General features: G+C 43.9%; 1 protein-coding gene across 2 annotated transcripts; it reads left to right on the forward strand.

Annotated features, from left to right (window-relative positions):
- The first annotated feature begins 18,898 nt into the window (after window positions 1-18,898).
- NPR3 (natriuretic peptide receptor 3) lies at window positions 18,899-108,518 on the forward strand. 2 transcript variants are annotated; one of them, XM_075540906.1, is made up of 8 exons: window positions 18,899-20,207; window positions 30,697-30,819; window positions 48,466-48,632; window positions 92,868-93,003; window positions 100,609-100,703; window positions 102,249-102,384; window positions 104,584-104,671; window positions 106,193-108,518. In XM_075540906.1, the coding sequence occupies exons 1-8, from the start codon at window positions 19,445-19,447 to the stop codon at window positions 106,302-106,304; spliced, it is 1,620 nt and encodes a 539-aa protein (XP_075397021.1). In that variant the 5' UTR covers window positions 18,899-19,444; the 3' UTR covers window positions 106,305-108,518. The 2 variants fall into 2 exon arrangements, with proteins under 2 accessions (XP_075397021.1, XP_075397022.1); XM_075540907.1 differs by having other exon boundaries at window positions 104,587-104,671.
- Window positions 108,519-144,179: the final 35,661 nt, after the last annotated feature.

The raw sequence follows: 144,179 nt of genomic DNA on the forward strand, positions 1-144,179 counted from the left end.
TAGGAATCACCACCCCTGCATCTTTCAAGTCTTTCATGATGGCACTGATCTCTGCAATCCCTCCAGGAATGTGGTACTGCTTTTGGTTTACGATTTTCCTAGGCAATGGCAGTTCTAATGGTGGCCACTTGGCCTTTTCTACCATGATATCCCTTATTCCACATTTCAGGGATCCAATATGAGGGTTTTGCCAGTTACCAAGTATGTCTATTCCAATGGTGCATTCTGGAACTTAGGAAATAACCACAGGATGGGTCTGGGGGCCCACTGGACCCACAGTGAGGCATACCTGAGCTACAACTCCATTGATAACTTGACCTTCCTAAGGCCCCACTCTGACCGATGGGCCTTTGAAACACTTTGGGTCTCCTGGGACTAGTGTCAATTCTGAGCTGGTGTCTAGTAATCCCTGAAAAGTTTGATTGTTTCCTTCCCCCCAATGAACAGTCACTTTTGTGAAAGGCTGCAGGTCCCTTTGGGGAAGGCTAGAAGAAAGACTAACAGTACAAACCTTCAGTGATGTAGCAGGGTCCTCCTTCAAAGGGACCCAGCCTCCCCCTCATTCAAGGGGTTGTGGGTCTGTAAATTGGCTTAGGTCTGGGAATTGGTTGAACGATTGTGACTGTCTATTCTGCTGTTCACCTGATCTACCATTCTTCTGCTTGTATAGATCATGTAAATATTTAGTGGGTTTCCCATCTATTTCATTCCTAGAGACACCGTGGCTAAGTAGCCAATGCCATAATTCCACATGAGACAGGTTGCTTTGATTACTACTGAAAGCTTGTTGTCTATTATAACCACGCCCACCCTGTCTCTGTTGATTCAGTGCTGACACCTGCCTTCTAGCATCACGGGGACCAATCAGCCCCATTGTGGGCAAATATTGGAGTTTGCTTAGGGCAGGGCCCACTGTTAACTCTGGTGCACATAAAATAGCAATTACATGAGTCTTCAGAGATGCTGGGTTTCACTTCACAAACTTGTTCCTTATGGTTGTGGTAAAGGGTATGTCCTCAGGACACCCCCTTGTTGGGTCTATGGGAATATCTTGATAGATCCATTCTAACATACCAATTTCTCTAAGCTTTTGGATGCCTTCCTCTACAGTGTACGAGGTAGGTCAGGTACTTCAAGTTGGTCTAATCTAGGCCATCTGGTGGTCCATGCTTCATTGAACCAACCAAATAAAGAATTAGATCCTTTTTTAGCCTGACTCACAGAAACATTGAAAGAAGAGTCTGTGCTTAGGGGTCCCATATCCAGAAACTCAGACCAGTCTAATATTACATTTCCTGAACCAGTATCCCACACCCCTAGTAACCCCTAGTAACCATTCCCAAGGATATTCCCCAGGCTTCTGCTTGTACATATTTGAGAGCAGATCTTTATGAGGATAGTGCTCTTCTTCTTAGCTAATCATCTCAACATCACCTTTAGGAGCTTTCTGAGACTTAATTTTAGTGACAGGTCTAGCTGAAATAATCGGTGGTGAGGGTGTTTCTTGAGTGCTCTCAGCAGTATCTTGTAAGGCATCTTCCTCAGGCAATGCTACTGATGCAGCCCCACCTGGCATATCAACTGGAATAGTTTGGCTGATCTGCTCAGGTGTGGATTGTGAATTAATACTGTCAGCTTGAAGTGGTGGATCTATTGACTGGGGTGGGTCGATTGTTTCTAAGGGCTCAATATCCTCCTCTTCTGTATTATCAGCCCATATGTTCCCATCCCATGTTTCAGGGTCCCAACTTTTCCCAACCAATGCCCTCAGTTTGGTAGCAGACACTGCTGTAGATTTGCAATCCAGCTGCCGTTGTAATTCAGGCACTCGCATAATGAGACTCTGGACCTGGTTCTCCGCAATGTCAGCTCTGTTACTAGAGGAGAGAAGACACCAGTGAGCACTTGTTGTTTTTGTTCACTCAGTATCCTGTAGGGACAGCAACAGTCTTAGAGTAATCAACTCTTCAATTATTAGCTGCAATTCCCTAGGCCACAGTATATGGCCAGGGATAGTTGGGTGACCTAATTCAGGCCAATTAAAGGTCAAGTCTAGGACTTTTGCTCAAGCTCTGTTTTCATCTTGAGCCTGGACTCCCAAGTTATAAAGATGAAGTCTTCAGAAGAATCTTGGGAAATTGGCTCAGCTCTCCTCTTAGGTTATGGAGATACACTTGGCAAATGTGACAAACATACTGAATCTTTACTATAAAGAAGATCTTGGAGGAAAATTTCAAATAGAGTTAATGGAAGTTTAAATTGATGCTGCCATTCTGAAGAGCAGTGTGGATATAGTATAAACAGCATTTTAATAAAGTGAAAATATATGACTCAACAACCGCCATGTATATACCTGCTGCTTCCAAACCCAAAACTCATTGCCATCGAGTTGACTCTGATGCACTATGATCATAGTGGACAGAGTAGAATTACTTGGTTGGTGTTGGACTCACAGTTAGGCAGACAGAATTATATCCTGTAATTGATAGGAATGCCAACATCTCTAGCCACCCATTTTTTGTTACATGGCAAACTAGATCAAGAAGACAACCATCAAACAAAAGAAACTCCTTGCTTCAGGCACAGCAAATCCCAGGATAGCGTATGACAGCAACTGCTGGTTCAGAGAGAGGTTTCTGAAAGTTATGTCACTGTTACTTCACATACCATCACAGTAACCTAAAGTGAACAGGTTTCCGTGGAGCTTCAGAGTAAGAATAGACAATGTGGAAGGACTGGGCTTCCTCCTTTGGAGTGAGGAGCCTCTGAAAACCTTAAGCAAAGTTTCAAAATACTGTCAGATACTGAAGGCCTAACAAACGGAAGCAGAACATTATAGGAGATAGAGGTGGGGCATGAGCCCTTGGGTTCAATGTCACTTGAAGGGTGACTGAGGAGGAGCTTGTGTCTCAGAGTGGAGTCAACCAAGGTGACTTGTGTCAGGAACAGCTTGTGGGAGTGGAGGCTTTGGGATCTTCGTTTGCTGATGAGGCGGGACTCAAGATAAGAAGAACAGCTGAAAAATATCTGCTCATGATTAGAACTTGAAAGTATGAAGCTAGGAAAATTGGAAGAGGTCAAAAGTGAAACAGAATACATAAAGACCAATATCCTAGGCATTAGTGAGTTGAAATGAACTGGTGTTGGTCATTTTGAATCAGAAAATCATAAGATTCACTATGCCATGAATAATTCAATCAAGAGGAATGGTGTGGCATTCGTTGTCAAAAAGGATATTGCAAATCAATCATGAAGTACAATGCTGTGTGTGGTAGGATACGGGCCTTCAAGGAAATTCCAACAATACAAATATTATTCAAATTTATAAAAAAGCTAGTGATACAAAATTTAAGAACTCTACTGATGTCTTCCATTGGAAGTTGACCAAACATGTAATCAAGATATATTGATAATTACTGGTGAATTGAATGCAAGAGTTGGGAACACAGATGAAGCAATAGAAGTTGGAAAATATGGACTTGGTTATAAGAATGAAGTTGGAGAGCTCATGATCACATGAAAGGATTTTACAAAACCAATGACTTGTTCATAGCAAGTACATTTTTTCAATAACACAAAAGGCTTCTCCAGCCATACACATGGACTTCTCCAGATGGAATAAACAGAAATCAAATAGACTACATCTGTGGGAAGAGATGATGGAGAAACTTAGCAGCTAAACCCAGGCCAAGGGCTGTTTTTTGAACAGACCATTAATTGCTCAAATGTAAGTTCAAGATAAAGCTGAAGAAAATCAAAATAAGGACACTAGAGCCACAAGATAACCTTGAGTCTATCCCATTTAAACTTTGAGAACAATTTAAGAACAGATTTGATACATTGAAGCTGTCGGAGAACATCGAGAGTATCATTCATGAAGAAAGCAAAAAGTAATTTAAAAGACAGGAAAGAAACAAAAGATCAAAGTGGATGTCAGAAGAGACTCTAAAACTTGCTCTTACTCTTAGAGTATCTAAAGCAAATGGAAGAAATGGTGAAGCCAAAGAGCTGAATAATGAATTTCAAAGGGCAGCTCCAAAGACAAAACCAAACATTCTAATGAAATGTGCAACGACCTAGAACTAGAAAACCAAAATGAAAGAACACTCTCAGCATATTTTAAACCAAAAAAACCCTCAAGAAACAATTCAAGCCTTGAGTTGTAATATTGTAAAATTCGATGGACAAAACATTGAATGATGAAGGAAGCATCAAAAACACATGGAAAGAATACCCAGAGACATGGTACCCAAAAGAACTAGTTTACATTCTACCATTTTGGAAGGGAACTAATGGTGCTGGAGGCAGAAGTTTAAGCTGCACTGAAAAGATTAGCCAAAAACAAGGCTCCAGGAATTGATGGAATACCAATCGAAATGTTTCAACAAGCTGACAAAGTAGTGGAAACACTTACTTGTGTATGCCAGGAAATTGGGAAGACCGCTACTTGCCTACCTGACTAGAAGAGATCTATATTTGTACTCATTTCAAAGAAAGATGGTCCCACAGACCATTGTGGTCAAACTACAGCACAATAGCACATGCCAGTACACCTTGCTGAAGATCCTCCAATGACGGTTACAGGAGTACAATGACAGGGCGCTGCCAGAGGTTCAGGACAGATTTAGAAGAAGACATGGAACAGGGTTATCCTGGCTGATGTTGGTTGGAACTTGGCTCAAAGCAGAGAATGCCAGAAAGATGTGCACTTGTGTTTTATTGACTATGCCAAGGCATTCGTGGATCATAACAAACTATGGATAAACTTCAGAAGAAGGGGAATTCCATAACACTTCATTGTGCTCATGACGCATTTGTGCAGTAAATGGATCAAGGGACAGTTGTGGGAAAGGAACCAGGGAAATCCTGCATGGTTTAAAATCAGCAAAGTTGTGTGTGGTCGTTATATGACCTTATGTCAACTAGACACTCCTCGCTGGGGGTGGAGTCAAACCTGTCAATCAGTTCACAGCCTGATGCTGTCTCCTTGGGAGTGTGGCCTTCCTCCTCTCCATCTCTCTCCCTTCACCTTCCTGATTGCTGGACACCCTGAGAGCTGCCAGATTCCTGCCATTTTCCCACCAATGCTGGATTCACATGACTTTGTACCCACTGGCCTGTGATCTTCCTTCATTCTGCATCATTGTAGGGGGCTGCTCGTGTCTGAAGAGGGACTTATGGGCTAGTATCAGACTTAAGGACTTGATTTGGATTGGGACCCTGATTTCTTGATATATAATTACTTTCTTTTTTTAAAAATCTTTTTATTGGGGCTCATAAGGCTCTTATCACAATCTGTGCATACATCAAATGAGCAAAGCACCCTTATACATTCGTTGCACTCGTCACTCTCATAATTCACCTTCCACTTGGGTTCCTGGAATCAGCTCGGTTTCCCTTTTTTTCCCCCATCCCCCTCCCTCTCCGATCCCACCCCTGGTCCCTTGATAGTTTATAAATAATTATTATATCTTATCTTACACTCCCCGGCGTCTCCCCTCACCCGCCTCCCCCTTAACAATCTCCCAGAGAGGAGGTTACACATAGATCTCCGAGATCGGTTCTCCCTTTCTACATGCCCTTCCCTCCTGGTGTCGCCTCTCCCACCGCTGGTGTTGAAGGGTTCGTCTGTCCTAGATTCCCTGTGCCTCCAGATCCCCACTGCACCGCTGTACATCCTCTGGTACAACCAGGTCCGCAAGGCAAGTTAGGATTGGGGTCATGATGATTGGGAGGGGAGGAAGCGTTCAGGAACTAGAGGAAGGTTTTGAGTTTCATTGTTGTTACACTGAACCCTGTGTGGCCCATCTCCTCCTCACTACCCCTCTGGAAGGGGTGTTCAGCTCTCTACAGGTGGGCATTGGGTCCCCATCATGCACTCCCCCTCTTTCACGGTGATGTGATTCTCACCACCACCCCACCTTTGATGTTGGAGACCTGGTCTCCTCTGTCCTTCATGGTCACCTATGTTGGTGCACTTTCGTCTTCAGCCATTATGTGAGGAAGGTGATCACACAATGATTGTTTTTGTTCCTTTGTATCTGCTACATGGTCCATTCAACACCTTGTGTTCGCTTAGGCCGTGTGCTTCTTCTCTGTGGGCTTTGTTGCTTCTGAGCTAGATGGCCGCTTATTTGCCTTCAAGCCTTTAAGACTCCAGACGCTATATCTTTTTTTGATAGCCGGGCACCATCAGCTTTCTTCACCACATTTGCTTACACACACGGCTGTCTTCAGTGATCATGTATCCTGCAATGGCTGCTTAGCAGGGCGAGGTGCTATTGTATTGGGGGATTATGCATGAGGAGGCCCAGTGTCCATCTGCTACCCTACTACTGAACCTATAAATATATGCATATAAATCTATTGCCCCCATAAACATAAATATATTTACATATGTACATGTCTGTATTTAGGGTTCTCTGTATGCACTTTGCCTCCTACTCCTTTCCTCTATTTCCTTTCGCTTTCCTCCCGACCCATTACCATGTTTGGCCTTCATTCTGGATTCAGTAGTTCCTCTCAGTTACCTTGCTCTTGGTCACTCCCTTCCAGTCTTCCCCTCCCCTCCCTCCTCTGGTTTAGAACCATTTGCTGTTCCCTTGTTTCTGTGTTGGGCGACACCTCCTCCCTTCCCCTACCTCCCACGCTCTCATGTCCCTCCAGGACCGTTGGTCCTGTTGTTTTCTTCTCTCATTATTTGTCCAGCCTATCTTGTCTAGGTGGACCTGCTGACATAGTAATATGTGCATACAAATGGATATGACTTTGACTGTACCCAAGTGGCCCATAATTACTTTCTTACACATATATGAGTGCTACTGGATTTTTTTTCTCTAGTCAACTCAGCTCCGTGTCAGGGTTGTATCCTCTCACCACACTTATTCCATCTGTATGCTGAGCAAATCTTCAGAGAAGCTGGATTATTGGATAAGAATGTGGTATCAAGATTGGAGGAAGGTTTGTTAGCAACTTGTGATATATAGATGACATAACCTTGCTTGCTGAAAGTGAGGAAGACTTGAAGTACTTGCTGATAACGATCAAGGATTGCAGCCTTCAGTATGGATTAAAAGTCAATGTAAAGAAAACCAGCATCCTCACAACTGGTCCATTAGGTAACATCCTGATCAATGGAGAAAAGGTTGAAATTGTCAAGGATTTTGTCTTGCTTGGATCCACAAGCAATGCTCATGGGAACAGCAGTCAAAAGATCAAAAGATGAGTTGCATTAGGTGACTCTGCTCTACAAGACCTCTTTAATGTGTTGAAGCAGCAAAGATGCTACTTTTGACAACTAAGGTGCACCTGTCTCAAGCCATGGCATCTTCAATTGCCTTATATATGCACATGAAGTTGGACATTGAATAAAGAAGACCGTAAAGGAATTGGTGCATTTGAATTGTGGCTCTGGACTTAAAAGTATCATGGACTGGTAAAAAGACAAACCAATCTGTCTTGGAAGAAGCAAAACCAGGGTGCCCCTTAGAGGCAAGGATGGCAATATTTCACTTTACGTACTTTGGGCATGTTGTCAGGGGAGAGACCAGTCCCTGGAGAAGGACTTCATGTTTAATAAAGTAGAGGGACAGGGAAAGAGAATTGGGCCCTCAAGGAGATGGCTTACCATCTTGGCTGCAACAATGGGCTCAAGAATACGAACAATTGTGAGGATGGTGTGGGACCGGGCAGTGTTTTGTTCTGTTGTTCATAGGGTCACCATGGGGGAAACTGACTCAATGACACCTAACAACTCTATCTGTACCTGTACCTTTATCTATATTTATTTATGTAAATTTAAATAAAAATGGATGCATATAGTTGTAGAAGTGGGCAAGTATAATTCCAGAAGTATTCTAGCTGGCATGTTATCCTGATTCTTGTAGCTACAAAGGCTGATGAATCCAAATGGCAGGAAGAGCATAGGCTGGTGGCTGCAGAGGCCGATGAATCCAAGGTCAGCAGGCCAGGCTTGTGATGGGAGAGGGCGAATCCATGTACAGTCATCAGGTCAAATGGGAGGGGATGGTTCGAGAGAACTTGTATATCGACATTCCCCTGTGTATGAGAGATTACCTTAGCCGCCAGCTATATCCATATCATCCATGAGGACTATCAAGAATTCACAAAGCAAGGAGATTTAGGTATACATCACAGGTAATTTATAGAAAAATTATATAAAGACTGAAAAGACTATTTTTCGTAGGGGAGAGGCTAAACAAGGCACACGTAATGACAAAGGGGTTACGAACAATAGAAAAGGAACAATGTCAGTTTGAAGCAACACTTTTTTCCATAATGTCAGGCAAAGCTTGGTGTCCCATCAGGATTACCAAAAATATGAAAGGGCAAGGGTCAAGAATTTCTCTGATGTTTTCATCCTGACATTCTGTTCTATTTTAGTTTCATGCATCAGCAATTCAAGATGAGTCAGAATTGACTTGATGGCAGTGGTATTTTTTTCTTTTTTTGAGTTGTAAATAAATAAAGGAGAAACATCTTGGAAAGCTAAGAAAAGTATCTCAAACACCTCACAAAATTTCACATTTTGGGAACAAAAATGTCCTCATCATCTTTAATTTCTGTACATAGCATTATAAAATAACATACAGAGTTTTTTAAGACTTTGCAATTTTCTCATTAGCAAGAAAATAGTCAAGTTTTATGTACAGATAATACAGTGATTTTAAATCCAGGTGCCAAGACCTCTTTAAATTGATATATAAAACCTTTGGCTTCTTATATTGGTTGCATAATCAGGGAGCCAAGATGGTCATATATGAATTTTTCTGAGAATTATGATGGCTATGCATTGAATTGTGCCCTCATCCAAATGACAAATTCTAACTCTACACCTGTGATTATAATCCCATTGGTGAAAGGGTTTTCTTCATTGTGTTAAACAACAACAAGAATACCAAACCTACTGCCTTTGAGTCTAGTACAACTCAGAGTGGCCCTCTTTCTAGGGTTTCCGATGCTGTGCATGTTTATGGGAGCAGAAAGCCTCACCTTTCTTCCTTGGAGCAGCTGGTGGATTTGAACTGCGGACCTTCCAGTCAACAGCCCAACTCTTCACCTACTACACCCCAGGACATTTCTTAAGTGAATAATTCTTGTGATATAAAAATAGAGGTGGGGGAAGACAGGTGACCTGTCACATGAAAATCACCAGAGGACCAAGGAACTAGTGAGAAGGGACTAAAAAACTGAGAAGAGACAAAATCTTTCCTCCAGAGCCAGAAGAGAAAGCCTTCCCCTTTCAAAATGTTCCTAAAGTGAGAGGCAGCACTTTCACCGTTCACAGTTCTGTCATTGCCTTATCTGGGTGCAATTCCATCCAGAAAGTGGCCAGGGCATCCGGTTAGCATTCATTTCTCTTCTTCACGGACTGTGGACCTCTTCCCTCCCCACCCCCCCGGACATTTCCTCAGCTGCCGCCCCGCTGTTGCTCCTTCCGACATTCTTCACTCGTGAGCTCCTCACCTTTACCCAGCCCTCCATGTCCTCTCCATCAATGTCTAGACCCACTGACCAGCTGAGAGACACAACATCCTCCACAGGAGGCTTCTCCTCGGAGCCCTCAATGCCTTCAGTCTCACTCTGTCATAGCTTTTGGTCACAACTTCCACCATACAGAGTTCATGGTCTTGTAAGAGGTTCGCCCGCCAGGAGGAAAGTCAAGGGAGATGGAGGAAAGAGCTAGGAGTCAAAGGGCATTCTTGGAGGTCTAGATAAATACATGTACATGCAAATATATATATAGGAGGATGGGGAAATAGATCTATGTGTCTATATTTATAGGTCAAGTATTAAGGTGGCGGAAGGACCTTGGGCCTCTACTCAAACACTCCCTCAATGCATGAATACCTTCTTTTATTAAATTGGAACTCTATGATGCTCACTCTCCCGACACAACGGCTGGAGCCAAAGTGGGTGAACAAGTAAATGTGGTGAAGAAAGCTGATGGTGCCCGGCTATCAAAAGAGATAGTGACTGGGGTCTTAAAGGCTTGAAGATAAACAAGCGGCCATCTAGCTCAGAAGCAACAAAGTCCACATGGAAGAACACACCAGCCTGTGTGATCGAGGGGTCCCAAAGGGATCAGTTACCAGGCATCAAAGAACAAAAAATTATATCATTGACTGCACACCTCCATGATAGGATCACTGAAGACAAATGGGTGCATAAGCAAATGTGGTGAAGAAAGCTGATGGTGCCCGGCTATCAAAAGAGATAGTGTCTGGGGTCTTAAAGGCTTGAAGGTGAACAAGCGGCCATCTAGCTCAGAAGCAAAAAAGGCCACATGGAAGAAGCACACCGGCCAGTGCGATCACGAGGTGCCAAGGGACCAGGTATAAGGCACCATGCAAAAAAAGATATAAGTGTGTGTATGTATGTGTATATATGTGTATATGTATATATGTATATGTATATATATACCATATTAAATGAAGGGGGAAGTGCAGAGTGGAGACCCAAGGCCCAAGTGTCGGCCAATAGAGATCCCCTCATAGAGGGGTTTAGGAGAGAAGATGGGTTAATTAGGGTGCGAGGTAGTACCGATGAAGAACACAGCTTTCCCCCAGATCCTGGATGCTTCCTCCCCCCAACTACCATGATCCGAAGTCTACCTTGCAGGGCTGGATAGGGCAGAGGCTGTACACTGGTACATATGAGGGCTGGAGGTACAGGGAATCCAGGGTGGATGATACCTTCAGGACCAAGGGTGTGAGGGACGATGCTGGGAGAGTGGAGGGTGAGTGGGTTGGAAAGGGGGAACTGATTACAAGGATCCACATGTGACCTCTTCCCTGGGAGAGGGACAGCAGAGAAGGGGGGAAGGGAGACTCCGGATAGGGCAAGATATGACAAAATAACGATGTATAAATTACCAAGGGCACATGAGGGAGGGGGGAAAGGGGAGGGAAGGGGAAAAAAAAAAGAGGACCTGATGCAAAGAGCTTAAGTGGAGAGCAAATGCCTTGAGAATGATTGGGGCAGGGAATGTATGGATGTGCTTTATACAATTGATGTATGTATATTTATGGATGGTGATAAGAGTTGTATGAGTCCCTAATAAAATGTAAAAAAAGAAAAGAGGAGAAAAAAATGATTAGGGCAAAGACTGTACAGATGTGCTTTATACAATTGATGTATGTATTAGTATGAACTGTGATAAGAATTGTATGAGCCCCAATAAATTGTTAAAAAAAAGGGATTCGCCCGCTGCCTCCTCCCCCCCACCCCCCACCCCTGATTTGGTTGATAAGGGTAATGCAGTGGGGGAAGTGAAATGAAAATGATATTTCCAGAACTCTTGAAGGGTCACTCAGGTGTCGGATGTTGGCGTCCAGGTTTTTGGAAGCAGCAATGACTTGCTGGTCCATGGGCTGGATGAGAGGAGTCAGGGCAAGAACCTCGTAGTAGATGAAGGAACCTTGATCATCCAACTTACCCTCCGAGCCTGAAGGCTGAGCATGAGCATTGTCCACTAAGAGGAGCGCTTTGACAGGCAAGATTTTCTCCTACAAGTATTTTTTGACACTAGGCCCAAGCACTTGGTGTGCCCACTCACTCAATATGAACACACCCTCCGCATGACATGCGTTCCTCCCAGGACAGTCGCGTTTGTGCTTTCGTATACTCGGTCCCCACTTCCCTTTATCCTCCAAGTCCCCTTTGCACAACCAGCTCAATTTTGCCTTCGTCATTCTCTGGATTGTTCCAGTCTCCCTGTGCTCTCCTTAGGCCTCTCAGGCCGAGGGCGGCCCACGTTTCTAGAAGGACCTAATGACGGGTAAAGGCAATTGCGGGTGGTAGACATAGCTGTAAGCTTCTGCTCATGTGCCCCTACTATTCAAGAAGCTCACATTTCGAGACTGTCTGGAAATATCTGGGGTTGGAAGTCCAAGGCCAATATCAGTGATTTCCAGGAGGGTTTACCTCTAGACGCCATGCTGCCAAGCAAACATGATAAAAGATGAAACCGAATAAGTCACAAGGAAGTCATACTGCTTAGACTTGTTCAGTCATTCATTCCCCAAGAATCTGTTGTCGTCGTCATTGCTGTTTGGTGTCATTGAGTTGTTTCCAACCTGTGGTGATCCTATGCACTCCAGGCAGTGAAGGGAATGTCGGAATTAACTTCCTGCAGTATACCCAACACTTTTACCTTAGGTTTTCCTGAACCTTACATTTTTTCTGAACCTTACTTCTGCAACATCAAGATAACATTGTCTCCATTTTAAAAGTAAGGGAACTCTTGTAAAATAGGCTACATATGTAGCTTGCTGAAAGTGAGGAGGACTTGAGGCACCTTTTGATGAAGATCAAAGTTTGTAGTTGTCAGTACAGAGGTAAAAAAGATCCCGATGCTCACACAGGATCAATAGGTAGCAACATAATAAATGGAGAAAAGATTGAAGTTGTAAAGGATTTGTCTTGCTTGTATCCACAATCAATGCTCACGGAAGCAGCAGTCAATGGCTCAAAGGATGCACTGCATTAGGTCAATCTGCCGCATAGACCTATTTAAAATGTTGAGAAGAAAGGCGGTTATTTTAAGAACTAAAGGTGAGCCTGACCCAAGCCAAAGTATTTTCAATCAAGCCCTGGTGGCAGTGATTATGCACTGGGCTACAGTTCTCAAGGTCAGCAGTTTGAAACTACCAGTCACTCCTCGGGGGAGAGACAGGGCTTCTACTCCCGTAAACAAGTCCAGTCTCAGAAACTCCAGGGACAAGTCTCCCCTGCCCTATAGGGTTGCTATGAGTCCGCAGAGATTCAGTGGCAGTGAATTTGGTTTTTGGTTTATCTGCATGTAAAAGTGGACACTGAATAAGGAAGACCAAAGAGGAATTGGTGCTTTTGAATTAAATTATGGTTCTGGTGAAGAATATTGAATGTACCAGGGAGTGCCAAAGAACAGATATGTCTTAGAGGCAAGGATGGCAAGACTTCATCTCACATGTACTGGACTTGCTTTCAAGAGACTGGTCCCTGGAGAAGGAAATCATTCTTGCCCTAGAGGGCAGTGAAAAGGAGGAAGACTCTAGGCAAGATGAGTTGATGCAGTGGCTGTGACAATGGGGTCCAACATAGAAACAACTGTGAGGATGAGGCAGGACCAGGCAGTGTTTGCTGTTACACATGGCTTTGCTGTGGGTCAGAACTGACTTGACAGTACCTAACAACAACAACAACAACAACAAAAACAACAACAACATGTAAGACTTCTGGATTTGAACTCAAAATACCCCTCTCCGTAAATGGAAATAAAATTTAGTCTGGTCAAGAGCCCTTGCTTTTCTTTTCAAAAATTCTTTCTCTGGAAACGCTGATGGCAGAGGAGAAGGTCGTTGAGGCTGGGGTCATAAGTAAAGAATTAAGGAAGATAATAAAGTATGACTCAGTGGCTGTGAAGGTTGCTGTGAAGAACACTTAAAAAATTCTGTTTTAAGTATTTCGGTGTGTCCTCACATTCCTTTAGGAATATAGCGGTGTGCAGTGAAATAGACCCATGAGATATAGTCCTTAGGATGGGCATATACAGCTGCACACCAAGTTCTTATCCCAAATGATCTGGAAACATCTGGGGATGAGTATCGAGGCTCCACAAGGGTTCCCCTCGAAAAGCGACTGCTACGAAAGAACATTATAAAAAAATGCATTCACCTTGTGAACCTAGTAAATGGCACTAAATAACATCCATGTGTCAATGTCATGAGCATTCTCCATGTAGCTTGCGGTGCCTACACAATTTCATGGCAGGAAACAGTAAAACCAAACTAAACCCAAACTAGTGGGCAACAAGGTGAACCCTATGCACGGAAGCTTCAGGTGTTCGAGTAGAGCTGCCCTCCTTAGTGCTGTCAAGGTCATGACCTTTCAGAACTGTTGGTTAAGCCTTTCTTCCAAACTGCCTGTGGTGATTAGGGATAGTGCCAACTAGACACTACTGGCCAGGGGTGGACTCAAATCTGTCAATCAAGCAACAGCCTGAAGACACTTCCTTGATCTCATAAGCCTTTTGTATCTGAGTTTGGCCTTCAAGAACTGCTCTCTCCGTGCCCCTTTGGCTTCTCCGCTCTGGGACTTCTCTGGGACTCTGTGTCCCTCTCCATGTGGGTTGCCTGACCCTGAGAGCTGTTGGTGTCCTGCCACGTTTCCAGCTACCACAGATCCATGTGACTCTCCACCCACCAGTCCGTGAGCTTCCTGCGGTCAGCATCACCATCCTTAAGCTAAGCTGAGTAGAAGAGAGGTGTACAGACTAGCATCAGGCTATGGGCTGGAGTTGGACTAGGCTGGGCTACCTTCTTTTGATATAAGATTCTCACTGCCACCAAGGCAATGCTGGCTCAGATTGACCCCCTTTGGGCTTTTGAGACTGTTTATGGGAGTAGAAATCCCAGTCTTTCTCCCAAAAAGCTGCTGGTGGCTTAGAACTGCCGCCCATGAGGCTCAAGACATAACAACGACACCACCAAGGCTCTATTCGATATAAGATTACTTGTTGATATAAACCTTTTCATTATACATATGTGTCACTGCATCTGTTTCTCTAGACAAACTGAAATAACAGAGTTCCTCTGAGTGGGTTTGAATGGCCAAACTTTTGGTTCAGTGTTTATTTGTTTGTGCCACCCTTGGACTGCCCCACACTGGTACTCAGATTAAATCATGAATCAGCTATGGATTTTCCCCCCAAAAGTCTTTGCAATGTTGCTCCACCTCAGAAAGAACATCTTCAAAGAAGCACTGGAGCCTCAGAGAGCACTAACACAGAAACAGCTCTGACCAGCGGCACCGAATCTGCCAGCAGTTTTCAAAAGAATGCCTCAAGGCGACATTTCACTTCAAATCATCAATTTAAATAGAAAAAATATGGAGTGTCTATTATTCATGGTGCTGGCAAAATTTCACACATTTGTGTAACAGAAGAAAGAGGGTCACATAAGAGAGCCTCTGCTAAGGAAAGCTAAGACCTGGAGGCAATGTTTTAATTTCAGTGTTTGGCATCCACTGATTTTCTTCACTCACGCTGAAACATCCACCAGACATTAAAAAGAACACCGCAGTGCTCATTACGTCGCAGAGATGCTCTTGAATTGTGTGTGTAAAATTCTTTCATCTTTTCTGCCTCTAGGGGGAAGTGTGTTTTCAACAATTCTATGCCCAGAAGTATTTTCTTTGCGGGCTGGAGACTTTCCCAGCGATGTTCTTAAACGTGACCTTGGGGCTCTCTGCACAAAGGAGAAGGAGGAGCTGCCCTTCAAATCTGCGTGGGTTTTTATGAGAGAGATTGTGGTCAGGGCTTTGGGGGAGAGAGAGAGAGAGGGACCAACCGCCTGGCCTCCACCAATGGGTGGTAGAACTGTCTCCTGATAACGTTTCTGAACTCTTTCATGAAATCACATGTTGAGTTTTTTCATCTGATGGCGTGAGAGGAAAGACATCTAGACCCCGGGCTGGAAAAGAAAGTTTCATACCTTCTAGAAAACTTGCCGTCTTGTTTCCCTAGCTTCAGGTTGAAAACACAAACAAACCAAGACACAGGTTGTGGGTACTGAAGAGATGTTTACTAAATTCTGGAAAACGTCCTTCAGATCAAGTGCAGGGCTAACATCTTTAATGTCGATTGGCTAATTGTATTTTGCTTTTGCAGAATCTCCTTATCATATCCTTGATTTTTCTTCAGCAATATTAGTAAGAAAGTGCAGACCCAGTTTTTTTTTAATGTCAAAAGAAGTCTTGTCACTCCACCTCCTGCATTTTTGTATTTTACAGAATTGAGCCAAAAGGATGTGGAGTTTTGTTTTTCTTGTCTTTATGTTTTGTTTTGGTTCATCTGTGTGATGTGAGTGCTACCCCCCAAATTAACTATAGAATAATGTGCTATTAATCTTCAGTTTTGCTGGGTTGACTTTTCTCAAGATTTAGCTTTACACATGACTTTTTGATATGAGAGACTATTAATTAAAGTGGGGTTAGCTGCACACCCCAATCCTCTTCTATGGTATAATAGGAAGGACATGCTACCTTCCTCACTGCACCCCGCCCACCCCAAAGAAAAACAAGCCTTCGACAGTAGAGTGGATTCTGACTCAATGCCATCCTCTTAAGACAGAGCAGAACTGCCCACTTGAGGTCCTGAGGCTGTCAATCTTTTAAGGAAGCAGAAGTGGCTGGTGGATTTGAATTGCTGACCTTATGGTTAGCCACCAAAGGCACTAGAGGTTTCCATTTGGAATCAAGTTCCATTTAAAAATGTTTCAGGAAATGAAGAGGTATTTAGACATGTTACTTATACTCTTCGGGCCTCAATTCTTAATCTGCAAAGCGAGGCGGTCTTCTAAGGTTTTCCCCAAATTTCAGGGTGTGGAACTCCAGAATATCTACACAGACTGCCAGCTGGCTGGGAGAAATCCAAGTCAATAAGCCCCATAGCATTACATGCTGATATTGCTTGGTGGATCTTCCTATCATTTGTACTTATCTTCGTTTGAAAAGCATTTTTACACGACCCTAATTATGCTTCTTGGACATTTAAATGGGAGTTTTTGAGGGTTGGCGTCGCCCCCTTTGCTGTCTCTTTGGGGTCTCTGCTTCCACCGCTATACCTTGCCGGCGCTCTTGAGCTCCCACTCAAAGGTCACCAAGAGGTTGTGGTCAGCTCACAAACGTGAACGCATGGTCTTATTCTAACCCTCTGGCGAGGCTGGGCAGTGCCTGGGAGCGGAGGCTCCGTGCCATTGAAACCCCAGCCTCTCCACATAACCCCACACGACCCACTGCAGAATCCTATCGCCTTTGGCTGAAGTCCTAGACACAGGGCATACCCCGTGTTCCTTCATGTCTCCTGGCAACTGGATTTGAAATCCACTCACTCAGACTTCTGGGATTGGGGATTTAGCCGTTCTTCTCTTTCAAAATCTAGGATCCCCTGAAAGCCTGCTCCCCTCTAAAGGTTCATGAAGGACTCTACCCTGCTTGTAATAAGCTGTGGATCTTCCTGCTTTTCGGATTACACTGTAAACAGATGCTTCTTTGCCATTGTTTGTGCGTTGCTGTTAGATGCCACCAGGTGGGTTCTGCTTCATAACGACTGGCACGAAGCACCACCAAGTGAAACACGTCTCCACCCTCACAATGCAGCCGTCACTGTGTGAACCCCTCTTGTCCAGGCCCTTCCTTGCTATTTCTCGCTGTTCTCTACCACGCGTGATGTCCTGCTCCAGGGACCCGTCTCTCACGATAAGATGCGTAGCAGCTCTCATTCAGTCAAAGGCCTGGCAGGTGTTAGAAACTGGGTGTCACGAAAGGTTAGGTGCTTCAGGACTAGTGGAAAGCCTGGCGGTTCAAATTCACCCCCGAGTGCCACGGAAAACACGCCTGGCGACTGCTTGCCACTCTTGCAAACCCATTGGGGTCGTTCTCCTGTGCACGCGTGGAGTGGCCACGAGTGAGACCTCGCAGCGCCCACCAGTCTCGGTTTACAGGGTACACGCCACAGGAAGTACGGCGTAGGAGCTGAAACCTACGAGATCCAGGAGGAAGCGCTCCCCAGAATTACACTTAGGGTGCCCCCACCGAGATGCCAGGCGGCGAGCGCTGATGCGTGAGGCCGCCATATCCCCGCACACCCCCCTAAAGGGCTTTCTCAGGGTCACAAAGGAGAGGCGCCAGCGCTTCAGGGTCTCTGCAAGCAAAGAAACGCAGGGCCGGGAGGGGCACCCGGTCGCTGAAAGGCGACCAGAAGGCTGTTCGTTTCTGCCGAAAGAGGGCGTTGGTCTCAGACGATTTGAAACGCGGACGCCGGAGGCCAGTCCAGAGAAAGCACAGCTCCAAATGCTTTGAATCTCTTTGACTTTGCGGGACGTCGGAGTCCCCATTCTTCCGCCCAAGGCAGCGCGCTCACGCGGCCGATGGCCTCGGGGTGTCCCGCGTCCCGCGCGCTCCGGGGGCCGCTCGGGCCGCCGGCTTTCCCACGACCGCTCGCCTCCGGGTCTCCTGCCGCTGGGACGGCGGCCCGGCCGCAACTGTCCCTGGCACGGGGCACGCGGCTCGCGCTCCCAGGAGCCGGAAGCGGAGGGCGCACGGCAACGCCGGGCTTGGAACCCAGCGGCGCCCTCTCACACTCGATCCTCGGAAGAACGTTTTGGGGGAGACGGTCCCTTTATTTATTTACCTGGTTTAGTAAGCAGGGTCCCCCGCTCCCCCCGCAGTGATGCTTGGAGTGGGACGGTGGGGGCGGGGGCGGGGAATGCCTCCTGAAGCCGGACCGCTCTCTCCCGGTCACGCCTTTGGGAACAAGTTTCTCTTTCCTGTTGGAAATGAGCAGGAGAGTGTGCGCGCGACGACCCCCAGACCCTTGTCCGCTGCCCATCCAGAGCGCCACCGCGCCACCCCGGGCGAGGGCAGGGGGAGGGGCGGGGCGTTCCAGGTCGTTGAGCTAGGCGGCCGCTCGGAAGCCTTGGACTCTACTCGGAGGGGGGGAGGGGAGAACCTGCCCGGAGTCGGCGCGCCAGGAGCTGGAAAGAGGTGAAAGCCAGCCGGACCGACCCTTGATTTTGCACCGAAACCACCAACGTCTAGAACCACGATCCTGCGGGGGATTGCACGGCGCGTGGGTTGGAGGACAGCATTTCTTTACTCTCTACACATGTCCCTTCTTCAGACTGGGAGCTCTCTGGTGAGGGGCAGTGGGGGAGGGGGATTGCGGGGTGGGGGCGGGCTCCCCCCGGGGGCCTACGTGTGCGGCTGCGGCTTTAAGGAAAAGGCCTGGGCGGCGGGGGAGCCCGGCGTCAGGACGGGGGTGGGGTGGGAAGGGTAGGGGTGCGGGGAGGAGCCCTGATGTAAGAATGTTAATGAGAGGCTCCCCCAGCCGAGCCCCCACCCCCAACACCCCACCCGCTGGAAATACAGGCACGGCCGCGGCGCGCCATGTGTGGCAACACGCTCCTCGGCTGCCACGCTATTTAAACGCGGGTTAGGGATCCAGGAACCGGCACGAATCAATGAGATCAAACGCGAGGGAGATGCACCGTCAATTCCAAGCACTTGGACAAGTCTAACTTTTTTTCTCTTTTCTTTTCTAAATACGCTTTCCAAAGCAATCTCAGCACGCCCAAATACGAAGCCACCTCTAAGCAAAATAGTATACGTCCAGGGAGAGCGAATAGAGATCTTTATGATAAGTTGTATAGATAAAGAAATGAGGCCAGTGTAGGCTTCCTCCCAGTCAACTTTTTCTTCTTTTTTTCCAACTACTGACACTGCAGAGAAGGACTCGTCCTCTCCATCGCTTGGCGAGTTCGCAAAGGGGGGAGCTCTGTGCTCCGCAAGCGCCCAAGGGGGCACAGGGACCTCGGAGCGAAGCTTGGGGAGGGGCGCAGCGGGGAGGGTGAGGGGCCCGGGGCGAGTCGGAGGCCGCGGCACCATGCCTTCCCTGCGGGTGCTCACTTTCTCCGCGTGCGTCTGGCTGCGCTGGGCGGTGCTGGCTGGCGGGGCGAGCGGCCGGAACGGCGGGGGCGCGGACCCGGGCCCGGGCTCCGGGCGCCGGGAGGGAGAGGAACTGCTCCCGCAGAACATCGAGGTGCTGGTGCTGCTGCCTCAGGACGACTCGTACCTGTTCTCCCTGGCCCGGGTGCGACCGGCCATCGAGTACGCGCTCCGCAGCGTGGAGGGCAACGGGACCGGGCGGCGGCTGCTGCCACCCGGCACCCGCTTCCAGGTGGCCTACGAGGACTCGGACTGCGGCAACCGCGCGCTCTTCAGCCTGGTGGACCGAGTGATCGCGGCGCGGGGGGCCAAGCCCGATCTGCTCCTGGGGCCCGTGTGCGAGTACGCGGCGGCTCCCGTGGCCCGGCTGGCGTCGCACTGGAACCTGCCCATGTTGTCGGCCGGGGCGCTGGCCGCCGGCTTCCAGCAAAAGGACACAGAGTACTCGCACCTCACGCGTGTGGCTCCCGCCTATGCCAAGATGGGCGAGATGATGCTCGCCTTGTTCCGCCACCACCAGTGGAGCCGCGCCACGCTGGTCTACAGCGACGACAAGCTGGAGCGGAACTGCTACTTCACCCTCGAGGGGGTCCACGAGGTGTTCCAGGAGGAGGGCTTGCACACGTCCGCCTACAATTTCGACGAGACCAAAGACTTGGACGTGGAAGATATCGTGCGCTACGTTCAGTCTACCGAGCGAGGTGAGCACCCGTGCGCTCCAGGCCCCGTCGCCAGCCCTGGACTCCCGGTGGCGGCTCCCCGCAATCCCTCACCCCTTTCTCCAGGGCCCACGGACTCCCGCGGCGCCCACGCCCCGACCCGACCTGACCCGGGGCGCTCGTTTATTTCCCGGCTTGCACATTTTCTGGCTGAGATGCCCGTGGAGGGTCCCCCATCGCAGTCCAGGGAGCACGCTGGAGGGCCCCGGGAGGTGGTGGAGCCTGCGGGAGGGACGTAGGAGTCTGTGGTTCTGGCTCTCCTGGGACCAACAGGTGTGGTCAAAACACCTGGGTGTTTTCTTCCTGCCTTTGCCTTTGCGGATCTCGAGCTCCAACCAGGGACACGGAGCGGGCGGCCACCAGAACTTACTCCGCAGGCCCTGGCTGGCGCGCGATCCCGCTAGTGCGGGAGTCGCGGGGACGCACTGCAGCCCGGGTGCGGGATACTTTGCTAGCCGCAGTCCCCCTGTTCTCAGCTCTCTTTCCCCTGACCCCTGGCTTCGTTTTAAGTCTCGCGATGGGGCTTGTCTCCTTCTTCTACGTGACCTCTCTAGTCCCTTGGAAATGAGCTTTAGTGCTTTCACCCCAAATGCCTTGCTGTGTCTGGAGCCAGGCGACACCGCTTCCCTGGCTCCAGCTTTTCCGGAGCGCGCGCCGGGAAGCGGAGATGATCCGCTTTCCATTGGCCCCTCAAGTTTTTCCCCTGAACAAGAGCTCAAGGCGAAGGCTGGTGCCTGCGACTACCTGGAGCGAGAGAAGGGGTGTCCGGGGTGGCGGGGTCGGGCCACATAACCGCGGGAACTCTCCCTTCCTCACCCGTCCCTGGCGCGGCGCGTTTGGTTGCGGAGTAGACCGTGGGAAAGCGCGCCGACACCCTTGCTCGGCGAGGAACCGGGTCCCAGCGGGCACGGCTGGGGCTGCAGGAGCTGCGGGGCTGCGGGAGCCCTCAGTATGGGGATGAGCCGCCCCCCCCCCCCCTGGCCTTTTGCTCGCCCTCGGGACCAATGCAGCAGGGCTTCCGCGGCTCCGCTCCCTCGCGGGTGCGCAGCGTGGCACGACCCGGCGCCTGAGCGCTCGCCTAGGGGGAACAGGTGAGAGTCAGTCCAGTGCCAGCAGGGGTGATGATGGGTGCTGCCCCCGCCCCTCCCCCGAATTTGCCCATCGGAACTCGGCGGGGACGCACTGCTTAGAGAACAGAGGTACGACGGGTTGATACTGGGAGTTGGACGCTGTCTGCGCGCTCGGCGAATCCCTGCCAGCCTAGGAGGCGGGGCCGACTTGGGCTTGGCGTCACTAATGAGGGAAAAGGCCATTCGTGTCCAGCGCCTGCCGAGTCGCCACGCCCCGTGAAGAGCCCTGCCCCTCCGCTCCCCCGCCCCCAGTTCACCGCAGCCCCTGCAGAATTGGAGGTACTCTGTCCCTAGAACCGGTTCCTTAACTTAGGAGTCCGAGCTGGGGGTCGGGATGTGTAAAGCTGCGGCGAGGTCCGCGGCTTGCCCACGCGCCAGGGCTTCCGCGGCCTGACCGTTCCGGGGGACGACTCCCGCGCGCGTGGCCCGCGGCTCGTGGCCAAGGGGATCACTCAGCCCAGAGCCCAGAGCCCACGTACCGGACCCCTCACAGCGGTGGCTACAGTCAGGGCCTTGGAAGGTGACGGTGCTCTAGCGGAATGCTGGGACTTTAGAGGGCTTGGCTGCCGCCGAGGCTGTTGCTACTGCTAATGAGGACAAGGAGCATTTTGAATTCCCAAAGCCTGTAGATGTTCTCAAGTCTCTTTAATTTCCCGTTTTTCAAAGTTTGGATGTAGTGGTGAACGTTTGTTCAGCTGATCTGTGTGTCTTACAAGTTAGAAGGTTTACGCTAAGCTACATGTCCAACAGTGACTTGGCAGAAGTTCAGAATTATGAAACAAAATAGTCTATCCCCCAAGCAGTGCTTTTTCTTTTTAAACCACTGAAATGTCTTAATTGCCTGATAACCCAACTCTCAGGGCAGTTGCAAGCACATGGAACCACCCTCACCGGAGCAAGCAATTCATGTACTGAAGAGAGAGGCTCTAAACTATGAACTGCAGTCTCCTCCCAGTGAAGTGGCCGCACCCACAGCTTTGGAATGCTGGGAAGGTTAAATGGGCGAACCCAGGGAAGTCTCTGAAAAGCCTGCCAGATGCATACGAAGTGCACAGGAGGTGTATTGTAGTTGTTAATATTCATGAGCACGTATGTATATTTTGCATCCCTTCCCAGTCAATTTTAAGCCATTCAGTGATCCCATGTGACAGAGTAGGATGTAGGGTTCCCATGGCCATACTTTTTTAACCTCTTTTTGGACATATAATTCCCATTTCATAACAATTCAATAGTGGTCATTAAAGAGAGTCAACAACAATCAGGTTTAGAACAATTTCTCTTTTTTATCCGCACTGTTATTGGCTGCCCATTGTTTCCCAACCTACCCTGCGGTGCCATTAATCCAGTTACTGTTGTATAAATTTGCCTATCCTTGATTCCATATACAGAAAAACATACAAAAGAACCAACTAAACAAACAAAATTAACAATAACAAAACAACAGAGAAAAACCTCAACCGAAAGGAAGCAGACAATATGTAAAAACCAGAACAAATTTAAAATGAGTCAAACTGCATCTACAGTAAATCCACTTTCCATTGCACTGTGTGAAAAGCAAGACTACTCACATCTCTAGTCTCTGTCACCAAAGGGGATTCATCGGAAACTTAATCCAAATGTATTTGCTCTTCATTTTTTAAAAACAGAAACAACTTAAATGGGTCCAAAGGGAGCTCAAATGATAAGATAGTACATTTTAACCTACCTGCATCTGCAGTAGTTGACTTCACGATGCTCTCTGATAGAAAGGCTCTTCACATCCCTCCGCTGTGGTCAGAGAGAATTAACCAGAGGCTCAATCTACGTGTAATTTTCTAAGGAAGCAGACTGTGGAATCTTTCTCCTGTGGTGGCTGTAGACTTGAACCTCTGACCTTCCATTTAGCAGCTGAGGGCTCCACCGCTGTGCAACTAGGGCTCAAATACCCAAGGTGTAAACCTGCTGGCGTTGAGCTGACGCTGGCTTACAGTGACCCTGTGTGGATTCTTAAGGATGTAGATCTTTATGAGAACACACATAGTTTCAACTGCCTCCCTCGGAGCTGCTGGTGGGTTTGAACCCACAACCTTGAGGGTTGCAGTCGAATGCTTACCTCACAGCACCACCAGGCTCTATTTCCCAAGGTTTAGATCAATATATCCCAACTCACTGCCATGTAGTCATTTATTTATTTTGAATTCAGATAAGCCACACACAAGAGACCCTATAGAGCAGAGTACAACTGGACCCGTGGGTTTTCAAGCCTGTTAATCTTTATAGTAGTAGAAAGCCTCATCTTCCTCCTGTGGACCTGCAGGTGGTTTTGAACTGCTGTCATTTTGGATGAAACGATGCTCTTAAAACAAACTAATCTGTTTATATAATCAACCACTGCCAACATGTAAGATAAAATATAGGGTTTTTTTTAAAAAAAAAGGCAACTTAAAAATAAATATTTCTTCAAGGAAGAAAAGTCAAGATGAAGAATATAATTATTTAGTCTATACACTTTATAAGAAGGAAGGAACGGAGACCTGGAGGTACTCCACACACAAGTTTCACATGAGCTGTAGCTTTAGCTCATTAGTTATTCATGTGTCATTAAACTGGACTTACACAACAGTCAGAGAGATAACAGTATCTAATGAGGGCAAGAATCATTTATTTTTAGAATTTGTCTGGGGTAAATGACCCTGTAGTTGATCAACTGAATTTTTCAAGCAATGAACTCATGATGAGGCCAACATAACTCACACAGAGCAGGAGAAACACAGGATCATTTAGGCTGGAGTGTAGAAATTTGGAAAAGTCTTTGGAATAGAGAAAGCTTTGTGAACAACAAAAATAAGGCCTAATATCTCTTTTTTGATACCTACTGCTAAGTATGTGTGGAAATAGCCAGACAGAAACTTTCGTTTATTTAGAATTCAGATTTTATGTGTACCAAAGTTATTTATACAAATACATAGTTTGAAATCAAGAAAACAATGCAAGTCTTGGGACAAAAAAAATTCCAGTTTCTCGATCGCTCTCCATTTCTCAGAGGTAATCATTTCCAACTCTTATACATGGTTCAGTGTTTGATATCCCTAACTGACATGCCTTCTTATTATTTGCTAAGTATTGGGCCCTTTCAGAGAATAAATGTTTTATTCCAGAGTTTATTTCTTCTTTTGTTAAGTTCTCATTCACTGCCTATTAAGCACCTATGCAAAATGCAAACTCTCCTCCCTTTTTCCTTCATTGTATCAGAAGTTTTTGACTAGCTCAATATGTATCCGGTGTGCTCCTTCGCGATCTCTGCAAACCTTTTCTGTTAGCAGCCTAACACGGAACCCACTCAGGCTGACCCCCGACCACCCAGGCTCCTATCTAATACTAACATGATAATACCAGCTTTGAAACGCTTGCCACAGTGGAGCATCATGGTGATCAATTTCCTTTCTTGCCTTACCCTATTTGTTTTTCTAAATGCTTCAACCTATTCAACCAGTGAACCAACCAACCTTGCGCGGTTGTCTACATACTTACAGATGGATCAGGCGTTTGTTTTCTAGAGTTAGCCTTCTTCAGGAGCTGCTTGAGTTTGTCTCTTTTCTAAGTGTACTGCGCTGCTACCATTTTTTGTAAACTTTGCACCTAGAGTGACATGCCTATGCGGACAGTAGGGTGGAGATACTCATGGAGTATCTCAAAATGTAGCCCTCTTCTAGCTGTTCTCCAAAAGTTTCTGGTAATTCAGAACTCGCCACCAAGCCAGGGGCCTCAGGAAGAGGTGAGAGCTGGCCGAGGTGTCAGCAGGAGCGGTGGGTGTTAGAGGCACCCAATTTTCAATCTGACCCTGGAAGTTGGAGCGGATGCACCACCTGGAGAGGCTGGAGACGTGGAATACTTGCTGTTGAATCAGGGGTGAATGAGGCAATTATGAAAGGCTGGGGAATGTTAAGAAAGACCAAAACCTCTTGTGAATTGGGTGAAGGTTTACAGAGCAGATCATCAATTTCACATTCAAGGATTCATACAATTTGTGAGATCCATACACCTCTCAATCAGTGAATTGATGGAAATTCTCGCTGTCACTCACCCCACATCTTCCCCGTGTTTCCTGTTTTCTATTGCCCTTTCCTTCTGAACTTGACCTTGGGTAACTGCGGACCTTTTAATCTTTAGATGGACTATTTGAAGGTGTGTTTACCTCTTTACTATTACTGTACCTCATATTGATCTGTCTAATTTTGACTGAAAATTAAACAACAAGAGTGAGTTTCTTTCCTAACTTGGTGGCCCATAGTCTTGGGTGGGTCCACCATCTTCCATAAAGGTAACAAAAAATAATAATTTATAAATTATCAATGGCTCATTGAGGAAGGGAGGGTCGGGGAGTGAGGGGAAAAAATGAGGAGCTGATACCAAGGGCTCAAGTAGAAAGCAAATGTTTTGAAAATGATGATGGCAACAAATGCACAAATGTGCTTGACACGATGGATGGATTGTGATATGAGTTGTAAAAGTCCCCAATAAAACGATTGAAAAAAAAAACATAGGAAGGTACATTGTTGACAGTACTTGCCATTCAATTAGGTAAGAACAAGCCAGACATGAAAGGTTGGGGGAACATTTAAAAACTTTGCACTCTGATTGCTTTTCTAAGTGTCTCAAAATGCTCACACCCATTGAAACCGAAAGTAGATGGTACTGTCCATTATGGGTGGGATTTACTTAATGAAGACCAACTAACATCTGTGAACTTGGGAGTAAGGGTTTCTTCTGAGAGCTAAGCCACATGGTTAACACAAAATAATGAGGTTGGAAACGAGTCTGCTCAGAGAGAGGAAGAACTGCCTGGGCCATGCTGGCTCAGTGTAGACGGTACTAACATACAATGAAGAAGCAGCCCATCAAGGGTTTTTGGCAGTAGTGAAGGGGATTCTAAAAAGGAGATTGGCCAGGAATAGAAAGTAGAGCCAGAATAAGTCTCTTCCGGTGATTCCACGTTCGGAAATTTTGCTCTTCAAACATCTCCAACCTTGGTCTTTGCCTTTTCCCCCCTCCCCATTTAAGGGGGTTAGAGTTGAAGCTGAGGCCTTGGTAATAAAGAGTTTGTTCTTAAGCTTTCTTGCGAAGCTTCTCAACCTTCCTCATGCCGCGACCCTTTCATACAGTTCTTCATGTTGTGGTGACCTCCAACCATAAAATTATTTTCATTGCTACTTCTTATCTGTAATTTTGCTACTGTTATGAATCATAAATTAAATATCTGATATGCAGGATGTATTTTCATTGTTACAAATTGAACATAAACATAATTAAAGCATCCTGATTAATCACAAAATGATATGTAATTATACATTGTGAAATATTTATGTGTTTTCCGATGTGAAAGGGTGGTTGCGACCCACAGGTTGAGAACCGCAGTACTCAGGCATCTTGGGGCTGATCAACAAGAACTGATCCTTCTAGACACAAACAACACCAACTCTCCGAGATTCCCGGGGCGTTTGTATTGTTTCCCAGATTTCTTCTGCAGAGCTTTTACTCTGTACACGGAGCCCTTTCGTAGTAAGAAATGTCAAACCCATGACCCAACACTCCAAAATAGCAGGCGCAGTAAACTAATACCGACAGGAGCCGAGCCCTCCATGCACGTTGCCAAAGCAGCTCTGGCACAGCCTGGAGTTTGTTTTCCGTCTTTCAGCACCCATGCTTTCACAAAGAACTACACATCCCAGGTACTGGCACAAGGCGGGACGATGCTGTTACAGCACCCAGGCCCCTCAGGGTCTGTCCTTCCATAGCGCATGCAGCGGTCACTGTTACCCCGCCATGGCTAGACATACGCATGAATAGTTTAGCCGTCAACACAACAGTGCTCTAGTGAACCGGATCGTGGGCCAAATCCCTGCTTCCCTCCAGCCTGTGCCTTTTCATGGGCAGGCAACCGTGTTCTGGAGCGGCTTACCCCGTTGCTGTTGGGCAGATACAGGAGCATTGTGGAGTGGTGGTTATGAGTTGGTCTGTGAACCTTAAGGTCAGCAGTTCAAAACCACCCTCTGTGCCCTACTGGAGAAAGACAAGACCTACTTTAATCAACAGCTACAGTCTCAGAAACTCACAGGGGCAGTGCCACCCTGCCCTGTCGGGTTACTATGAGTCAGCCTCGACTCCACAGCAGTGAGCTGGTTTGGTTTCTGTTGAGCAGATAGGGAACTCACCCGGTTTCTGAGGCTGCTAGCTGCCACATCCTTCTCCCTCGGAGCGGTGGGTGGGTTTGAAAAGCCAGCCATTGTCGCTTTAACCATACAGTCAACAGGGGTTATTTGACTTACTGCCTCTCAAATCCATCCGCCTGCTTCTATAGCACTGACGGGACATGGGCAGTGGGGGACACCTCCCTGTTTCCTATATATGCTGAAACAGCCTGAAAACCATGTCGCAGGCATCAGAAGGTTTTAGCACTCACCGGATGAATTTCTTCCCTAAAATCACTCAGTTTCTCTTTTATTCTGGAAAACGGATGTATCATGCTATTAACTATGGAAAGTAGTAGACACTTGCCACTGTCATCTATTGGGCAAAACCGATGATTTTTTTTGACATATTTTTTAAAAACTTAAATTTCTGATTTGACTCCACCAGCCGTGACAACAGAGAAAGATACTAGGGGGTGCTGCTATCGAGAGACTGACAGCCTCGGAAACCCAATGAGGCCATTCTCTCCCGACAGGGTGGCCACGCCTCCACGGCAGAGGGCGTGGTTTCATACAGACACGCCCCTTTGACAATTTCTACGTGCACAATTCTGTGATATTGATTACAGTTTTCAAGTTGTGCTCCGAGCCTTTTTTTAAAAAAAAACAAAATGTGTTTTGAAATAATTTAAAACTTGGGAAAGAGACAAAAAGTAAAACATCACTCCTTACCAAGCTGCAGCTTGTATCCGTACTTTTAAACATATATAGCCTTCAGACAGATTGTCCCTATTTGGCTACACTTTACCATTTTTACCTTCCATTTTGGCTATATTTACAATTTTCAACCTCCTCTTCCCTCCTCTCAGCTGCCCTTCCCTTTCTCACCTCTCTTCCCCCACACATAAATATATCTGAGTTATAGTTATGTGCACACTCAGATATTACTATATTTTCATAAAATATTTGAGAGTAAGTTGCCAGCATCATGCCCCTTGACCCCTAACTGCAACGTGTGTTTTCTAAGAACAAGGACGTTCATTTACAGAACCACAGTACAATGATGAAAAATAAGAACTTCAACCCCACACACGGTACTGTGATCTCACCTTCGCCAGTAATTCCCCTCAGAGCAACTTTTTCTTAAAGTCCAGTGTCCAATCCAGGATCACACATTTCATTTAATTTTTCTGTCCCTTTGATTTCATTTTGTGCTGAACGTTTCTTCCACCAGCCTTGGTTTGTCATGACTGTGATATTTTTACACAGTACATTTTAAAATAGACCTATTATCTTACAGGCAATCTCCCAGTTTTGATTTGTTGCTACTTCCTCTTCAGGTGGGTGAGCTACAGAGGCATTGTTGATCCTCAGTCATACTCTTGAGTCAGTTTGTCCCATGGTTGGGCGATGTTAATTTTCATCACACCACTGTGAATGCCCACTACGTTTCTCTCTTAGAAAGTTATGCATAAATCTACTACTCATCTGCCAGTTTGTCATACTGATGTAGCTTGTGTGTTGCTGGAAGCTATATCACTGGTATTTTAATACCACTTGGGTCACCAATGGGGTATGCGTTTCAATAGAGCTTTCAGACGAATAGACTGGGAGGAATCAAGAGGTGCTCCACTTCTGAAAAATTAACCATGGAAAACTTTCAGAATAGCTGCAGAACGTTGTTTGATGGCCTCGGCAGTGTTTACTGCTCCTGTGCATAGACTCTCTAGAATCAGAATTAAATTGATAGCACCTATCAGCAACAACAATGAATAAATAGAGATTGTTGGTGCCCAAAGGGTTAAGTGCTCACCTGTTAATAGTAAAACAGGAAGTTCCAACCCACCTACTTGGTTCATGGAAGAAAGGCCTGGTGATCGCTCCCATAAAGATTATAGCCTAGAGAGCCATATGTATGGGCAGTTCTACTCTGCTACATGGGATCATTATATTAGATATTGAGTGTAAGGCATGTAACAAAATAATTTTCGAGGAGATCTGAAGTGACTTAAAAAAGTTCATAGGAAAATGAAATGAGGAGATACAAATAAAAAATATAAAGTCTATTTCTCAGTATAAGTCTACCAAAGCCAAGATACATTTGCAAGTGCCGATACCAGACATTTAGTCCATCCCTAAAGAATCGAGACTCTTGGGCATTGAACCATGTCAATGGAGTCTTTTTTACACCATTAACTGGATGCCTAATGATTTCCCATAGAAAGTCTAGAAAACTTGCCTATGCTTGATGAGAAGAATGAGCAGGACCATTGTCCTGGTGGTGAAAGACTCTCTGGTGACGTATTCTTGCTAAAGTGTTGTATAACTTTCTAAAACCATTCTTTGTCCTCCAGGAAGTCCAGGCACAAAATGCCTTCAGCATCCCTCCAAAATTGTTGCACAACCTTTTCTCTTGACTGTCAGCTTTGATGGTACTTTATTTTCACGCTCTTACGTTTAAAGCGATGTTTCATCTTCTGTTACAGTTCTTCCAAGAACTGCTTTAGTATCTTGATCACAATGTTTAACATTTCCATAGAAAATTCCCCTGTTGTATGCAGCTCCCCTGGATGCAATAGTTTTGGCAAGCATCAAAGGGAAATATGCTCAGCTTTAATTTTTCAGTCTGTCAACTGGACAATTGAGAACAAATGGTGTAAACGGAGCGACAGGTATGGTGCTGGCTATTGCCTCATTAGGGCAAATTGATGTGGATGACCTGCCGGTGCAGGCTTCATTTTTAACATCATCTTGTCCTTGCTTAAAATGCCATCTGCAAACAGTTGATTTCTTTAGAACATTGTTCCCACAAACTTTTTGTAAAGCAACAATGATTTGGCCATTCTTCCACCCAAGCATCACCATACATTTGATGCTGTTCTTGCTCCAATTTTATCAGCACTCAGGTTGCTCTGATAGGAGCTCTTTTTAAGTGTTTGCCTTGCTTTCTTAGTGCCTTCAGCTGGATCCCATTCATACATTTTTATTGGGATAGTGAGGGTTTTTTTTTTTTGCAAAAAATTTCAAAATCTAGGCATAGATTTTTTCATAGTGCCCATTTTCCTTGAACGTTATGAAGACCTCTCATATGTGTGGGGCTCTATAAACACCCTGTTGCTCCTCTGTCCACCGTGAAGTGCTGTTTCATGTGTGCTGTTTGCTCTTTCTCCCCAGTTGTGATCATGTGTGGGAGCAGTGACACCATCCGGAGCATCATGCTGGCGGCACACCGGCACGGCATGACCCGCGGAGACTACGCCTTCTTCAACATCGAGCTCTTCAACAGTTCTTCCTACGGTACCTCTCCTTCCAATGTCTGCCCGGGGTTGTGGGGAAGGGTCGCTAATTTGAGTTACGAAGACAGATTTGCTTTCTGCAAACGCCATTTTAGAAATGTGTGATTTCCTGAGACGGAATCTACAGTAAAAGATACGGTGTCTCAGTGATGCCCAGAGCTGTGTCTGGGGGTGAGCAGAGCCCAGCACTCAGCCACAAATCAAGGCCCAGGACTTTGCAATCGTCAGGTGGCTCCCATGACGGACTATTAAAATTAGTTTATTGAACTTTGGTCAGCATATGGTATATATATATATATATATATATATCTATATATAATAGAATGGGTTATACTGAAACCTATGGATGAAACTGAATAGGTCATGCCAAAGTTTTTAGCATATGTATTATTTCACAAAACTTTTATCTGAGTAATATACTTGTAGGCTTTATGCATATGTGGAATGAATTGCAATGTAAAAGAGATGTCTTACTTGAAGTGCAAACACACACATACACACACACATACACACGACAGTCACCAATCACTGTACCCAGCTTCCCTCCTATCCAGATAGTACTGCCTACCGGTTGCCATGAGATTGATTCATACTTCACTTGTGTGGTGGCCCGTATGTGTCCACGTAGATCTGTGCTCCATATAGGGTTTTAACTAACTGACTGATATTTACTAGGAGATCACCAACCAGGCTTTTCTTCTGAAGTGCCCATGGGTGGATTTGAACCTTTAACTTTTCAATTAGCAACACGGTGGCTTAGTCATTTGCACTACCCAGGGACTTCTTGCACCCAAATGAAAACAAAACCATTATCCGGAACTTTTTGACTCATGCGACCTCCTGTGTTTATGAGTAGAGCTTCCTTCCTTGGAGCTCATCAGCAGGGTGGGGCTCATATGTAAAACCTGCTCATGGACCTGTCCTGAGGGTTAAAGAGAGAAAGTGAAGCTGCTGCCCGACTCCAGGCGTGATGACGTCATTGACGTGCTGATGCCCTCAGGGGTAGAAGCAGACCCTCCTTGCCAGGGGCCACTCACGTAGGGTGAGGAAATGAGGCCTTGCTTTTCTCTCACTTCCATGACCCCCAGAGGCCAAGAGCCACAGTACTGTGCGGCTAGCCCAGGTGGAAACGAGGCTTTTCATTTCTGGCATGGTTTTGTTAGATCTCAGTTACTCCTTCAGGCCACACTCAGGCCAGTTTGTTCTATTGTGCTGGATTGCTTGTTGAGATGATGTTGAAAGCAGTTTTGGTCAGAATATATATATTCTGACCCAGAGACTTCAATTTCCAGCAAGGCCACCTAGGTGGGCAGGTTTCAGCAGAACTTCCAGAGTCAAAGCAAACTAGAAAGGCAGATGTAGAGGTCTACTTCCAAGCCTTAGCCAGTGAAGTCCCCGTGAATGCCCACTGCCCACAGACTAAGAATGTGAAAGACCCCAATATCAGCCAAAGAGAATCGTAAAGAGGTTCTTAGCAACTGTACTTAGACTGGAACGTAGCACTTTGCCATTATATCTCCTTTTGGACCCACTTTCTATTTTGTCCTAAAATTTTTAATATCAGTTGCTTTTCTTCAGATTGAGGTCTTTCACTGTTTTATATGATCACTATTGCTGGGTCCTTTTTTTAAATTTCTGTTCTTTGTTCTTGTTTCATATGGTTTTCTAAATGGGGGAGCCAAAACTTATGCAGACAGTAATGACCTAGGGGCAAGAAAGGGCAGGGTGGGGGAGATGAGAAGTCAGCACCAATGGGTACAAGAGGGAAGAAAATGTTCCACAGTTGTTTATGGTGATAATTGAACAGCCTTTCTTAATTTCTTAATATGATTGAACAATCCAATAGTATGATGTGTTCATTATATCTCAATAAGACTAATTTCAAAAGTTAGCCAGACTATTGTCTGGGATAGTGCTGGAAGATGGGCTTCTTTGAGTGGAAGGTACGAGAAAATGCATGATGATTGGACTGGAAAAATGGACTAGAGCATCCCACTTATGATCTGGAAGATGGTGCAGGACCAGGCAATGTGTCATTCCTTTATTTGAGGGGTCATCACGAATCTGAGGCGACTTGAGGGAAACTGAAAACAACTGGTGCTGAGAGTTACAGTTATCTCAAGGTGTACACTCTTTGCCACGACCAGCTTCCTGACTACGGGTTTCTGTACTATCTTTACTCCAAGAGCCCTGACGGTGTAATGGATGACACATAGGGCTGCTAGCCTCAAGGTCAGCGGTTCAAAATCACCAGCCACTCTGGGGAAGAAAGATGAGGTTTTCTACTCTCGTAGGGTTACAGTCTTGGAACACCCCTGGGGCAGCTCTACCCTGCCCTACAGGGTCACTGTGAGTTGGCTTTGTCGTGATGGTAGAGAGGATATTCACTCTGAATGCAAACCAGCTTCTCCATGGCATTTAAAAAGAAGCACAGAAAAGCTGAATGAATCTGTTTCGCTTGCTCCTAAAACAACTACAGAAAAATTGCTTTCTCTATCCTACTTGTCACTAGCAGATTCAGTGGGCTCAGCATTTGGCTGCTACCAGAAAAGTCATGGGTTCCAATCTACCAGCCACTAAACAGGAGAAGGATGCGTCCCTGAAGTGTACTGCTTTGGAAACGCTAGGAGCATTCCACTGTGTCCCCTAGGGGCATTTGCCCGATTCATCACAGTAGCAAAATTACCGTTATGAAGTAGCAACGAAAATAATGTTATGGTTGGGGCGTCACCACCACACGAGGAACTGCATTAAAGGGTCGCGGCATGAGGAAGGTTCGTCTGCATTGTCTAATATGGTTGCTGTTGGGTGCTCTCAAGTTAGTCCTGATTCAGAGCGATGCTATATACCAAAGAACAAAACATCACTCAGCCATGTGCCAACGGTTTTTACCCTTTGAGTCCACTGTCTCAGCCACTGTGTCACTCTGTCTTGTCCAGGTCTCCCTCTTTTTTGCTGTCCCTCTAATTTACTGAGCATGAGGTCCTTCGACAAGGATTGGCTTCTCCTGACCACATGTCCATGGATGTGAGACAAAGTCTCACCAGCCTTATCTCTAAGGAGCATTCTGGCTGTACCTCTTCTGAGACACATTTGTTTGTTCTTTTGACAGCCTGTGGATGTTCAGTATTCTTCACCAGCAATATAATCGAGAAAGTTTCATGACTTCGCAGCATAAAGGATGTCCATTGTTTCTCTATTTTATATCAGATTTTGACTTATAGAAAAATCAAGACTGTGCCCAAATATTCCATTTCACTCTACCCACTGTTTTACCTTTCACAAACACCTTGCAGTGATGTAGTAGTATATGTGATGTTGCTGTGTCAGACTTAATAGCCACCCTATTTATATACACAGAAAGAAATACTTCCCTGATTTATTTTTCAGAATTTTCTTGTTAGCATTAAGATATCCGACTGATTTCCATATGATTATCTTGTAGCCTGCCAATTTCCTGGATCTTTTTATTAGTTTCAGTAATTTTATTACTGAGCCTCTGTGGTTTTCTGTGTATAGGATCTTACCATCTGCAAATAGACAATTTTATATTTTCATTGCCAATTTGGATGCTTCAATTTTCCGTTATTGTCTAAAGCTCTGGTTAAGCCTTCCAGCATAGTATTTGTGTATAAAAGTTTTATTGGTATATAATCCACATATTATATAATGAAATAATTCAGTCATACTCAGAACAGCTATATAATCATCACCACAAAGTAGACATTTTCTACTTTCTTGTACTCCTTGTCATTAGCTCCCCACTACCTCCCTCTCCCCCCTCCCCTGCTACATCCCCAAGGAACCATTACATCAATCCAGTCACTGTCTTTATAGATTTACATATATTGGATTCCATGTACGGAGAAACATACAAAATAAGAAAAGAAACAACAACAATGACAAAGTAAAACAAATTCAGTTGAAAAGAAAGCAGAAAAAACAACAACACTAGAACAAATTTAAACTGGATCTTTTTCCCAGAGGCATACTTTCAGATTTTCTCTATTCAGATTAATGAATGATGGTTGTTGGTTTTCTGTTTATGCTGTTAATTATGTTGAAGAATTTCCCTTATATTCCTATTTTGTTGAATATTTTCATAAGGCGTGGGTGTTGGATTTTGCCTAATACCTTAAAGTCTATTTTATCAGAAATTAATGTTTCCATTTCTGTTCTTTTAAAAATTGCCAATAACTTGATAATATAAATTTAAAATCCTATTTTTAGTCTATTTGTGTTTAAGGTGTATTTCTTATAGATAACATATCTATGAGCCCTGTTTTCTTATCCATTCTGCTACTCCATTTCTTGACTGGTGCATTTAAAATATTTATATTCAGTGTAATTACTGATAGTTATTAACTTATTACTATAATTTTGCTATGTGTTTATTTGTGGTACTGCTGGTTTCTTTATTTCACATTTTTTTGGTGCTGAGTTAACTTTATTTGTGGGTTTTCTTATAATTTTCTTTGTTGCTATTGCAATTTAATTTCTATAAATCTCATCTTCTTAAAATAAAATTCATTAAAAGGTTCTATTTTCTCTTTTATATTTTGATTTGATGATGTATAAATTTTTCTTTGAGGTTCCCTTATAATTTATTGATTTATTTGAAAGTTTAAATGTTTGTTTATCTTAAAATCTGGAGGATTTTAATTTGATGTCCTCTCCATTTAGAAGTTCTATAATACCTTTTCTCTCTTTTATTATAACTTTCTATTGGCGACTCGTACAACTGTTATCACAATCCATATGTTCACCCATTGTATCAAGTACATTTGTTGCTGTCATCATTCTTAACACATTTGCTTTTTACATGAGCCCTTGTTATCAGCTTCTCATTTTCCCCCTTCCTCTCTGCCCCCCCCCATGAACTCTTGATAACTTATAAATTATTATTATTTTGTCATGTCTTAGCACTGTCTGCTGTCTCTCTTCACCCACTTTTCTGTTGTCCGTCCCCCCGGGAGGGGGTCATATGTAGATCCTTGTAATTGGTTCCCCCTCTTGACTGCACCCTCCCGGCATCGCCACTCACCACTGGTGCTGAAGGGATCATCTGTCCTGGATTCCCTGTGTTTCCAGTTCCTATCTGGACCAGTGTACATGCTCTGGTCTAGCCGGATTTGTAAGGTAGAATTGGGATCATGATAGTTGGGGGGGGAGGGGTCAGGGGCAGGGTGGAAGCATTAAAATATCAGAGGAAAGGTCTACAATACCTTTTATGCCTTCTTTTTATGCTGTAATTATCTTCATGTATAAATAGCTATATCTGCTTCTCTATTTTTAGTCTCCTGGGTTTGTTTTACTTTAGATACTTCTACATCTGGGTTGCCTTCTGGGTCATATGGTCCAATATGTTAATTTCCCATTGATATCTACTTTAGTTAGTTTTCTGTTTAAAGACCACCCCTTCGTATTGCTTCCAAAGTTGGTCTGTTTTTTGTTTTTACAAATTTCTTTAATTTATGTTGATTCAGGAATGTCTTTATTTTGCTATCTACTTGAGGGACAATTTTGCTGGCTATAAATTCTTCATTGTCAAGGGTTTTTTTTCTTTCTTTCTGAGTTTTCTATAGCTCATCTAATTGCCTTCTTGCTTCCATGGTTTCTGCTGAAAAAAAAGCAGAGCGTGGGCTGATTGGTATTTCTTTGAGTAATTTTAAATATTTCCCAAGCTGCTCTTAGGATTTTCCCCCTTGTTTTAAGTTTTGGAAAGTTTGATTAAGATATGACTTGGTGATTTTCTTTTAGGTTCTGTCCTGTTAGGAGTTTTTCATTTTTTTAAATGCATATTGTCTGGTATTTTATGATAGTATAGAAGTTTAATGACAACAATTCTTTGTTCATTTTTTTTCTCTTGTTCTTACTTTGGTCTAGTTGTTCCATATAATTTATTACTCTTGATGATGTCTCAAATACTTCTCAGATTTTCCCCAGAGTTTAATTTTTGGTTCTTTTCCTTGTGATTATATCTCTAGCTGATTAGTACTGAGAGATTTATCTTCAAGGCCAGAGTAAAACAAAAAATATTAAAAAGGGAAATAATAAGTAGAGGGGAAATTAGTCAATAGCAAAAGAAAGTGCATAACAACACAACAACAAAATTAAAAACATGAGAAAAATGGAGGAGAAAAAAGAAAAAAAAAGACAAATAAAGACCATGCTAATCCAAGCCAGGAAAGAGGGAGGAGAGAAGTAGATTCATAAAGAAACAAAGAAACAAACCAACAAAAAAAAACAAAAAAAAAGGAGAGGGAAAAGAAAAGTGGAACAAAAGTTGAATGAGAATAAAGAACGAGAAATATTGGAAAAAATAAAGAAAAGTCATGAAAAGAAAAGACTAAAGGGAAGGGATCAGGGCTGAGAAAGGAAAAATAGGTGGCTGGGCATGCTGTATGGGTCAGTGGAAAGAGATGAAAGAGTGGGAAATCTGGTCTGAGATGTAGTTTCTACTGGCCTCGAAAGTGTCTCAGAGTCGGGAACTGATCTGGAATAAGTTCTTGAGGCACTGAAGGGCAGGTAGGGCTAGGGTGTCTGATTCTGGAAGGAGTTTCTGCCTACTCAGGGATGGCTAGGGGAATGTCACCCATCTAGTATGATGTCTTCTGCTGGTCTGAGGAGAAGTTCACAGACCTCCAGACTCATGGTATGTATCTGGTGTCCCGTCCATAAGGGTGCATCTATCTCTCATCCTAGGTAGAGATGGCTGTACTGGGGTTGGGGTGACACTGACTGCTGGGCGTGTGAAGGTGGGGACTGACTAGGATCCTGATCACCAGGTATATGTGTGGGGAGGAGTGCAACTTTCTGGTCACCAGCAACCAGTGTGGGCACTTGTGCTGCCCTGGACAATCATAATTGATTATCAGGTTGCTGTCCCAATTGAACACGGCTTGCAAAAGTAAAAAATGGTCATGCTGGTCCGTTGAAACATTCATTTGGTTTTGTCTGTTCTGTCTCACTGCCTTTGTTCATCTTCTACTCCGAGTTACTATTCATTCTACTTCTCTAACCTGTCCTCTGAAGCTCAGGGTTTTAGGATTAGTATCTGTACCTGTTTCATGTGGTTTCTTGTGCCTTTGTTGTAGAAAAAGTGGGTAACTTGTCTGTCTAGTTTGCCATCTTGCTGGAGTTGCTCATATATCTTCTTTCGATGGATGATGTTTTTTAAATGGTAGTCAGTAGCCAGTTGAAAGTGGTAATGAGTGCTTGAAATATGGCTAGGGTCACTGAGGGATTTAGCTGTAAGATTTACTGATTTTAATTAATTTAAATGGTTACATTTGCCGCTAGTGACTACAGTATTAGACATCACAGCTCTTGAGCATTCACTGTGGTTTGTTCTTTATCATTTGCCATTGAGTCAGTGCTCAGACACTTACTCAATATAATGGGACATGGTGAACCATAAGGATTTCATTGACTAGTTTTTGAAAGTAGATCACCAGGTGATCTACTTATTTTGTAGTCTGTCTTAGCCTGGAAATTCCACTGTGAAATATGTTTAGTATCACAGTAAACACATAGACCTTTTGATAGACCAGTGCTAGCTGCTTTTCAGATGGATTGGCTGTGACTTGAACATGAATCTTTTCCGGGAAACTCTTAGCTATGGTGAATTAGCATTCTCTGGTCCTCTGCTAGCTCCTTCTCTGTCTTCTCTTTTTGCTCCTGTTGAATAAAAATAATCCTTTTCAAGGTGTTCTGTACTCAATCCTTCTTACTTCTTTTGAACTTCCACTCAGTGCAGCCAGCCTCTCAGTTCTAACCATGGAAACGACTTCACTAGTTCTCCTGTTGCCTTCTCTCTTCTTTCTCCATTCAGCCTACTATATCCATCCCAGCAGTGTTGTCACTTGATGTTGTCACTGGAGCTTTTATAGTTACCTTTGACTTACTATGTCCCTAACGGAAATGATTATTATTCCCATGTCTACTAAGCTCTACTCCTTCATCTATCTATGATGTTCCTCTCTTTCTTGTAAAATAGTTTTTAATTGTGAATTAATTGAAGGTTTTCAGAGCCAATCATTAGCTTTACATCCAACGATTCATATAGGGTTTTTTTGTCTTATGTATTGCAATTCCTTCAATGTACTACCACGTATCACAGGTCCTCCTTGTGTTTCCTGTTTCCATTCCAGCTCCTTTCCTAATTTCCTAAATTCTTCTGAATTTTGTTCTTAGTACATGCAGCCCCTTTGATCTTAAGTGGTTCATTTTTCACACACAGTTGTTAGTTCAGTCCCACACGTGAAGGGTGACTAAGGGCTCTAGTTCTGTGGGTACCACTATATCTCACCACTAAGCCTGGTCTCCTTTACATTTTTCTCCAAGCTTATCTAAGACCTTCTAATGTGATCCTTTCCAGACAAGTTAGTCGTGGTAACCTGGCACCATCTAGTTATTCTGATCTCAGGGTTATTTATGGAGACTGATGTTTACATGGCCCATTACTCCACTGGACCAATTTTTTTCCATATGTCTTTTGATTTTCATGATTTTTCTTATCTCAGAATGAGGGTGAAATAGTTGCACCTTGCAAGACTCTTAATGAGTTTTTAAGGCCCTAGAATGCCATTTCTTTTAACAACAACCTGGTTTTCTCCCCCTTTCCCTGCCACCCACGGAGCACATCCTTCTTTTTTTTTTTAATGTTTTTTTTTTTTTTTTTTTTTTTTTTTTTTTTTAAACATTTTATTAGGGGCTCATACAACACTTATCACAATCCATACATAGACATACATCAATTGTATAAAGCACATCTGTACATATTTTGCCCTAATCATTTTCTTTTTTTTTTTTTTTTTTTCTTCTTTTACATTTTATTAGGGACTCCAACAACTCTTACCACAATCCATACATATACATACATCAATTGTACAAAGCACACCCATACACTCCCTGTCCCAATCACTCTCAAGGCATTTGCTCTTCACCTAAGCCCCTTGCATCAGGTCCTCCTTTTTTTCCCCCCCTCCCTCCCTTTTCCCCCCTCCCTCATATGCCCTTGGTAATTTATACCTCGTTATTTTGTCATATCTTGCCCTATTCGGGGTCTCCCTTCCCCCCTTCTCTGCTGTCCCTCTCCCAGGGAAGAGGTCACATGTGGCTCCTTGTAATCAGTTTCCCCTTTCCAACCCACTCACCCTCCACTCTCCCAGCATCGTCCCTCACTCCCTTGGTCCTGGAGGTATCATCCACCCTGGATTCCCTGTATCTCCAACCCTCCTATGTACCAGTGTACAGCCTCTGTCCTATCCAGCCCTGCAAGGTAGAATTCGGATCATGGTAGTTGGGGGGAGGAAGCATCCAGGATCTGGGGGAAAGCTGTGTTCTTCATCGATACTACCTCACACCCTAATTAACCCATCTCCTCTCCTAAGCCCCTCTATGAGGGGATCTCCATTGGCTGACACTTGGGCCTTGGGTCTCCACTCTGCACTTCCCCCTTCATTTAATATAATATATATATACACATACATATATACATATACACATAAATACACATACATACACACATTTATATCTTTTTTTTTTTTTTGCATGATGCCTTATATCTGGTCCCTTGGGCACCTCGTGATCGCACTGGCCGGTGTGCTTCTTCCATGTGGGCTTATTTGTTTCTGAGCGAGATGGCCGCTTGTTCACCTTCAAGCCTTTAAGACCCCAGACACTATCTCTTTTGATAGCCGGGCACCATCAGCTTTCTTCACCACATTTGCTTATGCACCCATTTGTCTTCAGCGATCTTATCATGGAGGTGTGCAGTCAATGATATGATTTTTTGTTCTTTGATGCCTGGTAACTGATCCCTTTGGGACCACTCGATCACACAGGCTGGTGTGTTCTTCCATGTGGACTTTGTTGCTTCTGAGCTAGATGGCCGCTTGTTTATCTTCAAGCCTTTAAGACCCCAGTCACTATCTCTTTTGATAGCTTTTTTAATGTTTTTTATAACAATTTATTAGGGACTCATACAACTCTTATCACAATCCATACATATACATACATCAATTGTATAAAGCACATCCGTACATTCCCTGCCCCAATCATTCTCAAAGCATTTGCTCTCCACTTAAGCCCTTTGCATCAGGTCCTCTTTTTTCCCCCTCCCTCCCCTCAACCCCCTCCCTCATGTGCCCTTGGTAATTTATACATCGTTATTTTGTCATATCTTGCCCTATCCGGAGTCTCCCTTCCCCCCCTTCTCTGCTGTCCCTCTCCCAGGGAAGAGGTCACATGTGGATCCTTGTAATCAGTTCCCCCTTTCCAACCCACTCACCCTCCACTCTCCCAGCATCGCCCCTCACACCCTTGGTCCTGAAGGTATCATCCACCCTGGATTCCCTGTGCCTCTAGCCCTCATATGTACCAGTGTACAGCCTCTGCCCTATCCAGCCCTGCAAGGTAGACTTCGAATCATGGTAGTTGACGGGAGGAAGCATCCAGGATCTGGGGGAAAGCTGTGTTCTTCATCGGTACTACCTCGCACCCTAATTAACCCATCTCCTCTCCTAAACCCCTCTATGAGGGGATCTCCATTGGCCGACACTTGGGCCTTGGGTCTCCACTCTGCACTTCCCCCTTCATTTAATATGGTATATATATATACACACACACACACACACACATACATACACACACACACATATATATACATACACACACACATATATATATATTTTTGCATGATGCCTTATACCTGGTTCCTTGGCACCTCATGATCGCACTGGCCGGTGTGCTTCTTCCATGTGGGCTTTTTTGCTTCTGAGCTAGATGGCCGCTTGTTCACCTTCAAGCCTTTAAGACCCCAGACACTATCTCTTTTGATAGCCGGGCACCATCAGCTTTCTTCACCACATTTGCTTATGCACCCATTTGTCTTCAGCGATCCTATCATGGAGGTGTGCAGTCAATGATATGATTTTTTGTTCTTTGATGCCTGGTAACTGATCCTTTCGGGACCACTCGATCACACAGGCTGGTGTGTTCTTCCATGTGGACTTTGTTGCTTCTGAGCTAGATGGCCGCTTGTTTATCTTCAAGCCTTTAAGACCCCAGATGGTATCTCTTTTGATAGCCGGGCACCATCAGCTTTCTTCACCGCATTTACTTGTTCACCCACTTTGGCTCCAGCAGTTGTGTCAGGAGAGTGAGCATCATAGAGTTCCAATTTAATAAAAGAAAGTATTCATGCATTGAGGGAGTGTTTGAGTAGAGGCCCAAGGTCCTTCCGCCACCTTAACACTTAACCTATAAATATAGACACATAGATCTATTTCCCCATCCTCCTATATATATATTTGCATGTACCTGTCTTTGTCTAGACCTCCATAAATGCCCTTTGACTCCTAGCTCTTTCCTCCATCTCCCTTGACTTTCCTCCTGCCCTACTACCATGCTTCGTCGCCACCTGGGCTAGAGTATACCTCTTCTCTATGCAACCTTACCCTTGATCATTTCCCACCAGGCCGCCTGCCACTCCCCCCTCTCTACCATTTGGGGTCCCATGTTTTTCCCTTGTTCCTGTGTTTGTTAACACCACTTCCTTACCCCCCACCCCCCCACCCCAAGTCCCCCTGGAACTGTCGGTCCCGTTGTTTTTCCTCCAGATGCAGCACATCCTTCTTGTAGCACTAACTCCCTAACTGTAGTGGAGTGTCACTCAGCACTACGACAGTAGTACATATATTTAATTCCAAACTTTAAAATACAGAAATGCATAAAAAAAGAAAAGAACTCATCCAGGAGTCTAACCACATTGACAATCATTTGAACATTTTCACTGTGTATATTCTGGTAGATAACCTCTTGCCTGGATCACTGTAGGCTGTGAACTTTTCATGTTTTCTCATTCTAATCCATGAATATTTCCCAAATCTATGATTACAAAAGCATGCCACCCTTCTCTTCACCACTCATAAATCGTCAGGGGCACCCAGTTGTTTACTGAATTAAATCTGTCCTCTCTGATGGGGCATCATGCCAACTGGCCTCCGCTTTCTTAGTGTTTAATAGCCTGATATGGGAGAGGCTACAGACACATAGCTGTAGCCGTTCACCATAGTCATTCAATCTGTATGCTGAGCAAATAATCTGAGAAACTGGACCAGATGAAAAAGAACACAGTATCATGATTGAAAGCAGGCTTATTAAAAATCTGCAATATGCAAATGACACACACTTGCTTGCAGAAATTTAAGGAAGACTTAAAGCACCAGGGCTGCAGTCTTTGGTATGGAATACAGCTCAATGTAAAGAAAACAGAAATCCTCACAAGTGGACCAATCAATCACATGATGGTAAATGGAGAGCAGATTGAGGTTGTCAGGATTTCATCTCATTAGAATCATAATCAATGCTCATGGGAACAGCAATCAAGAGATCAAACTCTTCATCGCACTGGGTAAAGCTGCTGCACAAAACCTTTTTAGTGTTCAGAAACATGGATGCTAATTTGAGAATTAAGATGTTCCAGAACTGATCATATTTTTAATCACCTCATATTCATGTCAAAGGTGGACATCGAAGCAGTGAGATTGAAGAAGAGTTGATGTATTTAAATTATGGTTTGGTAAAAATGAACTTCATTTGGGTTTGAGGAGAGACTCATCCCTAGAAAAGGACATCATGCTTTGCAATGTAGAAGATCAGTGAACAAGAGGAAGACCATCATGGAGATGGATCGACATAGTGCAATGACGGGTTCAAATGTAGTGATTTTGAGGATGGTAAAGGTGACCTTGCAGTGTTTCCTTCTGTTGAACAACCAGTCCCAGTCAGTTGGACCGATATGATGGCAGTGAACATCAATAACAACAACAACAACAACACACACTATAAACAAAAGCATCTATAAAAGTTGTAATTTATAGACTCTGTAGTGGCTGTTTATAGATATTTAGTTCACCTTAAATATTTTTGTAGGATGTTTGGTGTGACAGTGAGTTAGGTGTTGGGCTGCTAACGGAAATGTTGGAGATTACAACCCACCAGGTGCTCCTGGGGAGACATCGGAGGCTGTCTGCTCCCATAAAGATTTTGTTGCTATGAGTTGGAGTTAACCCAATATCAATGGGTTACATTTATTAAGCATTATCATTTTTTTGTTGAGCCCTGATGGCATAATGTTGGTCTTCTATTTGTAAGGTTGGTGGTTCAAAACCACGAGCCACTCTACAGGAAAAGGAGGAAGCTGTATGCCCCTTAAATTCTACACTGTCCTAAATTCTACCCTGTGTACAGGGTCACTATGAATTGGGATCAACTTGATGGCAATGATAGTATCATGTCTATTAAGGAGCATTGGTGTTCTATGGATAAGAGCCTGATGACTAACTGAAAGGTTGGCAGTTTGAACCCACCCAGCATCTCTGCAGGAGAAAGATCTGTTTCTCTTCATCTGGTCCTCTTTAAAGTGTTGACGAGCAAGGAAGTTACTTTGAAGACTAAGGTGCTTCTGCCCCAAGCCATGGTATCTTCTAATCACCTCATATACATGTGAAAATTGGACATTGAATAAAGAACTTGGAAGAAGATAGTGATATATATATGTATGTATAAGCTTTATATCAAGAAGTAATTATATATCAAGAAGGCATCTCAGCTAGTTTAACTTATGTCCATAAGTTCCTCTTCAGATCCACACAGCCTCACGCAGTCATGCAGTTATGCATTGCAGAATCTTGTGCCAACTTGCTTGAGACTATTGAGAGTGAAGGGGCGGAGTTTAGCTTATCAATCATGTCACAGCTTGATGACCTCATTTGGAGGCACTAAGGAGATATGTAGCTCGGGGGAGGTGGGGCACACACTCACTCCCTGCGGGAAATTACTGATGACGAGCCTGATGGAGTTATGATGATGCAGCTAGAGCCCTGGAGCTGGAGGATCCACGTGGAGACTCACACACCTACTGAGATGCTTCTACCATAAGACTTTCCAACCACTGGCCTGTGATCTTCCTGCATTCAGCCTCATTGCATGGATAAGTGAGTCTAAAGAGGAATTTATGGACTAGTATCGACATATGGGATGATATCACACGTCTGGACTTGAACTGGACTGGACTGGGCTGGGATGTGTTCTTGATGTACTATTGCTCTTTGATATCAAGTTACCTCTTACACACATACGAGTGTCTATGAATTTGCTTCTCTCGTCAATCTAGACTAACACGATGCAGAATACAGGCAAATCACAGGCTGGTGGGCTCAGAGTTGTGTGGCCCATCAGTGGAAACATGGCAGGGCTCTGGCAACTCTCAGCGCCGACGACTCAATCCCGGCAGGCAGGGAGGCAAAGTGACAGAGTAAGGAGGAGGCTCCCAGAGTCCTTTTGCTGAGAAAACCACGTCCCCAAGGAGACAGCATCAGGTCGTGATCTGATTGACAGGTCTGACTCCACCCCTAGCCAGGGGTATCTAGTTGCCATAAAATTATCTAACTACCACGGGACAATCTTAGACAGTGGGGTCTTCCTGTCAAATGAATTCTGTCTCCTTTTAAAGGCGACTTTGTCTGTTTGGTTGCGTAGTTCCCTGGCTGGGTGGCAGTGCTGCCTTGCTCACTGGGTTTGGTGCCTGCTCGCGCTCTGGCCTTAGTGTTCAGGAGGAGGGAGACTTTGTCAAGCTCTGTTTGGTGGAATGCGATGTAATCTTGTTTTCATTAAGTGCCTGATCTAGGGCTTCATGAATTCTATCTCCGTCTTCTTAATCTTGTAACAGCGACCTGGCCCACCATAAGCAATAGTAGCAATAACTGGTTGTCATTATTACAATTGTGATTTTACAGATGCCTGCACAGAGAAATCCTTTGTCCCTGTGCTTCTCGCGGTCCAGGATGAGGCTCCCCACGGCCTGCTGGTTGTCATACACGTTTGCACTTTGCCCATGCCTTAAGCCCTGCCACGCATGCCTTTTTACCGCTCTCCTACTACAAGCCTATTCACACATGCATTGTCGTTGTTAGGAAACCTCAAGTCACTTCCAGTCCACAGGGATCTTATGCACAACAGTGTGAATTGCTGCCTGAACCTGTGCCATCCTCACGATTGCTCCTGTGCTTGAGCTCAGTTTTGCAGCCATTGTGTCAATCCATCTCTTTGAAGGTTTTCATCTTTTTCAATGCTCCTCTACTTTACCAAACATGATGACCTGCTCCAGGGACTAGTCTCTCCTGACAACTCATCCAAAGGATGTAGAACCAAGTGTCGCCATCTTTGTCTTTATGGAGCACTCTGGCTGTACTTTTTTCAAGACAGGTCAGTTTGTCCTTTTGGCACACTATGGTACTTTCAATATTCTTCCCCAGCATGACAATTCAAATGCTTCAATTCTTCTTCTGTCTTCCTTATTCAATGTCCAACTTTCACTTGCAGATGAGGCAATGGGAAATACCATGGATTGGGTCAGGTGCACCTGAGTCCTCAAGGGGACATCCTTGCTTTTCAACACTCTAAAGAGGTCTGTGCAGCAGCCTTGGCTAAGGCAACACTTCGTTTGATCTCTCGACTGCGACTTCCATGCGCGGATTGTGGATCCCAGCAAAACACAATCCTTCACCTTTCTCACACATTCACACATTTAGGTTCAGCTAATGTCTCTCATATGAGTTACTTCCCTTATTGAACTCATTGCTTCTTCCTCCATACTCTGTATTGTTTTTTGTTTTTGTTTGAAGTGATTTCTTCCCTTTACTCCCCAGTCTCCAGGAAATTGTTTATCATACCGTGTTAATACTAAAGATGTTTAGGAGTCTGTGCTCAAGATACTCTTTGGAAGGTGATGGAGACCGTCTCAACACTTATGATGCCCAACCCCTGACTCTAACGGAACCTGGTGCACACATAGCTGTTTATGAAAGTAAAAAATTCATGTTTGTCTGCTTCAAGCTGGGATAGAAAAGTCTGGTGAAGATGGAAATGCACAAATGACTCAGCAGTTTGAGTGCCTTGCTTGGTTTCCATAGATATTCAGGAATGATTGTGATAATTATTATTCATAGAAAAAATTGCTAAATTTTTTTTCAAAAGTTCCAATCCTTGCTGTTGACTATAAATTATAGTGACTCAGTAGAAAGGGCAAACTGCCTGTAGGGTTTCCCAAGGGCACGAATCTTTACAGAAGCAGACTGCTACCTTGTTTTACCTCGACTGGTGCTTTTCCGCTAACAGCCTAACACTTTGACTGTTTTTTCGGAATACCAGGGTTCCTTTGGCAAAAATCACTATTTACTTTTGGACCCTGCAGGCCTTTTTTCTTTCTTTTTCTCCAAGATGAAACGATCAAGAAGCACATCATGATTCAGTCCATGCAAATTGCCCTTGCTTGTGTGAAACGGTGGGCTGGGTGATTGTAGGGCGGTTGGTTTCTCCATCTCTTGCTTCCCTCATCTGTAACGTAGAGAGGAGGTGAGAAGTGATCACCCTACATACTTTGAACATATTGTAAGGAGACATTAGTCCCTGGAGAAGGACATCATGCTTGAAAAAGTAGAGGGACAGTGAAACCAGGAGGCCCTTGGTGAGATGGATGGACACAGTGGCTGCAACCTGGTTTAAACATCAGGACAGTTGTCTCGATGGCCCAGGACGTGGTGGTGTCTCATTCTATTGTGCACAGGCTTGCTGTGAGATAGAACTGACCTGATAGCACCCAACAACAACAACAAGAACACAAAACGTGAAGAAGATATTATCTGAATCACAGAGCCTGGGAAGATTAAATGAGTTTATACATATAGAACTTTTATTATTAGGCTGTGTTCTGTGTACTTAACCTGTTAGCTGTGCGTATTTCACTCTCAGTGCACCCTTGAACATTTCCCAGTAAACAACTTTCATGATGCTGACAGCACAAGAGGGACACACTACTCACGTTGGCCTGAGCTGCTTTTGTCCTTGAAGGGAGTCAAGAATATCTCTAACCTGTAGCTTTCTTTTGATGGAGCTTTCTTCTGGTGGCATAATGGTTATGTGTTGAGCTGCTAACCACAAGGTCAGCAGTTCGAAACTATCAGCAGCTCTGTGAGAGAAAGACAAGGTTTCCTACTCTTTACAGTCTCGGAAACGCAAAGGGGCAGTTCTACTTTGTTCTACAGGGTCCCTGTGAGTCAGAATTGACTCAATGGCAGTAAGTAGCTTTTTTTTTTTTTAAACAGAATCAATTAAAAATATTTGGGTATTGTTTCTGCAGTATATAATGGTAGCCTGCCATGCAACAGCTGCACAAACCAGGCTTCTTATGTAGCACAGTACCAACTTTGAGCACATCTACAGTTGATTGTGGGTATTAACAAAACAAGCGTGATCAGAAAGAAATAAAAGTGTTCTTCTTATTCTGGTGGTGCTGCAGCTCCAGAGCACTGAAAATTGCAGTTATACGGTTATTATGAGGCAGTTACTGCGATCGTGTGTTTCCTTCTGTCTCACATTTCAAAGGACACGCATCCAAAGAGCCTTCTTCTCCGTGCACATTCTCAGCGTTGCCACATTATACCCCAGCGCACAACTATGACAATACCTCTTGCGCTGGCTGCCAAAAGCAACATGTAAGGACACATCAGAGTTGAAAGTGGATAATGGCCCTTTTATAGTGACTGGCTTGGAACGATAAATATTTTCATTTCTCCCGTAGGTGATGGCTCGTGGAAGCGAGGAGACAAACACGACTTTGAAGCTAAGCAGGCGTACTCATCTCTCCGAACCGTCACTCTGCTGAGGACAGTGAAACCTGAGTTTGAAAAGTTTTCCATGGAGGTGAAAAGTTCTGTGGAGAAACAAGGGCTCAATGAGGAGGATTATGTAAGTAATGATGAGCCCAGACCTTCAGCATCTTGAAAACAGGCTTCTAATTAACGAGAGGTGACAACGTGTCCCCTTCTGAACCATTCAAAACTTCCTTGGTCCAGGTCTGAATGTCACTATTGCCTTCTGTGATTTTTTTTTTCCTGGCTAGTTTTCCTCCCTCCCTCCCCTAGTCTCCTTCTACCCTCCCCTTCACGTACTCTTCGCCAACCGCTGGGGAAGGAACACTGCTTTTCTTTGGGCACTTGTGGGAATGCGGAATCGACGTCTGTTTTGTTCCTCCCACCTATGTGCCTAGCAGATGGTGGGGGGAGACGATGCATGAAGGAGTGCCACAATTTTGTGAGCCCAGTTTCTCTGAAGTTTGATGACAGAAGGTATTTGGGGTTTTAGGAGACTCTTTCTTGAAGGAGTCCTGTTGGTGCAGTGGTTAAAAGCTTGCTGGTGAACCGTCCTGTGGGCATTGTTTCGAACCCACCAGACGTTCCCAGAAGAAGATGTGGCAGTCTGCTTCAGTAAAGGTCGCAGCCATTCCACGCCGACCTGCTCGGTCGTTCCGGGTCAGTGTTAACTCGACGCGGCGGTTCTTTCTTTTGGCAATCTGGTTGGGTTTCAGGACGGGTCTGTTTCTACTCAAGTGTTCCAGAGCTTTGCACACCATTCTGTAACCGATGCCTTTTTAAAGAGTGATCCAGAGCCAGACGCCTAGATGAGGCTAAGGCCTTTACTCAAATAGTTGACCTCATCTACGTGTGGCACCGACAGCTGAGCACACCTCACCTGGTGCATTGTCCATCATTCCAGTTGCCTCTGACACACATTCACTGCGGTGTTGCTGCCTCTCACTTCCGCAGATCCTTTCTCCAAGCAAGTCGAGCAGTGGATCTCTTGGCCCACTGAGTGGGTGTGTAGGTTTTCAAAACTATTCACTTCAGAAAAGATCCCTCATCTTCTTCATGAGGGGCCTATGGGTTGGATAGTCCTTGTCTAAGTGGAACGATGTACCGCTTTATAAGATATGGTCATTTACAAACAGGACTTTTCCCAGTTTCTTTACGAAAAGTATTACTGCAAAGACCTGCCTTTAGAGCTGGGTCCAGCTCTTCCTGGCTGTGTGGTCTTGGACCAGTCACTCAGCCTCTCTGTTTCAGGTTGACAGTGTGGGAGGGATTACAGATTATAATCTCTCTGAAGCATTTAGCCCTAACCCTATCATAAAGTTGGAACTCGATAAGTAGCATCTCTCTCATATATTGCTGTATACAAGATACATATATATCTTATGTACCTGTCTTTATAGGGATTTTCTTTTTAAAAATTAATTGAAATCATTTTATTGGGAGCTCTACAGATATTGTAACAATGCACAACTCAATTAGATCAAGCACCTTTGTACAATGACTGCCACCATCATTTTCAGAACATTTTCTTTCTTCTTGAACTCTTTGGTATCAGCTTATAGGGATTTTCTGTTTGACAATATACAGGGATTTCATACCCATTTTTATTGCTGTCTCGACTATATGCACATATAAACACACCAAGCCCACTGCCACTCAGCTTATTCTGACTCATCACCGTGATCCTGGGTAGGCTTTCCTTGACTGTCATCCTTACGGGCCCAGACGACCTCAGCCTTCTCCTGCAGAGTGGCGGGTGGGTTTGAACTGTTGACTTTTGGTTAGTAGCCCGCTACCTAGCATACAGAGCCCCTATGCTCCTTATATAAACACATACACATATATCTAATATATATATACACACATATTTAGTACACATGCCATTGAAATACCTTTGGGGAGTCTAAATCAATGCTGTCAATGGAAATAGAGTATGGTCACAATGTGAACCACATATATGATTTAAAATTTCCTAGTGGGCTCATTGTAGTACCGTATATACTCGAGTATAAGCCAACCTGAATATCAGCTAAGGCACCTAATTTTACCACAAAAACTGCATGAAAAATGTGCATAAAAACTTGGCTCATACATGAGTATAAACAAACAAACAGACCCAAAATAAAGCAAAAGAAAACCCCTGTACAATTTAAATTAATTATCTAACAATGCATTTCATTTAGCTAAACATATAAAAATATTATCACTTCAACTTTTAACTGGTTTTTAATCAAATAGATGTTAGAGCTCATCATAATGATGTAATCAAGTTCTGAAGATGGACCAGTTGTTAGTATTGATGAATTTTTGGTAGGTTCTTTTGAATGTCACTTGGATGTGTTTGTCTGGTGAGTTTAGTTAGGCACATGGTCGTGGGGAATATTGTGGGGAGTAAAATGTGGGATTCATAGAACAAGAAGTTTGGCATGCCTGGGCCTTGTAGATGATAGGACCAGATCTAGCACATGCTTAGGAAAAGTTGATGGTCTTCACTCGGATTTATCTTTTTTTCCCTAGGTCTTTCTACATGTCTTATTTCTTTCTACTTATGAGTTATTTTATGTGCTTACTTTAAACTTCAGCCCATGAAGCTCATCATGATCTCTCCAGCTTCTGCTGTTGATCTCGAATCCGGAAGCATTGCATTACCAGTTCTAAAATGATTGCTTGTGTAAAATTTATCATGCACTTTTTAAGTGATCACATGACCTGTAGATAGTGACAATTCTGTCTTTTCAAGCCTTAATGCTTTTAATGAATGAATAAATTGATTTTCTTCCGGCCAGGCTCTCAGTACAATATTGAGTATAAGCAGCATCCTAGCTTTGTTCTTAACAAAGGGCATTTTAGATGTCACCATTTAAGCATGATGTCTGCTGCCCACAGCAAATGTTCTCGGAAGGTAATCTTTATTAAAGTACGGAAGTTCCCATTTTATTCCTGGTTTGTGGAGGGTTTTTTTTTTTTTTTTTTTTGCAAAGTGATTATCTTTCATTACCAAACGGGAACAAAACTGGCACAACAACATCATCATCTCCCTGAAGTAGGTGAAGGGAAGGAGCTAGACACAGGTTGTTATTGTTGGCATTACAAACTGTACGATGACCTTAATCTATTTTCTATCTGCTGGGGGTCAGGGTCATATTAGTCTATTGTTAGCAGCCTCCAAAGTGTTACATCAAGATGCAAAAGGTGGAAACTTACATTTTTTAAAAAGAAAATTGTACTGATGGGGTGACAATTTTTAAAAGGAATTTAACATTGTAACTTACCAAATGTGAGTGCAGTTTTGTTTCCATAAAATTCATCTCCTCATCAGCTTATCCTTTTCTCTTACTTCCCTTCACGCCCTCTCTCGCCACACTTACGGAAGAATTCCACCGAGAGAATTGCAGACCTACAAGCAGTTCTAAAATATAACACGTAGAGATCCTGATACATTTTTTGCATAGTTTTTTCCTAGTGGTAACACTAGATGTATAGACGATAGAATAATATCACACCTGGAATATTGGCTCTGATACAATCCACCAGTCGAACCCAGATTGCTCCAATTTTACTTGGATTTGTGTATGTGAATTTTATTACCTATGTAGGTTTGGATGGTGAATTTTATCAAATATTTTTTCCCACATCTATCGAGAGAACTTAATTGGAAAAGTCTGTTGTAATATGATGATCTGCACTGGCAATTTTTTCTCGCGTTTACCGTCTCTGCACGCATGGACTAACTTTGGCTTCTCTCAATCGCCAGACTTTTCGGCTACCTTCTTCTCAGCTCAAAGTTGGGTAATGAAATAATTGTTTAACCTACTTGATGTTTGGCGGAGTTTCTCCAGGCTGGGCAGTCTTAGAGGCTGTTGGTATCTTGTGAAATAGCTTTGCTTGGGTCAACTGTTCACGCCTAGCTTACGCAACTCTGGCGGGCAGGTGGAGTGGCTTTGCTAGTGTAGTGTGTGAGGAGGTAGAGCTGCTGTGAGATGCGCTGCCAAAGCAAGAGACACTTTCTATGACACAGTAGCTGCAACCAGGGGCTCAAGTACTCATGATGCCGGTCACATCTGACCCATCAGCATTTCATTCTCTTTACCCGGGGTCACCAGGAATTAGCAAAGACTTGATGGCACCCAATAACAGCGGTGCGGCCATTGTGGCTGGGAGTAGCAATGGATGCAGATGTCTAGTTCTTGGCATATATACATCTATACATAGATGTATTATATGTTTATGGCGATGTCTCCTCCATTCCAATCAGTAAAATATAATGCTACTTTTATAAGTGCATTTGTCTTCTTACGAGTGGACTTGGTAGAACTCTATTCCTTCCTGATCCTCATGTGTTTAAAAGGGTCTCATGGCCAAACTGTTTTTGGTAATGGCCACGATTGAGGCAGCATAGCTCTCGCAGTTACCTAGCATGGCCGTCACCAAAAATACCACATCGATTTATTGTCTCACGGTTTTGAAACAAGAAGCTCAGTCAGGGCATTGATCTCTGGAGGGTGGGGGTAGGGGTGGAGGTGGGCACTTCAGAAAGTTTGTGGAAAACTGGAACTGAAAGAGTGAGATTTTCCCCAGAAACTTTTTGAGGCCGCCTTGTATGGGAGGGTCCCTTCTTGCAGGTAGCCAGCATGTTGCTTGGCTTTCTGCATGTGCTGAAGGATCTTCACGCGGTGTCCGTCTCTCCCCAGGTGTGTGCGTGCGTCCATGTTGAGTCTGTTCTTTTACGAAGACACTATTAGGAAGGGCAGGTTTAGGACTCACCCTACTCTGGTGTGATCTCATTAACGGGGTAAAAGAAAGTCTCTGTTTTCAAACAGGCCCAGCGGCGGGGACTTAAACATAATTTTATTTTGGATGGACGACTCAATTCGTAACAATCCGTGGTTTAATACGCGGGGTTGGTGTTTCACAAACCTGCCTCTGCCTCTTACTATTCTTCTGTTGGGCACATTTCTGAAACACTGTGCCTCTCGCTCCCTGTCTGTGAAATGGGAATGATAATTCTTAACAGACAGTTGAAAGAATTTGAGAAACGGGTACGAACACGATGTAACACATTGCCAAGCACGAATGGGAGCTCCTACGTCTTGCTCTTGTATCCTGGCCAGTGTGTATGACGTCCCGCTGCCTCCCATCCCCATCGCTCACACTCCTGCCCTTCCCTGAAGGCTTAAGGAGCCTGTCTTTAGGATGGCTTCTCTTGACCACCCAGACTGTGTCACGGCCCTCTGCTTCTTCCCGTCAGAGCGTCGCTCAGGTGGGATTTCGACGTAACTCTGTGTTCTCCTGTAGTCTCTAAATTCCGTTGCTGTAGGGCCCACAACTGCTGCGGCCTATTCTCATATACAACCAAGAGAAAGACACTCCATTAGGTGGATTGACACACGCGCTGCAACTACAGACTCCACCCTAACAACGATGGTGAGGGTCGTGCAGGACCAGGCGGTGTTTCAGTCTCTTGTCTTTGGTTGCTCTGAGTCCACTCAGTAGCATCGAATAACAACCTTTATATGCCTAGCTCCTAGGAAACCTTCAGCAAAAGCAAAGGTGGGACGGTGGAGTCCTTGGGTGGCACAGATGGTTCACCTGTCTGGCTGCGAACCCAAAGGCTGGTGTTTGAATCCCCCCGCAGGTCTTTGGGATGAAAGTCCTGGTAATCTACTTCCAAGAAGTCAGCCCTTGATAAACTTGTGGAGCACAGTTCCACCGTGACGCGCATAGGGTCGCCATGAAGTAGATTCCACTCGTGGCAACACGTATTGTTCTTGTGGTTTTTATTCTTGTTAGTAAACTGTAATCCATCGAAGCCAGCCGCCTCTGGGGACAGTGGGGGAAACTGAGGTTTGTGTGAGGAAGTCTCCCTGACGTGCATACTGCAGTCAGTACAAGGGGATTGGGTGACAATGGAAGCGCCTGGACCTTTTCAGACAACATAAAACCAAGGGTTTGTGTTTTCACTTATATTGTGGGGGGTGGTGTTGGGACGCCGTAGAGGAAGTTCACGATGGGACTGGGCAGACTTGTGGTAATCACCAGAAATCTGAAGTTTCAAGGTAAAACATCCCATGGTACAGTGGGGTGTGGGTTGGGGTGGCCCTCAAGTATCAGTGGGCGCTGGGCATGGCTCAGGCAAATTTTTGCCAAATACCTGCCTGGCCTTCTCTGGCAGTTTTTATTGGGTTGCCCACAGGTGCGGTGGCTCTCACTCTTGGCATCTGCCCTGTGAGGGTGTCCAATTCCAGAGCCCTGGTATTTGGTTTTAGAATTCTCTGTGTAGTGGCCAAGCCAAGATTAGATGCATCCCCTGACTCCTGGTTCAGTGACTTTCTTTTTCCACTACATCAGTCTGACCCTTTCAATAACAAAGTGCCCAATATGGGGTGAACCCATGACCCTAAGATTAAGTGTCTCAGGCTCTGCAAGGGAGCCTGGCAGGCATCACAGGCTGGGCCATTTCCTCCCTTTCCCCATATCTAGCTCATCCAATACACACATTTGTCTCTATTCTTTCACACAGCCTGACAAAGTCTGGCCAGGCTCCGTTTCCTCTTCATCTGCTGCAACACGTTCCCCATGAGTTTTTCTGAAATACAAGACATCACTTCCTTGATTATCAGGTGCTGTTACTGGGTGTTTCAGGGAGCATGGCTATGAGGTTGATCTCGGGCAACATAACAATCCCATTTGGGGTGAGAATCCCATTGCATAAAATACTTCCATAATATAAATACCTATGACCATGAGTTTTGGGGAAGCATTGCAAGTGAATCAGTACCAGCACAGACGGAAAGCACCAGGCACCTTAGTCTGAAACACGCTGGTACTGATGGTATTGTCAGAAGTCTGGAAAACGTATAGGAGACAAAAACCATCTTCCCGGAGTCAACTCTGATCTACAGCAACCCTACAGGAAAGAGTAGAATTGCTCCTCAGGGTTTCTAAGACTTTAAATCTTTAAGGGAACAGAGAGTCTCATCTCTCTCCTGTGAAGGAGCTGGTGAGTTTGAACCACTGACCTTGTGGATAGTGATCCAATGCATATCCCACAGAGCCACAGAGTTCCTTATAGAAGGCCAGTGGTGCTACAGATGGGAAAATATCAATGTTTCCAGAGGAATGACATCACATGGAGTGGAATGACTCTGCTCTTTTTAAGTAAGACATTTTTTTTTTCAAATATATCCAAATTTCTGTGATTTTTTGCTCAGTCGGCCCACGGTACATTAACTTTATAATTGTGTCCAGAATTTTGCTGGTAAGTGCATATATGTATATTTCTGGGGAGAGATTAATCTCGTTCTTAGTAGGATCTGTGGAGTGAAAAATATTAAGACCATTGAGTCAAACCAACACTAGACAGCCTTCCACTTGCTATATTGAGCCCTGTTAACTCACATGATGAGGATACACCATTGCGCAAACTGGGTTGCATTGAAAAAATCGCTCTTTTGGAAGAATCATTTAACTACTTCAATGTTACCCAATCTTCCACTCTAAAACTATTACACTTATTCCTGAGAAGAGATACTCATGCATCCATTTATTCATTCTAGAGTAGGAGCCAGCAGCATTTCGGAGTTTCAGTGTTTTCACATTATGTCTTTAAGAGGTAGATTTAAATTTGTTCCTACTACTGTTTCTCAGGTCAGTCTGAGCCAGCCTGGAGACATCTTTTCCCTTCTGGCAACCTTTCTGGTTTCTGGGCCCTGTAAATCCCACTCTTGGCTTCGACCCATTCTTCTTATTGTGTTTGGCACTTCTGAGACCCATTCATTGCCTGGCGCTTTAACAATTGGCTCTGCCCTTGAGTGAAGCTCATCTTCTTCCCCTGATGTTGTTGAAATCAAAGTAATGCATGTTTTTTTAGATGGTTAGGACTCACATGTACAATGAAGAAAATCAGTCACACTGAATAAAAATAATCACAGTACTATGAGACTGATACATGAATTTCCTATTCTGTGCTTCTCCATTTCTGACTCTCATTAATGTCTTTCTGTGCTTCTTTTGCTACATCCCTCAATATTTCTAAAATAGCTAATTTATATGGCTACTTTTGGTATTAAAACTTGATATCACCTCTTGCTTTTTTTTTTTACAACTAGGAAAAGATTTAGCTTATCCTTTCTCTGTCAGCATGTCCTCTTCCTCCATCTTCCCAATATTTGTATAGAGCAATTTTTGGTTAAAGATACCTTCAAATGATACAATTTGAAGAAAAGCTTAACAAACTCATGTATGTAGCTTTTTGCTATTTTGATCCTATAAATATTATTTACAAGTTGTGTTAGTCCAGACTGACTAGAGAAACAAACCCAGGAACATTCAGACACGTGTAAGAAAGAGCTTTATATCAAAGAACAGTTGTGTATTGAGAAAATATCCCATTCCAGTTCAGATCAAGCCCATAAGTCTGATATTAGCCCATACGTTCGATACTAGTCCATGCATTTCTCCCAGATTCACATTGGCACTCACACTGGTGGCGGATGCAGGAAGACCACAAGCCAGTGATTGGAAAGTCTTGTGGATTCAGTGGTGGTGTGAGCATCTCCATATGCCTCCTCCAGCTCCTGAGTGTGTCTCTCCAGCAGGAAGGTGAAGCTTCCAGGGAGGAAGAGAGGAACTTCCCAGAATCCTCATGAGAAGGCCACGCCCACAAAGATACATTAGCAGGGTTCCTTTTCGAAGCCTGTTTGACAGGCTAGACTCCACCCCTTCCCTCTATGTTTCAAGCTGACATGAGATTAGGTGACTACCACACACCTGGACCATCCAGTGCCTTATGAGTGCATTTATTTTCCTGTGTAACTTTTGTTGTCTCTGAAGTTAATAGCTGCCTTAGTTTTTATTTGCTACCATTTAGCTCTCATTCCACCAGTTTTCTGCCAGTTTGTGTGTTGCTGTAATTCAAATGCCATCCTGGTCATCCAACATGAACAGATATCAGCAGAGCTTCCCGATTAAAAACAGACTATGAATAAGGCACAGGCTGCCCAGGTCACAGGAACTAGCCACTGAAAACCATATGGACAGTATCAAAACAATGTCAATACTGAAAACCTAATGAGCACAATCGCAGCATTGATCAGAGAGAGTGCCAGAAAAATCACGGAGAATATGACTGAGGAAGAGTTGGTCTCAGCCAGCGTCATTCAAAATGACACTGACGGAGTAAAGCCTGCAGGGGTCTTCATGTGCGGATGCAAACACAAACCAGCAATTCAAACTTGGAATGTCTGAAGTATGAATCTAGCAAGACTGGAAGTGAAAAAATGAAACGGAATTCTTAAAGATCAAGAATTATTGATTAAGAGGCATGGCGTTGCATTCATCTTCAAAATTTCAAGATCTATCCTTATATGCACTGCTGTCTGTGATAAGATAATGCCCATTTACATACAAGGAAATCCATTCAATATCTATTATTCAAATTTATGCATTAACCCCAAAGGTACTGATGCAAGAAACTGAAGAATCTACTAATGTCTTTAGTCTGAAATTGGTCAACACATGCAGTCAAGATACATTGATAATTACCAGCAATCGGTATACGTAAGTTGGAAACAAAGAGGAAATAACAAAGTTGGAAAATATTGTCTTGGTGATAGAAACCTGGATAGATAGCCAGAGGTCACATGAGAGAATTTTTCAAGACCAAGGGCTTGTTCATAGTACATGCCTTTTTTCAACAACACAAACTATGCATATACATGTAGACTTCTCCAGATGGTATACACAGAGGTCAAATTGATTCCACCTGTGGGGCAAGAGGATGGAGAAGCTCAGTGTGGTAGTTATATAATCATTGGTCAATTTGAGAGGATTAAGAGTGAAGGGGTGGAGACTAGCCTGTTAATCAGGTCAAAGAAATGAACAGGAAATTTCAAAAGGAAGCAGGAGAAGACAAAACCAAGTATTATAATGAGATGTTTATGGACCTATAGTTATAAAAAGAAAAAGGAAGAACATAGAGCATATATATTAAACTAAAATAACTCAAGGAAAAATTCACGCAATATTGAAATAATTTTTAGGAAAATATTGAATGATGCAGGACACATCAAAAGAAGATGGAAAGATTGCACAGAGTCACTGTGCCAAATAGACCAGTCAACAGCCAACCATATCAAGAGGTAGCATATGAGCAAGGACCAATGGTGCAGAAAGAAGAAGACCATGAGAAGCATCAGCTAAAAGCAAGGCTCAGGAATTGATGGAATACCAATTGAAATACTTCAACCAGCTGATGAAGCCCTGGAAGCATGCTCTCGTCTGTGCCAGGAAACTTGGAAGAGAACTACTTGGCCAACTGACTGGAAAAGAAACTTATTTGTACCTATTCCAAAGAAAAACGACCTAACAGGATGCTCGAATTATAAAACAATATCAATGATATCACATCAAAGTAAAATTTTCTGAAGACCATCCAACAATGATTGTAGCAGTACATTGACAGGGTCAGGTCAATTCAGAAGACGACCTGGAACAAGGGATATCGTTGGTGATGTCAGATGAATCTTGGATGAAAGCAAACAATGCCAGAAAGATGTTTATTTGTGTTTTATTGACTATGCACAGGCATCCAACTGTGTGCATCATCAAAAACTAAGTGTGTCACTGGGAAGGATGGGAACCCTGGAACATTTCGTTGACTCCTGGACATGGGTCAAGAGGCATTTGTGAGTTTAAAATCAGGAATCTGTATGCTGAGTAAATCATCAGACAAGCTGGAGTATGTGACGAAGAGTGTAGTACATGATTGGAGGAAGGTTTAACAACCTGCAATAGGCAGGTGGCACAGCCTTGCTTGCTGAAATGAGAAGAACTTGAAGCACTTGCTTATAAAGAAAGATCCAGCATTGCACCCTTCAATATAGATTACAACTAAGTGTAAAGAACACCAAAATCCTCACAACTGGACCAATAGGTAACATCACAATAAACAGAAAATAGTCAAGTTGTCAAGGAATTTGCCTTGCTTGTATCCACCACCAATGCTCACAGAAACAGCAGTCCAGAGAGCAAATGATGCATTCCATTACGTAACTCCGATGCAGAAGGCTGATTGAAAATGTTGAAACACAAAGATGTGCTATTGTAAAGTGTGGTGAAGAAGTTAGATGGTGCCCTGCTATCAAATAGAATAGCACCTGGGGTCTTAAAGGCTTATTTCCAAACAAACAGCCATCTAAGTGAGACGTCAACGAAGTGCACATGGAAGACGCACACCAACATCTGTGACCCAAAGATTGTATGTGATATAATCCAATTCCAAAGGAGGGAATAGTATCAGAGCTTAAATTGAGATTCTGGTTTGCAGACGGGTCTGCATGGCAGTGGAAGCCCAAAAAATATGTGTAAATCTACACGGGAATAAGCCTCCAGTGATAATTGAGGGATGGGAATAAATTGCTTTACCTGACAGAGAGTATTGGAGAAATGACTGTATTAGATTAAAATGATAAATCTGACTTGAGTGGGTAAAACCTTGTCACTTGATCTCTCCTCTGATACGCTTTGAGCCTGATCTGGTTTTTAATATTTTTTCAATATTGGGGCTTATCTCTGTGGTATTTTGTCATTGTGGGTAGCCTTCTTGAATCTTTGCTATGCATTTTTATATGTGTCTTTCAGTACATGAAACCCAGGACTATTGAGTTTATAGACACAACAACGAGAATAAGAATTTCTGGGGGATATGGTGAGGGAGAGGGGTAAGTGGGAACTGATATCAAGGAGTTCAAGATGGAAGAAAATGCTTTGCAATGGATTTGGGGATCAATTGTACAATACTGCGGGGTGGGGTGGGGTAGGGTGGGGGGAGAAAGTAAGACAAGCAAGGATGTTGTGCTTTGAAGATTAAGGTGCACCTGACCCAAGCATGGCATTTTCTACCGCCTTATAAGCATGTGAAGGTCGAATAAAGAACACAAAAGAAAAATAGATGCATTTGAGCTACGGTGCTGGTGAGGAATATTGCAGGTGCCACGGATTGCCATCAAAAACCCAAACAGGTCTGTCTGTCACACTACTTTGTTTTTCTCTGCTTCTAGAAGATCTTCGTGTTTGTCTCCTTATTGCTGATTGCGTCTGTCTTGGTCTTTTCCGGAAAATAGAACCCCCACCAGGTAATTCAATAGATGAAATTTACTAGGGGAAACAAATGAGAGAGACAAGGTAGGATGGAAATGGCAAATGGAGCAGTAAGGTGAGCCAGAGATTGGCAACTGTCAAAAGCCATTGCCACCCGTCGACCAGCGAGAGAGTTTTACCCATGTGCAGAAGCGTGGGCTGCCCAGAGGAACTGGAAGGATGAGAACATTTTGCCTTTTCCTGAGACACTGCTCAAGGCAAAAAGTGAGGGGAGGAGAGAGTCTGGCTTTCCTCTTTCTGTACCCTCTAATCCTTTACCTGTGCTTCCTCTTGGCCAAGCCAGTTGGAAACCAGCCGACAAGGAATCTAACCCTGAAGGAGTTACCCACCTATGATAGAGGGCAGAGCAGAGGACAGAATGGGGACACATTGGGGACTAACCAGGCTTACCATACTGATGTTTTCCAGTGATGAGTTTTGATCTGCATCATTTTTAGCCGTTGTGTTGGGCTCTTTGTTTTCCAATCTGGAAATCTTACAGTTGCTATTTGTTTTCATTTGTCTTCTAATTTTCCCTCCCATCTCCCAACTCAGCCTTTTAATTTTATTTTTTGAGAGGGTGCCTGAACTTTATCTTCATTTTCAATAGCTCATTCTTGTCATTGCACAGGATTTCCTCTTATAGATGCTGTTTCCACTTATAGGTTTATGTGGGGAAAATCCCTTTCCTGTTGGTTAAGTGGCGATTTTTTGGGGGTGTTAGTTGTGGCAGAGAGGTGAGGCTATGTGTTCCTGAAAACACCCTCAATCTCTGAAACCCAGTCCAGGGGGCTCTCAGTCAGGATTGACGCCGTGGCAGTGGGTTTGCTCTGTACATATATTGGAACATCATTTAAGAAAGGTACAGCCAGTTGTCATAGAATATTGTTTCCAACAATTTCTCTGGCATATAATTCACACCTCATACTCTTCCATGGTTCAGTCCCATCGAGAAGAGTTGTACAATCGTCACCACAATCCGTTTTACAACAGTTTCTTCATTCTTGGGCTCCTTGTTAGCAGCTTTCCATTTCCTCTCAACATCTGCTGCCGTCCTCCCAAGGGACCATGAATCCAATTGCTGCCTCTGTAGATTAATTTATCCTGGATTTCCTATACAGAAAGGCATTAAAAAACAAACCAACAAACAAATAAAAACAAGCAAGAATAACAAAGTGAAACAGAACCCTATGTTTTAAAGTAAGTCTCCCCCCCCCCCCCATCCCGAAGTCAAGCTGTTAATTTTAAGATGTAAAGGAACCCAGTATATTTTCATAAATAATGATTACAGGAGATTTCTGTATCCTGGAAGAATATGTGTAAGTAATCTCAATGTGGTGGTGGTAGCTTTACACACTTTCTAGAATCTGTAAACTCACCGCAGTCACATCAGTTCTGTCTTATAATGACTTTATAGCATAGATCTACTCCTAGTTCACACCAATTTCACCTTAAAGGGTCCTTCTACTGCCCAGTCCTATTGCCCCTACAGGTTCTGAGGTTGTAAATCTTTATGGGAGTAGAAAGCCTCATCTTTTTCTCACTAGAATGCATCAGACCATCTCCCGGAAAGTTTTATGACCTCAGCTTTGCAATGCAAAGGGCCACCAACTTTCCTTCGGTGTCCACCTCATCTCCATCCCGTGGCCTGGAACTTGTGTTCACGACCAGCCCGCCTTTGTGTGTACAGACTGAGTTCTTCTGCTGCTGCGTGTCTCGTGTGCATTCACAAAGGCCCAGCCGCCAGTGTTCTTTTGCAAACACAAAGCAGGAGCCTTGAATTTGAGTCCTCCCTTGCAGTAGAGCTCCCATGGTCTCAGAGAAGGCCCCATTTCCTGTTAAAGAAAAGTGGTTTTTGGTTTAAAGAATGGGCAGGCTCCCCCCCCCCCTTTTTTCCCCAATCTGGCTACATCGTTGGTACTCCTTGGCTTTCCAGGTTGGTTTCATCCTTCTTAATGCGACCTCTGTTCTTGACTTGGGGTAGAAGTCGGTAAATGCTGTTTGCATTTCTAACCAGGTGTTCTGAGCAGGGGTGACTTTATAAGGTTGGGTATTTGCTCGTTTGAGGTTAGCGGGCCACCCACAGCTTGTTTTCTTTTATTTCTTCTCTGTTTTTCAACTTTGGAAATTTAACTAATGATACAAGTACTCCAGCAGTGTGGATGCACCGCTGTATTGTTAGAGAGCCTGCAGTGTCCCCCTCCCCCTCCACCTCCCCAGGGCTCCCTCACATTCTCCCACACACAGAGTGAGTGGCTGTGGAGCAGGAGGTTTATCCAGCCAAGGCCTTTGAGCAGAGATGGTGTTTAGTAAAGACCTGCTTAGATAGGCCAGACGTTACCTTTGGGAAAGTCCTGAAGTGTTGAAAAACAACGCTCTCCTTCCCTTCCGTGAAGGAAGGGCCCAGCAGTCAAGCAGCCTGAAACCAACGTGCCTTTTGCCACCAGTTTGGGCAGAGCAGCATGTGGGAGGCGACTCATTGAAAAGTGATCAGATTATCAATAAAATCTTGCAAGACACCACTTCACCCCCCTCTTGTCTTACACAATATATTTGTCTTACATACTGCATTCACTATACTCTCCCTGAAAATTGTCCAGTCAGCTTACCAACCTTCAAAAGAAGAGACAAGAAGAGAAAAAGGCAGAGGGTGGTAGCCGTATTTGTCCACTTCTGAGGAGATTAGGCACAGGCAGGCTTTTGTGTTGGCTAACTCTGCACCAGAACAGACAAGGCCTCCCGCCCTTTCCCCCTTCCCTCCCCCTCTTCGCCCTTTCTCCCCTTTCTTTAAAGTCAGCCAGGGAATAATTTGTCCAAATGAAAAGGTTCTTTCAGACACTGGAGGCTTTGCTAATTGTATGTGAAAGAATAAAAGCAAACCACAAGTTGGCTTTTAACAACAGAAAAATAATGAGTTGACATGCCAGCATATTAATAAGATTAGTTTTATTAGAAAACGTAATCAGGAGGACCAAGGCACTGCAGGAGGAGCGCCTTCTTTTCTTTAGCTGTAGAGACTGGTCCCTGGAAAATGACAGGACGTGGGTAAAGTGGAGGAGATGGAGGGACACAGTGGCTGCACCAATGGGCTCAAACATATCAACAATTTTGAGGATTGCTAGTGTTTCTGTTGTACGTATCGTTGTTATATGAGAATTGCGTTGGGTAGAACATAGCATTCACAGTAAGCATTTTTCCCACTAGGGGAGCATCAAGCAACTTGCTCTGAGTTAGTGTACCCAGTGGTGTCGCCTGGGAAGGTTCTCTCTGGTCACAGTGAATTGTTTCCTAAAATCAGTTTCGCTTGAACCTTGTTTTTTATGATGGTCAATTTGAGGGAATGGCGGTGAAATTTTGTTTCCTGCTTGGGAGAAATGCCGCAGAAACGGTTGTGTTGAACGCAGCTCCCAAGGACAGCACTGTGGGGAAAACTGAAGTGTACAAGTGGTTTTCTTGTGTCATAAAAGGTGAAATATAGATTGATGACAGACCTCAATCTGGATGTCCGTCAACTTCCTGACAGGATGAAAATGTCGACTTGTAGTGCATTTAGCCTTCTTTACACCAGGTCGGCCTGTTAATGAAAATGCCTAGTTAGAGGTTCGGAAAAGACTGCATAGCAGTGTGCAACAGAAAAGGCCTGCTCTGTGGCAGACGGGGGCTTGGTTTTGCCACCACGACCATGCACCTGCTCACACAACCCTCTCAGTGTGTCAGTTTTTGGCAAAAGCATCATGCGTCTCATGCCCCTTGCACCTTACTCACCTGACTTTGCTCAGTGTGACTTTGTGTACCCTCGTGTAAAAAGGGACATGAAAGGACAGTGATTTGATGACTGACAACGTAGAAGAGGTGAGGAAGAAAGGAGGTGCGGTCAGCCATCCAAACATTGGTTTGAAAAATGTTTCCGAGAATGGAATCGCAGGTTTGACAAATATATTAAGTGTAATGGAGAGTACTTTGAAGGTGATAAGGTTATTTTGTAAAAAAAAAAAAAATTAAATACAGCACTTTGTAAAAATTACATTTTTTGGGTACCCCCTGATAAGTCAGAAGCCAACTCCTAATGACACCCAATAATAACCTACTTAGATACCAAAAAAGTAACCAATAGACAAGCAGAACCCCCCCCCCCAACAAACTCATTGTCATCCAGTGGATTCCCACATAGTGACCAGAGAACTGAATAATAAGCTTACCCTTTGGAGTTCTGGGACTAAACTGGGACAGGAGTAGAAAGTCTCATTTTTCTCCCGAAGAGTGGCTGATGGATTTGAACTGCCGATCTTGTGGTTAGCTGTTCAGCTACCTAACTATACCAGTAGAGGTTCTTCTCTTAAATGTAGATATGCTGAACCCCCCTCCTTCCATTTCTTAAAATAAGAGAGGGAATTGCTGTAAGAAGGTTTATTCTCATAGATTTACAAAGTTTTTGTTACGCTAAATTGGGATGTTTTAAGAACTCCGGTGGTGTCTCCTGATTAAGATGTGTCTCCTGATTAAGATGTGTTTAAGGACAAAAGGACAAAAGATTAAGTGTTCATGTGCTTGTGCTTTTCACATACTGGCAGGTGTGGCTTTAGGAACTGAAATAAAAGTTATTCAACTGGTGTAATCTGAAAATGCCAGGTAAAGGAGAAACTTTCTTCCACACAGTAGGCTTCAGTTCGCCCTTGCTGCTGTTACAAATAAAACGCGTTGCACCCTGATACAGCTGCCTCCCCAGGAGATGGAGCGGGTGATGAACATGAAAGGTTTTGTTTGAGGGAAAAGACAGCGTTTCTCATCATGTGTGCGCTTGTGATTCCAGTTAGGGAGACGTTGTGCGGTGATGGAGGCCACATAGGCAAATACGCATGGCTAAAATAGTGTGCTATGCAAACGTGCTTCAGAATGAAGGCTAAGCTAGTCTGCTTTCGTTTTCTGCCCATATTGGTTGTCTCAGCGTGTCTGCTCATTTGGTGAAAGTTCTTTGCCATGGAAACAACGAACATTCTCTGAGAATGATGGCATCACCTAGAATAGGGACCACGGACACGTTACCGGGTCAGTGTGCAGAAAGCACAGGCATCAGCTCTAAGACAGGAGTTCTCAGGAGTCCTGGTGGCGTAGTGACTACACGTTGGGTTGTGTGCTAACTGCCAAATTCAGCACTTTGAAACCACCAGCTGCTCCACTCCGGTAAAAGTTAATTTTGGAAACTTAGCAGAGGCAGGTCAACCCTGTCCTATAGGGTTACGATGAGTTGGCATTGATTTGATGGCTGTGAGTCAGGCCGTCTTTGGTTTGGGTTTAATCGTTATATACATTAGGATATGTGAAGGGGCTTTGGGCAGAAATGTAGAGGGTGGAAGATGGGATTTATTTGTTTCTTCAATTTTTGCTCCTTCCAATGTGTCTGTGTCCCTAGGGACAATAAGACACCAACACCCACAAACCACTTGCTGTGGTTCTTAGTCATGTCCATCCTATGTGTGCCCTTCCCATAGAGAGTTCAAGTGGCTGATTGTTTGGATATAGATTGCCAAGCCTTGCTTCTGAGGCTCTTCTGGGTATACCCAAACAAGCAGTTTGTTTGTTTTGCTTAGCAGTGAGTGGGACAGCCCTTCGCACCATCTGGCATATCTTCCTCCTTCTGTATTCAATGAGGGATTGATTTACATCAAGATCATGTTCATTTGGTAGGTTAGCTTTACCAGGATGTTGCATGTAAGTGTGGAACCTGGAGAGGGGAAGATTAAAGCAAAGAAATCAGATTAAATCTTTAGTCTGACCAGAGGAATATGGTAAACTGAGAACATTAAATCCATTGCGTGAAGCTTAGAATTTTAGGACCAGTGAAACAGACAACACTACTCTGCATTTCAAACCATGTGACAGAACCCAGCATGGAGTAGCTGGCAGAGAAGGGCTGTCTCAGGCCACAGCCAGGGGCCAGGCTTTCTGGCCACCACGGGACTGAGGAGCCTGGGATTTGACATGCTAGCGGGTTCTAAGATCTCGTCACTGCTGCTGAGGGATGAAGATGAAGCTTTCTATTCCCATAAAGAGTTCCGGTGCTAGAACCCCCTGGGGCAGGGCTCCCCTGTCCTGTAGGGTCACAGTGGCTGATGGCTGCTGCCATCCCTGTGCGTGGATGTGGCAGAAGAGCCCATTGAAGTGGTTCAATAAATAGCAATGGATGGGTGTTCAAACAATCCGTGGCCCTAGGACATGTCACCTTGGTGCCACGGACTTTAATCTGTTAAAATGGAAAAACCACATCGAGGTGCCCTTGGATGTTATGGGCATTGATTGTGCTGAACATCCCCATGGCCCTGGAAGCTGTGTGCAGTAGCAGGTTTCGATGATGCTCTTTCTGAGACTCAGTTGATTGTTCAGAGAGAAACTGGAATTACATACTCTGGGGATTTCATCCCTCTTCCTGTTGTGGATTTAGAAAGTAGTCAAACCTGTCATAAATTATTTTGGATTATTATCTCGATAGATGATAGACAGACAGACAGACAGAAAGACAGGAAGCAGTCTTGGCATAGTGTGTTACAAGTTGGGTTGCTAGCCTCAAGGTCAGCAGTTCAAGACCACCAGCTGCCCCAGAGGAGAAAGGGTAGACTTGTACTCCTGTAAAGAGTTACAGTCGTGGAAAGCCACAGGGCAGATATATTTTCATGCATCTATCTCATAAGGTCAATATACATAAGAATGGACTAATTGGCAGTAACTTGAGTTAGATAGATAGACAGATAGAGATTTTTTTTATCACGCCCTGGAGGACACAGAATGTCACCGCGTATACTGCACAGCACAGCTCTGAACAGCACGCACAGGGCCAGAACATTGTGTCCTGGCCTGGCCATGCCGCAGCCCGAGGAAGTTGGGAGGGTGAGGGACATCGTGTGTGTGTGTGTGTGTGTGTGTGTGTGCACGCGTACGTGTGTCTGGGTGGGGGACGTGAGAGTGCCACTCTCTTCTCCCGCAGTGGGATGTCCATGGATACTGCCTACAAGGGAACTCTCATAAAGCAGCATGTAAATATGCCATTTAGAGATACCGATAGAGATTTTTCCCTTTGGTGTTAACTTGCTTCATTTTGCAAAGCATTAAATATTTTCCCTACAAGAATGATGTGATTTGGAGGCAGAGAGGAGGTGAGCAGACATTTTTGCTTCTCCCATCCCGCACCCTCACCCCTCCTTGTGTGTGTGTGCCATAAACCATTTAGCCATTGAATTGAACTTGGGAATTGCGGGACCTTCATGAATTATTTATTCCACTCAGTTATTTCTAGGTGGGATAATTACAAAATCACTATGGTCATCCCTACTGTGGATAGCACCCAAATTTATACCCTCAGCTCCAAATGCTCTTCTGAAGGGCAGACCCCCACTGCCATTTCTCACTGGGCACCTCCACCTGGACAGCACGGTCTCCCTGCCCTCCCCATGGGGGGAACTGCTCCACTCAGAGCTCCGCTGGACCAAGAAGAGGGGTCCAGACAGATGTGTTTCTAGCCTGTCCTTATAGACCTTAAGGAGCTTGAATCTGAATTAGTAAACAGCCCTGCATCAGATTAGCACCCAAAATTTCCCACTGTTGCCATGCAAATTACTTCTATTTCAATTTTTGGCCACTCCCCACTGCTCTGTATCCAGCACTGATAACCATATGTCCATAAATATAGCCCATAGTCAACTATTTCTCGAACAGAACTGCGTTCAGATAAGGCTCCTTTCCCTCTAAGTGCACATGTGTTTTTGTTGATCACTTGACCTCACGTGCCAGGACACAGGAAGCTAAACTTGAAGGTGATTATTGAGGGAGCCGCCATGCATACCACCTGCACTCACTGGGCTCTTCCTTTGGGCAACACATTGAGTTCGGTGCTCTGAGGACCATTCAGCACCTGTGTAGGTGGCTCTCCAGGATGGGTAAGAATATATGGGGACAGATGAACCTCCCAGTGAGACAAGTAGAGAGAATGCAGGCTTAGAAGTAGGAACGTGTTTAAGGAATGTAGTCGTTATGAGCCACTGCTGAGTGTCAGCTGTCAACCCACGGCGGCCTCGTGTACAATGGAACAAAATGCTGCCCTGCGCTGCATCATCCCCCAGATCGATTATGGATCCAAGGGCTGTGATCCATAGGAAGTTCATTGCCTACATTGGAAGAAGATTGCCAAGTCTTTCTTCCTTGTCTTAGTCTCGATGTTCCATTGAAACCTGTTCTGCATCCTGGCTGCACTGACCCATGGCGGTGGCTACAATGCAGGAGGCGTATTGGGTAGGAATGAAACGTTCCTTTGGCTTGTGCATGAGGGATGTTTTCTCCCACTGCACCACTCTTATCCCACTATTTAGGGAAAGAGTGAGTGAAGTGACTTGGCCTGAATAAAGGGATTATAGTCTTGGAAAGGGTTCTCTCTTCTCCCTAGGCTGCCAACCACTACTCTCTCCAAATATGTTCGTCTTGGTCTCCTCTGATGTCTTCTCTTCTCCCCTTGCTCCACAGTACTCTTTCCCAGGTTCTTCCTTGGACCCTCTTTCCTCTAAACACGAATAGGCAACCCGTCCACTTGCCTACGTTTACTTCTACACTGTTGTTACTATTGTTAGGTGCCATCGAGTCAGATCTGACCCATAGTGGCTAACCTGTGCACAACAGAATGAAACGCTGCATGGTCCTGTGCCATCCTCACGGCATTCCTATGCCTGAGCCCTTTGGTGAGGCCACCATGTCCATGCATCTCGTCTAGGACCTTCTCCTTTATGACTGCCCTTTCACTTTCACTAACATCATGTGCTTCTCCAAGGACTGGTCTCTCCTGACAGACAACATGTCCAAAATATGTCAGATGAAATCTTGCCAACCTTGCCTCTCAAGAGCACTCTGATGTTTCCACGCAAGTCAGTTTATCCTTTTTAGCAGTCCATGGTATTTTCAATATTCTTCACCAGCAGCACAATACAAATGCATTTTCCTTTGGTCATCCGTATGCAATGTCCAACTTTCACATGCATGTGATACAATAGAGAATGCCATGGCTTGGGTCAGGCACAGCTTAATCCTTTTTTAAAATATTCTGGAGAGTTTTGGGCAGCAGATTTACCTCATGCAAAAGGTCTTTTGATCTCTTGACTGCTGCTTCCATGAGCATCAGTTGTGGATCGATACAACACAAAATTCTTGAATAAGTATATACATGCATTTTCTTACATAGATAACACCCAAATTTATATCTTTAATGCCAACTTCTGTCCTGAATAGCAGACTCCACTGACAGTTGACCAGTGGTCCCCTCTACCTGGACAGCACTGTGTCTCTCTGTCCTCAGTCCCATCTCTCAGACCACTCTATTCAGAGCTCCACTGGATCAAGCAAAGAAGGGGAGTCAAGGAAGGTAGAAGGCAGAGTCCAAAGAACCACACACATAAGGAGCGGAACGCTAAGAAGCTATGATAAAAATGAGATTTCTAAGGATTTGAAAAGTAGAGAAGACCAGGTGATGAGGAGGTCTGGGGTCTTGCCACTCAAAGGGTAGTCTATAAGCTAGCAGCAGGGGAGCATTACAGAAAGGAGACGCCTCAGGCCCCCTGCCCCTCAACCTACTTGAGCAGCATTTGCATCTTAGCAAGAGCCCCAGGTATGCCTATTAAAAAGTGTGAGAATTGCTGGCTGAGGGTATGTGCGTGAGAGTGTATTGCTGCAATTGAGTGGAAATGGAATTCAGTATAGGCAGTCAAGGAGTCAAGAGCCTAGGGTTTTTGAATGAATGGCTAACGAAAGGGGAGATGGAAATGGCCCAGTATAAATGCAATAATGTGGGTGGGGAGGAAGAATGTGAGCTGACTGCCAACTTTCTTAATGCGTTCATTATGCTCTGGGAGCGAGGGGACCCTGACATCAGATGATAGTGATGTTTGACATTGGATTTTTGACATCTCAATTCCTTGACAACAGAGACTCTGGCGAAGCCTGTTCCTTCTCGAAATTCTATAGCTCACCCTTTTAAAAAATTAGAGCAGGTCCTCAAATAATGATAAATTGACTTTATGGGCAGTGGATTTAAATAGACCAAGGTTTTCTCTGCTCCTCCTCCGTCCTGCCCCCTCCATCCCAGGCTTTATGCCAAGTTACATTTTCCCACTGCCCTTCAGTATTCCTGGAGCAAAGTGAACTTTCACAATCGAGGACTCAGTAGTACCTTCTTATTTTTAAAGGTCTGAACCCATTATCCTGACATTTGATTAAAAACTTATTTTCTAGGAAAAATGTCCTTTCTTTTTTCCCCTCTCTTGTGGGCTGCAGATGCCATCTAGGAGATTGTCTGCAGCTCGACAACTTCTACAGGTGTTTCAAGGAAGAGGCAGATGTACTTGGCCCTGCGTGTTGTACTTTATAAGCAAATTAACCCTGATGATGCAGGTGCTGGTTGTGTCAGAGACATGGGTTCCAGTGTCAGTTTTACCCTGGTCATGTATGAAGTTCAGCTCATTTACACAGTGTCCTGGGGAGGTCACAAAGATAAACAAACAAACAAACTCACTGCCATCGAGGGGGTTCCAAGTCACGGTGCCCTGTGGGACAGAGGAGAAGGGCCCTTGTGGGGTTCTGAGACTGAACATCTGCAGAGGCGACAGCTTCATTTTTCTCCCGAGGAGAGCTTGGTGGCTTTGCACTGCACACACACACACACACACACACACACACACACACACACACACACACCTGTGGTTAGCAGCGCAGCCAGGGCTCCTGGAACAATTCTGGTAGCTTTCTTGAGATGAATGACTCTCCTCACCTTATAGAGTATATTAGCAATGACAGTAAAACAAAACAAAACAGCAACAAAAAAACCAAACAAACTCTCTGCCATTGGGTCAATTCTGACTCGTCGTGACCTTATAGGACAGGGTAGAAATGCTCCTGTGGGTTCCCAAGACTGTGACTCTTACAGGAGTAGAAAGCCCCACATTTTTTTCCTCCCGAAAAGCTGGCTGGTGGTTTCAAACTGCTGATCTTGTGGTTAGCAGCCCAACATGTAACCATTACACCACCTTAAGCCTCAAGATTTCAAAAAATTCACTTAAGTTGTCAAATGTCAAGAAATGCCCACAATCTTCACAAGGACGAATCATGTTACATCTTTTTTAAAATTTTTATTTTTTAAAAGCATTTTATTAGGGGCTCTTAGAACTCTTATCACAATCCATACATATACATACATCAATTGTATAAAACACATCTGTACATTCTTTGCCCTAATCATTTTCAAAGCATTTGCTCTCCACTTAAACCCTTTGTATCAGGTCCTCTTTGTTACATCTTATGACACATCTTCACCAAGACTGATCTTTGAAATGTGTTTCATGAGGAAACTGTTTCACTCCCTTTGGCAATTAAAAAATACTCTAAGTCCTTTTTGAAACCTTTTGGATTCACCTTTGCTGTGCACAATGATTCTGCGCAAACTGTACCTATGGACTTACAGAATGTCTTACCCGCTGCCCTGGTATCCCACACAGCATCGCCTTGCATCAAGGACCTCCCTTCACAGTGACATGCAATGAAATGCAAACGTGACCGTGGGCCCATATCACGGAATTCACTGGTCTGACTGTGTTCCCCACCACCCTGAAGCCGCTGGCTTGATAGCACTATGGCACGCCCTTCTCCAAATGTCACGATGGTGAGAGCTGGGCGGCAACACCTTGTAAGGCTGGGGCCGTGAGCTTCGAGGAGACTGTCTGTGGTCTACAGTAGCATCCGATATACGGTGCTGTTTTCCCATAGGCAGGACTCCAGGTCCAGGAATCCAGGGGTGGGTATGGAAGTGGCACCAATCCTTATTACCCCCAGTGGCTCATTCAGAAAAGTTTTGATTCCTGTCCCCATGGGTCTAGAGGTCTTGGTTACACAGGGAGGAATGGCCCCACTTGGAGACACAACATCGATTCTACTACACTGGAAGTTTAAAATGCTCTCCAATCACTGCGGCTCCCTCTGCCTCTGTGTAAACAGGCCAAGAAAGGACGGATATGATCGATCCTACTTGCGAAGGGGAAATTAGATTGCTATAACCTATCAAAGGTATATTTAGACACAAAGAAGAATATGTCTGGCGTCTGAAATCAAAATGAGTTGATTTTGATCGCAGTGACCCTGTAGGACAGGGTAGAACTGCCCCTGTGGGTTCTGAAATGAAGTCTTTACAGGCAGGAGTAGAAAGCCTCATCTTTCTCCCAGGGATCAGTTGGTGGTTTCAAACGGCTGACTCTTGGTTAGCAGTCCACCACATAACCTATGATGTCACCTTTAAAGGCATCTTACCACAGCAATGCTGACATACTAGTGGTCTGATCCCATCAAGAATAAAGACTTGGATCAGCCTATCAGACAGAGAGTTATGACCTGCTGGGGTGCTTGCTGAGGGCAAAGGGATGGGCAATGGGTAGTGGAAGAAGGCAGTTCTACATGCGAGCAGTAACCCATGACGAGGTGCAGAAATGAAACCTCTACTTATTTTGAGTATGTCTACCATGTTCCGAGTGTTTTCTACCTTGAGTGATGCATATGTGTTTATATATAAAACGGCTTCCAAAAATTCCTGGAAAGCTCCATGAACTTTCAAGTCCATTTTTCCATGAATTTTTGGATCCCCATCTGTGTGTGCACCTCTATCTATATGCTCATATGCGTAGCAAACATTTTTCGTTCCTCCTTGATTCCATTGCTTATACAATGTAAAATGCCAACAAGAGTAGTGTTTCCAGTTGCGTGCGTGTTAGTTGTGTAACGCTTGGCATAAGCATGGCTGGTCTTTATTTAGCCATGAAGTGTGGTTGCGGAGCTGTGTACAGGTGCTGAGTTGACGGGAGGGGCGCTACAGTGGCTAAGGCTGTTTCTCTGCGGGGGCAGGCTATGGTGATTTGCGTGTAGATCGATGGGAACTGAGGTGAGCAGACTATCAGCTGGCTGAGCATGGCCTGCATCCAGTACATCTGGCTGTTCTGGCAAAGCTCTTTTCTCGATCCTGCCTTTCACTCGCCAGCTTCTGACCTCCAGTTCTTGAGACACGAGCTATTACCCACTATCTGGCCGGCAGATTTGGGAATTTGCTATTTTCTGCAGCAGTGTGAACCAGCAGCCCGTCTAACCTGTCTATTTTGAGGTCGTCAGCCCCAAGAAAGTTAGGGGAATCCTGCAGCATGACACTTGACTCATGGATTTGCGATTGCTAGGTTCCACAAAAAGGTTATTTCCTTGAAATAAATATTCATATTTATACGTGGCACTTTTGCTACTCTAGAGAACCCAGGCAGACTCTGTTCTACTATGATTTCACTAGCTTTTTAATATTTGTAACGGTGCTTTAGGATGAGCACAGCTTTTCAAGTTTAGCTTGGTTTTGATGGCCTATTTTATGCATTGCACTTAAAAATAGTTCAGAAAAAAACTGCCAACACAGAATAACAACGATATTCTCCTTTTTCCCCTTCTAGAACTTTACAATTTTAACTTCTGTATTTTCCTTTGTGATCCATCTCAAATTATTTCTTTTGTGGAATACGAGGCAGGAGGCTATTTTTTTCTTATATGTATATTCTTTTATCCCTATACCATGTATTGGAAAGACTCCCCCTCCCCCAATTGAATTTCTCTGGTGGCTTGGTCAAAACTTAATTGTTTCTCTATTGTGTTCTAATCACTCCAACTTTATAAGTTTTAAAATCTGATAATGTGAGCCTTTGATAGTTTTTTCTCTTTCAAGAAATATTTGCCAATTCTTAGTTCTTTCTTTCTTTTATATACATATTAGATTCAATTTGTCAATGTGTACAAGAAAGTTTCCTGGAGATTTCCGATTTGAATGGTTTTTAATTTGTAGACCAATTTTTGGAAAAATTAACATCTTAAAAATGTTGAGTTTTCAGAAGAATGATTTGCTGCCTGGGTATCATTACTAAGCATTTTGATCACAAGTTATATAGCATAATCTTGATCAAAAGGGGGAAATGCTGCACAGATTTAAAATTATCATGGACTCTTGACTTTCTGGAGCCATCAAGTATGGCTGGACCTCTGAAGTGATTGCTCTGAGATACTTCTTGAACCTTAAACTAGAAATATTCCCTTAAATATTGAAACCAAACAGTCATGTAGGTTAGCTACTAAAATCTTTCTTGAGATTATGCACTTTGAAGAATTATTTTTATGGGATTAAGTTGACAAGAGTCACTTGAGCCATCAGACAGAGCTTCAGGGGACAGTGGTTTGTGCTAACTCACTGCCATCAAGCCAATTCTGACTCACGAGGAATACTTAGAAGAGTGGAATGAGAATGGCCGCACAGCTCAAAGCATGTCAACCGTGTCATTAAATGGTACAGATAACCTGTTAAACTGGGGTATATTTTACTATTTGTTTTCAATAACAACAACAAAATAAAGAAAGAAACATGAAAATAAAAGTTAAAAAATGGAACCTTTCAGCCCTTCATTGGGATCATCTTTAATTTATCTCAGGAATATTTTGTAGTTTCTGTGTAGAAGACCTGCATATCTTTGATGACATTTTTCCTACTGATTTTATGGCTTTTTATGCTCTTTTAAAAAAATCATAAAACATCTTTTTAATGTGAACACTACTTCAATGCGTTGCTTCCAGATGGACAGCTTGGACGTGGTGTGGCCCCGTCTGCTGACCCGGCGCGTGGCTTCGACCCGCGAGCTTCAGTTGGACCGCATGCTTCCTGAGACGTGATGGCTCTGCTGATGTTCGTTTAGTCAAACTAAATCGCTTATTTCTGATTGTTGCCATTAGGAAAAATACAGCTGCCCGTGCACGGTTTCTGTTCTTTAGATTGGGTATTAGCCACTGATTGATCTAAGATCACTGGCTTTTCTGAAACAATCTGATTTTCCGTCTACCCAGTAAACTTTTCTGCTTTCACCAACATACTTGTCAGTTTAGAATTCCCTTTTTTAGTAGTTTCTGTTTCTATGCTTGGATTCCCAAACTATTCCTCTTTTTATCATTGTTAAGTTGTTTAGATTGTTCTAAAGTCACAATCTGCAAGTGGCAACATTTGGATCATTTTAGGATTTCTTTTTACTTGACTACAGGTTAGATTTTCCTCTAAAATATTTTTTAAAAAAGTTGAACCAAATGCTATCAAGACTCTGTATTCAGTTATGTTTCTCTGAAGAGTTCACTTCTGTTTTGGTAGTAAATTAAATTACTGGCTGATGACTCTGACATTTTGGAAGCTTAAGGTGTCTGGTTTTGCTTTTAATCTTTCTGTGAATTGTTGGACATGCAGTCTTTAGGGTAGAGTTGACTTGGAAAGCGGAGGGTTTTCATGATCAAGTTCCTCACACATGGCTGTATTCAAACTCCAAACTCTCTCTCCAGAACACAATCCAATATTCCTCACTTTTTCAGTCTTCCAGCTGTTGTCTTCTACTGGACCCCTTAGTACCTCTCCTGTATGCATAGAGGCTAGGGACTCATCAAAGGTGACAAAAGTTGTTTTGTTTTTTTCTTCCCCATGACTCAGTTCTTTTTTGAAATGTATTTTGCTGTTATTAAGAATATCTGTTAAACCCATTTCTTGTTTCCCATTCAGACCAAGAAGCTTAGTATTAGTTTCCATGTGAAAAGCTGATCTTGTGGGCGACAGCCCACGGTGTAACTCATGACACCACCGGGGCTCCATCGTCAGGGTAAGAAAGAGAAAGAACCTCCACCCAAGAGCAAATGGGAGGGCGGAAGAAGAACAAAAAAGACTGAATATGTAAAGATAACATAACATGGCAAAGTGCATGATTTTCCTGGTTGAACATAGCCAGCACCAGTCTATTTTAACTCACTAATGCTAGAGTGCTGGTTTGTGTGTGTTCCATTTTTTATAACTTCCAATTTTCCTAGGTTCATACTGTGCACATTCCAAGTTCTGAGTCTTAGCTGTTGTTTGCGTCGGTTTCTTCTCATGATGAGTTGTGCCCCATCAGCAGATGATGCTCCAGAAGGCTTTGCTGCACCTAGATCATTATGGTTGACTCCACTTGGACAAGGCAGCCCCTTCCTCAGTCATAACTTGAATGCCTTCAGCCTCAGGGGGCTTAGCCTTCCATGAGGGTTTCAGCACCTGATCCTGTATCATTTCTGTGTATATGATTTTCCATGGCTAATTCCTCAGAATTGGACAGCCTGTTCCTTCTTCATAATTTGGTCTTAGTCTGGAAGCTCTGCTGAAACCTGTTCACTGTGGGTGACCCTGCTGGCATTTGAAACACCAGTGACATAGCTGCTAGGATGATAGCAACACCCAAGCCACCACAGTACAGCAAACTGACTGACAAGTGGTGGCATTAGTGTGTGGGTGTATCTTATCAAGACACTAGTATATGCATATACATAAACCTTGGGAGGAAAACTGGGGTTTCTACCCTGTAAACAGCTACAATCTCCAAAACCCACGGGGGTCACTGAGTCAGCAGTGACTTCATGGCAGTGAGTTTTGAATTTGGATATATATTTTACCCAAACACTAGTATCTGTGTGTGTGTGTATCTATCTATCTTATCGAGGCACTGGTACATATGTATATGTATATATATGTATATTTGTGTGTATATATATATATATACACACATAGACACACTATATGCTTCATGTTTGACCCCCAAACCATCAAAGGTATTTCCAGCATTTTATAAGTTAAAAACTTTGATATTATATTTTCAATACAGTATTAAATATAATGTAGGAGAAAACAATATTTAACAATCTGGAAAATTGACTTAAACAAGACATGTTTTGTTTTTGTTGCTTTGTTGTATAATGGAGCTTTGCTACGGTCGTATTGTGGAAGCATGATCATGCAGAATAAGGAAACTTCAGAACCAAGATGATTGTATTTCCTACTGAGCATTAGTTAAATAAAAACAAAGCAAAACCGGTTGCCAGCAAGTTGATTCTGACTCCTGGTGACCCCATGCATTATGGGGTGCAGCTGTGCTCCCCAGAGAGCTTCAGGGCTGGGTTTCAGAAGGCCATCAAGAGGCTTCACCCCCTCCCTCCCCCTACACACAAAGATGAACTGCTCAAGGACTTAGCATGTAAATGAACTGAACCACACCTGTAGGTCCGTCGCCATTGAGCCCATTCCTACTCAGCAGTCACACAGGACAGAATAGAACTTCCCCTCAGGGTCCCTTCGACTGTAATCTTTATGGAAACACACTGCCACCACTTTCTCCTTCCAGTGAGAGTTAGAAAACATTACATCAATTGAGCTTTTAGTATGGCTTCTTGTCTGTTATCTGAAGCACAATGGCCTCTAAAGTAGGACGCTAATCCTTCCCATCTAATCTCCTCCTTCAGGATAATGGGCCCTTTCACCGTGGGAAAGGTCAGCCTTATTCAAGGCCCGCTCTATCAGAATCCTGCTCTCCTTAGAGCCGGTTGAGCCAAACCGATTAGCTGCCGGTTCAGAGCAGCTCTGCTTAAGTCTCCTCTGCATCCAGAAATTAAATACCTGCCTCCGACCCTGTCTCCTTTTCATATCCAGTCTTCTTTATTTTTCTACCTTCGGTTCTCCCCTTTATTCTCGGTGTAGGTGTGTGTCTTTCGTCCCCCGAGGAAGGAGCCCTGGTGGTGTAGGGGGTCCCGCTTTGGGCTGTTACCTACAAGGTCATCAGTTTGAACACCCCCACCCCCGCCCAGCTGCTCCTCAGGAGAAAGTTGAGCCTTTCTGCTCCTAGAAAGATGTACAGCCTCAGGAGCCCAAAGGGGAAGTTCACATCTCCCTTACGGGGTCATTATGAGCCAGAATTGAGGGCTGTTTTTTTGAGTTTGAGTGCCCTGATGGTTGGATGGAGATTAACACCCATCTCCGTGAGTGACTGAAATGCCAGTCAGACCTTTTTCTTTAGGTAAGCTGTACTTTGCCGCCTGAATCACCTTCTCTCTTTGCCTTCAGAGTCTTCTTCATAGTACTGTCTTTTATGTTCTGCTTTGCAGTCTGTAACTTGTCTCTCTAGCCTCCAAATGCAGCCTGCAGAACAACCCAAGTGGTTGCCAATTAAGAACACAAGCTAGAGCACAAGGGCTGCTAACCACAATGATGATGGTTCAAATCCACCCGCTGCTCCAGGGAGAAAGATGAGGCTGTTGTTCTTAGGTGCGGTCGAGTCAGTTCCGACTCATCGAGCCTCTATGTGCAACAGAGTTTTACATCACTTGGCCCAAAGCACGTGTTAATAGGATGAAAGTTTTGTCTAGCAAGCCAGGTTTGAGCTCTTATTTAAGAACTTGTCTACTGAATGTTTTATGGAGTTTTAACCCCATCCACTGACCAAGATCTCTTTTTATAGCTTGGGTCCCTCTCGCAAGATAATAACTGTCCTCATCTGTGAAAGTTTTATGAGGATGAAATGCAGTAGAGCTTGTTAAATGTTTACACAGATCGTAAGATAAATAGATCTCTTCAATTCCGATGTATAGCTATTCAACAGGACAGGATAGAACTGTACTCTGAGCTTGTTAAATGTTTACACAGGTCGTAAGATAAATAGATGTCTTCAATTCTGACTCATGGCTGTTCTATAGGACAGGGTAGAACACTACCCTGAGACTGTAACTCTATGGGACTAGAAAGCCTCATCTTTCTCCTGCGGAGCGGCTCGTGGTCTAGAACTGTTGACCTTGAGGTTAGCAGTGCAATGGGTAACCCAGGATACCATCCACTACACAACCAGAGTTCCCCAGTAGATAGATGTTTATACTACATAATAATACAGAGTAGATGTCCAATAAAAGTTATTATAATTATTACCTGACCATCAAGAATCTTGTCAGACCTTATCTAACCTAGCCTTTGGCAAACCTGGTTAACCAAATAATGATATTTCTGAAATGCACTGTTAACATTTCAGGGATTGCAATCATTCTATGGGATACAGTTTGGACAATTCTGAATTAAGAATTAAACAAAATTAATTTGTTGGTTCTTCACAGCAGAAATAAAGCAATAATGCTAACACTCCAACTCACTGCCATTGACTGATTTGACGCCAATTCACAGCGACCCTGTAGAACAGGGTAGACCTTTTCCTGCTGGTTTCCCAGACTCTCGCTCTTTACAGGACTAGAAAGTCCAGTCTCTCTCCCTCCTAGCAGCTGGGAGTTTTGAACCGTAAATCTATTGGTAGTAGCCCACTATGTAGCAACTATTCCACCAGAGCTCCTTCTGCTAAAACTAGTGTTTGGGTGTCTCATTCTCAGCTCACCTGAGCACACCTTGACATTTTGACACTGTTTAAATGCAAAGGGAGAATCTTCATTTTATGATTAAAAACAGAAAAAAACAAAGTCTCCCATATGCAAACCAGAGAATTTTATTTGTCTTTGCAATCACATCTCCGAGCAACTTAAAACATTCAGAAGAAGCTGTCTGGAGTTTGGGGGCCAGTTTAAAAGGTGTCAATTTTGATCATGTAGAATCTACCTGCTTCTTCTCATTTTGGCCTGTCAGAAAAATGAGGTCAACAATGACCTCCTCAACTCCTGATGGCTGCCCCTCCCCTCCTGTCGTGAGCCGGCCCAACCACCTGCCTGCTCCTGCCCTTATTCTGTTGGGCTTCCGTTTCCACCTTTGGCCACCTCCATCATAATGCCTTTGACAGGAACAAAGAGAGCCCAGCATGTCATCACCACCTTCCCTGGAGGTAGATCTGGTTGGCGTTGCTGCCAGGTAAGGGCATCCTGGCCAAGACTAGAAGCCACTCATCTGTTCATCTGAGAGTCAGGGATGCTTGATGTCATTGTATTTGTGCACTTATTTCCTGACTAGCTTTTTGAGGGTGAAGGGTGATGAGATGCATCCGTATAGCACGAGCCAGTAACTCATTCTGAGGACAAGCATAGGGTAGATCAGGTGATTGAATTATGCATATGCCAGGGGAAGTTTACAAAAGTCATTCTTGGTGGCTTGTGCTCCTGACCCGCCAGTTCCTAAAGCCACGCCTGCGACAGCTTCCTCCTCCAACATCCTCTTCCTCCTGCTGCTTCCTGAAGCAGGGCCCTGGGCAACTTTCCTGGCTGAGGTTTCCTGCTATGCCAGTTTCAGTGCACCATGCTCAGCCTACGGCCAGATTCCAGTCACTCAAAGCACAGTCAGTTGCTATAGGAAGGGAGCCGAACGGGGATCATCACTGAAAAAAGGAGCCCTGGTGGCATAAGGGTAAACACTTAACTTCTAACCAAAAGGTCGATGGTTCAAATCCACCGAGTGACTTGACGGGAGGACGACCTGGCGATATACTACCTGGAGTAGAAGGACAGAGTGGGGGTTTCCAATTGCTGACCTTGGGGTTAGCGACTCTAACTCATAACCTCTCTGCCACCAGGGCCCCGGAGGCTAGAGGACCGAAATTAATTTTCCACTTGACGGGATTGGAGCTAAGGTGGCAGGCCTGAGTCACGCCCAGGATGGGGTTCATCATTTGGGCAATTTAGGGCAAACCTCATGCTCTAAGTGAGTCCTAGATTATGTAGGGGGAGACACAAGTTCCCAGATGGTGCAGAGATCCATTGCCTAAGCACAGAGGTGCACCCCAGTACCCCGGTACCCCAGTTCTCCCTCATGAGCTACCTGAGTTTTAGGAAGCAACACCCCCTTTGGAATTTCCTAGTGTTCAACCAGGAGAACGACGGGGATGTCCAGCTTAACTTCCCCCAAGGTTAAATGGAATCGGCCACCTGATCACGTGTGAATCCAAGCACAAAAAGGCAGACCTGCAGGTGTCCATCCATCTGCTTCGTGGGAGAAGAGGCTTTGAGGTCACTTGGTTGATGGTAGTTTCTGCTGTGACTCTAAGCTGTTACTTTTGTGATTTAAAAATAAATGTATGAGGTAAAAGTACATTTAGAAAAAGGCCGGTCTACATTTTAAAAGATGGAGGTCAGTTCCGTGGTTTTGCGGAGTGCAAAGTGATCTTGAAACTTTGAACCGCTCATGCAGCCGCCACTCTGCTGCAGTTGGTCACACCGTGGTGGCATGCGTGTTGCTGTGATGCTGGAAGCTAAGCGACTGGCATTTCAAATGCCAGCAGCCTCCTCCATGGTGGACAGGTTCTGTAGAGCTTCCAGATTAAGACAGACTAAGACGAAAGGTCTCCCATGTCCTATGTACTGCTGAAAGGTAGCCAATGAAAACCTTATGGATCCCAACAGAATATTGTCTGAAAGTGCTGGAAGATGAACCCCTAGGTTGGCAGGTATTACCCAATCGTTACAGCGGACTTAAACCTCCTAACACTCACAAAGCTGGTGTAAGAGTGGGAATCTTTTTGTTATGTTGTACATGAGTTGGAGGGACTGGATTTTTCCTAACAACAACAAGGAGCCTTGGTGGCTCTGTTGGGTAAGCATTGAATTGCTAACTGAAAGGTCCATGGTTCAAACCCATCAGCCACTCCTTGGGAAAAAGAGGAGGTGAGCTCTTCCCATAGAGATTCATAGTCTTGGAAATCTATGTAGTGTTGTTTGCATTGGAATCAACTCTATGGCAAGGGTTTAAGCTTTTCTTTTGTTTAACAACAACAACCACCACCCATCTAGTATGTCCTGAACATCCTTTTGCTGCCCACCATCTCCACAGTCCACGGAGGATGGGTAAGGCTCATATTCGGGGAGGTGGCACCTTAATGCCATATGAGTTGGGCCACTAACAAACAGATCAGCAGTTTGAATCCACTACTTGCTGGCTGAGGAAGAGGAAGGTGAAGCAGTTCGCTGTCACAAAGATTTACAGCCCTGAAACCTTAGCTCAGGAGTGGTTCTGCTCAGTTAGGAAGTGTCACTATGAGTTGTTGTTGACTTGCTGGCAGTGGGTTTGGTTTTTGAGGATTGGTAACTTCTGCTATTGTTTCTGCCATGGTGGGTAAAGACTTGTTCCTGGACCCAGTTTCTCCTCTTTTCTGTCCTCTGCCAGAATTTGCCCAGCCTCCGGAGCCCCTGGAGACCAATAGGAGGTTAAGGGGAATAGCCTTTTTTTCAAAGGACTCTTGGGAAATCCTGCCCAACATCCTGGGTTTCCCTCACCTGCACTGGCATCACTGGTTTGTGGTAAGAAAGATAGAATCACCGTCAGATATGCTTGAGTTCATGTGAATACCACGAGGAAACCTGGGGACGGCCTACGCTGATATTAACTTTGGCAGCTTTCTTCCAGCAGCTTCCATCCGAGAACTTTATAGGCTTTCTCAGCTACACAGACACCCCGGGAGTTGGATGACCCAGAGAGTCATTCACTGTCACTTTGCAAACAGCAGAAGCATGCAGCGTTCTTTGCTTACTTGTTGGTAACCCAAGCAATGAGGAATTCATCTAAATATGAATCTGCCTCCCCAGGGAGCAGGGAGCAGGATAGCATCACAGATAGAAGCCATGTCATGAACAGCAACTCTTTCTGGTCAGTTAAAGAATAACAACATTTCTACTCAGCTTCCTGGGACTGCTGGAATAAAGTACCACAAACTGGATAGCTCAAATCAACAGAAAGGGATTTTCTCATGGTTCTTGGAACCAGAGGTCTGCAATCAAGTGTCGTCAGGGCCTATCTGTCTCTGAAGGCTCAAGGGGAAGACCCTGCCTGGCTTTTGGTAGTATGTGGCAATCCTTGTCGTTTCTTGGCTTACAGACCTGTCACTTCAGTCTCTGCCCCTGACTTCCCATGGCTCTCTTCCCTCTTGGTGCCTGTCTCTGGGTTATTATTCCTTTATATGGGCACTATTTATATGGGATTAAGAGCTAGCTATTTTAGCTATGCTCACTAATAACATCTTCAAACACCCTGTTGCCAAAGAAGGTTGCAATCGTAGGTTAGGACTTTAGCATATCTTTTGGAGGAATAATTCAAGTCATAGGACTTGAACTAACCACACACACACACACACACACACACACACACACACACTCTCTCTCTCTCTCTCTCTCTCTCTCTCTCTCTCTCTCTCTCTCTCTCTCTCTCTCTCTCTCTCTCCAATAAATAGACATGGTTATTAGGTCTTATCAGAGAAGCAGGCCAATGGCAGATGCATTTTTATTTTCATTTAGAATACTCGGCACTGGCTGGCTGCTCTTTGTGTTGATAGAGGGAAAGACCAAGAGAAGGGAGCTGCAAGGATGTGAAAGTTCATGCCAACACACTATCTTTTCTCGGTCTATGTCCCAGAGTCGATGGTGGCGAATGATTCCATGCCAATGTCAAGCTCTTTTATTGAGTACACAGGTCCCATGTTGATGACCGCGGCTTACCACTCAACGTTGCCTACCACCTCTGCACCCAGAGTCCTTCTGCCTGTTCCTATGGAGCAGCAAGGCGGCCTGGTCTAGATGGTGAACTCTCAGAGCCATAAACTGGAGTCTTCTCTGAACTCAGCTTATAGCTTGGGAATGGATAGATTCAGGAATTTAACAAAGACTTAGTTAGAATGCCTTAGAGCTTTCAATAAAACATACACATACAAAGAGTGAGAGGATGAGAGAGAAAGAAGGAGGTAGAGAGGGAGAGAGAGAAAGAGAAGATATTTGAATTGGTTCATGTGATTGTTGGAGGCCGGCAAAATCCAAAATCCATAGTTCAGGCAACGAACTGGTGAATTCAGCAGCCTGGTGTCTCCAAATCCACAGGTCCCAAGGAGAGCGAGGGAGTTCTGGAAAGCTATCTACTTAGCGTCTGGAGGCAGACTTCGTCCTTGGGAAAGGCCCATCTTGTGCTGAAGGTCATCAGCTGCTTGGCTGAGCCACTTCCCTTGCAGTCAGGCATTTAACCACATGTCCCTACTTCCTAAGGAACCCCTGGGTGGTGAGGCATGGTGAAGGCACTTGGCTGCTACCCTGAAGGCAAGCGGTCGGACTCCAGCAGTCCTCAGAAGAAAGGCCCAGTGATCCACTGATGGCAACTCAGCTGTTGAAAGCGCGGGGGAGCGCACTGGTACCCGGACCGACCTGGGATTGCCAGCAATTCATGTGGAATTGACTCAAAGGCAACTTAAAAAAATTTTTAGCTCCTTTGTGACAGCATCTAGACTAATGTTTGGCCAGACAACTGGGCACCATATCCTAGCCAAGCCAACACACCACATGAATTACCACGCAGGCTCTGACAGCCAGGACGAGTTTTCTGGCTAGGAAGGATGCTAACTGCTAGACTAGGTCACTCAGGCTGGGGAATCCCGTTTCTGCGATCCATAACAACAGAAGGAGCTACGTCCGACGTGGCGGTTCAAGTCCTTTATTCTGACCCGAGGCAATTGGATAGACCAAACGACCTCAGGTCCTTCCAGCCAGAGGACTCCGGTGGAGAGAGTTCCAGAGGCAATTTACTACTTCGGATTCTCTCACTCCTGTTTTTTAAAATGTGCACTTCTAATTTTCAGTATCTATAATGTGCTAACGGGCTTTCCTCTTATTAAGAAACACGTGTGGATGTGAGAATGTTCTCTCGGTTTTGCTTATGGCTCGAGGTGCTATGAGGTAGGTGTGATGAAGCCTCCCCCGCGGCCAGCTGGGGTGCCAGTGAACCTCGGTGGGGGCCAGCCGTTTTCCTGCTACTTTTGGCAGGACAGGGAGACACTCAGCCACTTTCAGAGAGAACGTGATTCTTTTTGATCCTCTTGCAAAGCAAGATCGAATGAGAGGTGATACCTAGGCGTGTGTTCAGAGCTTGTCTCTTCTCTTCCAGGCCATTAGGGCCAAAGCCGTCCACGTTCATCCTTCTGGTCCTTCTGGGCTGTAGAGGGACAGATCAGAAGTGCTTCAAGAGGAAGGAAGGGAAAGGGGCAGCAGGGGGTGGTGCTGGCAGTCACGACCAGAGTTCTGAGCGGCCCAGACCAGCACGGCAGCCCTGTGTTGAGAGCAGTCAGGAGCTGGAACCAGAGCATGGATGGATGGTGGGGATAGGGCAGTGTCTTTCACAGTGTCCCATGCTTCTCAGGAGCAAGGGGCATGGCAGGGAGTACTCAATTTCAGGGAGTTGGAAAACTGGGGTAAGGGATGCTCTGGTGGTCCTCAGAGGTAGGAAGGGATGAAGCCAGAGCTTTCTTCTCCACTCCAGGATTCTGTGCCTCTCCTCAGTAGCAAGGTGGCTCTTACATCGTTACTAAAGTGATGTTGGATCTTTTGAGCTTTTAAAACGGAGCCCGGAGAATTACGCTGCCCAGTTAAAGTCCACTCACGGAAACTCGCCAACTCATCAGCATGCAAACTTTGCCGCGATTCCTTCATAGCCTAAGTGAACATTCCATAGTCCTGGAGGAGAGCGCTGCGGAGTGCCACAGCCAGATCAGCAGACAATATCTGTGATGAGTAGATGCCTTTTCTATTCCGTTCTTCTTTGCCTAAGAAAATAGCGACTGGGAATCAAGCGTGGTGACCAAGAGGAAGAGCCAACACCTGCCACTTATTTCAAAGTCCCAGCAACTAGTTCACATGTTTCATGCCCTGGTGGTGTGAGCTGTGCACTCCACTGCAAACTACAAGGTCAGCAGTTCGAACCCACTGAGCTACGCCATGGGATAAAGACGAAGCTGTCGACTCCTGTAAAGATTTAAAGTCTCAGAGCTCCAATGGGCAAACTCTGCCCCACAGAGTCCCTATGAGCTGGAACCGACTCGATGGCAGTACAGTTGGAGAGGCGAGTTTTACTAGATTTTGTTCCGCTCATCGTTGTTAGGTGTTCTCGTGTCTGTTTTGCCGCGTGGTGACCCTCGTACAACCGAATGAAACACTGACGGGTCCTCTGCCGCCTCACAATCAATCATTCTCATGTTGGAGCCCGTTGTTGCCACTGCACGCATCCGTCTCCTCGAGAGTCCCCTTTTTCATTGACTGTCTGCTTCACCAAACAAGAGACTGGTCCTTCTGCATAACGTGTCCAAAGTAGGTGAGATGAGGCTATATTGGATAATATATTCCTCACCATTTCATGAATGAGGACCCCGAGGGTCACAGAGAGGAAGTAGTGTGTTAGGGCTATCATTGGACTGTGGATCCAGCCCCTCCACACAGAGCTCTCCTCCCATCCACGTCTCCCAGAGGATCGGCAGAATTGACCATGTGGACGGCACCCTTCGTGCTTGGATGGGATTGAGAGCTCAGTACTAGGAAAGCAATACCAAAGCACAGATGAGAAACCTGTTACAGTGAAATGTAACATGGATTTCAATATATTTTCTGAATACTGCTTCTAGAATTAGGAGGTGAGCATGAATTTTTAGACGTATAATATTCCGTCTCTAGATAATCACAGCAACACAAACTAACAGTGGGTGTTGACTCTGCTTTGCACAATTTTCGATGTCTTGTAGGTCTGGTAAGTTAGTTAATCCTAACAACAGTCTTATGAGGTAATTATTCATTGCCATTGAGTGGATTTTGTTAGACACAGTGAACTCATGGATAACAAAATGACATGTTGCCTGACCCTGGTTCTGTGTCATCTGCAAGATTATTGGACTGTTTGCTCCATTGTTGTGATTCTTGGGTCAGTCAATTTGAGGATGCTTTTTAAAAATTAAACAATTGTTGTTAAATTGATTTAAAAAATCATTTTATTGGGGGCTCATACAACTCTTATCACAATCCATATACATCCATCCATGTGTCAAGCACATTTGTACATTTGTTGCCATCATCATTCTCAAAACATTTTCTTTCTACTTGAGCCCTTGGGATCATCTCCTCATCCCCCACCCCAACCCTCCCTCCCTCCCTCATGAACCCTTGATAATTTATAAATTATTATTTTGTCATGTCTTACACTGTCTGATATCTCCCTTCACCCACTTTTTTGTTGCCCATCCCCCAGGCAGGGGGTTATATGTAGATCCTTGTGATCAGTTTTCCCCTTTCTTACCCCACCTTCCCTTCACCCTCCTGGTATCGCTACTCTCACCACTGGTCCTGAGGGGTTTATCTGCCCTGGATTCCCTGTGTTTCCAGTTCCTATCTGTACAAGCGTACATCCTCTGGTCTAGCCGGATTTGTAAGGTAGAACTGAGATCACGATAATGGGGGTGGGGGGAGAAGCATTAAAGAAATAGAGGAAAGTTGTATGTTTCATCATTGCTACACCGTACCCTGACTGGCTCCTCTCCTCCCCACTACCCTTCTTTAAGGGAAAGTCCAGACAGATGGGTATTGGGTCCCCAATTTGAGGGTAGTTTAAAAAAAATTAAACAATTTTTGTTATATTGATTTTGCTGTTCTCTTTCTTTTTGACTTTATATACACACATATATGCATATGTATACAGACACTCCTGAAAGTTGGCCAAGGAGAGAAGTATTGTTATAAAAATCACAATTTTTTGCCTAAAGTATTTGCAAGTAAACGGTCCATGTCATGACCCTTTGTTCCTAAATACATGACCATCGGATCTTTATAGCTTAAGGATAATCTCCCCCATTTCTACAATATCACTATCGTGGTAACAAAATAGCACTTACTCTCTTACTAGTATTTTGAATACTGTATATGCCAAACCAAACAAACAAACTCACTGCCAGTGAGTCTCTTCTAATTCAGTGCAACCAAGTGAGCCACCCCTTGGGATTTTAAGGCTGTAAATCTTTTCAGAAGCAGAAAGCAGGAAAGTGGGGTTGAACTGCTGACCGTATGCCACCCAGCTATTAGCCAACCGTGCCAGTAGGGCTCCTTGAATATTTACATTCTCCTCAAAATGTCTTATAGCTTTTCAAAATTTTAAGTGAATTTTTCTTTTTTAGATATTGAAGACTTATATGTAGTTGTAAGACCTATAGCATACACAAACAGGCCTATCTTCCCTTTAACCACTTTGCCCCATGAATAACATCATTTTACTGATATTATTATATAATATCACAAGCAAGCTCTTGATAGTGATACAATCTACCAGTCTAATTCAAATTCTCTTATTGAGGTTGTACTCATTTCTACATGTGCATATTTAATTCTGTAAAATTTTAGCACATACAGATTCAAGGATTATAAATATTTAAATCCAAGAGGACGGAATTGTAGTAGAGCCTAAGTTCTGAGCACGTGGTTTGAAGACAGGATGGATGACAGTGAAAACCCCAATCCACTTGCAGGGTCCCCACATGGTAGGAACATCCAGAGAATCCCTTCTGACCATTGATTAGGAATGCGAACAGCCTTGCTATTAGACAGAGCGCATGGGAAAGTGATTCATGCAGATGTAGCTAGATTTTATGTAGCTAAAATTTAGCGTCATATCATTTAAAATTTGTTCTAGTTTTTGTTTTTTAATAAATCATTTTACTGTGGGCTCTTACAGCTCTTATAACAATCCATACATCGATTGTATCAAGCACATTTGTACATATGTTACTATCATCATTCTCAAACATTTTCTCTCTGCTTGAATCCTTGGTATCAGTTTCTCTTTTTTTCACTCCTTCCCCCACCTTCCCACCCTTGTGAACCCTTGGTAAATTATAAATTATAGTGATTATTATTATTTTCACACCATCTGCTGTCTCCCTTCACCCATGTTTCTGTTGTTCATCCACCTCAGGGTTGGGGGTGGAGTTATATGTTGATCACTACTCCCATTACTGTTCCTTAGGGTTTATCTGTCCTGGATTCTGTTTGTCGAGAGCTTTTGTCTGTACCAGGGTACATGCTCTGGTCTAGTTGGTTTTGTAAGGTACAACTGGGGTCATGGTAGTGGTGGTGGGGGGAGTGGGTGGGCCAGGGGGTGGAGAAGCATCAAAGAACTAGAGGAATGTTTCCTGGGTGCTATGCTGCACCCTAGCTGATGTGTCCCTTTCTTGTGACTCTCCTGTGATGGGATATCCAATTGTCTACAGATGGGCTTCAAGTTTCGACTCTGACACCAGTCACATCAGTATGATTGTTTTGGGTCTTCTGATGCCTGATACCTGTCAACACCTGTGATCACACAGGCTATTGTGCTTCTTCCATGTGGGTTTTCTTGTTTCCCTGCTAGATAGACACTGGCTTAACTTCAAGCCTTTAAGATGATATATCTTTTGATATCCAGACACCATCAGCTTTCTTTACCACATTTGCTATGCACCCGTTTGTCTTTAGCAATACTGTTGGAAAGGTGAGCATCACAGAATGCCAGGTTATTAGAACAAAGTGTTCTTGTGTTGAGGGAGGGCTTGAGTAGAGGACCAATGTCATTCTGCTTCTTTAATGTTAATATATATGTACATAGACCTATATCTGTATCATTATATATTATTATATTTACATACGTGCATGCCTATATTTATACCATGATAACTGTCTTTTGCTTGAAGGTGTTTTTTCTCACCCTCTGCTGTACCAATCATGTACCAATCAGGATGTCCTTTAGTAGCAATTGGCTATTCCGAATGACAGTCAACATCAACAAGTTATCATCTCACCATTCCACTTGCCAAGGACCCTTCTGGCTTTATTTTTTCTAAGATTGATTTGTACCTTCTTTGGAAGCTCATGTAGGTCTATTATCCTCATTTTCCAGATGAGGACTCTGAGGATCAGAAACACAGCTTGGAAGTGGCAGTGCTCAGGAGGGAGCTGAGTTCTTTAGCCTTGAGGCAAACTGCCTGTCAGCTTCAGGGAATCTAGCAAAACTGGCTCTGTGACACGAACAGGACTCCCTGTCCTTTAGAGTGAGGTGAGGCCAAGGAAAAGCAGATGGCGAGCCACCTTCATTCTTGGGAGTCTTTTCCTTTGAACCAGGTGGTCCAGCAAGCCAGGCGTGGCTCTCTTCCAGCACATCTTCTAGAATGGGGCTGGACAGACAGGTACCTGACTTGAAAATTCACTATTGTCCACTAGATACCTCATTAATTTTATGTATTGACATTCCTTACTGTTTAATAAGTGAGGAAACTGATGCTTAGAGAGATTACAGACAGTCGTTGACAGCCTGGAATAGGAAGGCTAGACATTTTTGGCACTTTTAATACAGAGTTTGGTCATAAGCTACTCAGTGTTTCAAGATGGTATCCTTGTACACTCACTGCATGGCCAATGGATGCTTTAATGGGTTAAGATGTGGAGTTAGACGTTGCCAAAGGGAGCTTATAGCTTAGCTGTCAACTAAAGTCAACGAAAGTCATTAACTGCCATGTTTCTCAGTGTGGCCTCCATGTTCTGGATAATCTGACTTTCCTTCCCAGTCCAGATCCCTCTCATGGTGTGTGCCTTCTGCACCTTCTGTCTGGCTCTGCTGTGACCGCTTCTGCCCTCATTTCTGCACCCCCAGCACTTCCCTCAACCTCCCACCAGGGGAAACATTTCTTTGTTTGTTCCAACTTTGGCTCCACCCTGCTAAGCCTCTCCTAAGACTGACCCTCCCCCACCCATATCAAGATGACTTCTCTCTTTTGAACTGTTAATATATCTTGAACAGATCCTGAAGGCAATCTCACTGACACGTGGGAGGCCACCCAGAGTAGCAATAGTACTGACTTACATTTCTGGAATACTTGACAGAGACTAAACACATCATACTGAACACTTCATGCTGCTTAGGTCATATCATTCTTACAGTTACCTCTTTTTAGCGAATACTTTCCTTGGGGGTTCTTACACATCTCTCTCATCACAATCCATACATTCGCCCAGTGTGTCAGGCACCTTTGCACATATGCTGCCATCACCATTTTCAAAGCATTCTCTTTCCACTTGAGTTACCTCTTGAAGTAAGAACTAGCCTTGTCAACATACAGATAAAGACACTAAGACTTGAGAAAGCATAAATGAATTCCCCAAGTACCAACCAGCCAGTTACTCTAGGGCAACTCTGTGTGTGTCACTGAGAACTATGGTCCGTAGAATTTTCAATCAATCTACTTTTTGGAAGTAGATTCTCACGTCTTTCTCCCCAGGTGGCCCTCACCTGTAACAGCTAAGTGCATTAATCATTTGTGCCACCCAGCATCTGAAGTATACAGGGCCAGAGTTTACCTGCATGACAACTGTACATTTTAGAGGGCAAGGGCTTTCTTACTTGCATCAGGACTCACCTGGGCTATACCAACAGTCCAGGTCAGTTTCCCATTCTTGTCCTTGGAACTTGGCAAGGCGGTGGGGATAGGGAGTGATCTGCTGCATTAGAACGACTCAAACACCCATGGACGGGAAGCTGAGAAGTGAACGCTAATAGGAGAATGGTCCCTCCTATCTGTATCCTTAGCACCAGCACCTCCAGGTATCTAGTAAGCAGCCAGTAATTATTTGACTAAGGACGAGTGTCTTCCTATTGCTCTTTGAAACTCATTGCCATCGAGTAGGCTCCAGATAGCCTCAACATTCTCCTTGTGTGACCTTGTGGTTAGCAGTCCAGTGCTTACCTGGGAGTGGCAGCAAGGCTCCTCTGCTGTTCTTTGAACTCACTGGGAAGGAGTTCTTTCTGACTCACAGCAGTCCTGCAAACAGAAGAGTACCACCTGCATGGGTTTCTGAGATGAAATCTTTCCCAGAGCAGAAAGCCTCACCTTCCTTGCTGATGCGTTAACAGGGGGACCCAACTCACTACACCAGCAGGTCTCCTCCCCGTGCTCTTTTTCATTCCTAGTCAGAACAGAGTGAGATCATGGTCCCCGTGGAAGGTAGGAAAGGCCTCAAGGGAGACAGGTGAGGCCTTGAGGTAAGCACGGGGCGAGAGGAGCAAGGAATCATGTTGTGACAAACATGGGCGTAGGCTGATGTACGTGTAATACTTAGTGAACTTGTGGTGGTTCCTCGTTGCGCTGCTGACTGGAAAGTCTGCAGTTTGAAACCACCAGCCATTCCATGGGTGAATGATGGGGCTTTCTACTCCCACGAAGAGTTACAGCCTCAGAAACTCACTGGGGGCAGTTCTGCGCTGTCTTATAGGGTCGCAATGAGTCCATTTGGTGGCAATAATTTTGTTGGGTTTTTGGTTTCTGTGCTATCTTATCTCATCTCCAAATTCCCAGACTGGAAACGGATTGTCTTCACTAAGCCAGTGTGTAGCCAAGCCTCGCAGAATTTGTGATCCGTGCCTCGCAGCTCACGCAGCTCACGGACCCCGAGTCTAAAGTGGTGGCAACCCCTCTGATGCTCTCAATGACTCCCGAGTGTTCTTCTGTTATTACTAGTGTTTGGACTGACACCACTGGGGTTTCCCTTCCAGGTTAACATGTTTGTTGAAGGATTCCATGATGCCATCCTCCTCTACGTCTTGGCTTTACATGAAGTGCTCAGAGCTGGCTACAGCAAGAAGGATGGAGGGAAAATAATCCAGCAGACATGGAACAGAACCTTTGAAGGTGAGGATTAGAATTCTGCCTGTAAGGCACTAGCACTCCGCTGTCAATTGAGTTGCTTCTTCCCAGGTGCTGTTTTTTTCTGCTGCTGCTGCTGCACAGGAAGGAAATGAGCGTCAATGGGAACATGTTTGGGAACAGTCTCAGTAAAAGAGAAAATGCCCTGTTCTGTTTCTGATGCTTCATGAAGTCAAATTTATGACAAGCCCAATTCAAAACAGAACAATCCGTTTATAAAGAGTCCTGTGATAAGCCTTATAACCAGTAGTAATTCCAGATTGACCTTCCTGTGTTCAGACTGTGTTGCTCATTGTCAAACTCAGGAAATATTAGCTGTCGTGGTAAACCCAAGTGATTAGAAACCTTCATTTTTGACTTTGTTTTTAAAATAGTGCATTTGAGCTGTTTTCTTCCTCCCCCCCAACTTTTCTTTCTTTTTTAAAAAAAAACATTTTATTAGGGGCTCATACAACTCTTATCACAATCCATACATGTACATACATCAACTGTATAAAGCACATCCACGCATTCCCTGCCCCAATCATTTTCAAAGCATTTGATCTCCACTTAAGCCCCTTGCATCAGGTCCTCTTTTTTTCCCCCTCCCTCCCCACTCCCCACTCCCTTGGTGCCCTTGGTAATTTATACATTGTTATTTTGTCATATCTTGCCCTATCCAGAGTCTCCCTTCCCCCACTTCTCTGCCGTCCATCTCCCAGGGAGGAGGTCACTTGTGGATCCTTGTAATCAGTTCCCCGTTTCCAACTCACTCACCCTCCATTCTCCCAGCATCGCCCCTCACACCCTTGGTCCTGAAGGTATCATCCACCCTGGATTCCCTGTGCCTCCAGCCCCCATATGCACCAGTATACAACCTCTGCCCTATCTAGTCCTGCAAGGTAGAATTTGGATCATGGTAGTTGGGGGGAGGAGAGCTGTTTTCTTAAATACAGAAAGGTATATGAGCAACGTAGCCCATAATCTCATCACTCAGGCAACCTCTGTTGATATTTAAACATTGCCCCCAAATAAGATTATTCTTGGCTAGAAAATTTAAATGGTACAAAAAATATACAAAATGAAAAGAGAAAGCTTTCCTCCTCACCCTACTCCCTTCTCCCTAACATAATCACTATGAATAGTTTCCTATGATTCTGTCTAGAAATATTTATGGCTTCTGCCAGCTCATATGAGTTTTATATATTATAAAGAAAATTACACAAGAGGGGCTGTCATAGATTTAAATGTGCCTCCCTCCACCCCTAATATGTGTCAACTTGATGGAGACATGATTCTCAGAGTGTTGGCAGTTTTGTAATGATGTAACTTGACAGTTATGTAATGATGTAATCACCCTCAACAATCAGTTGTCAGGGCACAGTTCTGATCTAATATTAGGGGAGCTTCCTTGAGGAGTGGCCTACATCACCTTTTATCTTCCAAGAGATAAAAGAAGAAGCAAGCAAGCAGAGAGTGTGAAACCTACTGCCATCCAGAAAGAAGAGCTATGAGTGGAGCATGCCCTTTGGACCCAGGGTCTCTGCGCTAAGAACCTCTCATAGACATGGGATGATTGTTGCCAAGACACATGGAGATCTCCAAGGGATACAGAGTTCACAGAGGTCAATAGGAGACAAATCCTTGTAGTATTTCCAAAGTGAGTGATGCAGCCCTCTTGGGGATGGGGTGGGAGGCACTTAGAGCTACCTAAAATGATGATGGGGACTCAGAAGCAGATAGGTACACTTTACCACTTGTCTGTCAGTCTGTTGTACCATGATGGCTTATGTGTTGCTGCGATGCTGGAAGGTACATCACTGGTATTTCAAATACCAGCAGAGTCACCCAAAGTGAACAGGCTCAGCAGAACTTCCAGATGAAGAACACCAAACCATGAAGAATGAATAGGCCATCCACTTCAGGGGGATTAGCCACTAAAAATCTTTTTTTTTTCTTTTGCCACTGAAAATCTTATGGATGGCTTTGAAACATTATCATATGCTGAAAGTCTGATTGTGAGGATGCCTGAGGCCCAGGCAGGGCATCCTTCTGGAGCACACAGGGTTGCTCTGGGTTGGAACCGACTCGATGACACCTCACGACAACAGCGGTTTATCCTGGATTATGCGCTATGGTACAAAAGTTTGTAAGTTGCCTGTGAGGCACTGAGTAATTTGTTTTCTGAAAATAGGTGTGACTTCAGACTTCCAGTCTTCTGAGTTGTGAAGAAATGAATTTCTCTTGTGGAGAATGATCAGGCCATCTGCTTCCACAGGGATTTACAACCTTGGAAACCCTATGAGGCAGTTCTACTCTGCCACGGGGTCACTCTGAGGCAAGTTGACTCAGGACAATGGGTTTGGTGTTTTGGTTCTAGGGAGATAAAAAAGGGAAGTGTTCATGACAGAATTCTTGTTTACCTTGTAGTAAACCTGGGTGCAATCCCCAGCCAATGCATCTCATGTGTAGCTGCTTCCCACCTGTCAGTGGAAGCTTACATGCTACTAGGATGTTGTGCAGGTTTCAGCATCACTTCCCAAATCAGACAGACTTGGAAGAAAGACCTGGCAACCTACTTCCAAATATCCACCAGAGAAAACACTGTGGCTCACAGGGTCGGGTACCGTCGTGGATACCGTGCGTGGGTAGCTGACTTGGTGGCAGCGACCGAAACGCCAGTGTCTTAGTTCTTGGGCTGTTGTAACAGAGACGGCCCGGTGTGCGGCTGTAGCAAACAGACATTGGCTTTCTCACAGCTCAGGAGGCAGGTGCCTCTTCTAGGGAAGTGTTTTCTATCTCTTTGAGCTTACGTTCCTGGATGGTCTTCATGTGGCTTGGCATCTCTCTTCCCCCATTACTGCTTTTGATCTCTTGCTGGTTTAATCTCTTTTGTACCTCAAAGAGACGGATTTAAGAAACTTAACCCCCACCCGCCATAGAGTTCATTCACCCAGACTCATAGTGACCTTATATAGGCTTTCCAGCGGCACCACCAGCAGGCCTCCTAAACACCCTATACTCTAAAAACAAACTCAAACACACTGCCATTGAGTTCATTCCAACTCACAGTGACCCTATAGGACAGAGTAGAGTCACTCCTTTGGGTTTCCAAGAATATGCATCTTTATGGGAGCTGGAAGCCTCATGATTCTCCTTTGGAGTCACTGGTGAGTTTGAAACACTGATCTTGCAGTTAATAGCCCAGTTTGGAACGCACACTATGGCCAGAGCTCTTCTCATCCTCTCTAATTAACAACAAAGACAACACAATCTCAAGTGGGATGACAATCATGAGCACGGAGGTTAGGATCTACAGCATGAGTTTGGGGGGGGGCGGGGGGGGGACACACACAATTCAATCCATGACAAACAGGGAGATAGTGAAAGGAGGGATGGAGTGGAATTGCTGTTGGATACAGGGTGGCCAGGGAGTGCCTTTCTGATAAATGACAGTTGAGCAGAGACCTGAAAGAAGTGATGGGGATAGACACTGTATATGCTCAGGGGAGAGTACTATGAAGGAGTAGCGAATGCAAAGACTCTGAGCGTATTTCTGGGAGATTATTGGGCATTCCAGGATGAGCTTTAATCAAGTGTGTGAGGGACAGTGTGATGGGAGAGTTCAGATTGGTGGATCCGATGGACTTTGGAAGTCTTGGTGAGAATTTTGGATTTTACCAAGTGAGATAGAAAGTCACTAGAGGGTTTGGGTTTGAAAAGGGGTCCTGATGGTTGCTATGTCATGGGCATCATTTAAAAACCACTCACACAAAGAACCAATCACTGGACCAGGGATTGAGCATTCTGCATACTAGTCATTGACCGTTAACTTCTACTCTTCTGGCTATTATTTCTTCATCTGAGCATTCTCAGGGTTGTCAAGAGCCCTTTCAGTCAAGAGCCCTTTCAGTCCTGTATCACTCTAGCCCTTCCCTTGAACCTTTGAAGTAGTCTATGTTTATATTTGTAAGTCAGCTTTTGAAATTCTCCAGTGACTGGGATTGCCAGTCTGAATTTCAGACTTGTTGTTGTTGTTGCTAATTGAGGCTCCTATCCACTGTGTTGCCCTAGTCTGTCCCCAGCTGTTAGAATGGGCAGTACAGAGTCCAGCTAACATTCTCTGGGCAGTAGCTAGAGTGCCAACTGCTCGGTTTCACTTCTCCTGGGGTAGTTTTAGTGGGTGCCATGGCTCACTCAAGATCAGGGCGACATCTTTTTCCTTGTAGGGCACAGATAATTAAGGTTCCAGGATTAGATTGCCCACCTCTGACTGATTCAGCCAAGGAGCTGGGATCAAAGAGAATCATTCAGGGGCATATTAGGACAGGGTCACATTTCCCAGAAGTGGTACACAATACTCTGAGAAATTGGCTTGCATGGACACAACCTTGGTCGGCCACAGCCCATTCTCAGCTATTACTCACTACCTGGTGTGGTCATTTATTCTTGGTCTTTGGACAGAAGAACAGGAGCCAGAGTTGGGGGTGCTGGAGGGCGCTACTAAGAGAGGCTGTTGAGGGAAGGGAAGGCGCCTGCATTGGCTGGAACGCAGCCTGGAGGTCTCTTGACACTTCCATTTTGGGGACAGATCTACATAGGCAAGTTGAACCCAGTCCCGAAACCACGCAATGGGATAGGCCAGTCTACAATTAGGATTTCGTGGGTTCAAATGTACAGATAATTGAAGCCAAGGTCAGTCTGGGGCTTGAATTGTTTGGAGAGCTAAATTGATCTGCTAACGAATGCCTCATCTGAGGATGGGCTCAGAGGAAACCCAGGTATCTCTATAAAGAAACGCTCTCACCTTCAACACATTCAAAACAAGTAACCTGTAAGGGACTGCTAAGTCGTCAGGGGAAAAATACTCTGGACGTTCTTTGACAAATCTGGATTTTATTGCTGTGAAACCATTGACCAGCAACCAAAGCTTTCAATAAATGGTCTGGGAAGAAGCTGAATTCTCTCTCTGTTTGAGAGACAATGTCAACGTGACAAGGTGAAAAAACCGGCAACTCAAACCTGGAGCTCGGCATCAGGCACATAGAAAAGAGGGTAGAACACCTCGTTACGTACTAAGTAATAAGGCTAGTTTATATGGGAAAATTCTGCTGCAGACTTGATGACCTCACCTTATGTTCAGTACTCACAGGTGAAGCCTCACTTTGCTATTGGGCCACCCCAAGGGTTCTCACCCCACTTCTTCGCAGACTTGTAATAGCTTCAAGGTGTAATAAGGGCTTGGATTTCTAGGGCTACCTCCTCCTATAAAATACTCTACAAATCTCCTTGTAGGACGTGCCATCACCATCACCTCTGGCAGAATGGCAAGTGGTTGTTTGGAGGTAAAATGTATTTACAGAAGAAAGCCATCTATCCCCCTGAAGTTTTGAGATGTGTGTGCCGTTGGTAACCAGGCTGATCCTAAGACACAACAGCAGGTCGAGATGGATGGGAGCACCATTTTGTTTCCGGCAAAGTAGACCACAGTCTGGAAAAACCAGCGGGCCCTCAAACCACAGCCCAAAGGACAGTAAACCCAAATACCTGCCTCCCCCAAACCACACCAGACGATGGAACTTTCCCTCAGGATCCTTTTTCCCAGACATTCATTTTACTAGAGGAGTCTGTACTTCCTGAGAGCACCAAATCAATTGAAACAGCAATTAAGAGCTACACGGAACCCCACCGCAGCTTAAGATGAGACAACAAACAGCTGTAATAGGCGGGCGTGTGGCTGATGGGCACCTTCTCTTACTCAGTGCACGAAGACAACTTTCGAGACAGCTGTCATGTCAGCTAATGATGTACGCTTGCTCATCCTGATTAGGCTTTCTAGCCTTCAAATAAGCTCTCGTCCTTTCTGTGGACACCCGGGCCTTCTACGCTCCACCCTGCTCCAGCTTTGCCTCTCAGTGATCCTGCACGTATGGGTTTGTCTCCCCAGAAATCTCACTTTCCCTCTGGCTCCTTTTGGTCTGTGGGCCATCCTAAATGTTAACTGGTGTTGTCGTTGAATTGATTCCAATCATGGCAAGCGGACGCTGCCCATTCCTGTACCCTCTTTGTGACGGTGGGTAAGTTTGAGCCCCTGTTGGGGCTCCTGTTCATGGTCCATCATGCTGGGATTCCCTTCATCTTTGCCGACCCTCTGCCAATGATCATGTCCTCTTCTAGAGACTGGATTTACTTGACGATGTCTTCAGAGTCGGTGAGTCGAAGTATTGCCATTCTTACTTTTAACGAACATCCTGGCCGTCACTCTTCTTCGACCGACTTGTCCATTCCTTCGGAAGTCTATAGGAATCTCAGTTCTTCACCCGCACTTAATATGCCCACTCCCTGACGGACAGCCATCCCAGTCATAGACTTCCTCCCAAGTCCCTGTCAAATGCCCGCTCTTTTATTGCGCCCCACCCTTGTCTGTCATTTTATAATGTAAGAAGAGACCGTGTCCACCAGCCACATACCTTTATTGACTCAATCCTGATTCTAGAACAAGATGTTCCTTTTTTTTTTTTTTTAAGCGGTGTAGACAGAGTGGTGCAGACCTAGTCCAGTGTCCTGGACGCGATTTCAAAAGTAACAATAGTGACAACAAAGACAGCCACTAACATCTTTGAAACATGTGTTGACAGTGCTTGATAGATTCTCGCTCATTTAATCTTCTTCACATAATCTTTGTAAAACCAGCAAACTGGACTCGCGGCGACCTCATGTTTCAAAATACAACTGCATTCCATAGGGACTTCACCGACCGCATTCTTTCCAAAGCAGAGCGAACACCTTCTTAGGGAGCTATTATTATGCCTGCTTTATAGTCGTCGAGACTGAACGAAGCTCAGGACATCACGTCCCTGCCCTTGCTCACAACGCTTACAACCGTGAAAACCGGGATTCCAGTGTGAGCTGTGGGATTCCCGTGCGGACAGGCTGACCCTCCAGCCCAGGCTGTCCTTCCTTCGAGTAGAGAATGGGTCTGATTCACATTTGTCTCAGTTGCAGCTCCAAATTTCACACCTAGAAATGACTCAGGAAACATCTGCCTCAAGAATGAATGAAGAAAACAATAGGGACAGAGCGAAATAGCTCCTCTTCGGTTATTGGCAACCCCGACCCATGAAACCAGACCTTTTCTTTCCTGTGTGTTAAAGGAGCCAGCCCAGTTCCTGAGCCTGGAGGAGTGTTGCAACGTTTTTTCTTTTTCTTTTATCAAGTTTGTGCAGTGATAATGCGAACCCCTAACCGGCCTCGACTTCTCATGCTTAACATTTTCAAAAATTTAAACAAAACTCGAGGAGAAGCTTGGTGCTTTCAGAATTTGCTTTAACATTAAAAAAAATCATACAACATATTCCCCAAAGAAAGTCACTTATTTCTTTTTCTTTACTTTTTTTTAAAATGGAGAAATGCTAAGAATTCAGGAATGCAGACACAGATGAAGTTACAATGCCTTCCAGATGCCAACAAAAATGCCCAGTCTGATGAGATTTCCTGTGGCATAAGTTTGTTTAAAAAAAAAAAACCCTGTCAATTCATTTTCTTGTTTGTGTTGGCAGGGAGGGTTCTGTGAAGTAACTAATTTCTAGTTCTTCGTGTTTCATCCTGTAGGTATTGCTGGGCAGGTGTCCATAGATGCCAACGGAGACCGGTATGGGGATTTCTCTGTGATCGCCATGACAGACACGGAGGCGGGCACCCAGGAGGTAAGCCCCGGGGACTGCGGCACCAGTTGCTCCGCTTACTTGCTAAGCTCAGAAGACGTGGATCTATTTTTCCCGGCACCAAAGAACCTGTCCCAAGGCAGCTTCCAAATAAAATCATTTGGCCAACACTGGAGAGTCCCCACAGGGGGAGCTCACTTTTGGGGGAAGTTATTGGGGAAGAATTCAAGAAAATTGTCCTGTGTTTATCTGAAATGGAGGAATCCCACCTCGTAAGTGGCCAAGAGTCAGAACTTCAGCCCTGATAGGCAAGAGAGGCTCAGACAAAGGCATGAAGTGATGCAGAATCCCTTCTTTAAAATTTGAGTGAGTGAGTGAGTGAGTGAGTGAGTGTGTGTGTGTGTGTGTGTGTGTGTGTGTGTGTGCAGCGTTGCTATGAGTCAGAATCAACTCACTGGCAGCAAGTTTGTTTTTGTTAGGTATGAGTGTGTGCTGGGGGCAGGTCTTACACATTAGACATGTGTCAGTATTTGTGTTAGTCCAGGTGGACTAGAGAAACAAATCCAGAGACATCCATGTGTGTAAGAAAGACCTTTATATCAGTGAGTCATTGTACAGTAAGAAAACTTCCCAACCCAGTCCAGATCAAGTCATTAAGTCTGATATTATCCCGTATGTTGATACTAGTCCATAAATTCCTCTTTAAAATCACACAGCCATGCAATGATACTGGGTGCAGGAAGATCACAGGCCAGTGGATGGAAAGTCTTGTGGATCCAGTGGCAGTGGAAGCATCTCAGCACTGGCAGGGGTCTCCACGTGTGGATGACCTCCAAATGAGGTCATCAAGCTGCAACCTGATTGACAGGCTAAATGCCACCCCTTTGCAAGTTGAGAAGATTATATAACTGCCATAAGTTTTCAAAAGATGACGTCATTTTAGGAGAGTATCATGAAGAGAAAAAAGTGTCTTGGCCACAAAGATGTCTCTTTAGCACTTACTGGGGTATGAGGCTCAGCCTCAGCTCCCTCAATTGAAACATGGAAGTCATAATGTCTTCTTCACACGATTATTGCACTCACTCACTCACTCACTCACTCACTCACTCACTCACTCACTCACTGCCATGGAGCCAATGCTGACTCTTAGCGATTCCCCCTATCCAGATGGCTCCATTTCAACTCCTGCCCATGGCCTGTTGTTTTCATTTGACCATTTTTTACTGCCGCAGGGAGCAATGTCACATCAGCAACACCAAGGGAGACTCCAGATGTCAATGTACAAAGTCTAAGGAACCTCAGGTCATGAGTCAGTGTGTGTAGTCAGGGATCTCCCTCTGACATCTGCTTTCTGCTCTGTGTTCTCTGTAGCACTTCCTGTTTTCTGCCCAGAAGGGAGGATCCGCTGAAATGAGACACAGTAACATGGTTATAAAGGGCCTCTGGTGTGCTCAGCACACAAAAGGGGGGTTCTGGGGGGGAATAACGGTACAAGGCTGGGTGCTTCCTCTGTCGGAAATGGATAACTTTGCCCTCTTAGTTTGTGTGTTTGTATATACCTTTGTTTTCTTTTTAACTTCTTTGCAGGTTATTGGTGATTACTTCGGGAAAGAAGGTCGCTTTGAAATGCGGCCGAATGTCAAATACCCTTGGGGACAGTTAAAGCTGGGCCCAGATGAAACCAGAGTTGTGGAGCACACGAACACCTCTCCTTGCAAATCATGTAAGTTTAGAGGCTTCGTTTACTATGTATTGCGTCATCTATCCTATAGCATTGGTATGATATAAGACAACCATTATCCAGGCGCTCATGTGCTGGAAGTGCAGATTTCCTGTCCCGAGGGCAGTAGAACCGGTGGAAAATGTTCACAAACAGGCATCACCTTTATCGGAGGCTTACAGATCCTCCTTTCCCTTTCCCCTTCTCCCCCCAAAGGTAGAAGACTTCACTTTTGGCATTATACATATTTTTTGTTTTGTTTTTTGGTATTTGAGGTTACCACTTTGAGGAAAAATTAAAATGACTGTGTGCTGCAAGAGAACAGATATTCATCGCTCAGAGCAAGTTTCACTCTGAATTTCCAAGCTGTGGTCCTCTTCCGGTACTTCAAGATTAAACATGTTGTCTGGTGTTAAGTCAGTTGGAGAAATGGCGACTGTGTGTTGTAGAACCAAATCATGCCCGGCCCTGCACCGTCTTCACAACCATTGATTTGCTCGAGCCCACGGGGTGCAGCCACTGTGTTAGTCCATCTCCTGGGCATCTTCCTCGGTTCATGCTGACCCTCTGCTTTCTCAAGCATGATGTCCTTCCCCAGGGATTGGTTCCTCCTGGCAACAGTCCTGCTCCATGATGCCCCTGAAATACCTGAAAATCTACACACGGGCCAATTTGAGCCTATTATTTATGACCAACCTTGTACATAAATATAGAAGCAAGTGAGTGATCTTGCAAACAATGTACAAATAGAAGGTTATTAGAAATCACTGCTTTAGAGAGATCCTTACATCAGCTCATGAGCAAGAACAAAGAAAATCTTCCTCTGTCAATCCCATTGGCCATTTCCCCCCAAGATCCGAATAACCATTATATTTTGGGAGTCTGTTTCCAACTGTAGGGCAGTTAAGTCTATTCCATCATCATGGGAAGGAATGTTGTAGAAGTGTGTTACGCACATTGTCTCAGCAGTTACTGGGCTCAGATTTGGATCCTTGTTGCCAGAGGCTCCTTCAAGTCCTCTTTCAGATTTACTCTCTACATGGCTTAGGATCGTTTTGAGGGTTTTCAGTGAGAGAAGACACTAAGGCTAACGTCTTTATATACAAAGTAGGTAGTCTTCATTTTTTATAGAAGAACTGGGGCACCCCTGAACTCGATTGTTTCAAATTGTTATTCACATTTTCACAAAGTAGGACATTTTGACATGAAACTCTGGCTTTGGTGAGAGAACATCTGAAAATAGAACCCAAATGAATTTTTCACCAAATCTCCCAGTACTGTGAAGTATCACCACCCACCTGTGAAAATAAGTGCTGAGTCAATCCCATGGCCCCTCTACTTGTCTTCTCTTAGGATAAAGTGAAAAAGTTAAATGTGGACTCACCATTTGATCCAGGCATTCTGCGTATAGGTGTATACCTCAAAGAACTGAAAGCAGGACAAAGACAGATATGGTACACCAGTGTTCGCTACAGCACTAATTACAGTAGCCAAAAGATGGACACGACTCAAGTATCAATCAACAGGTGAATGGCTAAACAAATGGACTGTCACAATGGAGTATGGCTCCGCCACAAAGACAAGTGATGTCCTGATAGATGCTACCATGTGGGGGAACCTGGAAAACATCACGCTGAGCAAATAATTCAGTTACAAAAGAACTGGCACTGTATGATCCCATTTAAAAGAAATATCTAGAACAGACCTGCTTATTTATAGATAACAGGGGCAGGGGGAAGCGAGGTCATGCTGAGTTTCTGGGAAAGACGAAGGGAACATTTACTGCTACATTACGGTGATTGTTGCCTAACCTGGTGAACATGATGGATGTCGCTGCACTGTATACATGGGAAGAAAGGTGAAATGGCACGTGATTCATTACATACATCTATATGAAAATGAAAAAACATCATGTATATCCATGATTTGGAAATATCCATGTCCTGGTTTTCTCCAATCTTTCTGGAATCTGCTTCTATTCCCATTGTTTCAATTCCCTCTTAGTAGTATGCTTGTGAGTGGTTTCTCAAATGCTTTGTAAATTTTATACTTGACACAGATGCAAGTCCAGGAGCCCCAAAAAAATTTTCCTTAAAAAAGAAAGAAAAATTGATCCAAAGTAGGAATTTGAGAAACATCTTTCAGTGAACAAAGCTGGAGATGCTCATTCCTAACTCTGATCACCTACATTTCTTTTTCAAGCAGGTGGTCTAGAAGAATCGGCTGTGACCGGCATCGTTGTGGGGGCCTTATTAGGAGCTGGCTTGCTAATGGCCTTCTACTTTTTCAGGTTAGTCTTGCTTACAGAGGTCTAAAAGGACCCTCCTTCTTTGCCTGTGCACCATCCTCCTTGTGGCTCGGTCATGTCTCCTACCTACAAAGCACAGTTCTCCAAAGAGCCTCGGCCATTTGCCATAGCTGCTAGTGCTAGTTGAGCAGGTAACCGTAAATGGGTAGCTTTAACCAAGGGACACATATTTTCTCGAGGTTTAGGAGACTAGACATTCAAATGCGAAGCACAAGCTCTAGGGGAAGGCTTTCTTTCTGTGTCTCCTCTGGAGGAAGTCGTGGTGTCTCCTGGGTTTCTGTGCCTGGGCCATCTTCATGTGGGCTGGGCATCTCTGCTCAGCTGACTCACTTACCAGGCTTTATGCAAATAGCACACACTTTATACATATATATATATACATGTATACATATATGTACATACCTATACATAGAACAGTTTCCTATATACTCTATTGGACTTATATGTGTTTGCATGATTTATGTGGTCACGTTATATGCAAAAAAATGACAATCTCTTTTATACCTCAATAGATTCACTCGAATGATCCTACATTAACCCTTTCTTATTAGCCTAACAGAGACAACCTAGTTCCCAAATGGGATTATAATCACGGGTTAGGATTGACAACATGTATATTTTGGGGAGACATAGTTCAATCTATAATACTTTTCTTCTGGGGTGTCACTCAGCTTAGTGGCCAGTAGGGTAGTACACTGAAATCAGGAGTTTCTATTGCATCCCTTGTGGGACAGAGGGCTGCTATCCTTTGAGCACATAAAGCCAGACCTGAATTCCTTTTACCCACCCAGTACATAAGTGGAGGGGGAATCTGGACTAAGGTCGAAATCAACTTTCTAGTCCTCAGACTTGCTCTAGGTCAAAATAAGCCTTCTAAAATCGAAGACGTAGCTCTCAGTACATACTCTCTGGCTGGTCGGTGCTCAGTATTTGGGGAATCGAAATGCTTCATTAGCTAAGACTTGAAAAATCGCCATATCTCTGTGCGCTCACGATTCTGATGATTTCACAGCACAAAGGTGGCCTAGTCCTTTGTAATCTTTGGTGCATGTATTTATGGCTTATTCATAAGTCATTAGACCAAGATTTCATTCTGCATGAAAATGCTGCTCTGGGTATATGTGACTCTTCGTGGGAACAATTGTATTCTTGTTCCTCCGGCCACAATACACTTAATCCGATCTTTATCTGGGCATATCCTGGGAGTCGGGGAGGGGGGCTTCTGTGACAGAATAGACCAGATTTAACCCACAAGGCGCCCAGGGAAGAAGGGAGAGGCTTGTTGAATGCAAGCTTGGAAAGCATGCCAATTTTCCCCCTTGAATAAAGGCATAATGCCCTGGGGCACACTACTTTAATCTCTGACCAGGGTTTCACATTCTGTCACTTCTCATTTATCAACTCAAACCCAAATGTCCCTTGAGGGCACTCTTTGTAAGAAAGACTATAGTATGTTGTGGCCAACTGAGGTTTTATGACTGTATTCACTTTCTCCCCACCCAGGAAAAAATACAGAATAACCATTGAGAGACGAAACCAGCAAGAAGAAAGTAATGTTGGAAAACATCGGGAGTTACGGGAAGATTCCATCAGGTCCCATTTCTCAGTGGCTTAAAGGAAGCCTTTCCCTCCTCCCCACCCCTCCTGCTCGAGATTCTTTAAGGAGATAGTTGGGATGAAAGACATCAATGGAACAGAAGGGGCGCTCTTGAAGAACTCATTCTTTTAAGCAGTTAGCCATTTTTTTTATTTTAAAATTTCTTTAGAAGCTCAGGAACAATCCATAATCACAATATGCCCCATGGCCTTTCATCTCATGAGGAACACAGGTCAAGATAGAGTGACACACTGCTCGATGTTCATACTGCTTCAAGGGTGTCTGATTAGGTTACTGGTTTAAAAATTTGATGTCTCTATATAGCTTGATGGGTTTGAGGGGCATATCATGCAAGGGTACAAAATGTGGTTTTCTTAAATGAAATGATATATGGCTCGAATAAAATCGTTTTACCAATAGGATATTCTTGGAAAGAATTTGACCCACAGGAAGAGGAAGATGTAAGGAAAGAGGGCAAGGTTGGAAATGGAGCTTTCCTTTCTCTGTGCTTGGTGGACAGAGTAGACGGGGAGGGCTGTTCTCCTCAATGCCTGCTTCTGGGTTCGGACTTGATATCTCCAAAGAGGATTGCCTTTCCTCCCTGTCTCCTTCAGTGGCTTATAAAAGCTCTTCTGGAAAGTTGTAACTATTAGGGAGACAAGAGGATTTACACACACACAAAGCAGGTCTAAAATATTTCCTTTTCTAATGTTAAAAAAAAAGTCCTACGTCACACTAACCTTTTATTTTTGAGTATTTTAATCTTATATTTTGCTATTAGAAAATGTGTCTATTTTTTCATTTTGAAGATTAAAGGTCACTGATATTTTAAAAGCAGGGGTCATGTGTACAACAAGCCAACAGTGGTGAAAGATGCTTCTCTTCTCCGGATTTCCCTCGTCTCCTTGGTGACAGCCAAGCACCACAGGCTGCTTCGATTGCAGATGTAGAGATGGATCCAGATCCCAAACTCTCAAGGACTTAGGACTTGACCCATCGATGGACCTGTTTTCATTGCAAGTGATATTAGGCATGGACATATGCTGCCAATCCTGACAAAATGGTCATAGTCATGATTAGGAGGTGGAAGGTTATTAGAATTTACAAAGGGAGATGGTCCCTTTTGCAGAAGGACACATTTCAAAAATCCATCCGGGGCATTGTTTCTAATATTCAGTGATGATTTGGGGTTTTAAAGAGGTGATCTGATTAGATTCAACGAGGTATCTGACTAGATTCACTTTCAGCTAGCTCCATGGAGCTGTAGAGTCACCTCGTAGCCTGTGTAGCCACATGGGGTTTTGAGGACTTGGGGTCACGTGGAAGAAGTACTTCCTGAATATCTCTTTTGCATGCATTACTCAGAGCATGGGTTTGAACTCAGGCGTCCCCTTCACTCATACGTTGTGGGGGAAGTAGAGAGGAGACTGGGGAGTCATCAGACTAGTGTCCCACCTTGTCATGGGCCACTAGGGTCTTTCCTCCATAACATGGTGTGCATCTGAACAGTGGACTTAAAAACTATCTTCGTATCTCTAAAAGTCCCACGGTAGAGAGGGCCTTGGCTGAGTTTGAGCCATTTCTTGGTGGTGAGGGAGGCCACGCTTCCACCGAAGCCACTGGGCCTCCCTTGCTCAGCCGGGCCACGTGCTGGAGGCATCTGCCCCCACCGACATCACCGTGGCCCGAGGGGACAGATTCGGTTGTGTGAGGCATGCTTTCCCTTTCGAGTCGGAATAAACGGAAGGCTGCCTTCTGGAGTACAGGATAGAAGAATTACTGTCAACTAGAGCATCCACGGGGAGAAGGACTGGCCTTTCTACTCCTGCTAACCTTTCCAGCCTCAGAAACCCCGGGGTGGGGCCCGCGGGGGGGCGCTGTGAGTCAGCCGGCATCGAGAGCAGCCCTGTTGTGGTTCTTCCTGTGTGGTGCCAACGAAGAAAGTGCTGAATTGGAAAAAGGATAAAAAAAGAAAATGAAAGAAAGAATGGGAGACTCCAGAAATTCCAGAATAGCGCAGGAAGAGAGATTGGGAAGTAAAGTCAAGGGGCGCCAAAAAGTCTTTGGCAGCGTGGGATGCCCTGATGTGGGAAACGGATGGAAAGAATGCATCCATCTCTAGCTGACTTGGAGAACTTCTTTATTTCTCATTTTTATTTTTTTCAGACACCCTTACCATGTATTTTGGAGATACTAATTTTCTGTTATCTAGTCTTAGAAAAAAAAAGAAAAGAAACTTTAAGCCCTCGTGCTTACTAGATGGGAAAAGCACTCTGCTGGGTACAAATAGTTCTTATCTTTCTAGAATTTGTAGGGTCCCAGGAAGTGTAACATTAAAAAAAAAAGATATTCTTTATTTTTATGTCAAGTAGAGGATCAGTCCTAAAATTAAAGTTATATCGCTAAACAAAATCAGAAAAACGAGTGCACATTTAGTTTTTCCAAAATGATAGCACATAAAACCAAACCAAAACGATGGCAGAACAGACCTTGAGATGTCTAGTGTGTCCCTGCCAGCCTCTGTCTGTCTGTCTGCCTGCAAGTCTGAGCGTGTGTTTAACCCGGGTCACTTGTTTACATTGCTGCTGCTATGCCTTCTGCCTCACAGCCGCCATGTGCATCACCACAACCTTGAGACACCTCTTGTTTCCAGCATAACCTTGGGTTAAGGCCGCTCAAGACAAGAATTTGTCATTTGAAACAAAACGAAATGCCATTTTGGGGGAACATTTTATGGTGGTTTGGGTGAAAGTTTACGAAGCAGAGCTAATTCATTTCTCATTCAAGAATTTACACCCATTTTGTCTGGTGGCCTTAGTGACAACCCCTCAACCAAACAGCATGTGTCCCCTCCCTCTCTGGACCCACTGTGGCCATTTTCCCTTTGCACGCCCCTTCCTGTCTTCTGAACTTTTGGTGGTGGTGTTGGGGCGGGGGGGGGGGGGGGGCCCAGTGCTGCCCTTTGGTCCATCAGAGGGTTTGGTTGTTGGGAGGAGCTCATTCTTCCTGGGTGGTGGTCTTCACTTTACAGGCCTGCCTGTGGAAGATGGTCTCTGGGAGGGGCTCCCCTTTCGGTTTTGAAGGCGAAATGTGGGATGTAGCTTCCTAACATGTCAAGCAGCATCTCTGACAGCTCGTCATGCATCCCTGAGCCCTAGGTATGCATCATCTAGTGAAATCAACAGGGCACTTGACTTCTTAAATCCACGGTGTACATTTTTGCTATATTTACTGGGAAAAATCAGTCTTTCCCATCTGGCCCAATATATGCTGACACAGACACAGGTCAAAACAAGTAGATACTTTTATGGAGTTGGAACTAAATTTTGATTTTATGACTGTCGCTGTGACTGTCATAGATTTATGACATATGATTTATGTGACTGACAGATTTAGGGAGCACCTTGTCCAGAGCCCCAGGCCTTAAAGCCATTCTTTACAGGACCACCTCTAATGGGGAGTTGGGGGGGGGGCAGAGGGAGAAACCTTCTTGGCTCCTTTTGTTTAAGTTCAAAGATGATTGCTTTAGAATGTTAGGTCATTTCTCCCTATTCAAAAGCTTTTACAAAGAACAGAAAAGAATGAAGAAACAGCAACAACAAGCCCATTGTCGTCCTGACTCCCAGTGGCTGGCTGTAGGACAGAATGGAAGGGCTTCCTAGGATGCCTTTGACTGGAAGTGAAAGCCCCTGGGGTTTCTAAAGCTGGAAATATTTATAGAAGTAAACTGAGGCATCGCTTTCCCTTGGAGCTGCTCCAGGGTTTGAATCACGAAGGTTTTTTTTGGTTAGCAACCGAATGCGTAACACACTGCACCACCTCAGGACACACTCTTTGGACCTGACTTAACACTTTTTTTTCCCGATTGTTGCTGATGTTGGAACATGGCAAGCTCTGCTGTCAGCAGGGAGCACCCCTCGAACTGAGACACAAGAACTTAGAGAGGTGTCAGCAAGGCTCTGTTGGCTACCTGTTGATGCCTCTTTAGGAGACCAAATAGAATATCATGCCACTGGTATCAAGGGATCATTTATAAACGGCAAGGAATGCCTACCTGTGTTTCTTAGGACACAGGAGCTGAGATCCTGAGTGAATGCAGTCATGAAGCCATATGCCAGCCCAATGAGACCCCTGGTCTCTGCATCACAGGCTTTGTTTAGTTACACCTTGTGGTTCACTGCTTCATGGGGAAGCTGGGAATGAGGTGAGTGTCTTGTTCTGTGGAGCACACAGGCTGCCAAGGAATGCGGAATCTATTTCAGGGGCAGTGTGGCGGCAGAGAGAATGGGATGCTGCTAAAAGGTCCTGTTTTTTTGTCCCTTGATCTTTAGAACGAAAGAACATCAAGTAATGTAGACCCTCTTCAACAGCCTTTTTTGTGTGCCAGACTCAACAAGAAGCTTGAGACATGCCTAGGAAGAAGAATCAGGAGTTCGATCCTCCAACCCACCCCTTGCTGTGCTCCCAGGTGTCTCTGCATCTTGCGCATGCAGGTAGTACACTGTGAGGGAGACCTCTGTCTTTCTGAGAGGAAGAAAAGGCACACAGGTGCTACTGGTAAAAGTGTAGCTGGGTGTTGATCAGGACCCGTACATGAACTTGATCACACATGCTCTCGGGGCAGCTCGAACCTGTAATGTGCATTGGCTCCAACCGGCCTGGCTGTGGATTTCCGCACAGATCGGTCACAAAGGCCCCTTGCTCATGTATCCTGCCATCAGAGGCAGGATTTAAAACTGTTTCAGGAAGTGCTGGTTTGGAGTTTGTTCACATTTCTCTTTAACCACTAATGTTCATTCCCACCAAAGGCGGAACCTTCTAAACCAGCTGATGCCCTCCATGTCCTGTCTGATGGGACTTCAATCACAGTGAGACCCGAGTGTTTGAAGTGTACCTCCGTGTGTTCATCCTCTTTGATGGATCAGCTGAGGATTGATGCCTGGGGGAGAGATTTGAACGAGCAGAGTCATAGGCTGGCAAAAATACTAGACAGCTTTGAATCAGAGTTTTAAAGACCTGCATTTTTATGCACAAGGAATTAAGGGACCATTTACCAACTGTCAATGACCAGAAAACCCCATAGGCACCATGATCTTTTTTATTTGTGGGAAAGTAAGGTTGTCATTTTCAAATGGGTTCCAACTTGTATCCACCCTAGAGCACAGAGTGGACCTGTCCCCTAGGGTTTCTGAGGCTGTCTATCTTTACAGAAGAGGGTAGCCTCATTTTCCTTCCCACAGAGCAGCTGGTAGGTTTGAACCACCCACCTTCTGATTAACCCACGGTGTCATCAGGACTGCCTAATAATTGGGAAGAGAAGGTTGAGGAAAAGGGAAATTTGTCCTATTTATTAGCCAGTGCCACAATCTGGGAATGCCCATTGTGGCGTGTCTTATGTAGAAGAGACCTCTGAGGTGTCTTCTGACAATGTGGAGATGTTATGAGCTCGCAGGCCTTTGCTTGGGTCCTGGGACTCCGAGAATTATTCCTTGTGCGTGATGAATAATTGAAATTGAGAGGACAGACACTGTGGAAGTGGAATTCTGGGTCATGCTAGTCATTGTTCATTTAAGTATAATTGTCAAACAATATGGAGCTACCACGAGTCTGGTAGACAAAGAACAGTAAAAGCTGTACAAGCTACATACCATTTATTATTCTAATGTAAGTAGAACTATCTGCATATAATGTGACTTAATTTATTATTGTTTGTGTAGAAAATGAGAATTCCTGACTGTGGATATATAACCCTTGTTTTGTATAATATATTTTATTTCTGGTGCAAACTGGTCATTTAAAATATCTACTTCATTTGGTGTTTGGGTATCTATGTGTATGTGTTCTTGTAAATGTTTCTATTAAGCAAGAATGTCACATACCCTGAATATAACAATGTGCTCTCATTAAAAAAAATACACGCCACAGAAGCCTTGTCCTGTTTCTCATTCCACAACATACACGGCACCTATTCATGGACTTGGAGGACTGTTTTCAAAGGACTCTTTGGGTAAAATTAGTCAATGGGATGTATTGTAACATCCTTTTGGTGTCCACTGGAGGACTCAATAAGCTCTGCCAAGCAAGGAGAAACTCAAAGAAAAAAGATAACACACTACAAAAAGAGAGAGAGAGAGAGAGAGAGAGAGAGAGAGAGAGAGAGAGAGAGAGAGAGAGAGAAGCCCCACTGCCTTCCAGCCAATTCTGCCTCTTGGTGTCCCTATGGGAACAAAATAGAACTGCCTCATACTGTCTCCCAAGCTGTAATCTTTAGGGAATCAGATTGCCACAACTTTCTCTCCTGAAGAGGCTAGTGGGTTTGAATCATTGAACTTTTGTTTTGTAGTTGAGTACTTAACCACTGCACCACTAAGGAACCGTGACTCTGTGGATAAGACGCACCCTGCACAGTCAACGTTATCTCAAGTCTCTGCAGCTGGAGACCACCACGTGGTGACAGAACATTGGCATCACCCACTCAGAGTTTCTTTTTCTTGCTCACTTTCGGGAGATGCTAAGTCAGTCACTCAATCTCAGTCATGCTCCGGGCCCCTGATTCCTGACAGCCCGGTGACTACGGAGGAAAGTGCTGCAGCTTCTGGCACCGCTCCAAGATTGGTGCCGATCACCCTGTGTTGGACCATGGGTTTTCATCGGTGATATTCAGAAGTAAATCGCTAGGCCTTTCTTTTAATTTTCTAATTTTTCAATACTCTTATTGATTCAAAGTCCACCTAGAGTGTGGTTCCATAGTTAAGTTGCTTTTAAAAAGCGTCGTATAGACATCATCACAATCCTTTCTAGTGCACCCTCCTCTCTCCTGTATTAGGCCTGTGTTAGACCGGATTGACTAGAGAAACAAGTCCAGTGACACTCATATGTGTGTATAAGAAAGAGCTTTATATCAAAGAACAATTGTATATTGAGAAAACATCCCAGCCCCGTCCAGATCAAGTCCAAAAGTCTGATCGCCCATATGTCTGATACTAATCCATAAATTCCTCTTTAGACTCACATAGCACATGCCATGATACCAAATGCGGGAAGATCACAGGCCAGGGGTAGATCCAGTGAACATCTCTCAGCCCTGGTTTGGGTTTCCAGGTAGTTCCTCTAGCTCCAGAGCTCTGGCTTCCATCAGCGTGGCTCTGTGTGGCTTGTCAACAAGAATATATAGCAGAGAGGAGAGTGTGTCCCACCTCCAGGGAGGAAGAGATGAAGTTCCCTGAATCCACATGAGAAGGCCACGCTCACAAGGAGGGATCGGCTGTCTGGGACCTGATTGACAGGCTAGACTCCCCTTCATGTGTAACTACCACAAGGCCCTTCTTTTCAGTCTGTCTTGGTCTGAGAGTCTCTTTCTGAAGTCTGTTCAACAACATAGCAGCACACAAACCTCCATGGACAGCTGGGTGGTGGTGGCAGCTGTGGTGGCAGTGGTGGTTATAATGAGGTGCGTTGGCTGGAAATCAAACCAGAGTCCCCTGTTGTGGGATGCAAAAGGGTTTTCCCCAGGTTATCACTCATATCATATGCCGGGCCAAGGATGCTGCTTGCTAGCACATGGTGGGTGTTTAGTTGCTTAGAGGTTATCTCTCTGTGGGTATCAGCCATGTAGAGAAATCTAGAGCAATCAGATCCTATTGTGTGTCCCACCATAGGTGGGGCCTCCTCCCTTCTGATGAAGATAGTGGATTGTTTCCCTGAAGGAGAGCCCAGAGACAAGGCAAAGCCAACTCAAGGAGGATCAAGGTTAGGCTGCCATCTTGAATCTAGGACCAGCCCATCTTGTCACATGTGTACCCTTAGTCGCTCCCCTTCCTATTGTGTGTACACTCCTGTCATGCAAAACTCCTGTTTTGCATCATGCAAAAAAAAGATATAAGTGTGTGTATGTATGTGTATATGTATATATGTATGTGTATATATGTATGTATATATCATATCCATGAAGGGGGAAGTGCAGAGTGGAGACCCAAGGCCCAAGTGTCGGCCAATGGAGATCCCCTCATAGAGGGGTTTAGGAGAGGAGATGGGGTAATTAGGGTGTGAGGTAGTATCGATGAAGAACTCAGCTTTCCCCCAGATCCTGGATGCTTCCTCCCCCCAACTACCATGATCCGAATTCTACCTTGCAGGGCTGGATAGGACAGAGGCTGTACACTGGTACATATGAGGGTTGGAGGTACAGGGAATCCAGGGTGGATGATACCTTCAGGACCAAGGGTGTGAGGGACGATGCTGGGAGAGTGGAGGGTGAGTGGGTTGGAAAGGGGGAACTGATTACAAGGATCCACATGTGACCTCCTCCCTGGGAGAGGGACAGCAGAGAAGGGGGGAAGGGAGACTCCGGATAGGGCAAGATATGACAAAATAACGATGTATAAATTACCAAGGGCACATGAGGGAGGAGGGGAGCGGGGAGGGAGGGGGGAAAAAAAAGAGGACCTGATGCAAGGGGCTTAAGTGGAGAGCAAATGCCTTGAGAATGATTGGGGCAGGGAATGTATGGATGTGCTTTATACAATTGATGTATGTATATGTATGGATTGTGGTAAGAGTTGTATGAGTCCCTAATAAAATGTAAAAGAAGAAAAGAGAAAAAAATGATTAGGGCAAAGACTGTACAGATGTGCTTTATACATTGATGTATGTATATGTATGAACTGTGAAAAGAATTGTATCAGCCCCAATAAATTGTTAAAATAAATAAATAAATAAATTAAAAAAAAATCCATGACAACTTCTATCTCTGTTTAGCATGATACTATTCATTGGTTCAGTTGTGAGTTTGATCTTCTCACTGAACTGTCATTCATACTGAAGGCTGCAATCCCCAATCTTCATTAGCAATTGCTTCAAGTCCTCCTCACTTTTAACAAGCAAGGATGTGTCATCTGCATATTGCTAGTGGTTAATAAGGCTTCCTTTAATCCTGATGCCACATCCATTTTCATATCATCTAGTTTCTTTGATTATTTTCTCATCAGAGAGATCAAATAAGTATGGTGAGATGGTACAATCCTGATTTACACCTTTCCTGATTTAAACCAAGCACCATTCCCTTGTTTTGTCTGCACAGATGCCTCTTAATCTGCATGTGCACAATGAGGTGTTCTGGAATTTCCCTTCTGAAGGAAGTTTGCTATGATCCATACAGTCAAATAAATGTCTTTGCATAATCAATAAAACACACGTAAACATTTTCAAGTATTCTCTGTTTTCAACCAAGATCCATCAGACATCAGCAACGATATCCCTTTTTCCATGTCCTCTTCTGAATCTGGCCTGAACTTCTGGCAGCTCCCTCTCAATGTACTGCTGCAATAATTGTTGGCTTATCTTCAACATTTTTATTGGATACGATATTAATGATATTCTTCTATAATTTGCTCATTTTGTCAGTTTAGCTTTCTTTGGAATGAGTCCAAATGTGGACATTTTTCAGTTACTTGGCCAGGGAGCTGTGTTCCAAATTTCCTGCTATGCAGAGCTTCATCAGCTTGTTCAAGCATTTACATCAGCATTCCATCAATTCGTGGAGCCTTGTTTTTGGCTAATACTTTCAGTACATCGTAAGCCCCTTACTTCAATACCATTGGTTCTTGCTTATATGCTACATCTTGAAATGGTTGATTGCCTACTGGTTCTTTTTGGTACAGTGACTGTATTCTTTCCATCTTCTCTTAATGCTTCCTGCATCACTTAATAATTTGTCCATAGAATCTTTTAATATTACAACTTGAGGCTTAAATCTTTTCTTTATATCTTTCAGTTTAAGATATGATGAGCATGATATTCCTTTTTGGGTTTCTAACTGTAAGTCTGTACATTGCGTGATTATATTTTATTTTGTCTTCACAAGCTGCCCTTGAAAATTTTCTGTTCAGCTCCTTAGCATAATCATTTCTTCCATTTGCCGTAGTTTCCCTGAAATTGAAAACCAGTTTCAGAGTCTCTTTTGACACCCACTTCGACCTTTTCTTTCTTTCCTTTCTTTTTAGTGACCATTTGCTTTCTTCATGAGTGATGTTCTTGATGTCCTCCCACAGCTCATCAGATCTTCTGTCATTAGTGTTCAATGCATCAAATTTGTTCTGGAGATGTTCTTGAAATTCAGGTGGGATATACTCAAGGTCATATTTTTGGTTTTGTGGACTTGTTTCTATTTTTTTCAACTTCACCCTGAATTTACATATAAGCAATTGATGGCCTCTTCCACCATCAGCCCCTGGTCTGGTTTTAGCTGCTGATATTGAGCTTCTCTATCATCCCTTCCCACGGATGTAGTCAATTTGATCTCTGTGTATTTCATCTGGAGAAGCCCACTGTATAGCTGCTTTTTGTGTTGTTGAAAGAAGGTATTTGCAATGGAAAAAAATCACTGGTCTTGCACAACTCTATCATGTGATCTCCAGCTTTGTTTCTATTGTGAAGCCTAGATTTTCCAACCACTGTTCCTTTCTCTTTGTTTGCAACTTTTGCACTCCAATTGCCAAAAATTATCCTTGCATCAGGATTGCACATTTGTTCGATTTCAGACTGAAGGCATTGGTTACATTCTTCAATTTGTGCATTGATTGGATTTCCTTGTATTGGGATAGACATTATCTTATAACAGACAGCATTGTATTTCAGGATAGATCTTGAAATGTCTTTTTTAAAGATGAATACAATATTATTCCTCTGGATGATGGCATTGTGAGAATAGTAAACCATATGAGTTTTTAAATGCAGAAATGGCCAACCCAATTCGTATCAGCTCACTAATACCTAGAATACTGATCTTCATGTGTTCTATTTAAATTTTGTTGACTTCTAATTTTCCTAGATTCATACTTCTTATATTCGAAGTTCCAATTAGTTAGCATTTGCAGCTGTCTCTTCTCTTTTTCAGTCATGCCTCATCAGCAAATGAAGGTTCTAAAGGTTTTTTTTCTGCAGACATTGCTCCATCTGTATCATCATGGTCAACTCTGCTTTCAGAAGGAACTCTTTCTCAGTCATGTTTCGAGTGCCTTCCAACCAAGAGACTTCTCTCTGGTGCTCTTGCTGACCATGTTCTGCTTCTAGTCATTGGATTTTCAGTGGCTGACAGTGTTTTGGAGCAACCCATCGGGTTTTCCGCGATGGATTCCTTACAAGTGCACATCCTGGTTTTTCTTGGTAGTCTGTTCTTATTCTGAAAACTCCGCTGAAACCCTGGCACGTTGGGTGACCCTGCTGGCTTTTGAAATACCACTGAGAGAGCCATCAGGCTGACAGCAATGCACAAGCCACCACAGACAAGTGGTGTTCACTGAAAACAAGTTGGTTCCTACTCATAGTGTCCCTGCTGTTGCTTTGGTTAGGTGCTGTCTGATCAGTTCTGACTCACAGCAACCTGGGCCCAGCAGAATGTAACACTGGCCAGCCCTGTGCCATCCTCACAGGGGTTGTTAGGTTTGTATCAGTCCATCTGGTGAAGGTCTTTGTCTTTTTCTCTGACCCTCTGCTTCAGCGAGCATGATGTCCTTTCCCAGGAACTGGTCTCGTCTGATAACATGTCTAAAGTATGTGAGACAAAGTCTCACCATCCTCACTTCCAAGGGTCAGCTGGCTGTACTTCTTTTTAGACAGATTTGTTTGTTCTTCTGGCAGTGTATGAGAAACAATAAGAAGGAAGAAATCTCTTTTCTGTACACCATCTTCCTTCAAAATAATTTGGACAAGGATTAAGAAAGAAGAAGGAGACAGTGATGGCTATGGGCCAGCACAGCTTTGGGGCCAGCAGAGAGTCAGCACAGCTTTGGAAAGCTCCATTTTCTCCTTGGATTTTTCTATAGGGTGCTACACATTAGGCCCCCTGGGCTATACCTGCCACAAACTTCCTGTTTTCTCACCCTGGCTGATGAGGAAGGCTCCCTAGAACCCATCCCCACGGGGCAGGAAAGTGAGCAGCAGTGGGAACAGTACTGCTCTTCCCACCACACAGAAGAGCTCCAAGTGCAACAGCGTTAGCTCAGTAAAGGTGTAGCCTGTGGGTGACTCTCTCAGGGTCGATCGATTGCGGTCAAGTTGATTTCAACTCATGGTGATCTCTTGTCTGTCCGGGTAGCACTGGGTTCCATGAGCTTTCAGTGGCTGAGGTTTGGGATGGAGGTTGTGAAGTCTTTCTTCTGAGGTGCCTTTGGGTAGCTTTGATCCACCAATCTTTCTGCCAAGAGTGCTTACCAACTGTATCACCCAGGGCAGGCAAAGCAGGGTGGGCGGTGTCTTATTCTCCTGTTACTTCAAAGGATCCAGAGAGACCAGGCATCCTGCAGGCTGGTGGAGAATGCCTCCGTCAAAGGGGGCCCTCTGGATGAGAGGGCAGAGGCTCCCTGAGTCTGCTCATAGGGGCCTCCTTCTTCCAGACTTCTTCTTGAGGGCCACCGAGTCGCTTCTGACTCATAGTGGCCCTACAGGACAGAGCACACCGCCTTATGTGGTTTCCTAGGCTGCCATCAGTATGACCTTTGATCTCCAGGTAGTTTGTCACACAGAGTGATGGGCAGGTGCAACCGTGGACCTTTTAGTTAGTAGCTGAGAACCTAACCACTACTCCATCAGGGCCCCTTCTGTGAAGCTCAGGCTGACTCTTACTCTTCCAAACAGGATCTTTGGCCACTCAGAATGAAGGGGCAGATAAGGCAGAGCTGGGAGGCTGCATTCCAGGCCCTGTCAACCCCCATCATTGAGCACAGCAGCAGCCAGTGCCAGGTACCCTCTGGCAAAGCATACCCAGCCCCTGGAATGCTTGAGAAGAACCAGCTGTCCTCGTAGAAATCTGTTTCCCCAACAGGGCAGCCTTGCTGTGTGTCAAAGGTATTTTATGCTTTAGGGCAAAAATCCAACAAAGAGAGTAAATAAAAAAAAAGCTTGCCACCTAGTATCGGAACCACAAATTCCCCTAGGACTGCTCGAGAGGGCAATGAAAAGCAGCGTGTGGCCTTCTCAGTTTTATCACACTGGCTACGTATTAGAGCTGTCGGCGGGGCAAGATTGTGCTAAACAATAAACGTGCTCAGTGGTTGCATGTTCACACCGCCGGCTGGCAGCTGCTGGAGAATTGAGTGGGATTCACGCTGACCCACGTGCATTAGAGGAGAGCCGTGCTCCATAGGGGTTTTCAGGTTTTCAGAAGCAGGTTGCCAGGCCTGCCTTTTGAGACATTTCTGGGTGGGCTTAAAGCACCAACCTTTTGGTTAACAGCCGAGTGAGTTAACTGTTTGCACTGCCCGGGGACTCCCACCATACCACTGTGACATAAGAACTTCGTTCATCGTCCTCACTTTGAAGCTGTAGTTCAGGCATAGCCCCAGAGCAAACTCCCTGATGTTGGGCTAACTCTCGACTCACAGTGACTGTCTAGGACAGAATCGCACCGTCCCTTGGGGTTTCTGAAGCTGCAAATCTTGTCGGGAACAAGGACCCTCATCTTCCTCCCCTGGAGCGGTGGACGGATTCTCATCCTATGGCTAATGGCCCAGCACATAAACTGCTGCGACACAAGGGCTCCTTTGTCCGATGCACAGAAGGTTAACCGATGTGTTCAAGGTCTCATAGCTAGTACATGACACAGCTGGGATAGGAAGCCATGCTAATGGCTCTTAGACAATGGCCGTGCCAAACTGCGTAAGCCAGCAAATGGGGTTAGCTTCAGTCTTATAAGTAGATCTTGCTTCCTAAACATCACCTTCTATATGCAATTAGAATCCCAGCTATCTCTTCCTTGCTTAATACCCCTGAACTAGATTTTCATCACTGTATTTCACATGAGCAGGGAATGTCTCCTAATTCTTTGATACATTTCTAAGCTCTCCTTTTTCACTTATTGCTTCAAGTTAACTGCAATGGTCTTCCTACAACGGTGCTTTGATAATATTGCTCTTCTCCTTAAGAATGGGGGAATGTCCCTTGTGTTCCATACGTCATTGTGTTAGTCCGGGTAGACTAGAGAAACAAATCCATAGGAACTCATATGTGTATAAGAGAGAGTTTTATATAAAGGGTAGTTGTACATTAAGAAAGCATCCCAACCCAATCCAGTCCAAGCCCATAAGTCCGATATTAGCCTCCATGTCCAATACCAATCTATAAAGTCCTCTTCAGACTTACGAAACACATGCAATGACACTGAATGCAGGATGATCACAGGCCAGTGGGTAGAAAGTCTTTGGATCCAGTGGATTTTAAGCATCTCAGCACTGGCAGGGGTCTCCATGTGGCTTCTCCAGCTTCAGGTGTCTGGTTGCATCAGGGTAGGTCCATGTGGCTTCTCCAGCTCTGGACATTAGTGTAGTTCCATGTGTCTTGTCAGCTGCAATGTCTCCCAGGGAATGAAGTAGTGAGAGAGAGTCTCTCTGCCTCCAAGGAGGAGATACCAGAGTTTTTCCAGAATCCTCAGGGGAAGGCCATGCTTACAGAGGCCTCATTGGCTGTGACCCGATTGACAAACTAGACTCCGCCCCTTCACTCTTAATCCTCTCATGTCTCAAATTGACACCAGATTATGTAACTACTACAATCATGTATCATATTTCATGCCAGGTGTTCAGAAGCCTACAGAGAACAACCCCAATATCATTGCCTTATTATTCACTATTCATTTGTTTCAGTCAAATTGTGCTGAACGGGACTTACTCATATTGATTTGCTTGCCACTCAGTAAACACCAGTCACACTTTCCTGCCTGGAAACCCTTCTCTTTCTAATCGAGTCCATCTCATCTTCACTCCAGATCCCATTTCCTCCGCGATGCTCCCTGTCCGTCCACCTTGACCTCAAGTGAGCTCTACCCTATTTTGTGACATTTAAGGGATCAGGAATGAGTGGCCTGCCAATGTGCTGTGTTCGGCCAGTCAGTGTTTAGGAAACAATGGAATGCCTTTGCTGGAACTTGTGTGCTCATGTTCACCACAGCCCGGACATGCCTGGTGTTCTCACTCTCTTTAGTAATGTATGTAGGGATTTGCATAACTAACAAGAAAATCAAACAGAGGGCGGTGCTATCTCTCATGTCTATGTACTTATTCTTTTAACATCATAACTTCAGTGTTTCTATTCTTCAAAAGATTCTCTGACACCTTAGATTCAAGCCTTTCCTCTTTTAGCTACTTGGTCAAGTACTATGTGTCCCTCAAAGGAAATATTTCCTGTTCTAGGAAAATCCCACTTTGAGAACCTCCATAGAGTTGGAGTAATGGAAGTACTCCTTCCATTTTGTGAAATTAAAGTCAACTCACTACCATTGAATTGATTCTGACGCATGGCAGCCCTTGTAGGTTTCTGACACTATCGATATTTATGGGAGCAGACTGCCTTCATTTGCTAATGTGGCATAACTCAAAATGAGAAGACATAGTAGCAAACACCCATTGGTAACAAGAATCTGGAAGGCACAAAATGTGTCTCAAAAACTGAAAGTTGTCAAAAATGAAATGAAACACATAAAGATCAATGTCATAGGCACCCACAGAAATGGACTGGTATTGAGGTCATTCTATGGTTCACTGTGCTAGGGATGACTCATTAAAGAGGAATGGCATCACTTGCATAGTCAAAGGGAACATTTTAATATTTTCAATATCTACATTGAATATCTAGTCCTGTCGCTCCTGGTAGTCTAGCATCTCACTCTCTTTATTAATGTATTTCAATGCAGGATTAATGAGAAAATCAAATAGAGGGTGGTGCTATCTCTCCTTTCTATTTACTCATTCTTTTAACATCATAACTTCAGTGTTCTATAGCTATATCAATATATAGGTATATCTATATCAATATCTAAATCAATATAACGAAGATCAAAATCCTCACAACTGGACCAATAGATACTACTATGACAAATGGAAAAAAGGTTGAAGTTGTCAATGATTTTGCCTTGCTTGGATCCATAATCAATGCTCAGGGGAGCAATCAAGAGATCAAAAGCCATGATTATGTTAGGTAAACCTGTGGCACAAAACCTTGGAAAGCAAGGATGTTACATTGAGGGATAAGGTGCACTTGGTCCAAACCATGGTCTTTTTAATTGCCTCATATGTATTTTCAACTGCCTCAAAGTTGCACATGGAATAAAGAAGATAGAAAATGGATGCATTTGAAGTGTGGTGATAGAGAAGAATATTGAGAGTACCATGGACTGCCTAAAGGAGAAACAAATCTGTCTTGGGAAAAGTTTGACCAGAGTGCTCCTTAGAGTCCAGGATGGTGAGACTTTGTCTTAGATACTTTGGATATGTTGTCAGGAGAGACTATTCTCTGGAGAAGGACATCGTTTTTGGTAAAGCAGAGGGGCAGTGAAGGAGAAGGAGAGGAAGGCCCTCAAGGAGCTGGACTGACACAGTGGCTGCCATGATGGGCTCAAGCACAGGAACACTTGTGAGGATGGCGCAGGATCGCGAAGTGTTGCATTCTGTTGTGCACAGATCAAGTCACTATGGGTTGGAACCAATTTGATTCCACCTCACAACAACATATTGAAATATAATGCTATCAGGGATAGGTTGATATCTGAATGTTTACTATGCATACTCAATATTTTTAGCCAACACCATCATAGTTTAAGTGCATCAATTCTTTTCAGTCTTCCTTATTTATTGTTCAGCTATCACATCGCATATAAGAAAATGGAAAATACTAGTGCTTGGTTAGTGCACATACATCTTCAAAGTGATATCTTTGCATTTTGAGACTTTATCATCACATTGATTATTGGTTAAATTGTGAATATTTACATTTTCTTTTCAGTTAAGTGCAATTCATACTGAAGGCTGTGTTCTTTGATTTTTTTTTGCTTTTTCACTTTTTAATTTTTTAATCGTTTTGTTAGGGGCTCATACAACTCTTATCACAACTCATACATACATCAATTGTGTAAGGCACATTTGTATATTCATTGCCCTCATCATTCTCAAAACATTTGCTCCCCCCTTAAGCCCCTGGCATCAGGCCCTCAATTTTCTCCCTACCCCCTGACTTCCCCCTCCCACACGAACCCTTGGTCATTTATAAATTATTATTCTGTCATATCTCACCTTTCCACTCTTCATCAGTCAGTGCTTAAACTCCTGTTCACTTTCAGCAAGCACGATTGTGTCATCTGCATATAGCAGGTTGTTAATGTGCTCTTCACAAATTCGGTTGCCCACTTCTTTTTCATGAGTTCACTTTCTCAGATTATCTGTTAGCTATTCATGTTGAATACGTATGGTGAAAGGATACAAAGTTGTTGTACATCAGTCCTGATGTTAGACGGTGTGATTTCCCTTGTTCTCTTCAAAAGACCGCTTCTTGGTCTATAGTCAGATTAAGCAACACAGTCAGGTTCATGAACACAAGTAATTGTTTTGGAGTTCCTATTCTTCTCAATGTTATCCATAGTTTGTTATAATTCACAGAGCTGAGGCCTTTGCATAGTCAATAAAAAACAAACAACCTTTCTGGTTTTCTTTGCTTCCAGCCAAGATCCATCTGATATTATCAGTGATCTCTTTCATTCATATTCCTTTCTGCATCCAGCTTGGGTTTCTGGCAGCCCCCGGCAATATGCTTCTGCAATTAAAAATATCTTCAACAAAATTCTATTTTATTTGTGTCTGATGTTATTATTGCTGTTGGATACTCTCCACATTCTATTGCATCAGCTTTCTTTCGAATGGGTACAAATATCTTCCAGTCAGTTGACCGAGTCACGATATTCTACATTTTCCAGTCAGTTGACCGAGTCGCGATATTCTACATTTCTTAGCATAGAGAGGAGCTCCTCCAGTGCTGCATCATTTTGTTGAAACATTTCAATATGTAGTCCACCAGTTTCTGGAGCTTTATTAGTGAATGCTTTCAGTGCAACTTGAGCTTCTTCCTACAATACCATTGATTATGAATCACATGCTTCCTCTTGAAATCAATGAATGTTGAGCAATTCCTTTTAGAACCATGAGTGTGTATACTCCTTGCATTTTCTTTTGATGTTTCTGGCATGGTTCAACATTATGCCCATAGAATCCTTTACTATTTCCATTGAAGCTAGGGTATTTTTTCTCTTCAGTTCTTTCAATATGAGAAATGCTAACTGCTTTTTTTTCTATATGGTTTTCCAACTCTACATCCTTGGAGATTTTATGATAATACTTTATGTCTTCTTGAACTGCCCTTTGAAATTTTCTGCTCACCTCTTTTACTTGATTATTTCTTACATGTATAAAACATGAGAATTTATATTGTCTTCTAGGGACCAGGACTCAGACTTCTCCCACTCTTTTTGCCCTTAAATATTTAAAGGTAAGTAAATCCATGCATGTCAACTCTTTGAAGACCACACAAAACCTATGTCCCAGCCAGGAATCTCAATAATTTATCCTGCTATAGTAAGAAAGATGAACAAATCACTGTTCCTTTTTGCAAAGGTTTTTAATTCTGTTTCTTGTAAACCGGTCCTCAATGATGAACTTTTAATTAGACTTACAAGTAGCTTCTATTGTGAAACAGACAGGTGGTCCCTGACCTACAACATAGTTGAGTTATAAATGAAAATTATATATTTTTCTTTTTCCAAGCATTTTATTAGGAATTAATACAGATATCATACCAATCAATAGTTCAATCACATCAAGCAGTATTGTACAATTGCTACCAGAATCAATTCCAAAACATTTTCTTCCTTTTCAACTCCTGATATCAGCTCCCCTTTGCATGCCCACCTTTCCCACTGTATTCCCAAGTAGCCCTTATTCTAACCGAGTCTCTGATAGTTCATCAGTCCTGGGATTCCTATGCCAAGAAACAGAAAAACATGTAACAAAGACTCAAAAAGACTACCCACAATGACAAAGCAATCAGAATCAAGATACACCAATATGAAGAAAAATACAGAAAATGTGGAAAACCAGATCAGGTTTATCATTTTAATTTACTATAACCATCTCATCAATACTCGCTATTTGGTAACTAATTTATTCCCATCCCTCAATTATGGTTAGAGGGAAATCACTGGAAGCTTATTTCCTGGAAACATATTTTTGACTGTTGTAGTTTTGTTTACATTTATCATTAATAATATGCTGTAGTGTTAATTTGATGATGGTATTTGTTTTAGGCCAGGTTCTCTAGAGCAGCAAAAACAGTGACACACACACACACACACACACACACACACACACACACATTTTTATCATGTAAGTGGCTCACACAGTTCTAGAAGTGGGGAAGTTCAAGCTGGTTAAGTTCCAAGTTTGTGGGTCAGATGTTCAGTGGAGGCTGCTCCTGGCTTGTGGAGTTATTGGGGCTGATGGAATCAAGATTGGTAGGAAGACGACAGGCTTGTAGCCAGAGAGAAAAATGAATCCAAGGCCATCGGGTCAGACTGACTACTAGAGAAGTGAGTGGATCCAAAGTGGGCAGATCTGATGGGAAGCCACGGACAACTTCTAAGACTGGCAAGCAATATAGCAAGTCTTTGGCTCAAACCACTTGTACCTCTTCCAGGGGAATACTAAAACATGGAATGCCTTCCTGTATCTCTCTTCCCAACTCCACATTCATTTATGTCATTTTGCTGTTTGAAATTGGCCAAAGTGTGGATATTTACATCATTGAAAGAAACAAGCAGCACTTTCCTTTCAGAGACCTGATTGTTCACACCACCTCCTACCATTTTCTTCTCCCTATGATGATGGAGCCTTGGTAGCGTTCAGACTGATAATCACAAGGTTGGAGATTCAAACCCACCAGCCACTCCTCAGAAGAAAGAGAAGGCCATTTGTTCCTGTAAAGATTTATAGCCCTAGAAACTCTATAGAGGGCTCTTAAGAGTTGGAATAGACTCAGTGGTAGTGGGGTTTGTATTTTTTATTTTATGAGAGACCCAGAACAAAATCTTTCATCAGTACTTCCCTTGCATAATAAGATAATTGATGTTTTAGAAATTACGTTTTCTGTGACTTTCTTCCATCTTCTTTTGACACGCCTGCTGTGATCAATATTTTGTTCATAGACTCTTTCAATATTTTAACTCGATAGTTGAATTTCTTCCTCACTTCTTGAAGCTTGAGGCATGCTGAGTGTATCTTTGCCTTTCGGTGTTGTTAACTTCCGTTCTCTGTAATATTTCCACAATAGCTTGTTTCCTTGAGTTGCCCCTTTGAATCTTCTGTTCATCTCTTTTGTTTAATCATTCTTCAGTGGCCTTTGTGGCTCTGCACTCAAAAGTAAGTTTCAGCATCTCTTATGACATCCATTTTGATCTGTCTTCCTTTTCTGTTCTTTTGATAACCTTGTGATTTCTTCATGTTTTTGGTGTCACCTTACAACTCAGTTGGTCTCCGGTCATTAGTATTTAATAGCATCGTATCTATTTACTGGTCAAGTCATACTCTATGGACATCATATCTATGCTCTGTGATGCTATTCTTGACTCAGTACATCCCGAAATGTATCTTCTTTTGTATTGTCGTAATTTAGGCATTGTGCAATGTTTATGTTCAAACCACAGCTTATCATGTCAGTAGGAAAGCATTTACTCAGATGAAGCACTCACTCAATGTTATAGCTTAAAAAAAGATAGAGTGTACTTTCTATGACAAGCATGGGTTTATTGTGGCATTCAGATTCTATGAGGATAAGGAAGGTTTAGTGGAAAAATTGTCTCCATCTATGAAGGAGAGTTGGATCCAATTCTCCACCAAAGAACATAATGTTCCATCACTACCTATGCTCCATGTTGCTAGGATGCAAAACAGGTTTCAGCAGATCTTCCAGACTAAGATAGGCTGCACAAAAGGCCTGGTGATCTGCTTCTAAAACAACCAGTAAGTGAACCCTATATATCCCCATAGTCTGATTCTCAACTGGTCATTTGGACGGGCCAAGACTGTGCAGATTCATGGCATCATCACGAATCAATTCAACTCCATGACAGCCAACAGCAACATTCAAATTGCTAATGTCCTCTGGATTTTTACATGTAGAGAATGCTTGCTCATTTAAAATAAAGTTTGTGAATAAGCAAGAGAGCGAAACTGTGTGTATCTAGGATTTCCTTAGCACTCTGGAGTTTGGGAGGTCATTTAGATATCAGCACAATTCTCCTCTTCCCAAGTAGTGTAGGAAGCACACATTGTCTAGCTTAACATTTGCAAGGAAGAAAGGAGAAAACCTCTCTAGGCAAGCTGGACAGATTTTATTTTGATATGCTCATATATCATGCCGAAGACACATTTCAGGTACATTTTATCTCCGTGGATTCCACTCTCTCATTCTCTGTCTATATCTGGTGAGGAAGATGCCTGATGTGACCCAGACTTCTTGCTCTCGGCCCAAAGAGCCCATGGCAATTGAGCTGTGCTGGTAGGTCCCCCGGAGCTCATTCTTTGAATCCCGTTAGAACATGTGCAGGGGGCATTCCTGCAGCCACCTTAGGAAACTATTTCTTGAAGAACAGTCATCACATTTCTGAAAAATTATGATGGCAGCTGATCCAAAATCTTGGCATTGAACTCCAGCCAATGTTTTCTTGACTCCAAAGTGTCCTGCCAAAACAAAGTAATTGCACAGCTGACAGACCTCTCTTGTTACCTATTTGGAATGACCATAATTTACAGCCTGTAATGCCAATGGGGTCTCCCAGTGAATGTACAGCCACTCTGGGTGGATGGGATGAGTCATCTCAGCCTAACGGACCTTCTCATGTTTACCTTTTCAGGAAAACACAGACTTCCTTGTCTGAGGGAATGGGACCCACAGATAACGATCTGCCTTCACGCTAACCATCGGTTCCTTTCCCCCTTCAGGTGCTTACTGGTTTCCTGACCTTACCGTTCGGTGTCATTTTCTAAAATCTCCAATTCTTCTTTCAGGTCCTGGTCCCTGAAATGAGGTGGCCATGGCCAAAATTGTCAAAAGAAGATTTGTTAAAGGAAGGACATTACATTGGTTTGAATAATAGGCCCCTTCAGGAAAACTTCTTGATTTTTTTCCCCCCTCAATGAATATTCTAGACTTTATGGTCATTTCTCAGGAAAAGTAATTTGTGGGTTCAGAGTCCTCTGGGCTACAGATTCTGAAATCTAGAAGTCTTGAAATGGGGCAGGTAAGGAGAGCAGAAAATATATCCCCAACTTGGTGAGTCCGGCTGAGTGGCTGAGTGACAGATTCTTGGATAATGATGTGTGTCCTGGACTCCAAGTTCTCCAAGATTGTGATTACAATTCATTGGCTTGGCTGTCCTCGACTCTCTCATGGACATAAGCCTCTAGGCAAGTCCATTGTGTTCTTCCCTCAGGACCAGTCAGTGGGAAGAAAGATCAGGGGATTGATTCCAACCAGGGGACTATTCAAGAGAGCCCCTGTTCATGGTAAAATTTCTCGGAAGCATTCCTTCTTCCATTTCTGCAAACTGGCACCCTCCCTACTTTGTACCCAGGGCGACAGCAATTGGTGCAACCCCTTCCTGCCCTGGTACTCCTTAAGCTTCTTTTTCAAGTTGAGTCCATAGTGCAAGGGGAATCCAGCCCCTAGCACATCATTATGGGTCCTGCAGGCATAATTGTACAGCAATAATAAGTTAAGATTATAGTAGAGTCATAGAGAGCATGAGAGATAGAAGAGAGATGTTGAAACAATGGAGTCAGACACAATTTGTGGTAGCAGTGCTCACCTCAGCCCTGCTTGGTGGTCCACGTGGAGAGAGAGCCAGATTTAATGCTAACCAAGGCTTTTATATTATCTGGGGACATGCAAGCCGCCTAATTACAGGTGAGGACATACGCCACAGGAAGGGATTCTGCTATAGGTAATACAGTGGTGGAAGGGTGTGGTCTAGGCATATTCACGCAATAGGAAGAGGAAGAATTGGGGGTATACATGTGGCAAGGTGGGCGGATCCTAGATTCAGGATGGCAGCTTAACTTTAGATTCAGGATGGCAGCTTAACTTTGGATGTCCGGAGCAGGTTTGATCTGTTCTCTGGATCTCCATAAGAACCATTAGCAGTCGGGTGTAAACCCCACCTACAGGAACCAAGCTAATGGTCACAAGCCTCAGGGAGAAGTAGTCCATTGTCCCTAGCAGCAGACAGCAGGCCCACCCCTGTAGTGTGGTGAGACAGTAGTCTGGCAGAGATTGCCTCAAGGGAAATAATTTTTATCATTAGCTGCAAGCAGTGTCCTAAGTCTTACATATTTGGGGGAGACGACTTGGAAGAAATGTTTCTGTTTCCCATACCCTAGGACTTTCTAGAAGAGTTTCCTGTGCAGAGCAACTGGTTAAGCATTCTACTATTAGTAGAAAGATTGGCAGTCTGAACCTCCCTGGCTTAGAGGAGAGACCTGGTGATTTGCTTCTGACAGGTCACAGCCTTAAAAACTCTCCGGAGCAGTTCTGTTCTCCCAAGCCTGATGTCCTTCTTCAGGGATTGGTCTCTCCTGATAACATGCGCAACGTTCATGAGATGAAATCTTACCATCCTTGCCTCTGGGAAGCATTCTGGCTGTACTTTCAATATCTTTTGTCAGCACCATAGTTCATATACATCAAATTTTATTCCGCCATCCTTATTCAATGTCCAGCTTGAAAATAAGGCGATTGAAAATACCAGGGCGTGTGTCAGGTGAATGGAGTCCTCAAAGTCACACCCGTGCTTTTCAATACTGAGATAGTTTATTGTGCCGGCCTGGCCGATAAACACAAGTGGGATTAATCGAAGGGCTGAGAGATAAGTGGCTCGGTGAGCCTCACCTTTCTTGTCTTTTGCTCTTTAATCATCGGACCAGTGTGCAGCTGCCTTGCTTGTTCTGTGTCTCAATTTAAAGGGTACACTACCTGTGGGACGCCTAGCCTGTGGACTGTGTTGCTGTAAGTTGAGGTCCCTTTAAGACCACTCCAATAAAATTTACATCTCCGGAGCTGAGGACTGACAGTTGGTGACCTGGCTGATGACCTGCCTTGCTGTTTGCTACCTGTGCTGCGATAGCCTAGCCCTCTCTCTCCACAGAGGACTACCGGAAGCCCCTCAAGACTTGAAGAACTGCTAGTGCTTTATAATTTAACTGTTCATTTCTTGTATTATATATCTATCTGTTTATAACTTAATTGTTCATTTCTTGTATTATATATCTATCTGTTTATAATTTAACTTCATTTCTTGTGTTATATATCTATATCTATATCTATATCTACATCTACATCTACATCTATCTATCTATCTATCTATCTATCTATCTATCTATCTATCTATCTATCTATATATATATATATATATATATATATATAAATTATCAGCAACCTAGTTTTAGCTCTCTAGAGAACCCTGTCTAACACAAATACTTTAAAAGAGGTCTTGTGCAGCAGATTTACCCAATGCAATATGTACTTTGATTGCTGAGTACTGCTTCTTCTACGAGTGTTGCTTGAGGTGAAATCCTTGAGATCGTGACAAGATGCAATACTTGACAACTTCAGTCTCATCTCAATTGATTTTGACGTTACGTATAGGGCCAGTTGTGAGGATTTTGGTCTTCCTTACACTGAATCCATACTGTAGTCCATACTGAAGGATGCAATCTTGACCTTCATCAGCAAGGACATCAAGTCTTCCTCACTTTCAGCAAGCAAGGGTGTGTCATCTGCTTATTTCAGGTTGTTAGAAGGACCTCCTCCAACCCTGATGCTGCATTCTTCTTCAGAGAATCCAGTTTCTCTGATTATTTGTTCAACATATAGATCAAGCATGTATGGTGAGAAGATACAGCTTTGGCTCACATCTTTCCTGATTTTAAACCATTCAGTCTTCCCCTGCTCCATTCGCACACATGCCTCTTGATTCATAGACTGATTCTGCATGAGCACAAGTATTCTAGAATTCTCATTCTTCTGAAGGCTATCCATAGTTTGATATGATCCACACAGTTAAATGTCCTAGCGCAGGAGCTGTAGCAATTCCATAACGTGCAGTTTCCAGGTAATTATAACCTCTGTATTAGTGCCAGAAATGAAGTCATTGCAAATTGATTCCTAGGTGTTGCTCAGTCAAATTTAACTCATGGTGACCCCATGTGCCCGAGGAGAGCCACCCCCAAGGAGTGTCTTGATTATAATCTTTATGGGAGGAGCTTGCTAGTTCTCTCTGTCACAGAGCCATTATCTTTTTGATGAACCATGGGGGCTCCTTCTCCAATGCATAAGGGTCAATTCGTGCAGGCGCCTTCAGATCAGCAGTGGGGGCCCTACAGCGCCAGGCTTGGTAGAGGGCTGGATTGCGCTCTGCACAACAGACTGGATTTTTTTTTTCTGGAAGAAGGTTTTTGACAGGGGGGTTAGGTTACATCTTGCTGCTATTGGACTATCTAAATCCCTACACTTCTGTTTGTCACAATTTCCATTTGGGCTCCTATTAATACCTTTTATCCCTACAAGACAGACTAGCGGTTTTATTCTTTATTCAGATTTTGGACCACTTGTTTTTAATACTAGGTTATCTTTGTGGTTTCTCCCTGATGGTTTCGAACCACTGTCTTTTTTGGACGTACAGAATCCTGTATATTCACCTTCAAAATGCTCTCTTGGCCCTCACGTTTCTCCCCAGAACCAATGGACTCTTGTGGTTTTGATCTTGAGAGGGAGAAATGTGTCTTAGTCCTCTTCCCAGCACTGGTGGAGGCAAGCCATGTAAAGATTGTGTCTTGAAAGTTCAAAAATGATGTAGATGCTAAGAAGGAGAGAGTGCATCTGAGTATGGAAAGAATCAGATTTTTGACGACAGTCAGGGTTGAGGAGATATGAAGTTAGCAGAGAGTAGGTTTGTATGCGTCTCTTCAATAGTCTTTCTTCAGTCAATTCTATTTTGGTTTGTACTCTCCATACTCAATATTTCTAGAAATGACAAATAGGTTTAGACCCCCTAGAATCTCTCTAAATTCTCTCCCCCATCTATTATCTGTGAGAAATTACTCCATTCAACTTGTTCTGAAGTCAATAGCTTCACAAGGTCATGAGCAACATCTTTCTGTTTTTCCCCACAAAACCCTTGGATTTGTGGACATTTTGAAAATATGTCACTGTTTACTCTCTTCAGCTTTGAAAGGTAAATTAGGATTTAAGTAATCTCCAAAATTCAAAAGAAGTCATGACAAACTAAGTGTGGAGAATATTAGGAACATTCACATTTGGTTTCCACCCAAAATTGTCACTCAGCGAATGTTCACAAAACATCACCTTGTTTCGTGATATAAACTTACAGAGATCGCCTTACAAGCCTTGTGTGTTGTGTTCCTAGTCATGGAAAGACCACTTCAATTTGGCTTCTACTATTCTCTGTGAGCTCATTATAGGTCATTGTGCCTTTTATATGGTTGGGCTAGAACTACAGAAGTTCATGTCATTTTAAGTCTTTGTCTCCTTAAACACTGGGGTGGTTGGCTTCACATAAGCCACTTTTAAGGAACTTGTGAGAAATCAAACAACATATTGCTTTTACTGCAAATGATTTTTCTTGTTCATCACATTTTATTTGCAGTTGATAGTGAATCAGAACCCAGCATATTTGGCTTGGCAGCTGTGTGTTTCTGTCAACCTCATGTCATTCCCCAGGAAAGAAAGAGAGTCATATTCTTGGGTATCGCGTGTAACCTTTCTGCTGAGTGTGTCTCCCCTCAAGGAATGCCCCCACACATAAGAAACTACAGGGTTTTTCTTGTTTGTTTGTTCCCTTTTGTTCCCCTATTATCTCTTGACTTGTAACCCTATACCCATTCAGCATAGAAAAGTGCATAGCAAGGGAAAAGAGTAGGACTCATGACCGATACATATCATTTTGTTGGACAGTAGTGCTAAGTCAACACAACATGCTGACCTATAGTCAACAAAACACAATGAAACACTCTCAGTCCAATACAAGGGGGTGTCTACTGACTTTGAACACACTGGTTGCTGAAACTTTCACATTAAATTCATATGAGACCTCACACATTTTGGTTATGGGATCAAGGTGGTTGCTGTCAAAATTGCACATGATTGATAAGATATCAAACCCCAGGGAGCATATCCACTCACACTGGGAAAATACATTACAAAAATCTTTATCACTATTGATAAGGGACAGGATGAGAGCCCTTTAAATAAAAATCCAGTGAGCAATTGATATGGAAGGAAAATATTTTCTTCATAACCAAGACTATCTGAGTATAAACCAGAAATATTTAAACATCCAATGGCAGAGAGAAGAAAGATGAAAGGAAATCAGCCCTTGAAAATGTTGGTCCAATTGGAGCTACTATTTTTAAGAACTTCGTGTAAAAGGTAAACAATTTTTGTTTAAGTTAGTTAATTTAGTGTTTCTGTTATTTGAAGGCAAAGCATCTAAAACCACGCTGCCATGTGTACTAGCCACCTAACCAACTACTGCCGTTGCGTCAATTCTGATTCATAGTCACCCTATTGGACAGAGTAGAACTTCCCCTGTGTGATTCTGAGGGATAGATCTTTATGTCTCCTGGAGTAACTGGTGGGTTTGAAACACTGACTCTGGTTACCAGCCCAATGCTTAACCCACTAGAAAATCGATGTCTGCACCCGTGCATGAACTTTGGCTTTTCACTCCGAGCAATGGGAAGCCACTGGTGATTTCTAGCAAAAGTGAGCCATAGCCAGACGTGGCTTTGGAAAACGTGCCCCAGTTTTGAGGTGAGCATCTTAGTCTTTAGAGGTTTAAGGTGCAGTGAGGGAGTGGAAAAGAGAATTGAGGGGGATTTTGAGGTAGATCTTGGGCATGTTCAATGTAAACTGTCTTTAATTTGCTTATTGGCGAAGCTAAGTGGACAGTGAAATAATATGAGTCTGCAACTAGAAGTGAGATTTGGCTGGGGAGATTCATTTAGGTGTTACTGCAGTTATGGGCATGGGCATGGGACTGGGATGAACCCCCGAAGAGCCTCAGTTCTTAATGGCTAGGTAAGAGAAGGCGCGTCTCCAAAGCAAATAGAGAATGCAAAGTTATGTCAGAGGGTTCTGAACCCCTGTGGCCATGTCCATGGATTTCCACTCAAGACCCTATGGAAGAGAGGATTGGACTTGGTCTCTCAGAATTCTCATAATTCTGAGATCCATGATTCTAATATAATAGAGCTGTGTGCACACACCATCTCATTTACCTTTTGCTGCTTAGTAATTAGGATTTTTAATAATATTAGACCATCTACAACAATCAATTTAAAACTGAGAAAAAATTAAGTGAAAGGCTTTCAAGTCCCAGGTTTTAAGGACTCCAGACTGATGGAGTTTTCATATATCCATCTGTCCTCAGAATTCCCACTTTCTTAAGCCAGCAACCATTAAGTCACTCTTAAACCCACACTAAGTACTATTTAACATAGGGGATAGAAAGCCAGATAGGTCTGGTTTTGGTATCAGTAGTGTCTTTGTTGTGGAAAGATGTCAGTTCCCAAATTCTCACTACACTGTACAGACCTGTGTACCTCAGGCAACTTTATAGCACAAACCCCACTCCTTGGGGACTTATAGCAACTTGTAAATCCATGAGGAATTTTTCAGCAAAGTTCTATTCCTTAGTTTATTCATGGATTAGACTTGTAAGAGTAGATTCATTCTACGGCTCTAATGAGCAAAATTTTTTTTCCCTTGACGCTGAAAAGAAAACTTGCTTCTCTTTCTCCAGCATTCAGCTTATGATGGTTTCAGAATTTATGTTCTCAGCTCTATCCCCCATTGACTTTGAAATCTTAGAAAATACTCGCCGTGGTTCTTCCCAGAATCCAGCTCTATTCAAAGCCGTTCTTTATGTAGCAGTAGAAAACGGAGACCCACAGAACTGTTTCACATGCGTTCATTGCTCTGGTTTATTTCTGAGAACCTTGGCTCCGCTCGTCTGTCTGAACAGAAGTTAAGACAGAGGGGTCTGATAAATAAATGAGTGATGTCTGTTATTCGGGGTGGAGAATATGAAGAGGATTTCCATGCTGAATTTGTCAGCATTGGGCATAGAGTAAGTTCTTTATTTTTTTCACGAGGAAATAATGTCAATTTTTAATTTTAAAGCAAATGATGTCTTTAAATTGAAGTCCACAAAAGAAGTTTGAAAGTGCTAATGGCACTGAGTTCACTTGTTTCAGTGGACCTGTTTCATGTTGCAAATCAGTTTGGGCGATCTTATTTCCTTAACTTCTATGAAGTCCCCGGTGTGGGAACTCTCTGTACTTTTTACTCAGAGCTGGATTTTCATGTAGATTTCAACACAGAAATCCATGGTTTTTCACTTTTATTCTTTTCTGCTTCACCTCAATTGAAGTGCATCTTAAGAGTATCGTCCTCTTTTTGAACTAGAACAAAAAAATCTGCTCATGATGATGGTTTCAATCCACAGATGAGAAAAGTGAGACACAGTGAAGGGATGATTGGCCATAAAAAGACTTAATCAGGATTTGCCTTAAACCTGTCTTGTTAGTACTGATTCACCCACCTGCCCAAGGAGACAATATAATCCGAAGCAGGAATCACAGTGAGGGCACAGGTGTGAACAGTTTATTTCCTCACTCTACGTGTGCATTAGTTCCCCATGTTCTTTAACACACTGCCACAAACAATGACTTGGAACAATACATATCTGCGATCTCACAACTGTTCTAGAACTGTCTTAGGTAAGGTTTAGCTGAATATTCTGGATTCAAGCAGCAATAGTCCAGATATCTTCCAGCTATGTGTTTTCATCAAGTGGTTCAACTGGAGAAGAAGGTGCTTCCCAGTGTACTCAAATTGTTGGCAGAATTTGTTTCTGGTGGCTTTCTTCTGGATGTTGGCTAGAATATGCCCGTAGGCCAGCCTTGCCTCCTTGTCACAAGTGCCTTCTAGAAGGACCATGGACTCCAGCTATGGATGCAAGTGTGATGCTCCTAAGTCTGAGATGGAGACCGTGGCATTCAGGAAAGCCAGTGCAGGGACGAGGCCAGGTGTCATTCCTCCATGTCGAGTGGTGAGGACCAGAGGACCAGAGGACCAGAGGACCAGAGGATGTGACCTGGATTCGGAAACTCTTCCCATCCTCATCACGACTGATGGTTCCCTCTTTCATCCAATCATCATCGTCGAGGGGCTGCAATGCAAATTTACTCAAAACTGACTCTGTCTTTTGAGATTGAAAGTTTTGGGTTTTTTTCATCAGTTATTTTAAAAATCAGTTCTTATTTCTACCCAGCAGAAATGGATGAGACTAGCTAGGTCTGTTACCAAAAGCTTACAAAAGCCACATTTGTCTTAGCACAACTGTCAGCGCTGATAGCAATTTTGCAAACAGCTGCGATAGAATCATGAATCAAATAAAACAAGGTGCTATTCAACAGTGGCAGATGTGAGACCCTGCTCCTGAGTTCACAACCCTTTCAATACAGAATGGGGATACTTGGGCTAGCACAATTGCACCCAGGAAGATATGTCTGGGGCTGGTAATAGTCAGGAATATTTTGGCTGTAACTTACAGAAACCCAACTCAAATTAGGCAACGGGGCAAAATGGGGAAATTATTGTCTCCCAGAATCCAAGACCAGCCAGACTGAGGGAAAAGAGGCCACCCGCTCTCAGGGGTAAATGGGCTGAGGGACCTCAAACTCTGGAACTCTTTCCATTGCTGTTTCTGCTGTCTTTGGGTGGCATTTTCATTCTCTCTAACTTCAGACTATTCTACTACACAGGCAAGATTATGGTCCTTAGAAATGTCTGATTTTCACCTCTGATGGATTTTGCTTTTAGACCTACGAAAGGTTTGCTGGTCAAGAAGCAATCAACATAATTGTGTGAAAAGTTCTGATAGAAAACAAGGTAAAGGGGTCTCTTGCAGGCAGGAAGAACGTATAGTCATTTTAAAATAAATCAATGGCAGGGGAGATACAGGGAAGAAGGAGGAGGGCACCCCCCAAATTTTAAGAAGTAAAGAGGGATTCTCAGCAAGAACTCTATAAAATTCAAGAATAAGTCTGGCCAATACTCTTAATATTATAGGAATGATGGAATGCGTTTCTCAAAGAAGCGAATATGGGGCTGCTGTGTCTGTGGTTGTGCTGAATTTGGAGCATAGAGGTTGGCAGACATGGAAGCTGGGTTTTCACATTTGGAAACTAGACTAGAAGTTTCTAGACCAAATGAAAGGTGCTTCGAGGAAAGCAACCAGGATGGTGGAGCAACTAACATATATCCTAGATTATCACGAATGTTGATTTTTTTGAGGAACCTTAAAAAAAAAATGAGGTGTTTCCACTGACCTGGAGAACGCTGGGACATATAACAGTTACCAGCTGCTTCTGTTCTTTACGAACTAATATACAGATGCTTCAGGGCAATAGGCTGACTTAACGTAAGGACTGTCTGACAATTAAGGAATTCAAGAACAACCAGACCGAGAGAAGGGAAAAGCTGCCTTGAGATGGATGGGTGTGTATTGTGAAGCAGTGACATAAAAGTATATGGTAAGGACAGGGTGTATGTATTTGCGCCTTCATTCCTTAATTTATTTGGGAATGTTTGTTTATTAGCTAATAGACAATAAGTATGCTTTACACTTGATACAGTGCCTGAGTTTTTGTTGCTGAGTCAGTGACCCCACATAACTGGGTAGAACTGCCCCATAGACCTTCCTAGGCTGTAACTTATGGGGAGCAGATTGCTAGGCCTTTCTTCTGAGTAGCCTCTGCATGGGATTGAACTACGAACCTTTCAGATAGTAGCCGAGTTCTTAACTATTGCACCACCAGGGATCCTAGCTATCTACTAACATTGTATTAATAGTTGTGAACGCCTGAATGACATTATGAATGAGTGAGGCACCGTGCTAGGCATTGGAGAGGACCCTGGAGGACATGACGATCCAGTGGTGATGATGCTTTCATGGACAGATGCGCAGGATGCTTTGAAGGGAGGGTTTTGACAGAAAGTGTTCCTGGAGTTCCAGGAAGTTGAGCAGAGTTGAGAACTTCTTACTGGAAGGTTTGAGGAAACTTTGAGGAAGTTTCTTATTCTATAGAAATGTACAAAGGGCACGGGAAGAGCGGTGGCAGAGGGAGGGAGTCTAACAAAGGGAAGTGAGTGAGGCAAAGCAGGGTCTCCTGTGTTTTGGTTGCTTCCTTGTCTTATTGAAGTGGCACTCTGGCTCTGCTTCTTCATTTTTCTTTCTTTCTCCTTGTTTTTTTTTTTGTTGTTGTTTAAATGCTTTTATTGGGGGGCTCTTACATCTCTTCTCACAATCCATACATTACTCTCGTGTGTCAGGTACGTTTGCACATATGCTGCCATCATCATTTTCAAAGCATTCTCTTCCCACTTGAGCCCCTGATATCAGCTCCCCATTTCTTCTCCTTCCCTCCCCGCCTACCTTCCCTCACAAACCCTTGAGAAGTTATAGATTATTATTTTCATATCTTACATCGCCCTCCATTGCCCCTCACCCGCTTTTCCATTGTTCTTCCCCCAGAGAGGGGGTTCTAGGTTGATCCTGTTTCTTCCTTTTTGATGCTGTGCTTCTGAAAGGAACACGTGCGAATGGAGAGGGGGAAGCCAGGGTGTCCTGGGTGTTCTGAGTAAGACTTAAGTTTGGGGTCTTTCCATCTACCTAGAAGAAGAGCACAAAGGGTTAAGATCACTGAGGGACCATAGCCTACTCAGAAGAATCCCATCGGAATCTCATCCAGCCTAACCTCTTTCTGTCTACGGTGTTATGATGTAACATGATATAATATACTCAGCTTCATGACGGTATAACTAAAGGAACATTGTCCTCGCATTCCTTGGCAACTAACGACAAGAAATCGAGAGGTCGAGGTAGGCAACTGCTGCTGAGTCAACTTTGACTCATGGTGCCCTTGTGTGCAGTGGAGTGGAACAACGCCTATCCCTCCACCACCCTTGCGGTCTCTGGCAGGAGTCCATTGTTGAGACTACTGTGCCAGTCCATCTTCCTTTGCCTTTGCCAAGCATCCACTTTATCAAAGATAATGTTCTTGTTCAGCGATTGATCCTCTTGATGCTCTGTCAAAAGCAAGTGAGTCAGATGATGTTCTGTTGTGATTCATAAAGGTTGAGTGACAGGCCTTTCTTTTTAGTGTTTCTTAGTCTAAAACAGTGGTTACCAACCTTTCGAATGCTGTGGTCCTTTAATATAGTTCCTCATGTTGTGGTGAACCCCCAACTACAAAATTATTTATGTTGCTGTTTCATAACTGTAATTTTGCTACTGTTATGAATTGGGCAACACCTGTGCAAGGGTCGTTTGACCCCCTCCCCCCAAAGGGGTCAAGGCCCACAGGTTGAGAACCGTCGGTCTGAAAGCTCTACTGAAATCTGTCCACCATGGGTGATCTTCTAGTATCGAAAATACCAGTGGTATAGCTTCCAGTAGTATCATAGTAATACACGTCACCATTGTACAACTAATTGACAGATAGATGGCAGCTTTGGGGACGAGAATGAATATGAACTTCTTATTGGGTTTTTTCATTTGCTCAGGGCAGAGGAACCAATGTGGTTTGTTTAAATTAAGTAAGTCCACTGTTTAATAAGTAATCTTAAAGAAGGAAAAGCAGAGCCATTGCTAGTAGCGCAAAGCATTACACTTTCACAAGAGGCAAGAGGACACTTGCAGTCCAGGAGACTAATTGACAAGAGTAGAAGAATGCACAGAGGTATTTTTAATAATCATTCTGTTTGGGGGAAACTTTAGATTAAGATAGATGCCTTGGTGGTAGAGCAGTGGTTACAGCACTGGATGGCTAACGGTAAAAAGTCTGAGATTCCTACCTACTAACTATTCTGAGGGAGAAAGGTACAGCAGCCTAGATGCTTCTGTAAAGATTCACCTTGGAAAACCTGTGGGGCAATTCTAGTCTGTTCTATAGGGCCATTGAGACTGACATTACAGTTGGTTCTGTTTTGTACACGAAGATGATTTAAAAGACAAACTGCCATTGAGTCAAATCTGCCTTAGAGCAGCTGGATCATCCTATAGAAAGGACGGTTTACCACAAAACATGCTAAGCTTTGCAGAGATGTGTGGAGAATTCTATTTTTACAAATCAAGGAGTTGATTGATTGAAAATACTGGAAGCTGTTAGGTTCAAGTGAAATATACCCTACTGGAAATTCTGAAGGACGCCTTGAGAGTTTTTACCTCAGAGAAACCATACAGGATTGTAAGCTGCTTGTTTATGTGACAGAATTTGGCCTGAGTCTCGTCCCTCACCAGACACAAAAAATAACCCCGCAATTCGTTGGCCAAACTGATAATGAATAATGATTAACACAATGTTCTTTTCCTTGGCTAGATTCCCAGGAGAAAGCCTTTACGTCTCCTCGCTGACTTTAGAGAGGTGTCTGTCTTTGTGTTCTTCATCTTGGGAGGGAGGCCCAGCTCTCCTGAGGGTAAGGTTGTCAGTTTTAGGTTGTCTGTAAGGGTCTGGCTGGGTAAGGTTGTCAGTTTTAGGTTGTCTGTAAGGGTCTGTCTGCCTCTGAATGACCTGCTGAAACTCCGGGAAACTGTGGGCCAATGAGCTGATCCCTCTGTCTGTTCCAGACCAATTGCAGTGAGTGCCTATCTTAAAGATATAATGATTCAAGGGCTTCAGAACACACTCATGAGTATATTACTGTAGCCCCAACTAAAATCCCATGGCCCCACTTGTCTTTTAATTTGTCATACTGTGGTGACTTGTGTGTTGGTGTGATGTGGAAAGTCACGTCAATATTTCAAATACCAGCAGGGTCACCCAAAATGAACAGATTTCAGCAGAGCTTACAGACTAAGAACAGACTATAAAGAAGGCTGTTTTCATCAGAGGAATTATCCACTAAAAATCTTATGGATAGCATGGAAACAGGGTCAGTTACTGAAAACCTAATGAACAGAAGCAGATGGAAGGCATTCAAATTTTGACTGAAGAAGAGCTGCCTTCACAACAATGTCACGGAAGGAGTAATCCTATGGGCCTTTCACCTGCTGATGGGCGTGACTCAAAATGAGAAGAAACAGCTGAAAACATCAATTAATAATCAGAACTTAGAATATATGGAAAATGAATCTAGAACATTTGAAAGTCATTAAAAATGAAATGGAATGGAAAATAATTTACATTCTAGGCATTAGTGAATGGAAATGGACTGAAAATTGAACTGAAAACTGGTCATTTTGAATCATAGAATCATGGTTTACTATACTGCGATAGACACATTCAAGAGGAATTGTGTAACATTTATTGTCAACAAAGACATTTCAAGACCTATCTTGAAGTACAATCTAGTATGGGAAATGTCTATTCACATACAAATAAATCAAATCAATATTCAAATTTATGCTCCAACAGCAAAAGCTTGTGAGGAAGAAATTGAAAAATTTTACCAACTTCTTCAGTCTGAAGTTGATTGAACAGGCAATCAAGATTTCTTGATAATTATTGGCAATTGGAATGCAGCAATTGGAAACAAAGAGGAAGGAACAGTAGTTGCAAAATATAGTCTTGGTGATAGAAATGAAGCTGAAGATCATGATAGAATTTTGCAAGCCCAACAACTTCTTCATTGCAAATAGCTTTGTTCACAGAAGTTAAATTGACTATATCGGTGGGGAGAGACCCTGGAGAAGCTCAGTATCAGCTCCTGTAACTAGGCTGGGGGCTGACTGTGGAGTAGGCAACCAGTTGCTCTATGTAAGCCCAGGTTGAAGTTCAAGAAAAGGAAAGCAAGTAAATGAGAACCAAAATATGACTTTGACTATATCCCACCTGAATTTGAGAACATATCAATAATATATTTGCTGAATTGAACAATCATGAGGGAAGATCCAATGAGCTGTCAAATGACACCAAGATCATCATATATGAAAAAAGCAAAAGGTCAATAAAGGTATAATAAATCATTTGGCTGTTATTTTAAAATTTATTTAAAATTATTTTTTGTGTTAAAAGTACTTTAAAAATAAAAGCCAGAAATATTCACCAAAAAAAGACAAAAAAGAAAGAAAAAAACAAAGTGGATGTCAGAATATACTTGCTGAAACTTTCTCTTATCATAGAGTAGCTAAGGCAAATGGAAGAAATGATGATATCAAATAGCTGAATAAATAAATTTGAAAGGAGAGAGGAGTCAAGTAGTGTTCACGTAGAATCACTCACCAAGTGCTCTTGTTGTTAGATCAAAAAATTAAGAGGTAATCAGGCCAATATTGGGAGTCTGGGAGCTAAAAATAGGTTCAGCGTACTAAGGTCAAGTTCAGACATCCCCCTTTGATTTTTGCCCATGGAGTGATTCAAGAACTCAATGAAACACTCTAAGTTCACCTTGTTTGCACTCTGCTAATCCCCCACCAGATCCAGCAGGATGGCACCTGCCACCCCTTCCTATGCCCAAGATACAAGATTTGCAGCCTGCAGTGATTCCCTCAGGCTGCCATCTAAAGGGAGTCATAATCTCAGGCTAGCAGAGAACCTCTGAGAACTAGCCACAAGACCTCATCCCGGGGTTCTCCTCTCTGATATCCACTCCACTCTTGCATTATCAGGCTTTGCATCCTTCTCCCTCAGCCAGCAATCCCCTTCACCCCTCTCCAAATCTTCGAGCCTGTCAGCTGGGTAATGAGAGATAATTAGTCACCAATCTGCAGCAATTAAGTAGCACCTGGGAAGTTCAGATCTCATTGGCTGCAAAACTAATCAGCTACACTGGCCCACCTTCCCTGGGGTACAGTGAAACACAGCTCTGATACCAGGGCAACAAACCCATTATAAAAAGAAAAAGAAAATTAAAACACAAGTTCAGGCTGTGTTCTTTTCCATAACTTTGAATATAAGTTATGAATAGAACTGACAAAAACTTGTCCAGGTATATCAGCATAACATTATCATAACAAGGAATTCAGAACTCAAATTCCCAGATCACAGTCTAGGATTTTAACATAACAAAACAGTAAAATCCAGGGGATGAAAGTCACAAGCCAAGCCCCAAACTGGCCCTAACGGTTTTAGGCTCCACCGAGAGTCTTTAAAGGCTGCAAATTGTGGCCAGAGAGTCCTGACCAGAGCCATGCGCATGCTGCAGGCTCTCCCCCACCTGGCCCAATGGCATACCTACAGTCAATGGCCTCAGCACACCCTCCAAGGACCCCCAATGCCTCAAGCCAATGAGTCGCTGAAGCACTTCACCTACACAGCAGCCGGATCCACCACCACAGTTGACCACAGGTGGTCCCTGAAACCACTTTTACCAGTCACACAGAGAAAAAGCTCAGGGCCCACCAGTCTCCAGGGAACACGGCAACCAGTTCTTCCACTATGACATGTAGACAACAACATACCTCAACACCCTTAACAAGAAAAGAAGAAAAAAAATGCAACAGCAGAAGAAATCCTAAACCTAACTATGCTCATTGAAGAAAGAGACACTGATCTGCAACAAAAAGAAATCTTCAGAATGCTGCTTGGAGTAATATAGGATATGAGAGAAGCAACACAATAAGGATGCAATGATAGAGGAGATGAAGTCCAGGACAGAGGGGATGAAGTCCACGCACCACAGGGAAATACAAGAACGAATGGATGAGGTAACAATACAAAACACAAGATAATGTACCTCACCAACAGATTAGAAGAGGCGGAGAATCATACCAGCAATCTTGGGAGCAATCAGGCAGACTTCAACAAACGTGAAAGACAGCCAAACAAGTTAATCAAAGAGGTAGAAGAAAGCATGAGAACAATGACAAATATTATGAAGAACAATATTTGAACAATTGGTCTTCCAGAACAAGACACAACAAAGAAGTCTACAGCTAAATTAGTGAGGGAATTCCTGGAAGCAAACTTCCCCACCTGAATGAATGAGAATCAGACATTCATA

The sequence above is a fragment of the Tenrec ecaudatus genome, chromosome 2, assembly GCF_050624435.1.
Source record: "Tenrec ecaudatus isolate mTenEca1 chromosome 2, mTenEca1.hap1, whole genome shotgun sequence".
Lineage (NCBI taxonomy): Eukaryota > Metazoa > Chordata > Mammalia > Afrosoricida > Tenrecidae > Tenrec > Tenrec ecaudatus.

Coding starts and splice junctions, on each gene's coding strand:
- NPR3 (XM_075540906.1), top strand. CDS start 19,445: ATGCCTTCCCTGCGGGTGCTCACTTTCTCCGCGTGCGTCTGGCTGCGC. Junction 30,820..48,465: donor CTTCAACAGTTCTTCCTACG/GTACCTCTCCTT, acceptor TTTCTCCCGTAG/GTGATGGCTCGTGGAAGCGA. Junction 93,004..100,608: donor ATGGAACAGAACCTTTGAAG/GTGAGGATTAGA, acceptor TTCATCCTGTAG/GTATTGCTGGGCAGGTGTCC.